The sequence below is a fragment of the Leucoraja erinacea genome, chromosome 48 (assembly GCF_028641065.1).
Source record: "Leucoraja erinacea ecotype New England chromosome 48, Leri_hhj_1, whole genome shotgun sequence".
In the NCBI taxonomy this organism is placed as follows: Eukaryota; Metazoa; Chordata; class Chondrichthyes; order Rajiformes; family Rajidae; genus Leucoraja; species Leucoraja erinaceus.
In genome coordinates this window covers 262,290-406,468 of record NC_073424.1, presented here as the reverse complement: position 1 = coordinate 406,468, position 144,179 = coordinate 262,290, and the positions used below count along the sequence as shown (strand labels likewise).

Here is a 144,179-nt window from a genome sequence, read left to right as displayed (position 1 = left end):
ATCTCTAGAGGGCGTGAGTTATAGGCAGAGGTTGAGCAGGCTGGGTCTCTATTCCTTTGTGCATCTTCTCCAGGTGCTCTGGTTTCCTCCTACACTCCAAAGACGTACATGTTTGTAAGTTAATTTGGCTTCGGTAACAATTGTCTTCTCCCAGGTGCTCTGGTTTGCCTCCTACACTCCAAAGACTTCACATTTTGTATCTACCTAATTTGGAGGTCGTGTGTCAACAATTGTAATTTGTTTGAAGTGTGTCAAAAAGGTTGATGAAGGCGAGTGTACGTGTTGTGTACATGGACTTCGCTGGCATTCGCAGACTTCCGCAGGCTGCTCTTTTGTGTAGATCCTGGGTGCGTGGGTTCGGATCCCACTTGGGAGGTAAAGTGTCTCACCACAAATCGTGTCTTTGATTTTTTTTGATAGACACGTATCCAAAAAGGTTGATGAAGGCAGAGCTGTAGATGTTGTGTACATGGACTTCAGTAAGGCATTCGACAAGGTTCCGCATGGTAGGCTGCTCTGGAAGGTTAGATCGCATGGGATCCAAGGAGAGATAGCTGAATGGATAACAAATTGACTCCATGGAAGGAAGCACAGGGTGATGGTGGAAGGTTGCTTCTCAGACTGGAGGCCTGTGACTAGTGGTGTGCTTCAGGGTTCAGTGCTGGGCCCGTTACTGTTTGACATCTCCATCAATGATTTGGATGAGAACTTACAGGGCAAGATTAGCAAGTTTGTTGATGATACAAAAGTGAGTGGTTTTGCAGATAGTGAAGATGGTTGTGAACGATTGCAGCAGGATCTGGATCGATTGGCCAGGTGGGCGGAGGAATGGTTGATGGAATTGAACACAGAAAGTGTGAGGTGTTACATTGTGGGACGTCGTTCAAGGGCACGGCCTACACAGTGAATGGTAGGCCTCTGGGTGTAGAGCAGAGGGATCTAGGAGTACAGGTGCATGGTTCCTTGAAGGTTGAGTCGCAGGTAGATAAGGTGGTCAAAAAAGCTTTTGGCACTTTGACCTTCATCAGTCAGAGTATTGAGTGTAGAAGTTGGGAGGACATGTTGCAGTTGTATAAGACGTTGGTGAGGCCGCATTTAGAATATTGTGTTCAGTTCTGGGCACCGTGTTATAGGAAAGATATTGTCAAGCTTGAAAGGGTTCAGAAATATTTACGAGGATGTTGCCAGGACTAGAGGGTGTGAGTTATAGGCAGAGGTTGAGCAGGCTGGGTCTCTATTCCTTTGAGCGCAGGAGGATGAGGGGTGATCTTATCGAGGTGTGTCAAATCATGAGAGGAATAGATTGGGTAGATGCACATAGTCTCTTGCCGAGAGTAGGGGAATCGAGGACCAGAGGCCAAAGGTTGATTTCTCTACCTTGTAGTAACCCTTCCGTTCCCTGTCTCTCCGTCCCTCGCTCAACCTAGTTCTCCGACGTTCCATTGTCCTCCTGATTAAATTTACTGATTGTATGCCTTGTTGTCACCTTCCCCTCAGCCAACAATGTACCATTGTACATGTCCTTGATCGTCGTTTCTTTTGACCTGACGTATTCATATCTCTATTCCTTCCATATCTCTAGTCTCCCTCTCCCCTGATTCTCAGTCTGAAGAAGGGTCTTGACCAGAAACATCACCTATTCCTTCTCCCCAGAGATGCTGCCTGTCCCTCTGAATTACCCCCAACATTTTGTGTCTATATTCGGTGTAAACCAGCATCTGCACCTCCTTCCTACACATACTATACACGAGTATGATCAAGCCATAGGTACAACAGGTAGTGCAAAAAAAAAAATGAGCGGGCAGATGCAGTATTTAGTTTAATTTATTATTGTCATGTGTCATTTGAAACATATAAAATTGTTAAGGGCTTGGACATGCTAGAAGCAGGAAATATGTTCCCGAGTTTAAGAAGGAACTTCCTTCGCTCCATAGATGCTGCTGCACCCGCTGAGTTCCTCCAGCAGTTTTGTCTACCAAACATGTTCCCGATGTTGGGGGAGTCCAGAACCAGGGACCACAGTTTAAGAATAAGGAGTAAGCCGTTTAGAACGGAGACGAGGAAACACTTTTTCTCACAGAGAGTGGTGAGTTTGTGGAATTCTCTGCCTCAGAGGGCGGTGGAGGCAGGTTCTGTGGATGCTTTCAAGAGAGAGATATATAGGGCTCTTAAAGATAGCGGAGTCAGGGGATATGGGGAGAAGGCAGGAACGGGGTACTGATTGGGGATGATCAGTCATGATCACATTGAATGGCGGTGCTGGCTCGAAGGCCGAATGGCCTACTCCTGCACCTATTGTCTATTGTGTACCAAGTTTAACTGAAAAGTTTTTGTTGCGTGCTGTGTTGTCAAAGAAAAGACTAAAGATCGGCACAAAGTGCTGGAGCAATTCAGCGGGTCAGGCATCATCTCTGGAGAAAAGGAACAGGTGACGTTTTAGGTCAGAATCCTTCTTGCAGAAGGCAGGAGAAGCTAGAGGTCATGTTTTTCGGCCTCCTGGTGCTTCTTCCCAATGGTAGTGGTGAGATATGTGTGTGATCAGGGTGGTGTGAGATTTTGATGATATGAGTCCAAAGGAATTTATTTGGAGTATTGCGTGCAGCTCTGGTCACCCCATTATAGGAAGGATGTAGGGGCTATGGAAAGTGTGTTTAGTTTAGTTTAGAGGTACACAGCGGGAACTAGCCCTCCGTCCCACCGAGTATCGCGCCGACCAGCGATCCCCACACACTAACACTATCCTACACGCAAAGGACAATTTTACATTTATACCAAGCCAATTAACCTACACACCTGTACGTCTTTGGAGTGTGGGAGGAAACCGAAGATCTCGGAGAAAACCCACGTGGTCACGTGGAAAACGTACAAACTCCGTTCAGACAGCGCCCGTAGTCGGGATTGAATACGGTTCTCCAGCGCTGTAAGGCATGGAAGGCATGCTTTCCCACAGGAAATCCATTATCGATGATTAAAACGAACTGCGAGCAAGCAAAAAATCTTTTCTACGCAACTTCGGATCCTCCCAAGTTCCTAAACTCACTTTTCTTTCATTGCTGACCCTGAAAGATGTGAGTAGTTTCTGATCAACAATTTAAATGTTTCAGCAGAATAGAACATAGAACAGTACAGTGCAGGAACAGGCCCTCGTGTACAGACAGAGAAGATTAGTTGGTCTTGGCATCATGTTCTGCACTGACACTGTGGACAAAGGGTGTGTTCCTGTCCTGCGCTTAGTTTATTGTCACGTGTACAAGGTACAGTGAAAAGCTTTTGTTGCGTGGTATCCAGTCAGCGGAAAGACAATACATGATTACAATCTTGCCGCCCGCAGTGTACATGGAAACATGTTCCCGATGTTGGGGGAGTCCAGAACCAGGGGCCATAGTTTAAGAATAAGGGGCAAGCCAATTAGAACGGAGATGAGGAAAAACTTTTTCACACAGAGAGTTGTGAGTCTGTGGAATTCTCTGCCTCAGAGGGAGGTGGAGGCCGGTTCACTGGATGCTTTCAAGAGAGTTAGATAGGGCTCTCAAAGATAGCGGAGTCAGGGGATATGGGGAGAAGGCAGGAACGGGGTACTGATTGGGGATGATCAGCCATGATCACATTGAATGGCAGTGCTGGCTCGAAGGGCCGAATAGCCTACTCCTGCACCTATTGTCTATTGTCTAAAGCCTCTTAACTGCCACTAACATTACAGCCTCTTCCAACACCCTGTCATCGGGTGCCAGACCCCTTTATGTAAAGGAAAACACCCGCACCTCTCTTTTAAATTTTGATCCTCTCACTTTAAAGCTACGCCCTCTTGACTTTGACCTTTGCACCCTGGGAAAAGGTGCTAGCTCTCTTCCTTATCTATGCCTCGCATCATTTTATACACTTCCATCAGGTCTCCCCTCAGACTCTGGCATTCTAGAGAAAAGGGGCGGCACTGTGGCGCAGCGGTAAAGTTGCCGGTAGGGGCCCGGGTTCGATCCTGACTGCGGGTGCTGTCTGTACAGAGTTTATCCGTTCCTCCTTTTGAGCTGCGGGGGTTTCTCTCCAGGGGCTCCGGTTTCCTCCCACACTCCAAAGACGTGCAGGTTTGTTGGGCTAATTGGCGTGGGTAAATTATCCCCAGTGTGTGTCGGATGGTGCAAGTGTTGGAATCGCTGGCCGGCGCAGACTCGTTGGGCCGAAGGGCTTGTTTCCGCTCTGTATCTGTAAACTAAACTAAACCCCCCTCCCTCAACCGCACATTGGGGGAACAGACCCAACGGGTCTGCACTTGGTCCAGTATACTCTGTGTGTGTGTGTGTGGATGTGTGTGTATTGTTTTACATGTGAAACGTATCTCCTCGAAAACCTCCTAACATAGAAAATAGGGTCAGGAGGAGGACATTCGACCCTTCGAGCCAGCACCGCCATTCATTGTGATCACGGCTGATCGTCCCCTATCAATAACCCGTGCCTGCCTTCTCCCCATCTCCCTTGATTCCACTAGCCCCTAGAGCTCTATCAAACTCTCTCTTAAATCGATCCAGTGATTTGGCCTCCACTGCCCTCTGTGGCAGGGAATTCCATAAATTCACAACTCTCTGCGTGAAAAAGTCTTAAATGGCCTCCCCTTTATTCTAAGATTGTGATTCTGGACTCGCCCAACATTGGGAATGACTACGGTTTGTCACAGCTGCCACAGACAGACATAAAAACAGTTTTTATCCACGAGTAGTTGCTCTACTCAAGAGCCAAAAATCTGTAGCCTCCCTTTGATCTGGTATTTTGTTGGTTCACGTGCTTGATCAATGGTGTTTTATCAGCCAATTAATATATTTTTAGTATTAATGTTTAGTGTTTTCTGAGTCATTCGTAATGTTTAGTGTTTTCTGAGTCATTCGTAACTGCCACTGTATGTCATGTTGTTACTTGTGGGCGGAGCACCAAGGCAAATTCCTTGTATGTGAGTACTTGGCCAATAAACTTACTTTTTCCTGCACATTGGGAACATTTTTCCTCCTTGTATAATATTCGACATTAAATGATGTTGCTGTGCCTTATTCCACTCCCATCACTGAGTTTTCTTGTGTTTGGCAGGTCATGTTTTCCTTCGAGGCCGGGCGGCGCTGTGATTCCGGTCCGGGCAACTTCACCTTCGAGACCAAGCACGGCAACGACGTCTTCCTGATTGTGGAGAGCAAAATCCAGGAGCAGAAGGCCCAGGCGGAGGAGAACCATCGGGGTCTTCACCTCTTGGAAACCGGGGACCGGAGCGGCTCGTCAGACTCGCTCACCACGGAGCCGTCTCCTCCGAGCTCGGTGGGGACGAGCGCCGGCTCCGGGGCCAAGGGAAGCCCCGGCGGCCGAGCCGGTGGCGGGATGGGACCGCCGGCGAAAACGGAGCAAGCGGGAAATAGGGGCGTGGAGGAGAAAGGCCTGACCAAGCACCTGAAGACCCGCAGCCTGCCTGACCCCCCGAAGCTGGGGCCGCCGACCCCACCGCGATCCCCTGTGCCCAAGCACATGGCCAACTCCGACCCCAGCTCCATCTACTCTGACCCGCTGGACGCCATTGGCAAGCGTAGCTTGGACTGCCCGTACTCCGATCCGCTGGACAGCATCCCCAAGGACCCCGCCGGGATCCACCCTCCGCCCCGCGTGGGCTCCAAGGAGCGGAGGGGCGCGGAGCCTCTGTACGCGGACATATACGAGCGGGTGAACTACGACTTCTCCCGTGTGGCAGTCTCCGCCCCGAGGTCGGACGAGCACATCTACGACGAGCCCGAGGGCCGGGCCTTCCAACATCTACCCGAGGGCAGGTCCCCTCAACCCCTCCCTGCCACCGCCAACATCTACGACCAGGCCAAGCAGCAAGGGGAACAGGATTCCTGGAAAGATAAGGCATCCTGCGCTTCCTCCCCAAAACATTATGTGCTACCCCCCCCGAGGGGCGGCAAGAAGTTGATTGGCAAACCTCAGAAGCCCAAGTCCAAACCATTGCCTGCGCCCAAACCACCCAACAGGTTGTACGCGAAGGACCCGAAAGAGGTTGGAAAGGAACAGGCCAACCCCGGGACCGAGAGGTCAGTGGTCAAGAACAACTTTAACAGCTCAAATAACTGTATTTACAGCAAGGTTGTGAAGAACAAAAAAACAGAAAAAGAGTTGTCCGTTGATGAATTCACCATTAACCAGGACTCTGTTTACGAAGATCTGGGGAACCTCTGATGGGCCCCATCTCAAATTAATTTTGGGTCTTGGAAACAGAATGTGCTTCTTTGCAGAGGATATTAGTCTAACCTGGCATCATGTTCCAGCATGGACATTGTGGGCCGAAGGGCCTGTTCCTGTTCTGTACTGTTCTGTGTTCTTTGTCCACCTCGTTTTCCAAAGATCCCGGGCACTGCCTTAAACAAGGATAAAGCATTGGGCAGTCCTGTACGAACAGCCAACACAGGGATAGCTAACGTTGTTCTTGTTTTTCTTCAAGAGTCAAGAGTGTATTATTGTCATTTGTCCCAGACAGAAGAACGAAATTCTTACTAGCAGCAGCACGGCAGAATATGTAAACATAATACTCTGCAACTTCTGTCCCTCTGTTCGGCATGCCAGCAAAAAGCAGATAGGTCTTAGACACACTGATTATAGTAAATGTTGGATTGGCGCGGACCCGGTGGGCCGAAGGGCCTGTTTCCGCGCTGTGTCTCTAAACTAAAAGGAGTAAGGTACCTTTTTAAATGTGAAAGTCCAATTTTTGATTTTAATGTGCTTTTGCTCAGCCTCTCTCAGATCAGCATTTACATGCATGACCAAGGCTGGGTTAATGAACGACTGTTTTAATTTCTGTCAGCCATCCACTTGCCCACCTCTCAATCCCAGTTCTGTGCAACGGTGTGGAATCAGGTCGTGAGTGGGAGGAGCAGAATTAGGCCATTCGGCCCATCGTCCACTCCGCCATTCAATCACGGCTGATCCATCTCTCCCTGCTAACCCCATTCTCCTGCCTTCTCCCCGTAACCCCGTGACACTCTTTCCAGGAACGGCTTCCCGGAGAGCTCACGTTAGGTCAGAGGTTTGACGCTTGGCGGCGAGCTCATAGTTGACTGGACTGCGACGAAGGCGAGGGGGGTGGGAGGCGGAGAAGATGGAGGAGGGGACAGATCTCCTTGGAAAGATGCATGAGAGAGAGAGAGAGAGAGAGAGGGTCCACTTTGTGGAAGTAGATGTGCCAGAAGGAACTGCAGATGCTAGTTTAACACCGAAGATAGACACAAAATGCTGGAGTTGACACGAAACGTCGCCCATTCCTTTTATCCAGAGATGCTGCCTGTCCCACAGCTTTTTGTGCCTATCATCATGGAAGATGTTTCCTGACACCGCACAACCACAATGGAAGGCTGTGCAAATGGTGACAGTGACCTTGGCAGGAGACTTTTTATCCACAAACTACTTATGGTGTAAGAGAACAGGGTACTCTCCAAATACCTGCTGGAAAGATTATTTTTATGTATTAAAAATAACAGTTTATAAAGATTTAGATTTTTTTTATTAACTAAATTCTTTCTTTGACTGTTGTGTATTCTGAAGCTGTTAATTATTTGTAAAAATCGTCCATTTATAAAGATGTGTGAATTTGTTCAGTTCATCTGGTTTCTCCGTGTTGTCATCTTGATTCATAGCGTAGCTGCTCACATTAGCCGAGCCCGCATCAGTTCCTCCTCTCCCTTCTTCCGCTTCCCCTTATGGTCTGCGTAGGAGGGAACTGCAGATGCTGGTTTACACCGAACACAGACACGAAATGCTGGAGTAACTCAGCGGGACAGGCAGCATCTCTAGAGAGAAGGAATGTTGGGGGAGTCCAGAACCAGGGGCCACAGTTTAAGAATTAGGGGGAAGCCATTTAGAACGGAGACGAGAGAGTGGTGAGTCTGTGGAATTCTCTGCCTCAGAAGGCAGTGGAGGCAGGTTCTCTGGATGCTTTCAAGAGAGAGCTAGATAGGGCTCTTAAAAATAGGGGATATGGGGAAAAGGCAGGAACAGGGTACTGATTGGGGATGATCAGCCATGATCAGATTGAATGGCGGTGCTGGCTCAAAGGGTCGAATGGCCTCCTGCACCTATTGTCTATTGTCAATTGATCGGATGACGTTTCGGGTCATAGAAACATAGAAAATAGGTGCAGGAGTAGGCCATTCGGCCCTTTGAGCCTGCACCGCCATTCAATATGATCATGGCTGATCATCCAACTCAGTATCCTGTACCTGCCTTCTCTCCATACCCCCTGATCCCTTTAGCCACAAGGGCCACATCTAACTCCCTCTTAAATATAGCCAATGAACTGGCCTCAACTACCTTCTGTGGCAGAGAATTCCAGAGATTCACCACTGTGTGAAAAAAGTTTTTCTCATCTCGGTCCTAAAGGATTTCCCCTTTATCCTTAAACTGTGACCTCTTGTCCTGGACTTCCCCAACATCGGGAACAATCTTCCTGCATCTAGCCTGTCCAACCCCTTAAGAATTTTGTAAGTTTCTATAAGATCCCCCCTCAATCTCCTAAATTCTAGCAAATACAAGCCGAGTCTACCCAGTCTTTCTTCATATGAAAGTCCTAACATCCCAGGAATCAGTCTGGTGAACCTTCTCTGTACTCCCTCTATGGCAATAATGTCCTTCCTCAGATTTGGAGACCAAAACTGGACGCAATACTCCAGGTGTGGTCTCACCAAGACCCTGTACAACTGCAGTAGAACCTCCCTGCTCCTATACTCAAATCATTTTGCTATGAATGCTAACATACCATTCGCTTTCTTCACTGCCTGCTGCACCTGCATGCCTACTTTCAATGACTGGTGTACCATGACACCCATGCCTCGTTGCATCTCCCCTTTTCCTAATCGGCCACCATTCAGATAATAGTCTGCTTTACTGTTTTTGCCACCAAAGTGGATAACCTCACATTTATCCACATTATACTGCATCTGCCATGCATTTGCCCACTCACCCAGCCAATCCAAGTCCCCTTGCAGCCTCCTAGCATCCTCCTCACAGCTAACACTGCCCCCCAGCTTAGTGTCATCCGCAAACATGGAGATATTGCCTTCAATTCCCTCATCCAGATCATTAATATATATTGTAAATAGCTGGGGTCCCAGCACTGAGCCTTGGGGTACCCCACTATTCACTGCCTGCCATTGTGAAAAGGACCAGTTTACTCCTACTCTTTGCTTCCTGTTTGGCAGCCAGTTCTCTATCCACATCAATATTGAACCCCCAATACCGTGTGCTTTAAGTTTGTATACTAATCTCTTATGTGGGACCTTGTCGAAAGCCTTCTGAAAGTCCAGATATAACACATCCACTGGTTCTCCCCTATCCACTCTACTAGTTACATCCTCGAAAAATTCTATAAGATTCGTCAGACATGATTTACCTTTCGTAAATCCATGCTGACTTTGTCCAATGATTTCACCACTTTCCAAATGTGCTGCTATCCCATCTTTAATAACTGACTCTAGCAGTTTCCCCACTACCGATATTAGACTAACTGGTATGTAATTCCCCGTTTTCTCTCTCCCTCCCTTTTTAAAAAGTGGGGTTACATTAGCTACCCTCCAATCCTCAGGAACTACTCCAGAATCTAAAGAGTTTTGAAAAATCATCACTAATGCATCCACTATTTCTGGAGCTACTTCCTTAAGTACTCTGGGATGCAGCCTATCTGGCCCTGGGGATTTATCGGCCTTTAATCCATTCAATTTAACTAACACCACTTCCCGGCTCACCTGGATTTCACTCAGTTCTTCCATCTCCTTTGACCCACGGTCCCCTGCTATTTCCGGCAGATTATTTATGTCTTCCTTAGTGAAGACGGACCAAAGTAGTTATTCCATTGGTCTGCCATTGTCCTTGTTCCCCATGATCAATTCACCTGTTTCTGACTGCAAGGGACCTACATTTGTTTTAACTAATCTCTTTCTCTTCACATATCTATAAAAACTTTTGCAGTCAGTTTTAATGTTCCCTGCCAGTTTTCTTTCATAATCTATTTTCCCTTTCCTAATTAAGCCCTTTGTCCTCCTCTGCTGGTCTCTGAATTTCTCCCAGTCCTCTGGTCGGCTGCTTTTTCTGGCTAATTTGTACGCTACATCTTTTGCTTTGATACTATCCCTGATTTCCCTTGTTATCCATGGATGCACTACCTTCCCTGATTTATTCTTTTGCCAGACTGGGATGAAAATTTTTTGCAGTTCATCCATGCAGTCTATAAATGCCTTCCATTGCATATCCACCGTCAACCCTTTAAGAATGAATCGCAAGTCAATCTTGGCCAATTCACGTCTCATACCCTCAAAGTCACCTTTCTTTAAGTTCAGAACCATTGTTTCTGAATTAACCAAGTCACTCTCCATCCTAATGAAGAACTCAACCATATTATGGTCACTCTTGCCCAAGGGGCCACGCACAACAAGACTGCTAACTAACCCTTCCTCATTACTCAATACCCAGTCTAGAATAGCCTGCTCTCTCGTTGGTTCCTCTACATGTTGGTTTAGAAAACTATCCCGCATACATTCCAAGAAATCCTCTTCCTCGGCACCCCTGCCAATTTGATTCACCCAATCTATATAAAGATTGAAGTCACCCATTATAACTGTTTTACCTTTGTTGCACGCATTTCTAATTTCCTGTTTGATGCCATCCCCAACTTCACTACTACTGTTAGGTGGCTTGTACGCAACACCCACTAGCGTTTTCAGCCCTAGTGTTTCGCAGCTCTACCCATATCGATTCCACATCCTCCAAGCTAATCCTTCCTTTCCATTGCGTTAATCTCCTCTCTAATCAGTAACGCTACCCCACCTCCTTTTCCTTTCTGTCTATCCCTCCTGAATATTGAATATCCCTGGATGTTCAGCTCCCCGCCTTGGTCACCCTGGAGCCATGTCTCCGAGATCCCAACTATATCATAATCATTAATAGCTATCTGCACATTCAACTCATCTACCTTATTACAAATGCTCCTTGCATTGAGACACAAAGCCTTCAGACTTGTTTTTACAACGCTCTTACCCCTTATATAATTATGTTGAAAAGTGGCCCTATTATCGAGACCCTTCTTCAGATTGTGTCAGGGGAGAGGGAGACGAGAGGTACGGATGGGTACAAAGAACATGTGCAGTGTGAAAAGGAAAGATCAAAGTAGACAATGCACGAAGAAATATACAATGATTCATTGTTACAATGTCATAAGTAGGCCTGCCTCGGTCATGACCGACCACCCATGGGTGATGCATCCTAGTTTGTCGGATGCAAGCCTGGGCGATCGATGTCATATGGAGGACAGACAGGCTGTTGCCCATGCAGCACGTCCCCCCTCTCCACGTCGCTGATCGATCCAAAGGAACAGCAGGGCCGTTACAGTTTGGCACCAGCGCCATCGCAGGAGCTGCCAGAGCGAGGTTGTAGACAACGACAAACTGCCTTAGGGGCTCCGACTCCAGACTTTCTTGAGGTTTATTCCTGAAGCCTTTTCCATGACTGGATTTTTATTTCTTCATTACTATTTTTACTATTTGTTTGTAGTCAGCCAAGAGGTTTGGGGTAAGACACAAAATGCTGGAGTAACTCAACGGGTCAGGCAGCTTCTCTGGAGAACATGGAAAGGTTCCCCTAATTTGAGGAAGGGCATCCTTGTGATTGAGGCAGTGCAGCGTAGGTTCACGAGATTGATCCCTGGGATGGCAGGATTGTCATGTGAGGAAAGATTGAAAAGACTAGGCTTGTATTCATTGGAGGGGGGATCTTACAGAAACATATAAAATTGTAAAAAGACTGGACAAGCTAGATGCAGGAAAAATGTTCCCAATGTTGGGCGAGTCCAGAACCAGGGGCCACAGTCTTAGAATAAAGGGGAGGTCATTTAAGGCTGAGGTGAGAAAAAACTTTTTCACCCAGAGAGTTGTGAATTTATGGAATTCCCTGCCACAGACGGCAGTGGGGGCCAAGTCACTGGATGGAATTAAGAGAGAGATAGATAGAGCTCTAGGGGCTAGTGGAGTCAAGGGATATGGAGAGAAGGCAGGCACGGGTTATTGATATGGGATGATCAGCCATGATCATATTGAATGGTGGTGCTGGCTCGAAGGGACGAATGGCCTCCTCCTGCACCTATTGTTTATGGGTTTCTATGACTATTGTTTCTATGACTATTTGGGGTGGGACTCTTCAGACTGATTGCTGGGGTTCAGGCTGTTGAACCATGGGAAGGGTCCCCCCCCCCCCCCCCCTGATCGATCCAAAGGAACAGCAGGGCCGTTTACAGGGATTCCAGCGCCATATGCAGGAATGGAGGAGGTTGTAGCAATCCGAACTGCAAGAGGGTCAAAAGTCCGGCATGCAGGTATTCCTGAAGCCTTTTCCATGACTGGAAGCGAATTTCTTCGTTACTTTATTTTTAAGAGGAGTCGTTTGTAGTCAGCCAAGAGGTGGGGTCTGACACAAAATGCTAGAGTAACTCAACGGGTCCACAGCTTCTCTATTGTGAACATGTTTTGGTCCCCAAACTTGAGGAAGGACATTCTTTCTATTGAGGGAGTGCAGCGTAGGTTTACAAGGTTAATTCCCGGGATGGCGAGACTGTCATATGCTGTGAGAATGGAGCAGCTGGGCTTGTACACTGTGGAGTTTAGAAGGATGAGGGGGATCTCATTGAAACATATAAATTTATTAAGGGATTGGACACCCTAGAGGCAGGAAACATGTTCCCAATGTTGGGGGAGTCCAGAACCAGGGGCCACACAGTTTAAGAATAAGGGGTAAGCCATTTAGAACGGAGACAAGGAAAAACTTTTTCACACAGAGAGTTGTGAGTCTGTGGAATTCCCTGCCTCAGAGGGCGGTGGAGGCCGGTTCACTGGATACTTTCAAAAGAGAGCTAGATAGGGCTCTTAAAGATAGTGGAGTCAAGGGATATGGGGAGATGGCAGGGATGGGATACTGAGTTGGATGATCAGCCATGATCACACTGAATGGCGGTGCTGGCTCGAAGGGCTGAATGGCCTACTCCTGCACCTATTGTCTATTGAAATATGACTAAATTGAACTCTTCTTGATTGCTGGGTTCAGTTTAGTTTAGTCGAAGAGATTCAGCGCGGATTCAACAGGCCATTGTCCCAACAGTACAGAGACAACGAAGACCAGCGATCTCTTGTAGACACTATCCCCGATGCAATGAGAGGGTTTAGAGTCATACAGTTTAAAGTCATCCACAGATCCATTACTCAAAACTTGTCCATTACATCGAATCTACCATGCTAACCTCCATTACCCCCCCCCCCCCACAAGTATAGATGGGTTTTTAAAGGGATTCCATAACTGTCATATGGTGAACCTTTTATCCGAAAGCCTTAGCATCCAGAGTCGAATGGGAGAGTGTCAAAAGTAAGCATGCAGGTACCGCAGGCAATGAAGAAAGCGAATGGCACGTTGGCCTTTATAACAAGAGGAGTCGAGTATAGTAGCAAAGAGATCCTTCTGCAGTTGTATAGAGCTCTAGTGAGACCAGTTGTGTGCAGTTTTGGTCCCCAAACTTGAGGAAGGACATTCTTGCTATTGAGGGAGTGCAGCGTAGGTTTACAAGGTTAATTCCCGGGATGGCGAGACTGTCATATGCTGTGAGAATGGAGCAGCTGGGCTTGTACACTGTGGAGTTTAGAAGGATGAGAGGGCATCTCATTGAAACATATAAGATTATTAAGGGATTGGACACCCTAGAGGCAGGAAACATGTTCCTGATGTTGGGGGAGTCCAGAACCACAGGCCACAGTTTAAGAATAAGGGGTAAGCCATTTAGAATGGAGACGAGGAAACACCTTTTCACACAGAGAGTGGTGAGTCTGTGGAATTCTCTGCCTCAGAGGGCGGTGGAGGCCGGTTCTCTGGATACTTTCAAGAGAGAGCTCGATAGGGCTCTTAAAGATAGCGGAGTCAGGGGATATGGGAAGAAGGCATACTGATTGGGGATGATCAGCCATGATCACATTGAATGGAGGTGCTGACTCGGCGACCGAATGGCCTCCTCCGCACCTATTGTCTCTCCGGGTATTTTACTTTAATTTAGTTTAGAGAACCAGCGCGGAAACAGGCCCTTCGGCCCAACTGTCTGCGCCGACCAGCGATGATTTGCAGACATTTACACTATCCCCTATCAATGTCAGGTATAAACTGATTCAGTTTAAAGTCATCCACAGACTCCATTACTCAAAGACCAAATTACATCGAATCTACCCTGCTATTTGTGCCATTACATCTTGACAGATGCCGTTTTTTGCAGTTTTTCGGTTCTTTAACACATATTTTCTGGCTCTGTGCTCATATACAAAGATACTGGTCTAAAATATTTAAGTGGTTTTCTGGGGTCCATGGAAAAGATATTCTCCCTGATCCAGAACTGGCACTTTTTGGATGCTCAGAGACTGCTTTGTACTTCACGTCTGAAGAACAACAAGCACTGATGCTTGGTATGGTGGCAGCCAAGAAAATGATCCTAACAGACTGGAAATCATCTACACCCCACTGCTTCGAAAAATGGCTCAATGAAATGATAATAATCATACAGATGGAAAGGATACGCTTCTACAACTCCAAGGTACCAAACAACTTTTTAAGTGTTTGGGGTCATTTATCAACCATCTCAAAGTCCAATAATTTCATAATTTCATATTATCTGCAGTGATGTAGTCCTGTGACCTTTACTTCTGCTTTTTTTTTATTTATTTATTTATTTTTGTTTGTTTTGTTCTGTTTTGTTAAAAAATTGTATAAAATAATAAAAAATATTAAAAATATTAAACAAAAAAAACACTATCCCCTACACACACCAGGGACAATTTACACTTCTACCAAGTCAATTAACCTACAAACCTGTACATCGTTGGAGTGTGGGGGGGAACCCGAAGATCGCGGAGAAAACCCACGCAGGTCACGCCGAGAACCTTCCAACTCGGTGCAGACAGCACCCGTAGCCAGGATAGAACCCGGATCCTTGGTGCTGTAAGGCAGCAACTCTACCGCTGCGCCACCGTCCCACCCAATAGCTCTCTTGACTATTGTCAAGTAAGAATTTTGTTGTTCCAGTCCCACAACATACGGCCATTAAATAATTTTCTGTCAAAGTTCAGAACATCCAGTTTTTGGAGAGCATTCAATATTCTTTCACCACAAACAGCTTGTGGGTAAAAAGTTAGAAGAGGTGAGAGGAGTGTGGGGGGTGGGGGGTGGGGAGGGAAGGAATAAAGTTAGGTGTCCCAGTTCTTGCAACGTAGCTTACTCACAATTAATGTGGAATTTCATTGTTCTATCTGGGACATGTTACAATAAAACAAGTTGATCCTGACCATGGGTGCTTGAAGTTGTCCGAACAGAGTTTGGACGTTCTCCCTGTGACCTGCTTGGGATTTCTCCGGTTTCCTCCCTCACCCCAAAGATGTACAGGATTGTAGGTTAATTGGCTTGGTAAAATTGTAAATTGTCCCTCGTGTGTGTTGGATAGTGTTAATAGAAATTAGGTGCAGGAGTAGGCCATTCGGCCCTTCGAGCCTGCACCGCCATTCAATATGATCATGGCTGATCATCCAACTCAGTATCCCGTACCTGCCTTCTCCCCATATCCCCTGATCCCCTTAGCCACAAGGGCCACATCTAACTCCCTCTTAAATATAGCCAATGAACTGGCCTCAACTACCCTCTGTGGCAGAGAGTTCCAGAGATTCACCACTCTCTGCGTGAAAAAAGTTCTTCTCATCTCGGATTTAAAGGATTTCCCCTTTATCCTTAAGTTTAAAGGATTTCCCCTTTATCCTTAATGTGCGGGGATCGCTGGTGGCCGTGGACTCGGTGGGCAGAAGGGCCTGTTTCCGCGCTGTATCCCTGAACTAAAAAAAAGCTATCCCGTCATTGCCAATGAGTCAACGGCCAGTGTAGTGAATCAGTGGGTACGTCACTTCTGATTTGTTGATCAGATGCTATCGTGGGATGGGGTTAATGAGGGGGTGTTTTCCTGTTTAGGAGCCCTTAAGTGGTGTGGGAACAAAATTGATCTCGGTGAATGTCTCATTCCAGTTTCATTTCAATTTCAGTTTAGGGAAAGGAAACAGCAGCATTAAAAGTGGCAAGTTCCATATTGTGGGCTTTGCTTCTGTTCTGTCAATGTGTGTCAACTCTTGACCTGTCTACTTTCAGCTGTGTCTACACCAACTGTGGAGAGTAGGTTCCGGGATGGCGGGGCTGGTATATGCTGAGAGAATGGAGCGGCTGGGGATTGTATACGCTGGAGTTTAGAAGGATGAGAGGATATCATATTGAAACATTGGGGTAATCCAGAACCAGGGGGCACAGTTTAAGAATAAGGAGTAAGCCATTTCGAACTGAGATGAGGAAACACTTTTTCACACAGAGAGTTGTGAGTCAATGGAATTCTCTGCCTCAGAGGGTGGTGGAGGCCGGTTCTCTGGATACTTTCAAGAGAGAGAAGATAGGGCTCTTGAAGATGACAGTCAGGGAAGATGGGGAGAAGGCAGGAACAGGGTACTTTTTTACAAACCTGTACGTCTTTGGAGTGTGGGAGGAAACCGATGATCTCGGAGAACACCCACGCGGTCAAGGGGAGAACGTACAAACTCCATACAGACAGCCTTACAGCACCCATGGTCATGATCGAACCGGGGTCTTTGGTGCTGTAAGGCAGCAACTCTAACACTGTGCCACTGTGCACGTTCTCTATCTCTTTCCTCTGCTCCGTCTCATCATTGTTCATGATCTGGCCCACCACAGTGGTGTCACCTGCAAACTGGTAGATGGAGTTGCCGCCAAATTTGGCCGCACAGTCGTGAGTGTACAGGGGAGGGGACTGAGTGAAGCATCACTGTGGGGCTCTGGTGTTGAGAATTATTGTGGTGGAGGTGTCCTCACTGATTGCATTCTGTGGGTCAGAAACACGAGAAGACATAGCTTGAAATGAGAGGGGCAACTTTAAAGGAGATGTGCGGGGCAAGATTTTTTACACAAAAGGTAATGGGTGCATGGAGCACACTACCATCGGGTGGCGGTGGAGGCAGATACGATTGTGGCATTTAAGAGGTTTTAGGATACACACTTGGTTATGCAGGAAATAGGGGGTGGGGGGGAATGGGAGACATTGATCATGTGCAGGCAGATAAGAGTTTGTTTTTAAGAAGGAACTGCAGATGCTGGAAAATCAAAGGTAGACAAAATAGACAATAAATAGACAATAGGTGCAGGAGTAGACCTATTCGGCCCTTCGGGCAAGCACTGTCATTCAATATGATCATGGCTGATCATCCACAATCAGTACCCCGTTCCTGCCTTCTCCCCATATCCCCTGACCGCTATTTTTAAGAGTCCTATCTAGCTCTCTCTTGAAAGCATCAGAGAACCTGCCTCCACCGCCCTCTGAGGCAGTGATGCTGGAGAAACAGCGGGTGAGGCAGCATCTACGGAGGAAAGGAAATACGCGACGTTTCGGGTCGGGACACTTCTTCAGAGTTTGTTTTCAGTTCGTTTTAGAGATACAGCATGGAAACAGGCCCTTCGGCCCATCACATTAACCAGAAATCGCCTATATACTAATTCTACACAAGTAGGGGTTATTCACAGAAGCTGATTAACCTACAAACCTGCATGCATTTGGAACCTTGTCTTGGCATAATTTTCGGCTGAGGCACTGTGGGCCGAAGGGCTTGTCCTGTACTGTTCTATGTATAGGATTTAGTCTGTCAGACCACACTAATTAACAAGAGCGACACCAAACAATCCCTTAGCCCAGTACTTGTTCTGTTCACCTTGTGTAGAATACTAGGGCAGGGAAGTTGTGGTGTAGCTCTATATAAAGATTTTGGTGAGGCCACATGGAAAATTGTGTGCTGTTCTAGTCACCATGGTATATAAAGGATGTGATTGTATTGGAGAGTGCAGAACGAGTGGTGAGTCTGTGGAATTCTCTGCCTCAGAGGGCGGTGGAGGCCGGTTCTCTGGATGCTTTCAAGAGAGAGCTAGATAGGACTCTTAAAGATAACGGAGTCAGGGGATATATGGAGAGACGGCAGGAACGGGGAACTGATTGGGGATGATCAGCCATGATCACATTGAATGGCGATGTAGGCTCGAAGGGCCAAATAGCTTACTCCTGCACGTATTGTCTATGAGCCTGGTTTGGACTACCATAGTTAGGATGTGAGTCTGGCACTGTTTTTCCGTGAATTTGGAGAAGAAAGTAGAGGTATACTAAATTATGAGGGGGAGTAGATAGTAGAAGTGGCCTGTGGCTAAAGTGTATAGGGTTGTCACTGTTTGTATCATAGAGTGATACAGTGTGGAAACAGGCCGTTTGGCCCAACTTGGCCTTACTGGCCAACAATGTCCCAGCTACACTAGTCCCACCTGCCTGCGCTTGGCCCATATCCCTCCAAACATGTCCAATCCATGTTTCTGTCTGTTTCTTAAATGTTGGGATAATCCCAGCCTCGACTACCTCCTCTGGCAGATTGTTCCATACACCCATCACCCGTTTGTGTGTGATCCTTTGTATGATCACTCGCTATCACTTTCCTCACAGTCAACAATGCATCAGTGTGGGCTCCATCTTTACTTGATCATCGTTGCTGGCTTTGGTTTGTTCTTTTACATACCTTTCATTTCTGTCGACCTTTTCATATCTCTCGTTTCCCTCTTCCCTGACTCTCAGTCTGAAGAAGGGTCTTGACCCAAATCGTCACCTATTCCTTTTCTCCAGAGATGCTGCCTGACCAGCTGAGTTACTCCAGTTTTTTGTGTCTATCTATAACAGTTATAATGGGTGACTTCAATCTTTATATAGATTGGGCGAATCAAATTGGCAAGGGTGCTGAGCAAGAGGATTTCTTGGAGTGTATGCGGGATAGTTTTCAAAACCAACATGTAGAGGAACCAACGAGAGAGCAGGCTATTCTAGACTGGGTATTGAGTAATGAGGAAGGGTTAGTTAGCAATCTTGTTGTACGTGCCCCCTTGGGCAAGAGTGACCATAATATGGTTGAGTTCTTCATCAGGACGGAGAGTGACATAATTAATTCAGAAACAAGGGTTCTGAACTTAAAGAAAGGTAACTTTGAGGGTATGAGACATGAATTGGCCAAGATAGACTGGCAATTGATTCTTAAAGGGTTGTCGGCGGATATGCAATGGAAGGCATTTAAAGACTGCATGGATGAACTACAACAATTGTTTATCTCAGTTTGGCAAAAGAATAAATCAGGGAAGGTAGTACATCCGTGGATAACAAGGGAAATCAGGGATAGTATCAAAACAAAAGATGAAGCATGCAAATTAGCCAGAAATAGCAGCCTACCAGAGGACTGGGAGAAATTCAGAGTCCAGCAGAGGAGGACAAAGAGCTTAATTAGGAAAGGGAAAATAGATTATGAAAGAAAACTGGCAGGGAACATAAAAACTGACTGCAAAAGTTTTTATAGATATGTGAAGAGAAAAAGATTAGTTACAACAAATGTAGGTCCCTTGCAGTCAGAAACAGGTGTATTGATCTTGGGGAAGAAGGACATGGCAGACCAATTGAATAACTACTTTGGTTCTGTCTTCACTAAGGAAGACATAAATAATCTGCCGGAAATAGCAGGGGACCGGGGGGTCAAATGAGATGGAGGAACTGAGTGAAATCCAAGTTAGCCGGGAAGTGGTGTTAGGTAAATTGAATGGATTAAAGGCCGATAAATCCCCAGGGCCAGATAGGCTGCATCCCAGAGTACTTAAGGAAGTAGCCCCAGAAATAGTGGATGCATTAGTGATAATTTTTCAAAACTCTTTAGATTCTGGCATTTGTTCCTGAGGATTGGAGGGTAGCTAATGTAACCCCACTTTTTAAAAAGGGAGGGTGAGAGAAAATGGGGAATTACAGACCAGTTAGTCTAACATCGGTAGTGGGGAAACTGCTTGAGTCAGTTATTAAAGATGGGATAGCAGCACATTTGGAAAGTGGTGAATTCATTGGGCAAATCAGCATGGATTTATGAAAGGTAAATCATGTCTGACGAATCTTATAGAATTTTTCGAGGATGTAACTAGTAGAGTGGATAAGGGAGAACCAGTGGATGTGTTATATCTGTACTTTCAGAAGGCTTTTGACAAGGCATTGATGTGGATAGAAAACTGGCTGGCAGACACGAAGCAAATAGTAGGAGTAAGCGGGTCCTTTCAGAATGGCAGGCAGTGACTAGTGGGGTACCGCAAGGCTCAGTGCTGGGACCCCAGCTATTTACAATATATATTAATGATTTGGACGAGGGAATTGAATGCAACATCTGCAAGTTTGCGGATGACACGAAGCTGGCGGGCAGTGTTAGCTGTGAGGAGGATGCTAGGAGGCTGCAAGGTGACTTGGATAGGCTGGGTGAGTGGGAAAATGCATGGCAGATGCAGTATAATGTGGATAAATATGAGGTTATCCACTTTGGTGGCAAAAACAGGAAAGTAGACTATTATCTGAATGGTGGCCGATTAGGAAAAGGGGAGATGCAACGAGACCTGGGTGTCATGATACACCAGTCATTGAAAGTAGGCATGCAGGTGCAGCAGGCAGTGAAGAAGGCGAATGGTATGTTAGCATTCATAGCAAAAGGATTTGAGTATAGGAGCAGGGAGGTTTTACTGCAGTTGTACAGGGTCTTGGTGAGACCACACCTGGAGTATTGCATACAGTTTTGGTCTCCTAATCTGAGGAAAGACATTATTGCCATAGAGGGAGTGCAGAGAAGGTTCACCAGACTGATTCCTGGGATGTCAGGACTTTCATATGACGAAAGACTGGATAGACTCGGCTTGTACTCGTTAGAATTTAGAAGATTGAGGGGGGATCTTATAGAAACGTACAAAATTCTTAAGGGTTTGGACAGGCTAGATGCAGGAAGATTGTTCCCGATGTTGGGGAAGTCCAGAACAAGAGGTCACAGTTTAAGGATAAGGGGGAAATCTTTTAGGATCGAGATGAGAAAAACATTTTTCACACAGAGAGTGGTGAATCTGTGGAATTCTCTGCCACAGAAGGTAGTTGAGGCCAGTTCATTGGCTATATTTAAGAGGTAGTTAGATGTGGCCATATAATAACCATATAACCATATAACAATTACAGCACGTAAACATGCCATCTCGGCCCTACAAGTCCGTGCCGAACAAATTGTTTTCCCCTTACTCCCACCTGCCTGCACTCATACCATAACCCTCCATTCCCTTCTCATCCATATGCCTATCCAATTTATTTTTAAATGATACCAATGAACCTGCCTCCACCACTTCCACTGGGAGCTCATTCCACACCGCTACCACTCTCTGCGTAAAGAAGTTCCCCCTCATATTACCCCTAAACTTCTGTCCCTTAATTCTGAAGTCATGTCCTCTTGTTTGAATCTTCCCTATTCTCAAAGGGAAAAGCTTGTCCACATCAATTCTGTCTATCCCTCTCATCATTTGAAAGACCTCTATCAGGTCCCCCCTTAACCTTCTGCGCTCCAGAGAATAAAGACCTAACTTATTCAACCTATCTCTGTAACTTAGTTGTTGAAACCCTGGCAACATTCTAGTAAATCTCCTCTGTACTCTCTCTATTTTGTTGACATCCTTCCTATAATTGGGCGACCAAAATTGTACACCATACTCCAGATTTGGTCTCACCAATGCCTTGTACAATTTTAACATTACATCCCAGCTTCTATACTCAATGCTCTGATTTATAAAGGCTAGCATACCAAAAGCTTTCTTTACCACCCTATCTATATGAGATTCCACCTTCAAGGAACTATGCACGGTTATACCCAGATCCATCTGTTCAACTGTATTCTTCAATTCCCTACCATTTACCATGTACGTCCTATTTTGATTTGTCCTGCCAAGGTGTAGCACCTCACATTTATCAGCATTAAACTCCATCTGCCATCTTTCAGCCCATTTTTCCAAATGGCCTAAATCACTCTGTAGACTTTGGAAATCCTCTTCATTATCCACAACACCCCCTATCTTGGTATCATCTGCATACTTACTAATCCAATTTACCACACCTTCATCCAGATCATTGATGTACATGACAAACAACAAAGGACCCAACACAGATCCCTGAGGCACCCCACTCATCACTGGCTCCAACCCGATAAACAGCCATCCACCATTACCCTCTGGCTTCTCCCATTCAGCCACTGTTGAATCCATCTTGCTATTCCTGCATTTATTCCCAACAGTTGAACCTTCTTAACCAACCTTCCATGAGGAACCTTGTCAAAGGCCTTACTAAAGTCCATATAGACAACATCCACTGCTTTACCCTCGTCAATTTCCCTAGTAACCTCTTCAAAAAATTCAAGAAGATTAGTCAAACATGACCTTCCAGGCACAAATCCATGTTGACTGTTCCTAATCAGACCCTGTTTATCTAGATGCTTATATATATTATCTCTAAGTATCTTTTCCATTAATTTGCCCACCACTGAAGTCAAACTAACAGGTCTATAATTGCTAGGTTTACTCTTAGAACCCTTTTTAAACAATGGAACAACATGCGCAGTACGCCAATCCTCCGGGACTATTCCCGTTTCTAATGACATTTGAAATATTTCTGTCATAGCCCCGGCTATTTCTACACTAACTTCCCTCAATGTCCTAGGGAATATCCTGTCAGGACCTGGAGACTTATCCACTTTTATATTTTTCAAAAGTGTCAGTACTTCTTTTACTTTGAACCTCATAGTATCCATAGCTACTCTACTAGTTTCCCTTACCTCACATAATTCAATATCCTTCTCCTTGGTGAATACCGAAGAAAAAAAATTGTTCAATATCTCCCCCATCTCTTTTGGCTCTGCAGATAGCTGTCCACTCTGTCTCTCCAATGGACCAATTTTATCCCTCCTTATCTTTTTGCTATTAATATAGCTGTAGAAACCCTTTGGATTGACTTTCACCTTACTTGCCAAAGCAACCTCATATCTTCTTTTAGCTTTTCTAATTTCTTTCTTAAGATTCTTTTTACATTCCTTATACTCCTCAAGCACCTCATTCACTTCATGCTGCCTATAATTATTGTAGATCTCCCTCTTTTTCCGAACAAGATGTCCAATTTCCCTTGAAAACCAGGGCTCTTTCCAATTTTTACTGTTTCCTTTCAACCGAACAGGAACATAAAGATTCTGTACTCTTAAAATTTCCCCTTTAAATGTCCTCCATTTCTCTTCTACATCTTTCCCATAAAACAAAATGTCCCAGTTCACTCCTTTTAAATCATCTCGCATCGCATCAAAGTTAGCCTTTCTCCAATCAAAAATCTCAACCCTAGGTCCAGTTCTGACCCTCTCCATAATTATATTGAAACTAATGGTATTGTGATCACTGGACCCGAAGTGCTCCCCAACGCATACCTTCGCCACCTGTCCCGTATCATTTCCTACCAGGAGGTCCAGCACTGCCCCTCCTCTAGTAGGTACCTCTATGTATTGCTGCAAAACACTATCCTGCACACATTTTACAAAATCCAACCCATCCAGCCCATTTACAGAATGTGTTTCCCAGTCTATGTGTGGAAAGTTGAAATCTCCCACAATCACTACCTTGTGCTTACTACTAATATCTGCTATCTCCTTACATATTTGCTCTTCCAATTCTCGTTCCCCATTTGGCGGTCTATAATACACCCCTATAAGTGTTGCTACACCTTTCCCACTTCTCAATTCCACCCAAATAGCCTCCCTAGATGAGCCCTCCAATCTATCCTGCCAAAGCACTGCTGTAATATCTTCCCTGACTAGCAATGCAACACCTCCACCTCTTGCCCCTCCAATTCTATCACACCTGAAGCAACGAAATCCTGGAATATTTAGTTTCCAATCACAGCCCTCCTGCAACCACGTTTCACTGATCGCCACAACATCATACTTCCAGGTGTCTATCCAGACTCTAAGCTCATCCACCTTTCTTACAATGCTCCTAGCATTAAAATATGCACATTTAAGAAACCCACCGTCTCTTATTCTCTGTTTATTTCCTTTTTTTTCTTTCACCTCTTGTGTCCGAGTGCTTCCCATTTCTGCTTCCTGCCTCACATTCTGTCTACTACCTTTCGCTATTTGAGTCCCTCGCCCCAACCATTCTAGTTTAAAGTCTCCCCAGCTGCCTTTGCAACTTTCCCCGCTAGGATATTGGTGCCCCTCGGGTTCAAGTGCAACCCATCCTTTCTGTACAGGTCCCACCTTCCCCAAAAGAAGTCCCAATGATCCAGGAACTTGAATCCCTGCCCTCTGCACCAGTCTTTCAGCCACGCATTTATCCTCCACCTCGCTCCATTCCTACTCTCACTGTCGCGTGGCACAGGCAGTAATCCTGAGATTGTTACCTTTTTGGTCCTTTTTCTTAACTCTCCTCCCAACTCCCTAAATCCTCCCTTCAGGACCTCTTCCCTTTTTTTTACCTATGTCATTGGTACCTATATGTACCACGACCTCAGGCTCCTCTCCCTCTGATTTAAGGATATCTTGGATGCGTTGAGACACGTCCGAGACCTTGGCACCAGGGAGGCAGACCACCATCCTGGTCTCCCGACTGCGTCCACAGAATCGCCTATCCGACCCCCTAACAATAGAGTCCCCAATTACTATTGCCCTCTTTTTTTCCCTACCTTTTGGAGCAACAGGGCCGGTCTCTGTGCTGGAGGCCCGTCCACTGTCACTACCCCCGGGTAGGCTGTCACCCCCATCCGTACTCAAACAGGAGTACTTATTTGCGAGGTGTACCGACATTGGAGTACTCACTCGTTCCTGCCTCTGCCCCTTGCCCTTCCTTAACGTGACCCACATGTCTCTCTCCCGTGGTTTTGGAGTGACCACCTCTCTATAACTCCCCTCTATGACCTCCTCACTCTCCCTGATCAGAGCAAGGTCATCGAGCTGCTGCTCCAGGATCCTAATACGGTCCCTTAGGAGCCCCATCTCGCTGCACCTGGTGCAGATGTGGTCGTCTGGAGGGCCATCCGACACCATGACCTCCCACATCTGACATCCAGAACAGTATACTGCTCTGACTGTCAGTCTCCCGCCTTATCCTGGATCTGATACCAGTATAATACAATAGAAATTACCTGGGAGAAATCAGCAGGTATCTGACTCACAACAGCTGCTCCCTCGTGACCTTTAAACTGCACCTGGCTGTTTATAAGGCTAAGTACTCATGCTAAGGATGAATTCCCAAACTTTCCATCTCTCAAGCAGGATTTTCATTGTACCTGTACCTCGTTGTACGGGCATACAGTAATAAACTTGGTTCGCCTCATCGCAGCACGGGTACTTATTTATCAGTACGTTCTCTGCAGCTGTAACACTATATTTTGCACTCTATTTCCTTTCTTTTGGTGCATTACATGATAAACGCAGGTGTGGTCTGATTGCACTCATGTATGGTATGATCTATCTGGTACGATAGACACAAAAAGCTGGAGTAATTCAGCGGGTCAGTATCACTGGAGAAAAGACCCTTCTTCAGACTGAGAGTCATGGGTGTCTGTCCCACTTGGCCATCATTTGCGCCTCATTTACGTGTCATATGTAAAATAGGTCGATGCGTCATTACGCGCAACGACGTGCGCAAATCACGCATCATCACGCCGTCTGGTGCGCGTGACGTCATTAGAATACCCTGCAGAGCGCGGCGACACATGGTTAGGCACGGTGACGTAAACCTTGCATCACCTGGCGATACACGTGTGACGTCAGCGTGCGAAGCCAATGCGTCAGCGTGCGTATGCGATACGTCACGCAGGTGGCGCGGGTGGATTTAGTGCAGCACGAAATCCTGGGGCACCGCGCAATACCGCGTGCAACTCCACACTCCTCTACGCTTCTCCATGTGCCCGTCCCGCGCTACCCACACGCTACCTGTGCGTCACAATGCGACGACCACTTTTCTGGAGGTCGCGTAAATGGCGGCCGAGTGGGACAGGCTCTTCAGGGAATTCAACGAGAGAGCAGTGCTGAACAACTATCTATCTCATTAATGACCCTCGGACCCATCTTTGATTGGACTTTGCTGATTCCACCTTGCACTAAACGTTATTCCCTTATCATGTATCTATACACTGTAAATGGATCAATTGTAATCATGTATTGTCTTTCTGCTGACTGGTTAGCATTCATCAAACGCTTTTCACTGTACTTCAGTACACGCGACAATAAACTAAACTGAACTGAATCAGAAAGATCTCGATCCTAAACACCCTCCCTGATTCTCAGTCCGAAGAAGGATCACGATCCGAAACTTTACCTATTCCTTTTCTCCAGAGATGCTGCCTGGCCCGCTGAGTTACTCCAACTTTTTGTGTCTATCTTCGGTTTAAACCACTGTCTGCTGTTCTTTCCTACAAAAAGCTTTTACAGTAACTGTATCTCCTGACTATATGTTTTGTTTGCCTTCATTGGTCGGGGCATTGAGCATATGAATCAGGAAGTCATGATGCAGTTTTATAAGAAGAAACGTTTTCAATTCCTTCTCTCCATAAATTGCTGCCTCACCCGCTGAGTTACTCCAGCATTTGTATAGGACTGCAGTTTTATAGGACTTTGGTTAGGCCGTTTTTGGAGTATTACATTCAGTTGTGGTCGTCCTGATGCAGGAAGGACGTGGAGGCTTTGGAAAGGGGACAGAGCAGGTTTGTCAGAGTGCTGCCTGGATTAGGGAGTATTAGCTTTCAGAGTGAGGTTGAACAGACTTAGATTGTATTCACTGGAATGCTGGAGGTTGAGAGGAAAACTGATAAAGCTATATAAAATTATGAGAGACATAGTTAGAATAGACCAGGGGTGGGGAACCTGTGGCCTTAAGGCCGCATGGGGCCTTCTAAGCCATTAAGTGCGGCCTCTTGAATGAATCCAAATTTTGTAGAACAAATCTTTTTATTATTATTAATTTTTTTTGTTCATCTTTTATTATTTTTATTTTAATCTTAAAATGAACGTATTTAAAATACCAAAGAGTAAAAGAAGATTCAACGAAATAACCCTCCCCGACTGACGGCCACAATTAAAACATTAATGTCATGAGGGCTATTTTAACAAAATATTGTACATTTTGAAGTATATCTGATTGAAGTTTCTTGGATGCGGCCTTATTAGATTACAGCTAACAATGAGGCCTTCCACCATGGAAAGGTTCCCCACCCCTGGAATAGACTGTCAGAATAGTTTTTTCCAGGGTGGATATAGTAAATACAAGAGGACTTATATAGCTTTAAGGTCAGAAGCGTTTAGTTTAAAGGTTGATCTTGGTATCTTGCTTGTGACAAACATTGTTGGCTGAAGGTACACAAAAAAGCTGGAGAAACTCAGCGGGTGCAGCAGCATCTATGGAGCGAAGGAAATAGGCAACGTTTCGGGCCGAAACCCTTCTTCAGACTGGCTGAAGGGTCTATTTTTAGTTTTATTTAGTTTTATAGATACAGCGTGGAAACATGCCTTTCGGCTCACCGAATCTGCACCGATGAGCGATCCCCGCACATTAACACTATCCTACGCACACTTATACCAAGCCAATTAACCAGCAAACCTGCACGTCTTTGAAATGTGGGATGAAAACGAGAATCTCAGAGAAAACCCACCTGGTCACGGGGAGAACTTACAAACTCCGTACAGACAGCACCCGTAGTTGGGATAGAACCTGGGTCTCTGGCACTGCAAGCGCTGTAAGACAGCAACTCTACCGCTGCACCACGGTGCCGCACTGTGTGCTCCTGTGCTTTAGATTTTAGAGATGTAGCGCGGAAACCGGCCCTTCGGCCCATCGAGTCCGCGCGGACCAGCGATCAACACAAATGAATAGTAAAGGAGGAAACCGCAGCACCAGTACGTGGTCACGGGAAGAATATACAAACTCCTTACAGACAGCACCCGTAGTCAAGATTGAACCAAGGTCTCTGGCGCTATAAGGCAGCAACTCCATTGCTGTGCCACTGTGCTGTCTATGTAATAGTGACCAATAACAATATATAACAATATATAACCTGGTCCATGCTTTGTTTATGTTACTGACCACTCCTACTCTGGAGTGGTGAGCTCTACATTCTCAGCACACTCAGGGTAGAGTTTTTACCCAAGTTGCCTTTTGGATTTTGTCACTGGACATGCACCCAGTCACTCAGCAGTATCTACGTTTTTACTAAACTGCTTTTCATGGAAATACCAAGTACCAGTCATTCTATAAATAATATGTATCATGCATTTATCAAGTAGGGTGCATTTCAGTTCTCTCTTTTCAAACTTCCTTTTTTTTTTTAAAGTCAACCATTAGTTCCATGCTAGTTTTTGATTTTGTTTTACGTTTTGCGTTTTTTTCTGGCTTTACTTCTCTATTTAACAGCCAGCTGACAGTTATTTTTAATCAGTTCAGTTTATGCCTCCAGTGGAAAACCATGTAGTGGTTGAGTTCCCAGTCTAGTTTTACATATATACATCTGAATTTCTATTTTTACTCTGGCAAGAGGAACTGACTTCTTTATCTCACCTCAGGTGAAACTGTAGTTAACAATTCAACCACGTTTGCGTGGGATGAGAGTATCGATCATCTGACGGATCATTTTGTTGGCAAGAGTGATGAAATGACTACAATTCTTGTCGTCAAACAAGATAAATTATTCTGCACAAAAGAAGTTTTATCTTAACTACATCCCCTATATTCTTTCCACATGGTCTTGAAATCTTATTTATTTTTTAATTACAGAATATTAAACATAGAAACATAGAAAATAGGTGCAGGAGTAAGCCTTTCGGCCCTTCGAGTCTGCACCGCCATTCAATACGATCATGGCTGATCATCCAACTCAGTATCCTGTACCTGCCTTCTCTCCATACCCCCTGATCCTCTTAGCCACAAGGGCCACATCCAACTCCCTCTTAAATATAGCCAATGAACTGGCCTCAACTACCTTCTGTGGCTGAGAATTCCACAGATTCACCACTCTCTGTGTGAAAAATGTTTTTCTCATCTCAGTCCTAAAAGATTTCCCCTTTATCCTGTGACCCCTTGTTCTGGACTTCCCCATCATCGGGAACAATCTTCCTGCATCTAGCCTGTCCAACCCCTTAAGAATTTTGTACATTTCTATAAGATCCCCCCCTCAATCTTCTAAATTCTAGCGAGTACAAGCTGAGTCTATCCAGTCTTTCTTCATAAGAAAGTCCTGACATCCCAGGAATCAGTCTGGTGAACCTTCTCTGTACTCCCTCTATGGCAAGAATGTCCTTCCTCAGATTAGGAGCCCAAAACTGTACGCAATACTCCAGGTGTGGTCTCACCAAGACCCTGTACACCCTGTAGTGCGGTTTGAACATTTAGAGTCATAGAGGGATACAGTGTGGAAACAGGCCCTTCGACCCAACTTACTCACACCAGCTAACATGTCGCAGCTACACTAGTCCCACCTGCCTGCATTTGGCTCATATCCCTCCAAACCTGTCCTATCCATGTACCTGTCTAACTGTTTTTTAAATGTTGGGATAGTCCCAGCCTCAACTACCTCCTCTGGCAGCTAGTTCCATACACCCACCGCCATTTGTGTGAAAAAGTTACCCCTCAGATCCCTATTAAATCTTTTCCCCTTCATCTTATATCTATGTCCTCTGGACCGCGATTCCCCTACTCTGGGCAAGAGACTCTGTGCACCTATCTGATCTATTCTTCTCATGATTTTATACATCTCCATAAGATCACCCCTCATCCTCCTGCGCTCCAAGGAATAGACACCCAGCCTACTCAACATCTCCCGAAAGCTGAGGCCATCGAACCCTGGCAACAACCTCGTAAACAAATTGTCGGTAATTTCACAACCAAGAAAATGTCTTTTTGTGCAGTTATAAATCAGTATACAATGTCTGCGCTGAACTTTAGGGATCAGGTTTGATAGGCCGATACCTGCATGGGTTTTCTCCGGGATCTCCGGTATCCTCCCACACTCAAAAGACGTGTAGGTTTGTAGGTTAATTGGCTTGGTAGAATTATAAATTGTCCCTAGTCTGTGTAGATAGCGTTAATGTGCAGGGATCGCTAGTCGACACAGACTCGGTCGGCTGAAGGGCCTGTTTCTGCACTGTATCCCTAAATTAAGCAAAACAAAATAGTCATCCTTTCTTACTGTGATACACCCAAGGAGTTGACAATGGCAAGGACATGAGGGAGAACTTGTCTTTTCCTTGTACAGTGTTACATCCATGTGGCAGCAGAGCCTAAAGAATATGTTGAAATCTCTGGAGCGGGACAAACACACATCGTTCTGAGTTATGGTGGGACTGACACATGTCGACCAATGCCTGACACAAAGTTAGTGGAGAACTTGCGAACAAGACCTTTATTTTATCTTCCTTCCACTTTCTCAAAGTTCCTCTTTGCTTTCTGACGTAGACGAACTGTCTGATCCACATTCACTTCTACATGGTCTATGAGCTTTATTTTTCGAAATATAAAATTTATTTTTCACTTTGCTTCCTGAAGGTGGGGTTCACACTGGGACCCCACAAGAAATAGGTGCAGAGCTACGCCGTTCGGTCCTTTGAGCTGCTCTGCCATTCATCAAAATCATGGCCGATCTTCTACCTCAGCTGCATTCTCCACCACTTTCCTCATATTCCTTGAACCCTTTAATGTCCAGGAATCTATTGATCCCTGTTTAGAATGAGGAAGTTTGTCCACATCTCAGTCTTACACTGCTTACCCCATGACAGGAAATATTCTCCCTGCATCTAGCCTTAAAGAGTCTTGTTAAGTTTCAATACGATCAATACGCTTTCAAGAGAGTTAGATTTAGCTCTTAGGGCTAAGGGAATCAAGGCATATGGGGAGAAGGCAGGAATGGCCTTCAGATCACATTGAATGGCGGTGCTGGCTCGAAGGACCGAATGGTCTATTCCTGCACCTATTTTCTATGTTTCTATGTTTTTCCCTATCTTTCTAAACTCTAAGGGACACAGTCCCAGTTGACTCAGTCTCTCTGTCTGCAGAAATCCCTGGAACCACTTTAGTGAATCTTTCTTGCACTTCCCCTATGGCAATCCTGTCATAGAGTCTTACAGCGTGGAAACATGCCCTTCGCCCAACTTGCCCACGTCTGCCAATACGTCTCATCTACTCTAGTCCCACCGACCTTTAGATAACAGAGCGTGGTGAGAGTATGGAAAGAGCTGCCTGAGGAGGCCGTTGAGACAGGTACTATAACAATATTTAAAAGACATTTAGGCCATTACATGGATAGGATAGAGGGATAGTGAGTCAAATGCCGGGCAGGTGGGACTAGCTGGGTTAGACGATAGACAATAGACAATAGGTTCAGGAGTAGGCCATTCGGCCCTTCAAGCCAGCACCGCCATTAATGTGATCAAGGCTGATCATCCCCAATCAGTACCTCGTTCCTGCCTTCTCCCCATATCCCCTGATTCTGCTATTTTTAAGAGCCCTATCTAGCTTGGGCTAGCTGGGCAAGTTGGGCCCGAAGGCCTGTTTCCATGCTGTATGACTATAAGGAACTCAAAATGTGAAGTCTTATCAAGGACCTGTACAAATGGAATAATGTCACTAGTGTTTAAAACTCAAGAGTCAAGAATGTTTAATTGCCATGGGCAACCAGGAACAGAACAATGAGATTCTTATTTGCTGCAGCTATACAGGCACATTAACGCAACTGCACAACAAACAATAAGTTATCATAATACTAAGTAACCAGACCATAACAATGCAAATCGAAGAACGTAATGCACGTCACAACAACTCTATAGGTGGCAGCGTAGCAGAGCGATAGAGTTGCTGCCATACAGCGCCTGAGACCCGGATTTGATCCTGACTATTGTATGGAGTTTGTACTTTCTCCCTGTGACCTGTGTGGATTTTCCACGGATGCTCCGGTTTTCTCCCACATTCGAAAGACATACAGGTTTGTAGGTTAATTGGCATTGTTAAAATTGTCAATTGTCTGTAGTGTGTGAAGAGCACTGTAAGTGTGCGGGGATCTCTGGTCAGTGTGGACTCGGTGGGCCGATGGTCCTGTTTCCGCGCTGTATCTCTAAACTAAACTAAAGTAACATTTATTGTGGCTGAGTCAGCATTGTGCAGGGTGGTTTCAGAGTCTGATAGTTTCTGGGGAGAAGCTGTTCTTGAACCTGGAGGACACAGTTCTCAGGCTCCTGTATCTTCTTCCTGATGGTAGCAGCGAAATGAGAGTGCGGTCATGGTGTTGTTGGTCTTTGATGACGTTGGCTGCCTTTTGGAGGCAGCGCTGCTGGTAGATCCTTTTGATGGTGGAGCATCAATACCCACGATGGACAGCACTCCAAGTCCACCCTTTTCTGCAGCCTCCTTTGTTATGGCATTCATGTTAGCGAACCAGACCAGGTCAGCCAGCATCTCTGGAGAAGGCGGATCGGTATCTTTTTGGGTAAGGACCCTTCTCCTGTCTTGGATCAGCAGCTCCCGCGAGATAGGGGCTCGCACGGGGTCAGGCCCAGTGGTCCAGTCAGGGTGTCAGGGATGATGAGGAGCATAGGGACTGTGAACAGCCGCACTCTTTACCCAATAGTAGGGGAATCAAAACCTAGAGAATATAAGTTTAAGGTGAGAGGGGAAAGATATTAAAAGGAACTGAGGGGCAACTTTTTCACACAGAGGGTGGTGCGTACATGGATCCTTAGACACAGACATGGATAGGAAAGGCTTTTACAGGGAAGGCTCATCAGATCTTAGGGAACAGCAGAACACCTGCAACAAGAACTAGATAGGGCTCTTAAAGATAGCAGAGTCAGGGGATATGGGGAGAAGGCAGGAACGGGGTACTGATTGGGGATGATCAGCCATGATCACATTGAATGGCGGTGCTGGCTCGAAGGGTCGAATGGCCTACTCCTGCACCTATTGTCTATTGTCATTGGAAGTAAGGGACACCAAGATCAATGTGTGCTACCAACCTCCATTACTGAGCTCTGGTAGGCATATCACGCGTAGCCTCACACCATTGCAAGGTGCGACATGGTAGTTTCCAAATGAATAGCAGTGCAATTGGGTTATACAGCCTTACAGCACAGAAATAGACCCTTTGGCCCACCATGTCAATAGATAGGTAGATAGACAATAGACAATAGGTGCAGGAGTTGTTCATGCCAACTATCAGGTACTATCTGTGTAGGAAGGAACAGCACATGCTGGTTTACGCTGAAGATAGACACAAAATGTTGGAGAAACTCAGCAGGTCAGGCAACATCTCTGGAGAAAAGGAAAAGGTGATGTTTCGGGTCGAGGCCCTTCTTCAGACTCAGTCTAAAGAAGGGATTCGGCCCAAGAATTCACCTATACCTCGTCGCTAGAGATGCTGCCTGACCTGCTGAAATACTCCAGCATTTTGTGTCTATCAGGTACTAGCTAGACGATTAAACTTAATTATTTCATGTTGGTTTATTTTATTGTACTCTCAGAGATTACAGCCATTCAACATCTTTCTGAGTGCCATTTGAATAATTGTGGTGTTTATTCAATAATTAATAGTAATATTAACATTTGGCAACAGTGGACAATGGTAAATACCAGTGAATTCACACACAACAGAAGATAATTTTCCTCATATTTTGCAGAAAGTAACCAAACAGAGGATGCTTCCAATAAACGGTGCAAATTGGGCCTCATGTAACAGGAACTGCAAACATCTGGCCCAAGTTAAAATTAAGAACATACCAAAAACGATGCTAATAACAAGAATCTGGTTTATAGAATGCAGGTGGTAAACAACTGACTTATTGCTCTTTATTTTTAACATCTGTCTTCCAATTGAACAGAGTGTATCCCTTATAGTCCCCCTCCCCCATCCTCCACCCAAAACTGCAACCAATGTTCTCATTTTCATCCAGGTACTGAAGGGCCGGTCCCACGAGCATGCGACTGTGTATGGCGAGCGCGACCTAACGTGGTCGCTTGAGCCGTACGGCCTCGCGGGGCTGGTCCCACTACGATCGCCGGAGCCGTATGGAGTTGTGCGGGGCTGGTCCCGACATCTCGGGGTTCCGAAAAACTGACACTGTCCAAAAATCCCGCACGGCAACGGCCTGCCGGCCCGCAGCCGTATTGAAGCCGTACGCAGCGCCTTGACGGGCGTACGCAGCGTCTCGACGGCGTACGCAGCGTCTGGATGCCGTACGCAGGGTCTTGACAGCGTACGCCTAGCGCGTGGCGTTGTGCAATGACGTCACCGCCCGCCGTTGCATAATGACGTAACTGTCCGACATCCAAATTCAGTCGGCCCGTATCCTGCCCAGCTGATTGGTAAGTATGATGTCGGGACCAGCTCCAGACGGCTCCGCGGTTGGAAGTGAGACCGGCCCCGCGAGGCCGTACGCCTCAAGCCACCACGTTTGGTCGCGCTCGCCGCCTGCAGTCACATGCTGGTGGGACAGACCCTTTATAGTATTAACGAGGAGGAATCCTTTGTCCTTTGTGATCTCTCACTATAGAGAGTGAATACAGATTGAGAGACTCACATTCATCTCTGAGATAACATATAAGAAGCGTATGAAGACTCTGGGCCTGTACTCGCTGGAGTTTAGAAGGATGAGGGGTTGGGGGGGGGGATTTCATTGAAACCTGCTGGACAATGAAAGGCTTGGATAGAGTGGATGTGAAGAGGATGTTTCCAGTAATGGGTGAGTCTAGAACTAGAGGGTACAGCCTGAAAATAATAGGATGTATCTTCAAAATGCAGACGATGAGGAATTTCTTTAGCCAGAGTGTGAATTTGTGCAATTCATTGCCTTAGACGGCTGTGGAGATTAAAAAATTGGGTGTTTTTAAGGCAGAGATGAATAAATTCTAGATTAGGGAGGGCGGCAAAGGTAGGAGAATGGGGTTGAGAGAGAAAAATAGATCAGCCATGATTGAATAGTGTAGAGTTGATGGGCCGAATGGCCTAACTCTGCTCCTATAACTTATGAACATGAGATTGTGAGACACAAATTCAACACATTACATCGTGTTCCATCACATCACTTCAACTCCTGTATTGCCAGTTGTTATTTTGCATGTTACTCAGTGCATGTGAACACACTGAGCTCTGTTCCAAATTAAAGAAAAACTGTAACAGCTATTTAGATTTGTTTACATGTAATCCTTAATGGATGTAAAAACACGGGGGGGGGGGGGGGGGGGGGTGGGGTGGGGGGGGGGGGGGGGGGGGGGGGGGGGGGGGGGGGGGGGGGGGGGGGGGGGGGGGATTTGTGTTGCAATAAAATAGTGAGAAGGTTCAATGTTTAACTACTTTCCTCAGTTATCAAAGCAGGTGATGTTGATATCTCTTAAAGATAGCGGAGTCAGGGGAAATGGGGAGAAGGCAGGAACGGTGTACTGATTGGGGATGATCAGTTATGATCACATTGAATGGCAGTTCTGGCCGAAGGGCCTACTCCTGCACCTATTCCTGCACCTATTGTCTATTGTCTATAAAGCAAACATTTTTCATTTTGGACACCCAGTGTCCACATCTGGAATGTCCAAATCAAGTATTCTATTTAGATGAACTGCAAAATGTCTTCTCTCCTCTAACATAGATGTATCTGCCATAATAACTAGAATACTCTGTGCTCAAGAACGAACTGCAGATGCTGGAAGATCGAAGGTACACAAAAATGCTGGAGAAATTCAGCGGGTGCCGCAGCATCTATGGAGCGAAGGAAATGGGTGACGTTTCGGGCCGAAACCCTTCTCCAGTCTGAAGAAGGGTTTCGGCCCGAAACGTCACCCATTTCCTTCGCTCCATAGATGCTGCTGCACCCGCTGAGTTTCTCCAACATTTGTGTGTAATTAGAATACTCTTTTGGGGCTCTAATCACACCCTTCCTGTTCTCTAACTGTGATGACCAAGTCAGGGACTGGCAATCCATACTGGATAACATTCAATCCATAAAGATCAGCAGTGATTGAAAACTTTAACAGAAGCATTTACCAATGGTCATGTAACCCAGTGCTGTGAAAATAATATAATTTCTGTCCATAAAATACAACATATCACTCTGCATTGTACAAGCCGTAAGTCAGATTTCAACATTAATTACGTTCTAGCACTTTAATACTGGTTTACAAAAGCCAAGGCAAACAGTATATCATAAGCCTGACAAAAACTCATCTTCATCTGAAAAGGTGGCTGTTCTATAAGAACAGGTGCTTACAGATAATGTAGGTCTGAGGTTCCTAGACTGATTGGTGGGCTGACGGACTAACGGGAGGGGAGCCACTGTAGCTTTCATTTTAGTCTGGTTTGGCCTGTGTTGTTGCTGGAGAGGAAACAAAAAGGAGACAATTAGGTTTAGTTTAGTTTAGTTTAGAGATACAATTTCGAGTTATAATTTAACCTGGCCTCACCTTCAGCATGGACATTGTGGCCCATGAGGCCTGTTCCCGTGCAGTACTCTCCTATTTAATTAAAAAATGTTTAGTTTAGTTTAGAGATAATGCGTGGAAACAGGCCCTTCGGCCCACTGGTACGTGCCGACCAGCCATCCCCGCACATTAACACTATCCTACACACACCAGGGACAATTTACAATTTTTACCAAGCCAATTAATCTACAAACCTTTACGTCTTTGGAGTGTGGGAGGAAACCGAAGATCTCGGAGAAAACCCACGCAGGTCACGGGGAGAAGGTACAAGCTCTGTACAGACGGCACCCGTAGTCAGGATCGAACCCAGTTCTCTAGTGCTACAAGGCAGCAACTCTACCACTGTGCCACCGTGCCATCCAATTAATGGTGTATCACAAAAACATGGAAACTGGCCATTTGGCCTATCGAGTCCACGCCGACCACCCACTCATAGTAGTTCTATGTAATTTTACTTTCTCATCCACTTCCTACCTGCAAGTGGCAATTAACATAGGCCAATTAACCAGTGCACTCGGAGGAAACCCACGCAGTCACCATGAGAACATGTAAACTCCACACAAACAGCATTCGAAACCTGGATCTCTGGCACTGTACCAGCTGTGCCACTGTGCTGCCCATATTATATCTCAGCCAAGGCTGCAATTAAAGCAAGAAATTAGCCTTTCTATCAATGGGTTAAACAGGGAGGAGTTTAATCACCACAGATGGTGCCTATCCTGCTGTGTTCCTCCAGCAGCTTGTTTATTTTGATCTAAATTTCAGCTTCTACAATCTCTTATTTTTCCAACTCGGTGTTAGTAGCAGGAATCTGGAGTGGGTTATCATCAGCCACCACTGTCTGCTGATGCCCTAGTGGAAATTAATGGTGTTCTGGCATCAAAGAATTATAAATGAGCAAAACACTGAGGTCCTGGAGGATCTCAAGCCTGTCAAATCAGACCAGATGAAGGGTCTCCACCCAAAATGTCAACTGCCTGTCTCCCTCCACACATGGTGCTTATCCTGCTGAGTTCCTCCAGCAGCTTACAATACAATACAATACGGTTTTATTCGTCACTTGCACATAAAGTGCAAGTGAAATGAATTTTCCAGCAGCAGTACAATGAAAAAGAACACACAAAAACGCAATCAAAATTTAACACAAACATCCACCACAGCATTCATCACTGTGATGGAAGGCACAACATTTGGCCAGTCCCCCTCCACTTTCCCCCGTGGTCGGGACCTCCACCCTCCGCAGCCGCCACTGCAGGCATCCAGACGAGTGAAAGTCCAGGTAAGTCCTGAAACAGTGCTTCCCCCACCGGAGACTGCAGCTTCAGGTTGGTGTAGGCCGCTGGCCGGCAGTCGAAGATCTAAAGTTCCCGCCGCGCCGCAGCCAGAAGCACTGCAGACCGCAGAATGAGCTTGTTTTTTTGGTTCTAAATTTCAGCATCTGCAATCTCTTATTTCTCCAACTCGGCGGCGGCAGCAGCAGGAGCCTCGGCGGCGGCAGCAGCGGGTGCCTCGGCGGCGGTAGGGGCCTCGCGGTCGATGAGAGCGAGGGGGGAGGGGAAGACAATGGAGACCCGGCGTTGGGGGACTGCCATGAAGAACAATAGGGGCCTAGTGTGGGAGGACCACCGTGAGGGACGGTGGGACAACAAAGGGGGACCCCGTGTGGTGTGGGGGGGGCACCGTAGTTTAGAATCCTCTGCCCAGGGGGTAAGTCTGTGTTTGTTTGTTTGTTCATTTGTTCTGGTGAAGGCAACCAGATAACAGTCAGTCATTTGTCCTTTTCTCTTTGTTTTCACTTTAAATTTCAAGTTTTTGTGTATTTTGTGTACTGTGACTGGCGGCAGACCAATATCCCTCCGGGGATGAATAACGTTTTATCTCATCTTTATCTTATCTTAAAAGGTATTAACGCATGACACATGTGTCATCTGAGTTTAATGGGACAGCTAGCGCCATTCATTGTTTATATGGCAGGGCACTTACAAAAAGCATTATCAAACAAAAAAAATAACAAGTTGCTGATACATATATGGTAGGTAATCAAAAGCGCACGTAAAGGAATATAGTTTCAGGAGCGCAGAGATATAGGAAGGACATTTCGAAACTTTGGGAGTGGCAGCTGCAGTTACAGCCATTCATGACCTAGATTCACGATGCACTGGAGTTCTACTGGGCCAAGGAACATCACCTTTAAGAGGAAGACTGTGATAAAATAAACGCCTCGTTTTAATCGACCAAAATCCAAGAGATCTTGGCAACAGAAGAGGGCAGTCACGGTGGCGCAGCGGTAGAGTTGCTGCCTTACAGCGAATGCAGCGCCGGAGACCCGGGTTTGATCCCAACCAAGAGTGCTGTCTGTACGGAGTTTGTACGTTCTCCCCGTAACCTGCGTGGGTTTTCTCCGACATCTTCGGTTTCCTCCCACACTGCAAAGAAGTACAGGTTGTAGGCGTGATAAATGCCTTGGTAAATGTAAAAAATGTCCCTCGTGGGTGTAGGATAGTGTTAATGTGCGGGGTTCGCTGGTCGGCACGGACCCTGTGAGCTGAAAGGGCCTGTTTCTGCACTGTATCTCTAAACTAAAAAACTAATTTGGATATCAAAGTTCAAATCTTAGGACCTGTTTTCAAATTCAGAACTGCTAGTTACTATTTCATTCTTTACAAGGAAGTTTGTAAAGATATGGAAATAAAACAAAACAGAGCATGAAATGTATATCTTGCTCATGATGCCTAGTCAAATTTCTTCAACTGCAACCTTTTATTTCACCACTTTATCTTGTGGGTAGGGCCTTCCCGGCATGGTTGTGCACACACAAGTACATTGCACAATGTTTAATTAAGATCTCAAGTGCCTTGCTCGATAATTTGTTTCATTGCATTTGTGTTTAGTTTGGTGTTAACATGTTTTCCGTGCTAGACATTAATTGCTACATTAAAGACACTATTAAAAAAATGTGGTTTGTATAGCTTAGCTTATTACTGCAGCTTCGCCAGTTCTTTGTTGCTTATTAGAAACATAGAAAATAGGTGCAGGAGTAGGCCATTCGGCCTTTCGAGCATGCACCGCCATTCAATATGATCATGGCTGATCATCCAACTCAGTATCCTGTACCTGCCTTCTCTCCATACCCCCTGATCCCTTTAGCCACAAGGGCCACATCTAACTCCCTCTTAAATATAGCCAATGAACTGGCCTCAACTACCTTCTGTGGCAGAGAATTCCACAGATTCACCACTCTCTGTGTGAAAAAAATGTTTTTCTCATCTCGGTCCTAAAAGATTTTCCCCTTATCCTTAAACTGTGACCACTTGTTCTGGACTTCCCCAACATCGGGGACAATTTAGGTATTAGTTGTGGAATTTTCTGTTGCCATTAGAAATTTGGGGCTAATATTTACACACAGAAAGAAAGATCAGTACTGAACAGGAATAAATCGTGGCCCGTAATGTCTGTCCAACATGATGCTAATTTAAACTGTACGTGTACGTCTGATATGATCCATTGTCCTCTATTCCCTGCTTGTTCATGTCTCTGAATAAATGCCTCTTAAATGTTGCTATCGTATTTGTTTCCACCACTTCCCCTGGCAGCATGTTCCAGCCTCCCAACTCTCTGTGTGTAAAAAACGTATCTTAGAAATCTCCATTAACCTTTCCTATTTTCACCTTATAGCTATGGCAATAGACAATAGACAACAGACAATGGGTGCAGGAGTAGGCCATTTGGCCCTTCGAGCCAGCACCGCCATTCAATGTGATCATTGCCGATCATCCCCAATCAGGCCTCTAGTATTTGACATTCCCACCTGTGAAAAAATCCTCATGGGCCTGTCCCACTTAGGTTATTTTTAGACGACTGCCGGTGACTGTCATAATCGTAGCAGGTCGCCGAAAAACCAGCGACTGGACCCCCCACTACAACATAAAATTTGAAATAGAATCATTATTTTAACAACAAAAAAACCCCCGAAGTTAGCACCGGCAACAACCTACGTTAACCTGGCGACAGCCATGGTTATTAAGAAGGAACTGCAGATGCTGGAAAATCGAAGGTACACAAAAATGCTGGAGAAACTCAGCGGGTGCAGCAGCATCTATGGAGCGATGGAAATAGGCAACGTTTCGGGACGAAACCCTTCTTCAGACAGCCTTGGTTAACCTGGCAACAAGGGGACATCAGGGGAAGTCAAGCTACGCTCATTGGCATCAAACCCACTGTCACCAACTGTCTCCAAAAAATGTTCAACATGTTGAAAATTCAGGGGCGACCAGAAAGATGCTACAACTCTTTGGGCAACTGAGGAGACGACTCACGACCATACAGGCGGCACCCCGGTGACCATGTGGCAACAACCTAGTCGCCAGCAGTCACCTAAGTGGGACAGGCCCATAACTATCCAGACACAAGGTACTGTAGATGCTGGTTTACAAAGAAATGACACAAAGTGCTGGAGTAACTCAGCAGGTCAGGCAGCATCTCTGGAGAATATGGATTAGTAACGTTTTTGGACAGAACCTTTCAATGACTGTCCAACCCTGTCTCTACCTCTCATAATTTTAAATACTCCAATTAGTTCTCCCCTCAGCCTCCAACACTCCATAGAAAATAATCCAAGTTTTTCCAACCTCTCCCTACAATTAACACACTCCAATTCAGACAAGAGCCTGAGGAAATGAACTGCAGATGCTGGTTTAAACTGAAGATAGACGCAAAATGATGGAGTAACTCAGCGGGACAGACAGCCTGATGAACCTTTTCTGCATTCTCTCCAAAGCCTCTTCACTTCCCTTCCTGTAATGGGAAAACCAGAAGTGGACACAAGACTCCAAATACGGTTGAACCAAAGTTTTGCTTTGTAACAGCTATCACACTCAACAGACCGACCGAACGCGAGTAAGCCATATATCTTCTTTACCACCATATGTACCTGTGTTGCCACATTCTGCGAACACGGTGTTCCTAAAGGGCCTGTCCCAAATGGGAGTCATTTCCTCATCGTTTACGCGACATCGTTTACGTGTCACTACGCACGACATGCGAATGGCGCCCAAGTGGGACAGGCCCTTTAGGGTCCTTCCAGTTAATGTATATTTTTCTCTCACATTTTACTTCCCTAAGTGCATCACCACACACTTGCCGGATTAAGCTTCATCTGCCATTTCTCTGCACACATTTCCAACTGTATCAAAATCAATGTGTAGGGAGGAACTGCAGATGTTAGTTTAAACCAAAGACAAAAGGAATAGGTGACGTTTCAGGTCGAGACCCTTCTTCAGACTGAAGAAGGGTCTCGACCTAAGACGTCACCTATACCTTATCTCCAGAGATGCTGCCTGACCCGCTGAGTTACTCCAGCATTTTGCTTCTGTCTTTTGTATCTACAGTGACTTGCAAATGTTTTCATACCCCTTGAACATTTCCACATTTTGTCACGTTACAACCACAAACGTAAATGTATTTTATTGGGATTTTATGTGATAGACCAACACAAAGTGGTGATAATTGTGAAGTGGAAGGAAAATGATACATGGTTTTCAAATTTTTTTACAAATAAAAAACTGAAAAGTGTGGTGTGTGCAAAAGTATTCAGCCCCCCTGAGTCAATACTTTGTAGAACCACCTTTCGCTGCAATTACAGCTGCAAGTCTTTTGGGGTATGTCTCTACCAGCTTTGCACATCTAGAGACTGAAATGTTTGCCCATTCTTCTTTACAAAATAGCTCAAGCTCAGTCAGATTGGATGGAGAGCGTCTGTGAACAGTAATTTTCAAGTCTTGCCAGCGATTCTCAATTGGATTTAGGTCTGGACTTTGACTGGGCCATTCTAACACATGAATATGCTTTGATCTCAACCATTCCATTGTAGCTCTGGCTGTATGTTTATGGTCGTTGTCCTGCTGGAAGGTGAACCTCCGCCCCAGTCTCAAGTCTTTTGCAGGCTCTAACAGGTTTTCTTCCAAGATTGCCCTGTATTTGGCTCCATCCATCTTCCCATCAACTCTGACCAGCTTCCCTGTCCCTGCTGAAGAAAAGCATCCCCACAGCATGATGCTGCCACCACCATGTTTCACAGTGGGGATGGTGTGTTCAGGGTGATGTGCAGTGTTAGTTTTCCGCCGCACAGCGTTTTGCATTTAGGCCAAAAACTTCAATTTTGGTCTCATCTGACCAGAGCACCTTCCTCCACATGTTTGCTGTGTCCCCCACATGGCTTGTGGCAAACTGCAAACGGGACTTCTTATGGCTTTTTTTCAACAATGGCTTTCTTCTTGCCACTCTTCCATAAAGGCCCGATTTGTGGAGTGCACGACTAATAGTTGTCCTGTGGACAGATTCTCCCACCTGAGCTGTGGATCTCTGCAGGTCCTCCAGAGTTACCATGGGCCTCTTGGCTGCTTCTCTGATCAATGCTCTCCTTGCCCGGCCTGTCAGTTTAGGTGGACGGCCATGTCTCGGTAGGTTTGCAGTTGTGCCATACTCTTTCCATTTTCGGATGATGGATTGAACAGTGCTCCGTGAGATGTTCAAAGCTTGGGATCTTTTTTTATAACCTAACCCTGCTTTAAACTTCTCCACAACTTTATCCCTGACCTGTCTGGTGTGTTCCTTGGGCTTCATGATGCTGTTTGTTCACTACTGTTCTCTAACAAACCTCTGAGGCCTTCACAGAACAGCTGTATTTATACTGAGATTAGATTACACACAAGTGGACTCTATTTACTAATTAGGTGACTTCTGAAGGCAATTGGTTGCACTGGATTTTATTTAGGGGTATCAGAGAAAAGGGGGCTGAATACTTTTGCACGCCACAATTTTCAGTTTTTTATTTGTAAAAAAATTTGAAAACCATGTATCATTTTCCTTCCACTTCACAATTATGCGCCACTTTGTGTTGATCTATCACATAAAATCCCAATAAAATACATTTACGTTTGTGGTTGTAACGTGACAAAATGTGGAAAAGTTCAAGGGGTATGAATACTTTTGCCAGCCACTGTATATCAGTTTGTGACAGCCTTTCTTCACTATCTATAACTCTGCTGATTTTTGTGTTGCCTGCCAACTTGCTAATCAGCCCATCTGTGTTTTCATCCAAATCGTTTATTAGAATCACTTTTTGTCATAATAATGTATATATTGTTGGAGCAATAAAGACCTCAAAAATATCTTTGAATTGCTTGCTGGCCTGTTAACAGTGATGAGCAGCCCACTAGGAATTTTAATACAGGCCTACCATTGAGCAGCTAAAACTAGTTTAGTTTAGTTTCGTGTCATGTATACTAAGGTACAGTGAAAATATTTTTGTGTACGAAGGAACTGCTGATGCTGGTTTAAATCGAAGGTAGACACAAAATGCTGGAGTAACTCAGCGGTACAGGCAGCATCTCTGGAGAGAAGAAATGGGTGACGTTTCGGGTCGAGACCCTTCTTCAGACAATGTATTTTAGTTGTGTGCTATTCAGTCAGCACAACGACTATATGTGATTACAATCGAGCTGTCCACAGTGTACAGATACAGGATAAAGGGAATAACATTTAGTGCAAAGGCTCATTTCTTGCTTTAGTTATGTGGGACCTTCACGCCCACGTTGGTTTTTAAACCAGTCTCCAACGTTATCTTGAAAATGATACTCAGGCTTGGGTCTCATATGGTTGTTATTCTTTTCCTCTACCTCTTTGCCACAGGTGAGATGTTGCCTTGTTAATTCTGCGAATAACCTTTCCCAGAAGAACTAATTCAGATTCAGATTCAGATTCAGATTCAATTTTAATTGTCATTGTCAGTGTACAGTACAGAGACAACGAAATGCATTTAGCATCTCCCTTGAAGAGCGACATAGCAAACGATTTGAATACAAAAATAATAAGTGTGGGGGGGGGGGGGTGGTGATTGGCAGTCACCGAGGTACGTTGTTGAGTAGAGTGACAGCCGCCGGGAAGAAGCTGTTCCTCGACCTGCTGGTTCGGCAACGGAGAGACCTGTAGCGCCTCCCGGATGGTAGGAGGGTAAACAGTCCATGGTTGGGGTGAGAGCAGTCCTTGGCGATGCTGAGCGCCCTCCGCAGACAGCGCTTGCTTTGGACAGACTCAATGGAGGGGAGCGTGGAACCGGTGATGCGTTGGGCAATTTTCACCACCCTCTGCAATGCCTTCCGGTCGGCGACAGAGCAGTTGCCATACCATACTGTGATGCAGTTGGTAAGGATGCTCTCGATGGTGCAGCGGTAGAAGTTCACCAGGATCTGAGGAGACAGATGGACCTTCTTCAGTCTCCTCAGGAAGAAGAGACGCTGATGAGCCTTCTTGATCAGAGTAGAGGTATTGTGGGTCCAAGAGAGGTCATCGGAGATGTTGACTCCCAGGAACCTGAAGCTAGAAACACGTTCCACCTCCGTCCCGTTAATGTGGATGGGGGTGTGCGTGCCGCCTCTGGACTTCCTGAAGTCTACAATGAGCTCCTTGGTCTTCTTGGAGTTAAAGGCCAGGTTGTTGTCAGCGCACCATGCTGCTAAGTGCTGGACCTCCTCCCTGTAGGCCAGCTCATCGTTGTTGCTGATGAGGCCAATCACCGTTGTATCATCTGCATACTTGATGATGGTGTTAGTACCATGTACAGGTGTGCAGTCATAGGTGAAGAGGGAGTAGAGGAGGGGGCTCAGCACACAGCCCTGAGGAACGCCGGTGTTCAGGGTGAGGGTTGAAGAGGTGTGCTTGTCTAACCTCACAGACTGGGGTCTGTTGGTTAGAAAGTCCAGTATCCAGTTGCAGAGGGAGGGGTCGATGCCCAGGTTACCGAGTTTGGTGATCAGTTTTGATGGAATAATGGTGTTGAATGCTGAGCTGTAATCGATGAACAGCATTCTTACATAAGTGTCTCTGTTGTCGAGGTGGGAGAGGGCGGAGTGAAGTGCCATTGAGATGGCATCCTCCGTACTCCTGTTCTTGCGGTAGGCAAACTGATAGGGATCCAGTGTGGGGGGTAGGCAGCTTTTGAGGTGTGCCAGGACCAGCCTCTCGAAGCACTTGGTGATGATGGGGGTAAGTGCAACTGGGCGGAAGTCGTTGAGGCTTGCCGCAGTGGAGTGTTTTGGCACTGGCACGATGGAGGTGGCTTTAAGGCAAATGGGGACAACTGCTTGGGCAAGTGACAGGTTGAAGATGTCAGTCCAGACGTCTGTCAGCTGCGCAGCACAGGCCCTGAGCACGCGCCCGGGGATGCCGTCAGGGCCAGCAGCCTTACGTGCATTAGTCCTACTCAGTGCCACGTACACGTTGTAGGGGGTGAGTGTGAGGGGTTGGTGATCAGCAGGTAGCACAGCCTTGATGGCTGTCTCTAGATTGTCCCTGTCGAAGCGGCCATAGAAGTGATTAAGCTCCTCAAGGAAGGAGGCGTCGCTGGATGTGGGGGTGATGTTGGAGGGTCTGTAGTCCGTGATGGCCTGGATGCCTTGCCACATGCGTCGGGGGTCGAAGTTGTTGTTGAAGTGCTCCTCAATCCTGAGCTTATGGCAGTGCTTGGCCTTCCTGATGCCCCTCTTCAGGTTAGCCCTGGATGAACTGTAAGCTCGAGCATCGCCTGACCTGAAAGCGGTGTCCCGTGCTTTCAGCAGTAGCCTGACCTCGCTGTTCATCCATGGCTTCTGATTCGGGTATATGGTCACCTGTTTGAGGGAGGTGACACTATTGATGGTGGAGTTTATAAAGTCCAGAACAGAGGATGTGTAGGAATCAATGTCCGTGTGAGAGTCAAGGGTGGCCTGGGCTGCAAACGCCTTCCAGTCAGTGTTTCCAAAACACTGCTGAAGTGTGAAGTCCGCTTCCTCTGCCCAGACTTTAACTGTCCTTACAGTTGGTTTAACCCGTCTGATGAGTGGGGAGTACTTAGGGAGCAGGAACAATGAGACGTGATCAAACTGACCAAGGTGGGGGAGGGGGATGGCTTTGTAAGCTTCAGCCATGTTGTGTAGACTTTGTCCAGTGTCTTGTCTACTCTAGTGGGGAAGGATACATGTTGGTGGAATTTGGGGAGTACAGTCTTCAGGTTGGAGTGATTGAAGTCACCCGCAACAATGAAGGCTGCCTCGGGGTTGTGCGTCTGTTGTTTGCTAATGGCAGTATGCAGCTCTTTCATTGCAAGCTTGGCATTAGCATCAGGAGGGATATAGGCTGCAGTCACAACAGTGGAGGTGAACTCTCTGGGCAGATAGAACGGTCTGCATCTAACCAAGAGGAACTCAAGGTTAGCTGAGCAGTGACTCTCGATGATGGTGGAGTCCGTGCACCATGCTTTGTTTACATAAATGCACAGACCCCCCCCTCTGGTCTTACCAGAGTCTGATGTCCTGTCCGCTCGGAGTAAATGACGCCCCGATAGCTGGATGGCGCTGTCAGGAACGTCAGTGTTGAGCCAAGTTTCAGTGAAGATCAAGATGTTGCAGTCCTTGATCCGGTTGTGGGAGGTGATCCTTAGCCGGAGTTCATCCATTTTGTTTGCCAGTGAGCGCACGTTGGCGAGGAAAAGGCTAGGAATCGCTGCCCTGTGTGGGGCTAGCTCTAACCTGGCCTTTAACCCACCTCTGCGTCCCCGGCGGTGTTTTCATTCTTCATCAGACTGGCCATAATCCTGAAAGTGCCTTTGCATCATTCAGTAAAAATACCACACTTGTACCACCGCTGCCACTGCAAAGGGTCTCCACATCCAGAACTAATGACATTTTCTCTCAGCATCACCACATGAATCCAGAATACTTTTATGAAGATCTTTCACTGCCATCATATGGTCCCATTGGAGGTTCAAACCATGGTGATGTCAGGATTCCGTGTGAGTTCTGTGGTGTAGTGTTGGAAGAAGATGTGTTATATCATCATCACGATCAGTGTAATTTGCGACCATCAACGGCAAGACCTCCTGATCAAGAAGTCGATCAACCATTCTCTGTGACTAAGACTGAGTCAAGAAAGATTCTGGATGTGCCCATTTGTCGACAAAGACACCAGGGAGATGTTGAACCTGACCACTTTGCTTATATGGGTGACATTGTCCAGCCAAGACCAGCAATTAGAAATTTGTTGAGAATGAAGCCAAGCGGAGCTTCAACAAGTGTATGATGGTCCCTAACAAGTTGTCCAATGCCTACCCAAAAGCTTTGTGATCTATCGGAACGGAAAAACTGACACCGCATCCGTCGACCGGTTAAAGCCAGCATACGTTGAGAACCAACCGACCACCTCACCCAGCGAACCGGCGAAGTCACAAGATCCCAACACTTTCTGTTAAAGACCTCCCACAATGCAGTACCAAACAAGATCAGGCCGTAAAATCAACCCGCCAGACCGGTACGGGACAGGACAAAGCAAGGCAGTCGCCACTTTGTATGACTCGGAGGCTGAGGGGGGAGCTGTGTCACCTTCGCCCATGTTGGTTTTGCATACAGCCCCTCACGAGACCGTCCAGCCACAAGAGCTCAATAACAATGCCAAAGTCAGACGCACTAATTGGCCTTATCTGCACACAGGTTATGATTGGTAAGAATGTAGGTACAAGGGTCTTCTGGAATAAACGTGAGACAAGGTGTCTGGCTCAGCTGAGTGTTGTTTGTTCTTTGCTTTCAGTCGTGGGATTCAGTAGATCCTAAATTACATCTCCCATCTCCCATCGGGCAAAAGATCTCAATGTGAAAACATACACCTCCAGATTCACGGACAGTTTATTATCAGCTGGTATCAGACAACTGAACCATCCTACCACAACTAGAGGAGCAGTCCTGAACTACTATCTACCTCATTGGTGACCCTCAGACTATCTTGATTGGACTTTACTGGCTTTACCTTGCACTAAACATTATTCCCTTATCATGTATCTGTGCACTGCAAATGGCTCGATTGTCATCATGTATTGTCTTTCCACTGACTGGTTAGCACGCAACAAAATTTTTCACTGTACCTCAGTACATGTGACAATAAACTAAACTGGTAAAGTCCAGTAAAGTCCGATTAAAGATACTCCAAGGATCTCCAATGAGGTAGATGAGAGGTCAGGACTGCTCTCTAGTTGGTAATCTCTAGGACAGTTCAGTTGTCTGATAACAGCTGGGATGAAACTGTCCCTGAATCTGGTGGGTACAGCACCTGCCAGTTTCACTGTTGGTTCATTTTAATATGCAAAATTTGAGGAACAATGAAATATATAAAACTCATGGTTATTTTAGGATGTAACTGGTTGGGGCACGACCTTTTCAAAAGTACAAAGTAGGTATATTTTTAACTTTTTTAAACAAGGGCAGTACAGTGTCATAGCAGTAGAGTTGCTGCCTTCTGGTTTCCTCCCACACTCCAAAGACATACTTCAACATGCTCTCTAGAATATCAACACATCCTTCCCGGAACTCACCATCTCCATGTTCCTTTGGTGAATACCGATGAAAATTCAATAATAATTTGCAATTCTTATTGGCATTAACAATGTTTAACTTATTGGTCAAAACAGCTAACAAGTAAAAGTTTGTGAAAATATCTGATTCTAAGTGAATGTACATGCCCCTATTTTGACGGCCTTGTGGTAGCACTAGCATTGGGTAATCATTGCTTACCATAAGATACGGTTTTTGACCTCCTTGTGGTCACATCCAACATGAACTAAATGGCTAAACGGTGGCATGGTGGCGCAGCGGTAGACTTGCTGCCTTATAGAGCCACATATCCAAATTCGATCCTGACTACGGGCGCTGTCTGTACGGAGTTTGTAAGTTCTCCCCGTGACCTGCGTGGGTTTTCTCTGGGTGCCCCGGTTTCTTCCCACACTCCAAAGATGTACAGGTTTGTTAGTTAATTGCCTTTGGTAAAATTGTAAATTGTCCCTAGTGTGTGTAGGATAGGTCAGTGCAGATTCAGTGGGCTGAAGGGCCTGTTCCCACGCTATACCTCTAAACTAAACAAAGCAAAAATTTTGCACAGAAACACATCCTTTAGCAAAAAGGGCATGTAATATAAACTAAATGGAACATTGAAAGCTGTAAATGTATATTTATATAAGTTACTGAAGAAAGTAATATGAGCAGGTAGACAAAATTGCTGGAGAAACTCAGCGGGTGAGGCAGCTATGGAGCAAAGGAATAGGTGCTGTTTCGAGTCGAGACCCTTCTTCAGACTGATGTGGAGGGGGGGGGGAGCGGGAAGAAGAAAGGAAGAGGAGGCGGAGACAGTGGCCTGTGGGAGAGCTGGGAAGGGGAGGGGAAGGAGGGAGAAAGCAAGGACTACCTGAAATTGGAGAAGACAATGTTCATACCGCTGGGGTATAAACTACCCAAGCGAAATATGAGGTGCTGGTCCTCCAATTTGCAGTGGGACTCGCTCTGGCCATGGAGGAGGCCCAGGACAGAAAGGTCGGATTCGGAATGGGAGGGGGATAGGGCTCTTAACGATAGTGGAGTCAAGGGATATGGGGAGAAGGCAGGAGCCTATTGTCTATCATCCCATCCAAACACATCTCCAAATTCCTGGACCAAGGAGAAAGCATACTGTCAGGTTGCATCACAGCTAGGTTTGGAAACAACTCCACACAAGACAAGAAATTGCAGAGAATTGTACAGTGGATGTAGTCCAGGCCATCGCTCAGGCCATTCTGCCCATCACTGCCTCCATCTACACTTCAAGCTGCTTTGGGAAAGCAGCCAACATAAACAAATACATTTCGCACCCTGGTCATTCCTCCATCTCCATGCTCACATCAGGCAGAAGGTACAGAAGCTTGAAAGCAAACACCACCAGGCACAGGAACAGCTTCTCCCCCTCTGTTTTCACGCTTCTGAACGATCCTTTCATAAGCTAGGGTACTGTCCGATTCCCATTGCGGACTTAGGACTTTGCCTCTGGAAATGTTGAGCTATAATGCTGAGAACCATATTCTGCACACTGTAACTTAGGTTTAGGTTTATTATTGCGAATGGCTCAATTGTGATCATGTATTTCCTTTCCGCTGGCTGGTTAGCATGCAACAAAAGCTTTTCACTGTACCTCGGTACACTAAACTATAAACTAAACTGAACTGATTGTCACAGTCTTTGATAAAGTGGCGTGTAAGGCTGCTAAAGATAAGAGCCCATGGTATTAGAGGAAAGATACTAGCATCGATAAAAGAATGGCTGCATGGCAGAAGGCAAAGAGTGGGAATAAAGGGTACCTTTTCTGCATTGCAGCTAGTGGTGTTCCGCAGAGGTCGGTGTTGGGTTCAATACTTTTCAGATTGTATATTTTAATGATTTGGATGATAGAATTGATGGCTTTGTGGCAAAGTTTGTGGATGATGCAAAAATAGGTAGGGCAAGTAGTGTAGATGAAGCAAGGAGTCTGCAGAAGGACTTGGACAGGATGGGAGAGTGGGCAAAGAAGTGGCCGATGGAATTCAGTGTCGCAAAGTTTATGATCATGCACTTTGGAAGTACAAATAAAGGCGTAAACTATTTTCTAAATGAGGATTCAGAAATCGGAGGTGCAAAAGGATTTGGGGGTGCTGGTGCAGTATTCCCCAAAGGATTCATTTGCTAGTTGAATTAGTGGTAAGGAAGGTAAAGTAAGTAAGTAAGTAAGTTTATTGGCCAAGTATTCACATACAAGGAATTTGCCTTGGTGCTCCGCCCACAAGTAACAACATGACACACAGTGACAGTTACGAATGACTCAGAAAACACTAAACTTTAAAAATAATAAAACATGAATAATAAAACATCATTGATCAAGCATGTAAACCAACAAAATACCAGGTCAAAGGGAGGCTACAGATTTTTGGTTGTTGAGTAGAGCAACTACTCGTGGATAAAAACTGTTTTTATGTCTGGCTTAATTTTGAGAGGACTAGAATATAAAAGCGGGGATGTTATCCCGGGGCTTATAAACTATAAACCAATGCATCCAAGTTTTTGATTACTCTTCCCTGAGAAAAAGATTGTGCACATTCATATTATCGATATCCCTCATGATATTATACACCTCTTTCAGATCACCCTTCAGTTTCCTATGCTCCAAATCATTCAGTTATGCAGCATGGGAACAGGGCCTTTGGCCAATTCATTCATGCTGACCAAGGTGACTACCCACAATGTTGGAGTAACTCAGCGGGACAGGCAGCATCTCTGGAGAGAAGGAATGGCCGACGTTTCGGGTCGAGACCCTTCTTCAGTCGGAACCTTCTTCAGTCTGAGTTACTCCAGCATTTTGTGTCTACCTTCCATTTAAACCAGCATCCGCAGTTCGTTCTTACACAAGGTGCCTACCCAAGCTAGTCTTTGAGAGGCTGGTCACAGTGTACATCAACCCTAGTTTCTCAGTCAGCTTTAATCCTCTCCAATTCATTCATCACTGCCACAGCTCCACAGCAGATGGCACCTCCCTGGCCCTACGATTGACTATAGCCCTGCAATCAACACCATTCCAACCAAACTCATACCCAAACTCCTGCTTCTAGGACTCTGTGTATCTTCTACAACTGTATGTGTAGGAGAAACTGCAGATGCTGGGTTAAACTGAAGACAGACTACAACTGTGTTCTCAACTTGACCCAGAGACAGGCAACGAAACATTGTCCACGATAATTCTTAACACCAGTACCCAGTAAGGATGCATTCTCCGTTTCCTACTCTAACCCATATGCACTCGCACTGTGCGGATAAATTCGCTCTAAATCCATCTACATGTTGTGTAGGAAGGAACTGCAGATGCTGGTTTAAATCGAAGACAGACACAAAAAGCTATAGTAACTTAGTGGATCAGACAGCATCTCTCGGGGTAAGGAATAGGTGATGTTTTGGGTCGAGACCCTTTTTTCTGACCCGAAACGTCATCTATTCCTTTTCTCTAAAGATGGTGTCAGACCGGCTGAGTTACTCCAGCTCTTTGTGTCTACAATACAATACAATACAATTTATTGTCATTTGAGCCCCAGTGAGGCTCAAACGAAATTCTGTTTCCACAGCCATACAAACAAAGACAATTTCCTAGACATACACACAATTTAATTCACACAAACATCCATCCATGATGGAAGGCAAAGTCTTTTCTCTCCCCTGTTCTCCATGTCTCTCCCGATATCCAAGCCCCAGGTGGGCGATGATAAGTCCCACGGCCATTTTAGGCCGTGCCGGGCGATTTACGGCCCCGCTCCCGGTCTAAATGTCACAAAGTTGGAGCCCCCGGCAGGCGCTGGAATGTCCCACGGCCATGAAGCCGTGCCGGGCGATGTACGTCCCCGCTCCGGGTCGTTCCAACCCCGCGACACGGGCTGGAGAAGTCGCGTTGCGGGAGCTCCGGGAAGCGGTCTCTCTCTCTCCCCCCGGACCCGCGAGCTCCCGATGTCCCAGTTCACCGGACCTGCAGCTGCGTTGCTGGAGCCTCCGAGCCCCAGGAGTCGCGTTGCAGCAGCGAGTCACCACCGCTCCCCACGCTCCGAGGCCGGCCAGCCCCACGATGGTGAGTAGTCCGCAGCTCCGCAGCTCCGCAGTCTCCCGAGCCCCCGGGTCGTTCAGGTTGGAGGCCGCTCCACGGTGCTAGGCCCCAACGACAACGGAGACCGACAGGGAAAAGGTCGGGTCTCCCGAACAGGGAAGAGATTTTAAACGGTTTCCCCCCCCCCCCCCCGCCCCCCCACATATACACATTTAAAACTAGTATTAAAAAACACCAACACTACATTTAACTAGACAAAAAATAAAAAAAGACAGAGACAGGCTGCAGGGGCCGCTGCAACTACAACTGGTGAGTCGCGCCGCCAACCAACGATCTATCTCCCATCTACATGTTTGCAGATGACACCATCTAGTGGACCAATCTCTAACAATGCCGAGACGCACCACAGGAAGGAGATAGAGAGCTCAGCAGCAGCAAGATGAAGGAGCTAGTTATTTTCTGAAAGAGGAGTGTAGTAAATGCCCCAATCAGCATCATTGGTGCTGAAGTGCAGATAGTTGAGAACTTCATGTTCATAAGTGTAAATATCACCAATAATTTGTCTTAGTTCAATCACATTTAAGCTCGGACCATGAAAGCACCAATATTACGGAGGAAATCAAAATATCTTCTGTACCACTGCATATTAGGTAGATTTTTCCCTCAAATGTGTCAGAAATGAAAGAAGGCACAATTTCTATCTGGGTCTCAAAAATATATCATGCCAACATAGATCAGGGTTGGAATGGTCTGCTAGTACTCTCTCTACATTCTCCACAACCCAAATGAAAGAAACGCTTACCTTGAGAGAATATATTAGGACCATATAACTTAGTTTTGCAATTCCCTTACCAAATGTAACTCATGTGAAGACGGGACCTTATGTAAGGCCAGACCTACATCCTCCCCATTATGCCTGCTCTTGCATTTGCAGTCAATGTGAGTTCCTCACAATGTGTAAGCAATATAGTCATAGAGGTACACAGCACAGAAACTGTCCCTTCAGCCCATCTGGACCATGCGATCCAAGTTGTCATGCTGGTCTAGTCCTATATACCCGCATTTGGCCCATATCCATCTAAGCCCATCCTATCCATATATCTGTCAAACGTTTTTTTTAAATTCTTAGTTGTATACACTTCTACAGCTTCCTCTGGCACCTCATTCCAGATACAGACTATCCTCTGAGTGAAAACCTTATCCCTAAGATCCCTCTTAAATCTCTCACCTGAAGCATAGAAACATAGAAAAATAGGTGCATGAGTATGGCTGATCATCTAAAATCAGTACCCCATTCCTGCTTGCTCCTCATATTCCTTGGTTCCTTTAGCCTTAAGAGTTAAATCTAATTCTCTCTTGCATATGTCCTCTAGTTTTAGAATCCTCTACGGGAAAAAAAACTGTGAGTGTTCATTTCAATATGCCCCTCATGAGCATGTACACCTCAATAAGGTCACCCTCAGCCTCCTACGCTTCAAAGAAAAAAGTCACAGCCTGTCCAATCTCTCCCTATAACTCAAACCCGCAAGTCCAAGTAACATCTTAATGAATCTCTTCTGCATTTTTTCCAACTTAATGACATTTTCTTAGAACTGGGCAACACAGTACTCCAAGGTAGACACAAAATGCTGGAGTAATTCATCGGGACAGGCAGCATCTCTACAGAGAAGGTATAGGTGATGTTTCGGGTCAAGACCCTTTTTCAGGCTGAGCGTCCGGGGGGAGGGAAATGAGAGATATGGAAGGGTGTGAAAATCACAGATCAAAACAGTCGATGATCAAGGAAATATAGAATGGTTCATTGTTGGCTATGGGGAAGTTGACAACGAGGTATACAAACAGTAAAATTAATCAGGAGGACAGTGAAACTAGTCGGAGAACTAGGGTGAGGGAGGGACAGAGAAAGAGAGAAAGCAAGGGTTGCTTGAAGTTCCTTCCTACGCAGTACTCCATGTGGTCTCACCAATGACTTGTAGAGCATTGAATTGTGATGTCTGACAAATGCTCAACGCCAAATGATGTTTCTACTACTGTCCCAGTAACCTCCTGCACCCACAAAGGTGGCAATTGCTTTTAATAATCAATTTTGTTCTTTAAGAATAACTGAGGTTTTAAACATAGAAACATAGAATAGAAATATAGAAAATAGGTGCATGAGTAGGCCATTCAACCCTTCGAGCCAGCACCGCCATTCAATATGGTCATGGCTGATCATCTAAAACCAGTACACCATTTCTGCTTTTTCCCCATATCCCTTGATTCCGTTAGTCCTAAGATCTAAATCTAACTCTCTCTTGAAAACATCCAGTGAATTGGCCTCCACTGCCCTCTGTGGCAGAGAATTCCACAGATTCCCAACTCTCTGGGTGAAATAGTGTTTCCTCATCACAGTCCTAAATGGCCATTGTTAAACTGTGACCCCTGGTTCTGGACTTCCCCAACATCGGGAACATTTTTCCAGCACCTAGCCAGTCCAATCCCTAAAGAAATGCTGAATCTGAGAAAATAACCCTCCTTGAGGAAGAAATATTGTCAAAGCTTTTTACTCTTTTATTTTGGGAAGATGTTCTTTATCCAGGTTAATAATCGTGAATAACTAGGTCGCTAATTTAAAGTAAAGATAAATACCTGTCTGTGCAGCTGTTCAGGATGATGTTGTTCTCTTCGTTGCACTTGCTTTGGTTGCTGACGATAGGGAGTTTTAACTAAAGTTCCTCTGAGATGCTTATACAGATTACTTTTCAGTCTCAATGGGTTATATGTCGATTCTACATCAAGTCCATCCAATATCTCCTTTAAAAGTATAAAAGAAAACCTTTCAAGTTTCTGTTTTATTAACTCAAGAAGAACCAGCTTCGAAGAATATTTGGCACATTGTAATGCTACCCTACTCCACTGGAAAAAATTATTGTCATATGTACCGAAACACAACAATGAAATTCTAACTTGCGGCAACACAACAGATATGTAAACATGTAGGAAGGAACTGCAGATGCTGGTTTAAACTGAAGATAAGCACAAAATGCTGGAGTAATTCTGCGGGTCAAACAGCATAGACAATAGACATAGACTGTAGACGATAGACAATAGGTGCAGGAGTAGGCCATTTGGCACTTCGAGCCAGCACCGCCATTCAATGTGATCATGGCTGATCATCCCCAATCAGTACCCCGTTCCTGCCTTCTCCCCATATCCCCTGACTCCGCTATTTTTAAGAGCCCTATCTAGCTCTCTCTTGAAAGCATACAGAGAACCTACCTCCACCGCCCTCCGAGGCAGAGAATTCCACAGACTCACCACTGTCTGTGAGAAAATGTGTTTCCTCGTCTCCGTTCTAAATGGCTTACTCCTTATTCTTAAACTGTGGGCACTGGTTCTGGACTCCCCCAACATCGGGAACGTGTTTCCTGCCTCTAGAGTGTCCAAGCCCTTAACATTCTTATATGTTTCAATGAGATCCCTTCTCATCCTTCTAAACCCCAGAGTGTTCAAGCGCAGCTGCTCCATTCTCTCAGCATATGACAGTTCCGCCATCCCGGGAATCTACCTTGTAAACCTACGCTGCACTCCTTCAATAGCAAGAATGTCCTTCCTCAAATTAGGGGACCAAAACTGCACACAATACTCCAGGTGTGGTCTCACTAGGGCTCTGTACAACTGCAGAAGGACCTCTTTGCTCCTATATTCGATTCCTCTTGTTATAAATATGCCATTCGCCAACATGCCATTCACTTTCTTCATTGCCTGCTGTACCTGCATGCTTACTTTCATAGACTGATGTACAAGGACCCCCAGATCCCGTTGTACTTCCCCTTTTCCCCACTTGTTATACAGCATCTCTGGAGAGAAGGAATAGGTGACGTTTTGGCTCAAGAAGGGTCTGAAGAAGGGTTTCGACTTGAAACGTCACCTATTCCTTTTCTCCAGAGGTGCTGTCTGAACCGCTGAGTTACTTCAGATATATAAACATAGTACAAACATGTAGTATGAATGAAGAGGGAGATCGGCAGCATGTTAATTTCCAGATGTGTACAGATTGTGTAAATGCCATTGTTTCATTTTTGACTTTTACCAGGATCTTCCTATTTGCATAGTTCACATGATATATCCACTTTGGGCTGGAGTGCTTGTTGGATAGTGGATAAACTGCTGCTTAAGAATAGTTACATTTAATATTGTTATGATTGTTTTCTATTCGGAATTTGTAATGTCTTAAAGTGATTCAATAGAGCAGAATCAACACAGACCTGATAGAAATATCTAAAATTATGAAAGACATAGATAGGGAAGACAATCTATCTGATTGTCAAAAGAGTGTAGCTTTACGGTCAGAGCGGAAAGTTTAAAAGAGATGTGCGGAGAAAGTTTTTTTTACACACTCACTAAGACAACTGTACAACTGCAGTAGAACCTCCCTGCTCTTATACTCAAATCCTTTTGCTATGAATGCTAACATACCATTCGCTTTCTTCTGCTGCACCTGCATGCCTACTTTCAATGACTGGTGTACCATGACACCCAGGTTTCGTTGCATCTCCCCTTTTCTTAATCGGCCACCATTCAAATAATAGTCTACTTTCCTGTTTCTGCCACCAAAGTGGATAACCTCACATTTATCCACATCATCTGCCATGCATTTTCCCACTCACCCAGCCTATCCAAGTCACCTTGTAGCCTCCTAGCATCCTCCTCATAGCTAACACTGCCCCCCAGCTTCGTGTCATCCGCAAACTTGGAGATGTTGCATTCAGATCCCTCGTCCAAATCATTTATATTGTAAATAGCTGGCGTCCCAGCACTGAGCCTTGCGGTACCCCACTAGTCACTGCCTGCCATTGTGAAATGGACCAGTTTACTCCTACTCTTTGCTTCCTGTCTGCCAGCCAGTTCTCTATCCACATCAATACTGAACCCCCAATACCGTGTGCTTTAAGTTTGTATACTAATCTCTTATGTGGGACCATGTCGAAAGCCTTCTGAAAATCCAGCTCTAACTCATCCACTGGTTCTCCCTTATCCACTCTACTAGTTACATCCTCGAAAAATTCTATAAGATTCATCAGACATGATTTACCTTTCATAAATCCATGCTGACTTTGTCCAATGATTTGTCCAATGTCCAATGATTTGTTCAATAGGTTGAAGACCCAACTTCTTCTGTTATTATAATAGGAGGGATTGTAGCATTGCTGAATGAAGAGATATGGAATATAGCTATACAAGGAGAGCTGTGGTGCAGCAGACCGTGGGAATGGTTGCTGGAGAGCAGTAGTGGAGTTTTAGTTACCCGGAGGTCTCGCAGGTAAGTGCTGAAGGATTATGGCCGAGGGAGGTTGCACACAAGATGATATAGCCTCGGTTTCCCGGACATTCTCCACAGAGAATGTTACATTGGAATCACATAACTCCCATATGTCTATTACTTTGTGACTATAAGGTTTGTCATTCAAAATTCCCAAATAGTCTGATTGTATATGTGATTCACTCTGGGTTGATTATCAATTGCATAGTGTTGAACGAAACAGTGCTGTGTGATCTAATTACAATGCAATGGTAAGTCAATTAAATCTGGTCAACCTCTGTACTGACCTTGCAACCATTAATAGCTGAGTCTCACGTTGCGAGTTGACACAAGAGGTACCCCGAGTTAAAACTCGTGGTAATAACATACAATTAACGTACGGAACTCGTGGACGCAACTTAGAGACTCGTGGCGCTAACGGCAGGTACTCGTGAAATTTGTCAACTCTTGCAAAATATCAAACATGTTTAAAATTTTCCACAAGTCAATTTTACTCTTCTGGTTAAGAATTGAAACATTTTAACTCGTTGTAAGAATGTAGTGGCCCGTGCGTTTATCTTAGTGTATCGTGAGTCTACCGTGGGAACTCTTTAACTCAGCGGGCAGATTGTCGCTCCCTTCAGTTTCCCAGCGACAATCACTTGCCATAACGCGAGAGAGATCATGCACTGTTGTAGGTCTCCTTTGCACGTCGGTGTTTCTGTCTTTCTCCACTCTTTGTTGGCTCTATCTGTCACCACCCCCACCTACACCCCTCTGCTTCCCGGCCGTGTGTGTGACCCCTTCCCTCCCCTCTCCAGCTCCCCGCCCATTGCACCGGCGCGGGGGCTTTGCACTGTCTTCTCGTCGGCGATGCCAGCAGATCAGTGCCAGTCGCCCCGGGGCAGTCGATCCCTTCAGTTTCCCAGGGGGTCGGGACGGGACCGTAGTTGGGAGGGAAGGGTGGGGGGGGGGGGGGGGGGGGGGGGGTTAGGGGCAGGAGAGTGGGGTTGTTTGCAGTGGCAGAGGGAGGGGGCAAGGGCGGTACAGTTCCCAGTCTCAGCTCCTGTCCAGGGGGTTGGCTGGAGACGTCAGGACCAACGGGACACCGACCCCCAGGCCCACCACAAGCACGGAGAACCCTGAGACCCACAGCCAACAGCAACTCCAGCCCAGCCCCACTCCAACTCCAGAGGAACCCGCTCCCCGATGGGCCGCTATGGCGACAAGTGGTAGTTTGCCCACAGCCCTAGCTGCGCCCCCTCATCCGCCACCCCAAGAACAAGTCGTACCTTGCACACCATCAGCCACTCTGGGGGAGAGCCCGGACCAGAGGGGGGGAATGGGAGTCAGCAGGCACGCAGGCTCTTGACTATTTTCTGCATTTCATCGTAAAATGTTCCTGTTATTAAAAAATAGTAATGTCTATCCTGTCATAAGTAATGTGTGAGCCTGCAGCCCTTCACCTCCAACCCCCTCCCTTCAGTCCGACGCCGAGATCCTGCTGAAGATGGGCAGCTGCCAGCTGGATGAAGTGGCAGCGGGTATCATAGGGGCAGAAGCTGATGGTGTGCAAGGCACGTCTTGTTCTTGGGGTGGCGGATGAGGGGGCGCAGATGGGCTGTGGGCGAACTGCCACTTGTCGCTGTAGTGGCCCATCGGGGAGCGGGTTCCTCTGGAGTTGGAGTGGGGCTGGGCTGGAGTTGCTGTTGGCTGTGGGTCTCTGGGTTCTCCGTGCTTGCAGTGGGCCTGGTGGGCATGGGGGTCGGTGTACCGTTGGTCCTGATGTCTCCGGCCACCACCCTGGACAGTAGCTGAGACTGGGAACTGTACCGCCCTTGCCCCCTCCCTCTGCAACTGCAAACAACCCCACTCTCCTGCTCACCTAACCCACCCACACCCCAACTCCCCCCCACCTTTCCCTCCCAACTCCAGTCCCGTCCCGACCCCCTGGGAAACTGAAGGGAGCGACTGCCCCGGGGCGACTGGCACTGACCTGCTGGCATCGCCGACGTGAAGACAATGCAAAGCCCCCGCGCCCAGTGCAATGGGCGGGGAGCTGGAGAGGGGAGGGAAGGGATCACACACATGGCCGGGAAGCAGAGGGGTGTAGGTGGGGGTGGTGACAGATAGGGCCAACAATGAGTGGAGAAAGACAGAAACACCGACCAAGAGTTGACAAGTTTCACGAGTACCTGCCGTTAGCGCCACGAGTCTCTAAGTTGCGTCCACGAGTTCTGTACGTAAATCGTACGTTATTACCACGAGTTTTAACTCGGGGTACCTCTTGTGTCAACTCGCAACGTGAGGCTCAACTTTAAAGGTTTGAGTGCTCTGCTGGAAAGATTTTGCCACAAGAACTGGCTTTTGAATCTGATTTAATAACTGCGTGCTTAATAAATCTGTAGAATAGTCAACATTGTGAAACCTATTAAATGGATGAGTAAATTGCAAGTAATAACACACATAATTATCTGGCATCTAAATATCGAAGTCAGTTGTAGAAATTATGTTTTCCCTGGAAGTGACAGAATCTGAGGTCACTGAAAGTAAGCGTGCAGGTACAGCAGATTGTAAAGAAAGCTAATGGAATGTTGGCCTTCATAATGAGAGGATTTGGTATTTAAGTAAAGTGGTCCTTCTGCAGTTGTACAGGGCCCGAGTGAGACCACACCTGGAGAATTGTGTGCAGTTTTGGTCTCCTAATTTGAGGGAGTGCAGCGTAGGTTCACGAGGTTAATTCCTGGGATGGCTGGACTGTCATATGCTGAGATAATGGAGCGACTGGGCTTGTATGCATTGGAATTTAGAAGGATGAAAGGGGATTTTATAGAAGCATGTAAAATTATTAAGGGATTGAACACGCTAGATGCGGGAAACATGTTCCCGATGTTGGGGGAGTCCAGAACCAAGGGCCACGGTTTAAGAATAAGGGGCAGGCCATTTAGAACTGAGATGAGGAAAAACTTTTTTACACAGAGTGTTGTGAATTTGTGGAATTCTCTGCCTCACAAGGCAGTGGAGGCCGACTCACAGGATGCATTCAAGAGAGAGTTAGATAGAGCTTTTAGGGCTAGCGGAATCAAGAGATATGGGGATAAGGCAGGAAAGGGGTACTGATTATGGATGATCAGCCATGATCACATTGAATGGCGGTGCTGGCTCAAAGGGCCAATGGCCTACTCCTGCTCCTATTTTCTATGTATCTCTGTACCTGATAGAAGTATATAAAATTATGAGAGGCATAGATAGGATTGACAGTCTCCCCCCAGGGTGGAAATGGCAAAGACTAAAAGGCATAGCTTTAAGGTCAGTTTAGTTTAGTTCAGTTTAGTTTAGAGATACAGCATGGAAACAGACCCTACGACCCACCGAGTCCAAAGCGACCATCGATCATTTGTTCACATTAGTTCTGTTTCCTCACGTTCTCATCTACTTTTTGCACACTAGGGGAAATTTTCAGCGGCCAGTGGGTGGAAACGGGAACACTTGGAGGAATCACACGGTCACAGGGAGAAAATACAAACTCCAACAAAATAACACCCAAGGTCAAGATTGAACCTGGGTCTCTGGCGCTGTGAGGTAGCAGCTCTACCAGCTGATCTTGAGATCCGGAAGTGGCGGCGCTGCCTTAGCAGCTGCAACTCGGCTGCAGTCCGTCTGTTCTTTCTTTTTTTGTTGTTTTCTTGTCCTGTTTTAGCTAGTTAATTTGAGTTATTAGGTTGTGTATGTGTGGGGGGGGGTTGGGATAAACTTGTTTTAGTCTCTTCCTTCAGGGGGGGTGCGACTCTTCTTGTCGTATCCCCCGTCTCCGTCTCCGTCTGCGCTGAGGCCTAATGGCGGAGCTGGCGGCCTCCAACTGGGACCGACCTCGAGGCTCCGGAGGCAGAGCCAGCCAGGACTTACCAGCGCGAGGCTGGCCGACTTCGGGGCTGAGGCGGCTTTCCAGTGGTGGCGGCCCGACTCGGCTGAGTCGGCGACGGTCCGACTCGGGGCTGAAGCTGCGTTCCGGCGTTCGGGGGGGACCCGACTTCGGAGGTTAGGCCGCGGGCCAGTGGACGATATCGTCGGGAGCTCGCAGGTCACAGGTTGGTGACCTGTTTTTTCCGGAACTCCCGCAACAACAGCTTCGTCCGTTGGACTGGAATTCGGCAGCTTCTACCACCCCGGGCCGCGGGATTTGAACCGGCCCGTTCGCGGAGCACGGTTGAGCCGCGGGACTTACTTACCATCACCCGGTGGGGTCACAACATCGGAGGCCTGGATCGCCTCAGCACAGAGGGAGAACAAGGAGGGAAGAGACAAAGACTTTAAGACTTTTGCCTTCCATCACAGTGAGGAGGTGCCTGGTGAACTCACTGTGGTGGATTTTAAATTTGTGTTTATTGTGTGTTTGGTTATTTTATTATATGTATGACTGCAAGGCAACGAAATTTCATTCAGACCGAAAGGTCTGAATGACAATAAAGGAAACTTTGACTTTGACTTTGACATGTTCCCGCCCAAGTGGGAAAGTTTAAAGTTGATGTGGTGCGATGCAAAGAGCGGTGGATGGCTGTAATGCGTTGGCAGCGATGCGGTGGAGGCAGATATGATAGTGGTATTAAGGAGGATTTAAGATGGGCACGTGGATATGCAGGCAATGGAGGATATGGATCAGGTTAGTTTTACTTGGCATCATGTTTGGCATGGACATTGTGGGCCAAAGGCCCTGTTCCTGTGGTCTACTGTTCTATGTCCTATAGTTTAGTTTAGTTTAGAGATACAGCGCGGAAACAGGCCCTTCGGCCCACCGGGTCCGCGCCGATCAGCGATCCCTGCACACTAACACTCTCCTACACACACTAGGGACAATGTTTTTAACATTTTACCAAGCTAATTTACCTACAAACCTGTACGTCTTTGGAGTGTGGGGGGAAACCAAAGATATCAGAGAAAATGCAGATCACAGGGAGAACGTACAAACTCGCTACAGACCGCAGCCGTAGTCGGGATCGAATCTTGGTCTCTACCGCTGCTCCACGGTGTCGCCCTTATTTAGGGGTAAATGATTGCACACCTTTACTGTCGCTGCTTCCCAAGAATTTACAAATGACCACTAGATTGGGTAAACGCAGTCTCTTCCCCAGAGTAGGGCAATCGAGAACTAGAGGCCATAGGTTAAAGATGAGGGGGAAAGATTTAATAGGAACCTGAGTGGTAACCTTTTCACACGGAGGGTGGTGGGAGTGTGGAACAAGGTGCCGGAGAAGATAGTTGAGGCAGGTGCTATCGCAACTTTTAAAAAACATTTAGACTGGTACATGGATCGGATTGGTTTAGAGGGATATATGCCAAATGGGGCTAGTGTAAGTTCATAAGTTCAGAAGTGACAGCAGCAGAATTAGGCCATTCAACCCATTAAGTCTACTTCTCCATTCAATTATGGCTGATCGACCTTTCCTTTTTAACCCCATTCTCCTGCCTTCTCCCCATAATCCCCGACACCCGTACTAATCGAGAATCTATCTATCCATCGACTTGGCCTCCACAGCCTTCTGTGATAATTAATTCCACAGATTCACCACAAAGGGTAGTTGGGACATATTGGATGATGTGGGCACATTGGGCCGAAGGGACTATTTACTATGCTGCATGACTCTACGACCAGAGCAGTGACTTACCTCTATTTTACTTAGGGCTGCTTCGGGCGGCTCTTCAAATCTGAAAGGAAGGTCACAGGGTAAAAGGAGCTCCTGTACCGCCACTGGCCTCACCAAGAGGGTCAGAGTGGTCGACGGCAGTATGACGTAATAGCAGTCAACGTGAACAGACCATGTAGTTCCCATAACCTGAGGTTCAGAACGAGCGAGAAGTATCCAGTCTCTTTTCTGAAATATGAAATAACAAAGAATGGACTTGCATATTCATGTATCCTATAAAACCTACCTGTAGTCACAGGTAGATAGGGTGGTAAAGAATGCTTTTATTACATTGGCCTTCATCAGCAAGAGTATTGAGTATAAAAATTAACATGTTATGTTACACAAGATGCTGGAGAAACTCAGCTGGTCAGGCAGCATCTCTGGAAAAAAATGAATAGGTGACTTTTTGGGTTGAGACCCGGGTCTGATTTTTTTTTTGTTTAGTTCAGAGATACAATGTGGAAACAGGCCCTTCGTCCACTCAGTCCGCACTGATCAGCGATCCCCGCACATTAACGCCACCACAAACACACTAGGGACAATTTTACATTTATACCAAGCCAATTTATCTAAAAAAACCTGTATGTCTTTGGAGTATGGGAGAAAACCGAAGATCTCTGAGAAAACCCAAACAGGTCACGGGGGATGTACAAATTCCGTACAGATAAGCATTCATAGTCAGGATCGAACCCGGGTCTCTGGAGCTGTAAGGCAGTAGCTCTACCACTATGCCACCATGCCGCCCTGATGTAGGGTCTCAACTGGTAAAACGTCAACATTTTCTCCAGAGATGTAGCCTCACCCGCTGAGTTACTCCAGCATTTTGTGTCTATCTTCGATGTAAACCAGCATCTGCAGTTCCTTCTTACACAAGTTATTTTATAGCTGTACAAGACGTTGGTGAGGCTGCATCTAGAGTACTAGTGAACTAGTGTTCACCCTGCTATAGCAAGGATGTCATTAAGCTGGAAGACTTACAGAGATGACTTACGATGATGTTGCCAGGAATTCAGGGGCTGAGTTATAGAGAGAGGTTGAGTAGGCTAGGACCTTATTCCACGGAGCGCAGAAGGTTTGATATTGCCAATTGTTTGCTATAACCAAGTATGGGTTTATTATTGTATAAGGAGTAGAAATACAGAACTGCAGTTGTTGGTTAATACCCAAAGGACATAAAGTGCTGGAGTGATATAGCAGGTCAGGCAGCATCCCTGGAGAACATGGATCGGTGATATTTCAGGTCGACACCATTCTTTAGACTCTCGGTCTGGGACTGGGACTGGAATCAAGGTGAGTTGAAAGCCCTGGCCTGCTGGCAGAGGCGAGGATCGGCAGAGTTGCGGCCCGTGGCTGGCCGGAGTGTAGAGGAGGTTCGGAGGAGGCGGTGGCAGGCGCGGCCTGGTTACGGCCGATGAAGCTGTGTGGGCAATTGCAACCAGGGGCGCCGTATGATGGCAACCTCTGCCTACAATCTGTCTGTTTTTTATCTTTTTGTTATGTTTAGTCTGTTTAAAAAGTATGTTTTGGAGGTTTCTCAGACTTTTTATGTGGGGGAGGAGGGGAGGGTAAGGGGGAAACAGTTTCTCAATCACTTCCTGGCGAGGATGCGACTATTTTCCGAGTCGCGTCTTCGACCCCCTCCACCATCTGGATTAGCGCGGCCTTTCAGAGCTTCAGCGGCGGCACAGCACTGATTTACCATCGCGGAGTGGGCGATGCCTTACCGGGGATCGCTTGTTGAAGCGCCGGAGTGTCGGGACTGGTGTTTAACACCGTGGAGCTGTGGTTGCGGAGCTTCCCGCCGCGGGCGGCGCTGACTTCAACATCGCGGAGTCCTGGTGACCCCTTTGCCGAGGGCCGCCAGTGTTGAATCTCCACCCAGCTCGGCCTGTGGACTTCGGGAGCCGCGGTCTCCGGTAAGAAGCGGAACTCCAAGCCGCTGAGAATGTTCTTCCATTCCGACGTCGGAGTTCCAATCATCCCGGTGAGAGGGCCTGAACATCGGGCTGCCCGTTGCAGCGACTGCGGAGGGCTCAGGAGGCCCCGACCACGGGTGGACAAAGAGGAAGATGACTGAACTTTATTGCCTTCCCTCACAGTGGGAAACGTTGATTCTGCTGTGTGGGGATGTTCATGTTAAACTCTATTGTGTGTTGTGTTCTTTTTTTTATTTGTATGGCTGTATGGTAACCCACTTTCACCGAACCAATTGGTGCATGTGACAATAAATGTAAACTTAAACTTGGGCCGGCGGTGGTGGCAGAAGGTCCAGCCTGGAAGCGGCATGAGTTGGCGGTGGCTTGGATGGCTGGTCAAAAAGCGCATATGATGAGCGTTTGTCGGCAATGGGCCTGTACTTGCTGGAGTTTAGAAGGATGAGAGGGAATCTCATTGAAACGTACAGAATAGTGAAAGGCATTGAAAGAGTGGATGTGGAAAGTGTGGCTATCGGTAGTCCGGTGGTCCGTCTGCTTTAACCAATATACGTTATAATAAGGTCCATCAAAATTAGTGTTTATATTTAGAATTTCTATTTAGAATGAGAAATCTGGAAGCAAAAAATAGGTCTATCTCATGGGAAATAATGATTACAGCAGTAGTTTCATACACACACACAAACCATGGCTTTTCAAAATCTCTGCAGTAAATAGATTATGTCACATGATGGCCTCAGTACGCTGTGAATATTATATAAATCCCTCTAGTGGCAAAACCAGATTCTGCTGCGTTTCGTTTTACTTCATTATTAGGAATTTGGTCAAATGTTATAGCGTAATAATGGACTTTGCAGTCATTGTACTCAGTGCTGTGTTTTTACTCCCCATGATTCTCTACCCATTCAATCTATCTTAACTCTCATATATTCATGTTCATAAGTGATAGGAGCAGAATTGAGCCATTTGGCCCATCAAGTCTACTCCGCGATTCAATCATGTCTGATCTATCTCTCCCTCCTTAGCCCATTCTTCTGCCGCCCATAACCTCTGACACCCATACTAATCAAGAATCTATCTATCTTTAAAATATCCATTGAAGGCCTCCACAGCCTTCTGTGGTAATGAATTCCCCTCATCTGCAGCCAGGATCGATCCTGGCGGGCTGTCCAGCGCTGAAATCGCTGCCGAACCACCACTGGACTATCCCCGTCCCCACCCAAGTGCCTCCCACCCTCCCCGCCTGCGGGTGGTAAGAGACGTCGGGAGTCAGACGGGTGCAGTGCCCCCAGGCCCACAGCCAGCGCAGAGAAGCAGCGCTAAACCCAGCTCAACTCTGCCTGTCCCGGCGGGTAAACCTATAGCCCTGCCTGGACTTACGGGAAATATGGCCTAGGCTTACAGCCAGCGCAGAGAAGCAGCGCTAGCTCCACGGCTCCACACTGGTATTCCGTTAGTACAGGCAGGGTTGAAGGTTAACCCGGTGAGACAGGCAGAGTTGAGCTGCATTTAGCGCTGGATTGAGCTGTAATTATCGTTCACAGCGCCCACTGCAGAAGCCTTTGAGAGCCTCGCGTGTGAAATTGTGTCCCCTCTGTCCCCTGGTCCCCTTGGATAGGCTGGGTGAGTGGGCAAATGTTTGGCAGATGCAGTATAATGTGGATAAATGTGAGGTTATCCATTTTGGTGGCAAAAACGGGAAAGCAGACTATTAACTAAATTGTGGCCGATTGGGAAAGGGGGAGATGCAGCGAGACCTGGGTGTCATGGTACACCAGTCATTGAAGGTAGGCATGCAGGTGCAGCAGGCAGCAAAGAAAGCGAATGGTATGTTGGCTTTCATAGCAAGAGGATTTGAGTATAGGAGCAGGGAGGTTCTACTGCAGTTGTACAGGGTCTTGGTGAGACCACACCTGGAGTATTGCGTGCAGTTTTGGTCTCCAAATCTGAGGAAGGACATTATTGCCATAGAGGGAGTGCAGAGAAGGTTCACCAGACTGATTCCTGGGATGTCAGGACTGTCTTATGAAGAAAGACTGGATAGACTTGGTTTATACTCTCTAGAATTTAGGAGATTGAGAGGGGATCTTATAGAAACTTACAAAATTCTAAGGGGTTGGACAGGCTAGATGCAGGAAGATTGTTCCCGATGTTGGGGAAGTCCAGGACAAGGGGTCACAGCTTAAGGATAAGGGGGAAATCCTTTAAAACCGAGATGAGGAGAACTTTTTTCACACACAGAGAGTGGTGAATCTCTGGAACTCTCTGCCACAGAGGGTAGTTGAGGCCAGTTCATTGGCTATATTTAAGAGGGAGTTAGATGTGGCCCTTGTGGCCAAGGGGATCAGAGGGTATGGAGAGAAGGCAGGTACGGGATACTGAGTTGGATGATCAGCCATGATCATATTGAATGGCGGTGCAGGCTCGAAGGGCCGAATGGCCTACTCCTGCACCTAATTTCTATGTTTCTATGTTTCTATGGTCCCCTCCATATTTTGAAGGTGATTTCCATCACTGCCCTGACCGCTAAGTTACTTCAGCATTCTTTTTTAGGGCATATGTGAACACGATTAACAGAAACTACTTTAGGTTCACTATTAAACATTCGCTTTAAGGTTATGAAAGAGTCGTACAGGCATGTTTTATTAAACTTGAGTAACTTTGTTGATGAAAGAAGTCAAAGTTTAAATTATGCAATCTATGCAAGTATTGGTCTGATTTATTTTCTAGGGATGAAAGATTGAAACCTTCACGTGGTCCGCCCTGTTTCGACGGAGGCAATCAACCCAGCATGCACAATTAAATAAGATCAAATAGAACAAGTTGTCCTACAACTTTAGGCTGTGCACGCCATATGCAAGAAGAAGATTTATTTTCTGATGTATGTTGTAATATTCACTGCAACTGAGCAGGCATTTCAATACACAATCTCTGATATCATCTCATCCCTTGTGTAGACATTACAATCAACACAAAATTAATCCTTAATATGTGGATATATTGCTGCTACTAGTTCTACATTTGTAGCAACTGAGTGATAGTGATTTCCACTTCTTAGAAACATAGAAAAATAGGTGAGCCATTCGGCCCTTCAAGCCAGCACCGCCATTCAATATGAGCATAGCTGATCATCCATAGTTAGTACCTTGTTCCTGCTTTCTCCCCATATCCCTTGATTCCGTTAGCTCCATCTGTATCCAACGCTCTCTTGAATATATCCAGTGAATTGGCTTCCACTGCCTCTGTGGCAGAGAATTCCAAATTCACAACTCTCTGGGTGGAAACGTTTCTCCTCATCTAAGCCCTAATAGGCCTACCCCTTATTCTAAAACTGTGACCCCTGATTCAGCACTCGCCCAACATCTGGAACATTTTTCCTGTATCTAGCCTGTCCAATTCCTTCTGCAGTTGTACAGAGCCCTAGTGAGACCATATCTGGAGTATTGTGTGCAGTTTTGGTCCCCTAATTTGAGGAAGGACATTCTTGCTATTGAGGTAGTGCAGCACAGGTTTATAAGGTTTATAAGGTTACAGAGACAACGAAATTCCCGGGATGGCGGGACTGTCATATGCTGAGAGAATGGAGCAGCTGAGCTTGTACACTCTGGAGTTTAGAAGGATAAAGAGGGGATCTCATTGAAACATATAAAATTGTTAAGGGCTTGGACACTAGAGGCAGGAAACATGTTCCCAATATTGGGGGAGTCCAGAACCAGGGACCACAGTTTAAGAATAAGGAGTAAGCCATTTAGAACGGAGACTATGAAACACTTTTTCTCACAGAGAGTGGTGAGTCTGTGGCATTCTATGCCTCAGAGGGCAGTGGAGGCGGGTTCTCTGGATGCTTTCAAGAGAGAGCTAGACAGGGCTCTTAAAAATAGTGGAGTCAGGGGATATGGGGAGAAGGCAGGAACGGGGTGCTGATTGGGGATGATCAGCCATGATCACATTGAATGACGGTGCTGGCTCGAAGGGCTGAATGGCCTATTCCTGCATCTATTGTCTATTGTCTAATCCCTTAATAATTGTGTTTGTTTCTAAATTCCAGTGAATATAAGCCCAGTGAATATAAACATAGTCAATTCATTACTCCTACCTTCAAGGTGTGACAGAGAGCATGAAAGTTTTGGTGGTTTGATTCCAATTCATCCCAGTCTAGCTTCCAGCAGTTTGTGGGTCTGATGATAAGTGGGAGCCCATACAATACGGATTCACAGACACCATCTGACTTCAGAGCTCTGCAAGGTAAGAATTTTAATCAAAGATCTAGCCCTAAATCAAGATTAATCAATTAATTAATGTAAAAGAGATTTTGTATTCGTTGTCACAGCACCATCTACAGGGACTTACTATGAAAATATTTCACGGAATCTAAGTAATTTGAAAGAATTGTGAAATACCTTGGGGAAATATACATGTATTTTCCTTGCTTGATAATGGACCTGCGCCTCACCATCATTGTGCTTGTGACAATAAACTCAACTTGACTCTCTTCACTCAATCATCCCCAATCTTCTTTATTCAGCTTTTCACTGTACCTCGGTACACGTGACAATAAACTAAACTAAACTCTACCTCAAATCTAAATCATTGACTTATATTTCAAAAAGGAGAAGAGGGAAACTGTTTATTGAAACATCACCGTGGTCTTCTATTTACAAAATAAGCTCTGGGGGGGGTTTATCTTTTTTTTTTAAATATATACATATATATGCACACTCAGAACTTGTTTTTCTAGTTTGTTATATTGTTTAGAGAGTACTATGTTTACGTATTCTGTTGTGCTGCTGCAAGTAAGAATTCCATTGTTCTGTCTGGGACACATGACAATAAAACACTCTTGACTTGAATCTATTGCGCCATTATCCTTTCAAGAGTCAAGTGTGTTTCATTGTCATATGTTCCGGACGGGACAATAAAATTCTTACCTGCTGCAGCACAACAGAATATGTGAATATGTAAACATAGTATATAACGGGGGGAAAAAGAAAAAGTTCAATAAATAACAAATATAGTGCAAATAACAAATAATAATATAGTCTTTTGCAGTTCAGAGCTCAGAGCTTATTCGTTGTTGTGTTTAATAGCCTGATGGCTGTTGGGAAGAAGCTGTTCCTGAAACTGAACGTTACAGTTTTCAGGCTCCTGTACCTTCTTCCTGATGGCAGTGGTGAGATGCTTGTGTGGCCAGGATGGTGTGTGGCCTAGGATCAACTAACCCAATTATGAGTCCAATTTGCCATTCTCCCTTAGATCCCACAGGTTTTATTCATTGCCTCAAAGGACTTCCCAAATTTCATATAGATTATTTCAAATGCACTTGTCTCATCAGCCTCCCAAGTACCTCATCAAAGGGCTCTACCAAGAGAAAAGATGGTACCTGGCCATAAAGTCAACAGCTTGAAGAGAACCACTCATAATGAGAGGAATAGATCGGGTAGATGCACAGAGTCTCTTGCCCAGAGTAGGAGAATCAAGGAGCAGAGGACATATGAAGGGGAAAAGATTTAATAGGAATCCGAGGGGTGACTTTTTCACACAAAGGGTGGTGGGTGTATGGAACAAGCTGCCAGAGAAGGTAGTTGAGGCTGAGACCATCCCATTGTTTAAGAGATAGTTAGGCAGGTACATGGATAGAACAGGTTTGGACGGATCTGGACCAAGCGCAGGCAGCTGGGACTAGTGTAGCTGGGACATTGTTGGCTGGTGTGGGTAAGTTGGGTCGAAGGCCCGTTTCCACTCTGTATCACTCTATGACTCTCTCTCTCTAAGAGGTACTGTTTAGTCTTTAGCATAAGCTCAAAAAATATCAGCGTACTTTATAACTTGGAGTTTGTACTGGAGGGCTCCTGAATTTGCTGCTTTGTTAATCTTTTGGATGTCTTTGAGACTTTCGGTTCTCTCAGTGAAGTCAATAGATCCAGGAAGGAGGGCAGGACTGATGATTCGCTCCTGAACATCACATTTCAGGCAAGCTGTATTTGAGAAAAGGTCATATTAGAAGATCATACATTAACATTAGATCTTTTCTAAATCAAACTGAAGAAGGGTCCCAATCCGAAACATTGTCTGTCCATTTCAGTTGTGATCATGTTACATTTGTTGGGAGTTGGTATGATCCTTGTCTGTCCATTCCCTCCGTAGAGACCATAACGACTCAATAAACAATAGACAATAGGTGCAGGAGTAGGCCATTTAGCCCTTCGAGCCAGCACCGCCATTCAATGTGATCATGGCTGATCATCCCCAATCAGCACCTAGTTCCTGCCTTCTCCCCATATCCCCTGACTCCGCTATTTTTAAGAGCCCTGTCTAGCTCTCTCTTGAAAGCATCCAGAGAACCTGCCTCCACCGCCCTCTGACATGATCACAGCTAAAATCGAAAACAAACATCTAAAAAATTAATAAATTATTTTAATATCAACAACAACACAGAACAGAATTATCGACACTGAAGCCACAAAAAACTGGTTACCGGAATTGATGAGCAAAAAGCAGACAGCTGGAGGAAGTCAGTGGGAGTGGGGCACTTGGAAGGAAATGGACAGACAAAAAAACGGTCCCAACACAAAACATCTATCCATTTTGCTTCACAGAGGCTGCCTGACCCACTGAGTTCCTCCTGCTGTCCATTTTCTTGCCACACTGATACTGTATGGAGAGAAGGCAGGTACAGGATACTGAGTTGGATGATCAGCCATGATCATATTGAATGGCGGTGCAGGCTCGAAGGGCCGAATGGCCTACTCCTGCACCTATTTTCTATGTTTACAGATCATTAATAGACCCTATGTGACACGTAGTCACAAGAGCAATAACCATCCTAATAAAGGACCTTAAGACTTTGTTTATAATTTTTGGATGCCTAATTTAACATAGCTCCATATTAACCCAATATGAAGTTCTGTGAAAATATAACACCTCATATCCACGAGTAGCTTACAAGCTATCGGTATGAACATTGAATTCTCCAATTTCAAGTATTTACCTCCCCCCCCACCCTTCATCTTGATGCACACACATTTCTCCCACCATTTCCTGACATTCCTACTTTTAGGGCGGCATAGTGGCACAGCTAGTAGGGCTAGAGACCTGGGTTTGATCATAACCTTTGGTGCTGTCTGTATGTCTCCCAAGTAATAAAGATATGTGGGTTTGTAAGTTACTCGGCCTCTGTAAATTGTCCCTACTGTAGGGAGTGGTTATGAAAGAGGGATAATATAGAATCAGTGTGAGCAGGTGATCAATGATCGCCATGGACTTGGTAAGGTGAAGGGCCTGTTTCCATGTTGTATCTCTACTAAACATCCCAGTAATCCTGGTCCTTTCCCTTCTGGTGATGCTGCCTGACCCACTAAGTTCCTTCAGCACTTTGTTTTTTGCATGATAAAAGCCTCTTGGTGTAGACAGATTAGGTGATAATGAGCATTAGCAGGCCATTTTGTAGGAACATGGTGAGAAGAAGTCACATTCGTGATAATGGGAAACAATAATAATTTACCTGAAGAATTCAATGTTTCTTCTGGAGGGGTGCAAATAGAATAGAATAGAATGCTATTTATTGTCATTCAAACCTAGGTTTGAACAAAATATAATTTCTAGTTTTTTAACATTACAAAACAATCCAAGACCCACACTTAACACAGTTTACATAAACATCCATCACAGTGAGTCTCCAACATCTCCTCACTGTGATGGAAGGCAAAGTCTTTATCTCTTCCCTTTGTTCCTTCTCCCGAGGTTCAGTAGTCCAACTGCAGTGTCGAGGCGAACTGGGGCTCCGATGTTAAAGCCCCCGGCGGGCGATGGTAAGTCCTGAGGCCGTTTAAGCCACGCGGGGCGATGTTAGGCCCCAGCTCCATGTCCTTAAACCCGCGATTCCAGCGGGAGAAGTCGCCGTTGCGGAGCTCGGAAAAGCGGTCTCCCACCAGGGACCTGCGAGCTCCCGATGTTCCCGTCCACCGGGTCTGCAGCCGGTGCCTCCGAACTCCAAAAGTCGGGTCGCAGCCGCACACCACCACAGCTCTTCCCGCTCCGAAGTTGGCCAGCTCCGCGATGTCAGTTCCGCAGGCTCTGCAACTGGAGCCCTCAGGTTAGTCCCGGCCGGAGGTCGCCGCCGGCTCCACGATGTTAGGCCCAACGACATCCGAGACCCGACAGCCCCCCCCCCCCCCCCACCACATATACACAGCAAAAAAAATAATAAAAACTAACTCAAAGACATACATTTAACAAGACAAAAAATAAAAAAAGACAGACGACTGTAGTCGAGCCGCTGCCGTTAGGCGCCGCCACTCCCACAAAGCGCCTCGTTAGAATATATTGAATGCTGGGCCTCTTTCCGTAGTGGGGGGGAGGCTGGAGACAAACAGGTCATAACATAGTGCTCTATGATCTTTGGTCATAATGGAGACACAATGAACTTCAGATGCTGGAACGTTGAGTAAAACACAAAGTGCTGGCGTTAACTCAATGCGTTTTGTGTCCAAACCTATTCATTCCCTCTACAAATACTGCCTGACTCACTGAGTCAACTTCAATATTCACTTGGGTCAAAATGGAAGTTGATCAATGCATTTGTGCTGATGTTTCAGTCAGAATCCTTCTCCAGGCTGTTGTGGGGGAGGGAGATCTGAAAGAGCTCCAGCACTTTGTATCTTTTTTTTTGATTCAATATCCTCTCATTCTGCCTCATGTAAAGTTGGCATTTCTTTTTCCCAGTTTCAATCTTTTCATCTCCACACCTTTGTATTTCACGGGGACCACTTACTTTACAATTTCCTTGATCCCTCTTCCATCCCTACTCACTACTTCTGTCCCATGGCAACTTTCCACACAACTGGAGGACATGCCGCAAAAGCGCACAACTTGCTGGAGTAACTCAGCAGGTCAGGAGGCGTATCTGGAGAACATTGTCAGATGACGCTTCGTATTGAGACCCTTCTTCAGACTGCTACACCTGCCCATTCACCTCTTCCCTTGCCACCATCTATGGGCCCGAACAGTCTTTTTAGGTGAAGCTTCCATTCTCTTGCACTTCTTCCAATCTAATGCACTGTATTCGGTGTTCATAATGTGGTCTCCTCTACATTGGAGAAACCAAATACAGATTGGGAGATTGCTTTTCAAAACTCCTGCGCCCAGTCCACAGGAGTGATCAGCATGCCACTTTTATCCCATTCCCATTCTGACCTGACCGCAGCCTCTTGCACTGCGATAGTGAGGCCCAGCGTAAATGGGAAGAGACTGCTGAAGCTGGAATTTTGAGCAAAACACTAAGTGCTGAAGGTGTTTTGGGTCAAGACCCTTTTTCAGACTGATGGAGCAGGGGGGAGAAAGCTGGAAAAGTGAGATGAGGTGGCACAAAGCCTGGCAAGTGATAGATGGATAAAAGTTAGTGGGGGGGGGAGTTGACAGATGGGCTGAGATAGTGACAAAGGTTAGAGGTGAAAAGGAGACAAAAGGATGTCAGATACGAGAAGAGGAGTGTAATGCCGAGGCAGGGATATCGGTGGAAGGGTTCAGTGGCAGGGAAAAGAGGGGATACAAGTAGATATTGGACTGGGTGATGGGAGAGTGCTATATGAGTGGGGACAAAGAAACAGAGGGAAAGTTGCCCACCAGAGTGGGAGCGGATGGCAGATGAAAGAAAGGAACGGTGGGAATTGTAATATTCGCAAAAAGATTAAATAACTTTTGCTTTTTAATCTAAATGTGCTCAAGTTGCCTCAAAATAGTTATTTTCCTAGATTGCTTCTTTGATTACTTCTCTCTGCAGATCTGGGAAGACGTGTATCTGCAAGCAACAAATGGAGATGTTCCTTATCTGTTTCATGGTTGTGCAACCAACTCTTGAAGAAACTATCCAGACTGACTGTGTCATTTCCAATTGTCTGCAGGTCGATATCTGTCCCCAGGATGGAGCAATCTGCACAGAAAAACGCGTTGATTAAATAAGGAAACATGAAAAAAACAGTGCTGACTAGTAGACAGTGATTAGTAAGGGTGTCAAGGATTATGGGAAGAAGGCAGGATAATGGCATTGAGAGGGAAAGATAGATAAGCTACGATTGAATAGCGGAGTAGATTTGATGGGCTAAATGACTTAATTCTGCTCCTGGAATTTATGAACCATGTTTCACAAAGGGTCTACAGTATCATTCACTAGCTGATGGGAAATTATGTTTGGGATGGCCTGGCCTGGCCAACTTAAATTGGGGAGTTCCAAGTTGTGACAGATGCACAACATTTCTATCCATCAGGATAGGACAGGTTTAGATGGATACAGGCCAAACGCGGGCAGGTGGGACTATAGATGGGGCATCTTGGTCGACATGAGCAAGTTTGGTCAAAGGGCATGTTTCCATGCTACATATGGTTTAATGTGATCTTTTTGAACTTTCATTCAATTGAGAACAATTTCCCAAAATATTCCTATTTTTCTCTTTTGCAATATATTATTATCACGTACTGAGATAGTGAGAAGCTTTGTTTTTCATGCTTATCCATACAGATCAGATATGTTAGTTACATACTTAGTTACAATCAGTTCAAACTCAAGTACAATGGATGGAGAAACAGGTGAATATACGGAGTGCAGAATATAGTTCTCAGCAATGAGGCATTTAATTCTGTAATTGTCACATTGCCAACTTCATTTTGCATTCTAATCCTTTTGGTTATTTATTCTCAACCTGCCTTGCATTCTTTTATAGATCTTACCTTTTGATCTATAATTATTATTATTTTATAGATCTTACCTTTTGATCCCACTCACTCTGAATCTTACTTATTGACAGGTGTATCAGTATGAATTAATTGTGATGTCCCATCTCAGGGTCTTGTGATTTGGTTAGAAAGCAGTTTAATCCGGAAACCAAAGTAATGCACAATAAGAGGAATATTATCGAGAAGTTTGAAGGAAACTCAAAAAGGAAGCCAGCATCATCAGAGACCCACACCACTCTGTTCATGCTCTCATTTCACCCCTGCCATTGAGAAGAGGGTACAGGAGTCTGAAAACTTTACGTCCAGATTCAGGAGCAACTTTTTCCCAACAATCATCAGGATATTGACACTATGAAATCTAACTAAACTGCCTGTGTTGAGCAGCAATCCCCGCACTCTAACAGTATCTTTCACACACTAGCGACAATTTACAATTATACCAAGCCAATTAGTCTACAAACCTGTACGTCTTTGGAGTGTGGGAGAAAACTCACGGGGAGAAGAAGATACAGACAGCACCCATAGTCAGCATCGAACCCGGGTCTCTGGATCTGTAAGGTAATAACTCTACCACTGCGCCACCATGCCGCCCACAAGTTCATCGATTACAGCTCAGCATTCAACACCATTATACCATCAAAACTGATCACCAAACTCGGTAACCTGGGCATCGACCCCTCCCTCTGCAACTGGATACTGGACTTTCTAACCAACAGACCCCAGTCTGTGAGGTTAGACAAGCACACCTCTTCAACCCTCACCCTGAACACCACAGGGCTGTGTGCTGAGCCCCCTCCTCTACTCCCTCTTCACCTATGACTGCACACCTGTACATGGTACTAACACCATCATCAAGTATGCAGATGATACAAGTGATTGGCCTCATCAGCAACAACGATGAGCTGGCCTACAGGGAGGAGGTCCAGCACTTAGCAGCATGGTGCGCTGACAACAACCTGGCCCTTAACTCCAAGAAGACCAAGGAGCTCATTGTAGACTTCAGGAAGTCCAGAGGCGGCACGCACACCCCCATCCACATTAACGGGACGGAGGTGGAACGTGTTTCTAGCTTCAGGTTCCTGGGAGTCAACATCTCCGATGACCTCTCTTGGACCCACAATACCTCTACTCTGATCAAGAAGGCTCATCAGCGTCTCTTCTTCCTGAGGAGACTGAAGAAGGTCCATCTGTCTCCTCAGATCCTGGTGAACTTCTACCGCTGCACCATCGAGAGCATCCTTACCAACTGCATCACAGTATGGTATGGCAACTGCTCTGTCTCCGACCGGAAGGCATTGCAGAGGGTGGTGAAAATTGCCCAACGCATCACCGGTTCCTCGCTCCCCTCCATTGAGTCTGTCCAAAGCAAGCGCTGTCTGCGGAGGGCGCTCAGCATCGCCAAGGACTGCTCTCACCCCAACCATGGACTGTTTACCCTCCTACCATCCAGGAGGCGCTACAGGTCTCTCTGATGCCGAACCAGCAGGTCGAGGAACAGCTTCTTTCCGGCGGCTGTCACTCTACTCAACAACGTACCTCGGTGACTGCCAATCACCACCCCCCCCCCCCACCCGGACACTTGTTATTATTTATTCAAATCGTTTGCTATGTCGCTCTTCCAGGGAGATGCTAAATGCATTTCGTTGTCTCTGTACTGTACACTTACAATGACAATTAAAATTGAATCTGAATCTGAATCTGATAGAGATTCAAAATCATGAAGAGTCTAAGCAAAGGAAATAGAGACAGCTGTTCCCATTAAGGAAAGAAACAAGAACCAAAGGGCTCAGAATGAAAACAAATGAGGAAAATGTCCAAAGCACCCGACCAATATTTATCTCTTACAAAAATCATGAAATCAGATTATTTAGCCTTTACCATTTTGCTCTTTGCAGGAACTTTTTCCTAGTACTTGTAAAGGATGTCACCACAGTTAGTGCTGCTGACTCACATCTCTAAAGCTCTCAAGTTCATCGGCCACTGCTGAACTCTGGTCCTGTTTGTATGTACTTGCACTTTTTCCCTGCAACCACCTGATATTTGCTAGGATTTTGCATTTTCCTCTCATATTCCAAAATTGTGCAGGTTAGTAGGGGCGACCGCGCCTTTGCAGTTGCAGCTCCTAGATTGTGGAACAGCATCCCCTTTCCCATCAGAACTGCCCATCGACTCCTTTAAGTCAAGACTAAAAACCTATCTATACTCCCAAGCCTTTCCTGACGTCCACTGAGCGAGGGCTATATGTATATATGTATGTAGTTTATTTGTTTATACTATTCATATAACAAATGTAAAGCACTTTGGCCAACTAGAGTTGTTTTTTAAATGTGATATATAAATAAATGAGACTTGACTTGACTTAACAAGTAAATGTCACCTAATGCAGGTAGGTGGCATTGAGAATGCAGGTAGCCGATGGGTATGTGAGAGAGAATAGCGTACAATTGGGAAATGGGATTGATGCCATTGCTCTGATAACCATGGCACAAACCAATGAGCTAAACCGCCTCATTATATATCATAAGTGAAATGAGAATACAAGCTTGTGCAGGACTTTGATGATCTTCTTTGCCCTGTTAAGGCAGCGGGAGGTGTAGGTGTCCATCAGGGAGAGGGCAGGTGGTCCTGGGTACCCCTGGAACACCGCTGTGGCAGTAACTGCTAGTGGACGAGCGGTAGATACAACAATGGCATCCTTAAGAGACGCTTTAGGTGGCATTCGAACACCTGGGTATGTGAGAGAGAATAGGGCTGGGAATAGATGGGATTTGGATTACGTGGCACACAGAGCTAAAGATCAGTTTGTCTAAGTGACATTAAGGTTAGCAAGTTTTGTTTTTACAGACATTGTGGGCTGAAGGGGCTGTTCCTGAGCTGTACCGTAATATGTTTTATGAAAAAAAGGATCTATACACACAATCAGAGAATGTGGCTGCCCTGCCTGAAATAGTTGCAAGCACAAGTCTCTTCAAAATCACACTGTGGTTGGAGCCAGAGTTTACAGTAACTCCATTTTATGAGGTTGACTGGCTCGTGTTACACAGATACATAATTCCTGCCCTCATCTGCTTCCGACCCCAAGCAGATGTGCAATCAATGAATAACAGTAATGAAAACCAGAGTCTTTTAATGAAGTTCGAGCATGCTTTTTGGAAAAAAATTGAGCTCTTGCCCAATGGGTTGATATGGGTGTAGGAACATTAACAAAAACAGAGGCATATTTATATAAATATACTAATGTTACAGACATTTAGTTTTTGTTTCCTGAGTCTGAGACAGAAGAGCTTCAAATAAAAAGTTCTTAATTCGTGTAAATAAAAATAAAGGTTCAGATCATAAAAATATTTGTTCATAATTTATTTATAAATTTGAGGCTAATGTAGATAGATACAAGATTTGCTATCACTGTTGCTAAAATTTGCTATAGAAAAAATGTTGTCAAGCTGGAAAGGATACAAAGAAGATTTACAAGGATGTTGCCAGGGCCGGAGAGTCAGAGGTATAGGGAGAGATTGAGGCTGGGACTATTCCTTGGAGCGCAGGAGTCACGAGGGGTGATCTTCACGTTCACAAGTTATAGGAGTAGAATTAGGCCATTCGGCCCATCGAGTGTACTCCGCCATTCAATCATGGCTGATCTCAGCCTCCTAGTCCCATTTTTCTGCCTTCTCCCCAAAACCCTTGACACCCGTTCTAATCAAGAATTTGTCTATCTCTGCCTTAAAAATATCCACTGCCTTGGCCTCCACAGCCCTCCGTAGAGACCATAACAACTCAATAGACAATAGACAATAGGTGCAGGAGTAGGCCATTTAGCCCTTCGAACCAGCACCGCCATTCAATGTGATCATGGCTGATCATCACCTCCTTTCTAAAGGAACACCCTTTAATTCTGAGGCTGAAGACCTCTGGTCCTAGACTCTCCCACCAGCCAAAACATTCTTTCCTTATTGAGGTGTATACAATTATGAGAGGGATAGATTGGGTAGATGCGCAGAGTTTCTTGCCTAGAATAGGTGAATCGAGGACATAGGTTTAAGGTGAAGGGGAAAAGATTTAATAAAAATCTGAAGGGTATGTTTTTCACACAAAGGGTGGTGGATGTATGGAACAAGCTGCCTGAGGAGGTAGTTGAGGCAGGGAATATCCCATCATTTAAGAAACAGTTAGACAAATACATACTGTAGATTGGACAGGTTTAGATGGATGTTGACCAAATGCGGTCAGATGTGACTAGTGTAGCTGGGGCATGTTGGTTGGTGTGGGCAAGTTGGGCTGAAGGGCCTGTTTCCACACTGTATCACGCTATGATTTATTTTCCACAACCGTAAGTTAAAATCTACCTTATTAATGGGTGTCAAAAAATACTGAATCAGCATATTTGAGCTTGTCTGGTGGCAGTGTGTGCAAGTATGTCAATGTAATACTAAGCCACACAGATCAGCAAGTTTTCAGTTTTGGTTGCTGAAGTTTGCTGAATGACCTAATTTCTGTCAAAAAGTTCAATAAGGAATACAGGTAGCTTTGAATAAAAACAGTCGGTAACTGAAATAAATAAATGATTTTTACTCCAAATACAAACCATCAGAGTTGCTTTCTTCATCAGATGGGACAGACTGTGTGCTGCAAGGCATGTCCATCAATTCCATTGTATTGCATCTGGATACATGCAGTACCTGTAAGCGCCTAACACTGACTAAATCAGTCTCGCTGAGACCTGATTCAAGCTGCTTCACCACTTGTTTTCCAGGCTGGCTGGTAAGTACTGTAATCTGCAAAGGCAATAAATAAATAGAGACAATGGTTGATTAGGAACATCCGGGTGCTCCAGTTTCCACAAAAGGCGGTCAGGCAAGGAAAGGGGTGTCGGGTTGTGGGCCTGCAGCAGCTTGGGGCTTACCTGCACTGGGGGTGCTCCAGTACTTCAAAGCATGTGGACCGGACTTTGAACTTTCTCTTTGTAATCAATGCCAAAATATGGTAACTGTGCATTTGTGGGCTGGGCAAAATATTTCACCGTGCAATAAAGAACCATTGAACCATTGAAGTTCCCAAAGATGTGCAGATTACTTGGCCGCTTTGTAAATTGCTCCTAGAATGTAGGAAGTGGATGACTAAGTGGGAGAACATAGAACTAGTGTGAAAAGATGATCAATGGTCGGCGTGGACTTGGTGGTCTGAAGGGCCTGTTCCCATGATCGAATGGCAGAGTAGACTTGATGGGCCGAATGGCCTAATTCTGCTCCTATCCCTTCTAACCTTATGACACCACCTGGGCCAGATATTTTCCAAAGGTTCATCGTCATGAAGGATCTTATAATGTCGACTTTGGAGATTGTGATCACCATTTTGTCGGGGGTGTGGGGGCTCGTTGAGATACATAGTTGTTCTCCCTTTTGAGGTGAGCATAGAAATAAATGAAAGGTAGACAAAAATGCTGGAGGAACTCAGCGGGCGAGACAGCATCTATGGAGAGAAGGAATAGGTGACTTTTTGGGTCGAGAAGGGTTGGGAAGGGGGGATAGGAAGGAGCGAGAAAGCAAGGACTATCTGAAATTAGAGAAGTCAATGTTCATAACGCTGGGGTGTAAACTACCTAAGTGAAATATGAGGTGCTGTTCCTCCAATTTGCGCTGGGCCTCACTCTGGCCATGCAGGAGGCCCAGGACAGAAAGGTCGGATTCGGAATGGGAAGGGGAAATGAAGTGCTGAGCCACCGGGAGATCAGGTTGGTTGGTGCAAACTGAGCGGAGGCGTCGGGCAAAGCGATCGTCGAGTCTGCGCTTGGTCTCGCCGATGTAGAGATGTTGACACGTGGAACAGCGGATGCAGAAGATGTGGTTGGAGGAGGTGCAGGTGAACCTCTGCCTCATCTGAAAAGACAGCTTGGGTCCTTGGATGGAGTCGAGGGGGGAGGTAAAGCCCCAAGTGTAGCATTTCCTGTGGTTGCAATGAAAAGAACCCAGGGAGGGGGTGGTTTGGGTGGGAAGGGACGAATTGATCAGGGAGTTAAGGAGGGAACGGTCTCATGGAAAGCATGAAGAGGAGGAGATGGGAAGATGTGGCCAGTGGTTGGATCCCGTTGGAGGTGGCGAAAATGTCTGAGGATTATATGTTGTATGCGATGGCTGATGGGGTGGAAGGTGGGATAAGGGGGACTCTGTCCTTGTTACGAGTAGGGGGATGGGGAGTAAGAGCGGAGCTGCGGGATACGGCGGAGACCCTGGTGAGAGCCTCATCTATAACAGAAGAGGGGAACCATCGTTATCTAAAGAATGAGGACATCTCCGATGCCCTGGTCTAGAACACCTCATCCTGGGTGCAGATGCGGCGTAGAGGGAGGAATTGGGAGTAGGGGATAGAGTCCTTACAGGAAGCAAGGTGGGAAGAAGTGTAGTAGATAGCTATGGGAGTCAGTGGGTTTGTAGTAGATGTCGGTCAGTAGTCTGTTACCTGTGATGGAGATAGTGAGATCAAGAAATGGTAGGGAGATGTTGGAAATGGTCCAGGTGAATTTGAGTGCCGGATGGAAATTAGTGGTGAAATGGAAGAGGTCATTGAGTTCTGCATGGGTGCAGGAGGTAGCAACAATGCAGTCGTCCATGTAGCGGGGGAAGAGTTCGGGGGATAGGGCCACGGTACGCCTCGAACAGGGATTGTTCGACGTACCCTACAAAGAGGCAGGCATAGCTGGGGCCCATACGCGTGGCCATAGCTTGGATTTGGAGGAAATGGCTAACGTTGCCCGGCATGCATCTGAGTCTCCAGATTAGTCCATAAGAATCTCTTTACGTTTGAGATGGCTTTCTGAAGGTTGTACCTTCTTCACACTATAGGCAAGTTTTTGGGCTGGGAACCTTCTTTAGACTATAGGTGACGTTTCAGGTTGGGACCGTTCTTCAGACTATAGGGTTTGGGTTAATGTTCCTATATCTCTCGTTTCCCTTTCCCCTGACTAGTCTGAATAAGGGTCTCGACCCAAAATATCATCCACTCCTTCTCCCCAAAGATGCTGCCTCCCTCTGAGTTACTCCAGCTTTTTGTGTCTATCTTCGGTTTAAACCAGCATCGGCAGTTCCTTACAACACATTCAGACTGTAGGTGATGTTTCAGGTCGGGACGCTTCTTCAGAGAGGTGCTCATTTTTTAAAAGTTTAGTTTAGTTTAGTTTCATTTATTATTGTCACGTGAAAATAATTGAAGACCTTCGTGTAAAGCTTTTATTTGCATGTTAGTCAGTCAAAGAAAAGATTATACATGATTACAATCAAGCCATCCACAGTGCACAGATAAAGGATTAAGGATACAACATTTAGTGCAAAATAGACAATAGACAGTAGGTGCAGGAGTAGGCCAATCGGCCCTTTATTGTATTGTATTGTATTGTATTGTATTCAAATTTATTGTCATTGTCTCAATTTGAGACAACGAAATGAATTTCCCTTACAGGCAGTATCATAAAAAAAAATCACAAAAAAAATAAATAAATAATAAATAAATAATAAAACATATTAAAAATAAAATTGAAATTGAATTTAAAAAAAGCACAAACACAGAAAGTCCACGACACAACATAACATAAATGGCACCAAGGTGAGGATGGCACCATAGTCCAGCCAGCCTCCCCTCCGTGTTCATCCGTGGTCGGGGCCTTCCGAGCACCCGCAGTCGCCGCCCCGGGTGGCCCGATGTTCAGGCCCTCACGCCGGGCTGGTGGAATGCCGACGCCGCACCCCGACGGTGAGCATCCTCCTCCTCAGCGGCCCGGACCTCCTGATCAGCCGCCTCCCGCTGCCGGAGTCTGCAGCTCCTGAGTCCGCAGGCCGAGCCGGGCAGAGTCGCAGGACCCCGCGCTGTTCATCAGCGCCGCCCGCGTTGGGAGCTCCGCAAACCGCAGCTCCATGATGTTGGTGCAGCAGGTCCAGCACTCCGGGCTCCAGACTGCGACCCCTGGTAAGGCATCGCCAGCCCCGCGATGTTTCAGCGCTGTCCCGCAGCTGCTGGAGCTCCGGTCGATCCCGGCAGGAAAGGCCGCGCCAATCCAGGTAGGTAGGCCGCTGTGGGGGGAGGGGGGGGGGGGGGGCGAGGACGCGACTCGAATAATAGTCGCGTCCTCACCAGGAAGCGGCTGAAGGACGGTATCTCCCGCACCGTGCCCTCTTCCCCCACATAAAAACACAAAAAAAACACAAAAAAACAAACTTTTACATAACTAAATAAACAAAAAAACAAAAAGATACCGGGCTGTAGGTGAAGGCTGCCGGCACCAGCGCCACCGGAAGTACAACACCACCATTCAATGTGATCATGGCTGATCATCCATAATCAGTACCCCGTTCCTGCCTTCTCCCCACATCCCCTATCTTTAAAAGCCTTATCTCGCTCTCTCTTAAAAGCATCCAGAGAACCTGCCTCCACCACCCTCTGAGGCAGAGAATTCCACAGACTCACAACTCTCTGTGTGAAAAAGTGTTTCCTCATCTCCGTTCTAAATGCTTTACCCCTTATTCAGGGCAGGTACGGGATACTGAGTTGGATGATCAGCCATGATCATATTGAATGGCGGTGCAGGCTCGAAGGGCCGAATGGCCTACTCCTGCACCTAATTTCTATGTTTCTATGTTTCTATGTTTCTATTCTTAAACTATGACCCCTGGTTCTGGACTCCCTCAACATCGGGAATATGTTTCCTGCCTCTAGCGTGTCTAAACCCTTAATAATCTTACATGTTTCAATAGGATTCCCTCTCATCCTTCTAAATTCCAGAGTATACAAGCCCAGTCGCTCCATTCTCTCAGTATGTAACAGTCCCACCATCCCGGGAATTAACCTCGTGAACCTACGCTGCACTCCCTCAATAGCAGGAACGTCCTTCCTCAGATTAGGGGACCAAAACTGCACACAATACTCCAGGTGTGGTCTCACTAGGGTCCTGTACAACTGCAGAAGGACCTCTTTGTTCCTATACCCAACTCCTCTTGTTATGAAGGCCAACCTGCCATTCGCTTTCTTGACTGCCTGCTGTACCTGCATGCTTCCTTTCATTGACTGGTGAACAAGGACACCCAGATCCCGTTGTACTTCCCCTTTTCCCAACATGACACCATTTAGATAGTAATCTGCCTTCCTGTTTTTGCCACCAAAGATAACGTCCAATTAAAGATAGTTCAAGGATCTCCAATGACAATACAATCCAAGTTTGACCAACCTCTCCTTATAGTAATATCCTCTAAGCCAGGCAGCATTCTGGTAAACCTCTTCTTCCCCTTCTCCAAAGCTTCCACATCCTCCCTGCACACAATACTCTAAATGTGGCCCAATCAAAACCTGATAAAGCTGCATCATGACTTCCTGATTCATTCTATACCTCAAACTCGCTAGTTTCCCGTTAGACTATTTAAGTTTAAATCATACTAAATCAGTCATTATTTTGTCGTTTCTTTTTAAGCTTATGTGATTTTACAAAAATTTGGAGTCACCATACAAAAATTGAAAAATGGGACTTTCTTCAAGAGACTGCTATGATGCTTTTCCAGGGCACTGAAATGTAATCCATGTGTTTACATTCAGCAGTTATTTGTAGACTCATAGCTGTCATGTCATTTACAGAACACATTTAATTGTTGTGTCGGGTATTGAGTACACAAGTTGGGATATCATGATGCAGCTGTACAAGTTGTTGGTGAGACCACACTTGGAGTACAGTGTGCAGTTCTGGTTGCCCGGCTATAGGAAAGATTTTTAGTTTTTTTAGTTTAGTTTATTTTAGAGATACAACACGGAAACAGGCCCTTCGGCTCACCGGGTCCGCACCGACCAGCGATCCCTGTACATTAACACCATCCTACACCCACTAGGGACAATTTTTCTATTTACCAAGCCAATCAACCCACAAACCCGTCTTTGGAGTGTGGGAGGAAACCAAAGATCTCGGAGAAAACCCACGCAGGTCATGGGGAGAATGTACAAACTCCATACAGACAGCATCCGTAGTCGGGATTGAACCCGGGTCTCTGGGTTAAGATGTCATTGTTGGAAAGGATGTGGAAGAAATTCATCAGGATGTTACCTGGGCTTGCGGGCTTGAGTTATATGGAGAGGTTAGACAGCCGAGACTCCTTTCTTTGGGAGGTAAGAGGCTGGGGGTGAACTCATTGAGGTGTACAAGTTCATGAGGGCATGGTTAAAGTGAATGCTTGTGGCGGGACTCAAAACAGTCCAGCCAAGAATGAGGCGGGACACAAAGTTTGTCTAAGCCGATAAATCTATATTGTTCGCTACCATACAGCTCCCTACTACCACGCCCAAAGCATGGGCGTGCCCGACCTTAAATACTCCCAGGGCAGCCCCGTGACATGCTCCTCCCGTCACCCAGACACGTGACTCCCCCCTCCAGAGCCGAGGGTTCGCACTGTGCGTGGCTCACCGCCAGGGGCCGCCACATGCTCACATTTTTTTTCAGGTTCAAGGATTCTAAAACTAGAGGTCATAGGTTTAAGGTGAGAGATAGAGATATCAGAGAGACCTCAGGGGCAACCTTTTCACTCAGGGTAGTCCGTATCTAAAATGAGTTGCCAGAGGAAACTATGGAAGTGGATACAATTTTTAAAAGACACTTGCACAGATATATGGATAGAAAGTATTCAGAGCAAGGGTTCCCAACCTGGGGTAAAGTTACCCCCCAGGGGGTACATTTTGCCTAACCAGGGGGTAAATTTGTTGATTCTGGATTTGAACATATTTTTTCTCATTGACTGACTGTGTTGGGTTCCGGTATACCGTTTATAGGTTCATCATTAGTTAAGTTCATCATTAAATAACTGAAATAACATTTATATGTGCTATTAAAGTTGCCTGGGGTAAACGGGACAAAAAAGGTTGGGAACCCCTGATTTAGAGGGCTATGGGCCAAATGCAGGCAAATGGTACGAGCCCAATATGAAAAACTTGGTCGGTGTACAATGCTCTTGAACTGCAAAGCACTAACCACAACCTTACGTCAGCAACAAGGGTCTACACTGGACTATGTCTTAGATGCATTACATACTTTGGTTTTGCACTGTTATGGTCTGGTTACCTAGTATTACAGATTATTTATTTATTGTATTATTGATTATTGTATATTTGTTTGAGGCAGAGCATTAATGCGCCTCTAAAGCTGCAGCAAATATAAATTTTATTGCTCCAATGGATTAATTTAATCAAATTTGCTGGTATATTACAATTAAACACTCGAGACTCTTGAGACTCTTAAGTTACTTTGATCTTTCTCTGTGCTGCAGATGTACAAAAAGGCAGCACATGAAAATGAATATGAAGGATTTAGAAACATAAAATTGATCTGCCCACCGGGACCCATTAAATTACATATGGTTCCTGACTTTCAGTGTTTTATTCCTTGTTTAACAGTGAGTGAAAAACAAAGGTTATAGGTTACAAACCTTTGATCCAATTTCTGACAGTAATTCAGAAGCATTGACTGTGTACATTGATGATGTTGTCACGTGTGAAATACAACAGGGAAATGACACCAGCTAGAATGAATTGCAACTGGACGTGCCCAGTTCACTTTCCAGATGAGAAATACCTCAACAGGAAATTGATGTCAATAAACAATATATATAACAGACAATAGGTGCAGGAGTAGGCCATTCGGCCCTTCAAGCCAGCACTGCCATTCACTGTGATCATGGCTGATCATCCACAATCAGTACCCCGTTCCTGCCTTCTCCCCATATCCCCTGACTCCGCTATCTTTAAGAGCTCTACCTAACTCTCGCTTGAAAGCATCCCGAGAATTGGCCTCCACAGAGAAATCCAGATTCAAAACTCGCTGGGTGATGAAGTTTTTCCTCATCTCCGTTCTAAATGGCCAACCCCTTATTCTTAAACTGTGGCCCCTGGTTCTGGACGCCCCCAACATCGGAAACATGTTTCCTGCCTCTAGCGTGTCGAATCCCTTAATAATCTTATGTTTCAATAAGATCCCCTCTCATTCTTCTAAATTCTAGTGTATACAAGCCCAATCGCTCCATTCTTACAACATATGGCAGTCCCGCCATCCTAGGAATTAACCTCGTGAACCTACGATGCACTTTGTCAATAGGAAGAATGTCCATCCTCAAATTTGGACATCAAAACTACACACAATGCTCCAGGTGTGGTCTCACTAGGGCCCTGTACAACTGCTCCTATACTCAACTACCCTTGTTATGAAGGCCAACATGCCATTAGCTTTCTTCTGCTGTACCTGCATGCTTACTTTCATTGACCAATGAACAAGGACCCCCCAGATCTTGTTGTACTTCCCCTTTTCCTAACTTGACACCATTCAGATAATAATCTGCCTTCCTGTTCTTGCCACCAAAGAGGATAACCTCATATTTATCCACATTAAACTGCATCTGCCATGCATTTGCCCACTCACCCAATCTGTCCAAGTCACCCAGCATCCTCATAACATCCTCCTCACAGTTCACACTGCCACCCAGCTTTGTGTCATCTGCAAATTTGCTAAAAGGGTAATTCTTTTAATCCCTTCATCTTAATCATTAATTAACATTGTAATTAACTGCGGTCCCAGCACCGAGCCTTGCGGTACCCCAATAGTTACTGCCTGCCATTCTGAAAGGGACCCATTAATCCCTACTCTTTGTTTCCTGTCTGCCAATCAATTTTCTATCCATGTCAGTACCATACCCCCGATACCATGTGCTCTAATTCTTCCCACTAATCTCCTATGTGGGACCTTAACAAAGGCTTTCGGAAAGTCCAGGTACACTACATCCACTGGCGCTCCCTTGTCCATTTTCCTAGTTACATCCTCAAAAAATTCCAGAAGATTAGGCAAGCATGATTTCCCCTTCGTAAATCCATGCTGACTCGGACCAATCCTGTTACTGCTATATAAATGTGCTGCTATTTCATCCTATTTATAATTGTCAGGCTAACTGGTCCATAATTCCCTGATTTCTCTCTCCCTCCTTTCTTTAAAAAAGTGGGATAACATTAGATACCTTCCAATCCACAGGAACTGTTCCTAAATATGTCAACATATTGAAATGAGCAAAAAGATTTTAATGTACAATTTAAAATTAAGACACAAATAGGTTCAATTTCTTGGCAGCAGTTTCAAGCTATTTCCATAAATTTCAGTAACAAAACTACTGGTTTAGAATAAACAGAAATGTTTTGGAAAAGTAGGTAATGTCGTAAATGCATTGCACTTAATATTACAAACACACAATTACTTTATTTATTTGTTTTTGTGGGATGAGGGCACTAAGTCTAGAAATTAATTTAGAGAGTGCATGGAGTCCATACAGCATGGAAACAGACCCTTCAACATAACTTGTCCATGTCGACCAATATGCCCCATCTAAGCTAGGCCCACATCTGTCTAAACATTGGAAAGCCACTGGAGTACCTCAACAGGTCAAGAAGCATCCCTGGAAAACATGGATAGGTAATGTTCCGGATCAGGACACTTCTCTAGATTAATTGCAGGGGTGAGGAGAAAGAAAGCAAGAAGATTGGAGGGGCAAGACAAAGCATGGCAGGACCTTGAGGGCCAGGACAAAGCAGGGCAGGTCTTGAAGAGTTTTAAAGGGGGGGGGGGGAAGGCAGGACAAAGCATGGAAGGTCCTGACAAAGCATGGCTCTGTCCTGCCCCTCCATTCCTCTAGCTCTAGATACAGAAGATCTCATAATCTAATCTTATAGTTTCTAGTGCTAGTTACAGTGAAATGCTATCCAAACAGGTCAGATAATACTATACATAAATTAAAATGAAGTCAACCTCGAGTACATTATATAGAGCAAAAGGAAAGGTACTGAGTGCAGAATATCGTTCTCAGCATTGTAGCACATCATTTCCATAGGTAACATCCAATCTCCGCAATGGAGTAGAGATGAATCTAGCTCAGTGGTTCCCAACCTTTTTTTGGCCATGCCCCACCTAATCACCTCTAAAATCCTGATGCCCCCCCCCCCCCTTGCTTTCCCTTGAGAGAAAACGGAGGAAATAGATATTACGGAGGACGACAGATAGCACAATGGGCTAAGAGTTCGGCTGGCGACCGGAGGGTAGCCGGTTCAAATCCCGCTTGGAGTGCATACTGTCGTTGTGTCCTTGGGCAAGACACTTCACCCACCTTTGCCTGTAATGGAATGTTACGGCGGCAGGCGCGGGCACACCGCGACGCCCTGTGTCTCCCTTTCAAGGGAGATGCTAAAAATGCATTTCGTTGTCTCTGTACTGTACACTGACAATGACAATAAATTGAATCATTTCATTTCATTTCATTTCATTTCATTTCATTTTCATTTATAAGGGTAACTTAGCAAAAGCTCTTTGAATCGCATTTCTAAATCCATTTCAATAAATAAGGTTCTCCCATGACCTCGCGTGCTTCGTGCGACGTGCATGAAGAGCGATGGCGCGGTGATTATGTAATAACTACACAATAAAGACCTTTTTTACCCCAAAAAAATTATTTACTCAAAATAACATCTGAAACATAAACTACATATGTTTACCTGATGGAAAATCCAAAAAAATAAAAATCGAAAATTTGGACCCAGACCTCCTCAGTCGCGCTCAATTGCCCCCCTTAAAAATCAAATTGCCCCCCTGTGGGGCGTACCCCCCACGTTGGGAACCACTGATCTAGCTTATGGAAGGACCATTCAGAAGCCTGATAACAAAAGCTATTCCAGAGTCTGGACATCCCAACACTTATACTTAATGCCTTGGCCTAGGAAGGTAAACATTCCAAATACCTATTTTACAACCCTATCCCTGTGTTGCCACTTTCAGGGAATTATGGACTCATATTCAAGGTCTTTCCTTATGCCAATGAGCCTCAGGTCCCTACAGTTAACTCTATCTGCCCTGCAAGAATGTGACCTCCCGAAGTGTATTACCATACCATTGTCTGGATTAAATTCCATTTGTCACCATTTATAATGTTGATAATGAGGCTATAAAATAGTTTGAAGGAAGTATTCATACCTCCACTGTGCAGCTATTCAGTGATCCACCTACAGTCACGTGCCTCATGTACTGCTTAAACTGTAAGAGGCCATCCTCCACAGCGTGCTTTAACGAGCCTGGCTTTTCACGCAAACATCCTTCTTTTGGCATTGATCTCAGTTCTGATATGCATGAGTGCAGCTTGGGAAAATTTCCTTTCACTTGCTACATAGGAAGAAAAATTACAATTTCAAAAATTACTCAATCATTTCACCGCACATCTCGTATGTGTATGTGACGAATAAACTTGACTTGACTTGACTCCAGTTCATAAAGAAATTGTGTTAAGACATTCCTCTGCAGTTTCTTTTGCCTCGGTTTTCTTATTTACATTCCTTCGTATGCTTTAGGTGTTCCTATCCCAAAATGATTCCCAATCATTTGACAAACCTTATCCAGGTGAGACGGCAGGCAGCTAGCTACTGGTTTATACTGAAGATAGACACAAAATGCTGGAGTAACTCAGTGGGACAGGTAGCATCTCTAGATAGAAGGAATGGGTGATGTTTTGAGTCAAGACCCTTGTTCAGACTGAGAGTCAGGGGAGACGGAGATGCAGAGATATGGAAGGGTAAAGTGTGAAAACGAGACATCAAAGGGGATGGAGATCAAGGAAATGGAGAATAGATCATTGTTAGCTAGGGGAAGGTGACAACAGAGCATACAAATCTAAAATTAAATCAGGAGGACAGTCAGACTAGAGAACTAAGATGGGGAGGGATGGAGAGGGAAAGCAAAGCTTATGAAGTTGGAGGTCAATATTCATACTGCTGGGTTAACTATATAATGCTGTAACTGCTGAGATGGTCAAGAGCAACTTTAAACGATTTGCCTTCTTCATTTACTCCCTTATCTTCTATTATATACTTAAAAATCTGATCTTATATGTGGATGTATTTATTTGTGTGTGTATTTGTTTATTTGTTTATAATCACGTCTTCCCGAAAAGACGACGCGCTAACGGTAAAATTTTAACATATTCCGGTAGAGATTTTCATCCTGGAATCGCCTTATCTGAAAAATTCATGCTTTATTTCTCGGCTTATTTATGAAAATGTTCACAATTCCAAAGAACTTGCAGTCCTTTGGTTGATTCCCGCTCCCCCCCGTTGCCACCCACTCCTCCCCACTGCTACCCACTCCCACCCGCTGCTCCCCCATGCTCCTTCCCGCTGCTCCCCCCCCCCGCTCCTTTCCTCCTCCTTCCTCCTCTCCCCCCTCCTCCTCTCCCCCTCTTCTTCTCCTCCCCTCCTCCCTTCCTCTCCCCTCTCCCCCCTCCCCTCCAAGGATTTGAAAAGAGTGCAGAGAAGATTTACAAGGATGTTGCCAGGACTTGAGGGCTGAGCAATGGGGAGAGGTTGGGCAGGCTAGGACTTTATTCCTTGAAGTGCAGGAGGATGAGGGATGATCTTTTGAGGTGTATAAAACCATGTGGGAAATAGACAGAGTGAATAAACTTTGCCATGGTCACTAACTCAAAAGCATAAAATATTACAAAACCAATAGATTTTGTTTGTTGGAGATCGTCTCACAAATTTTATTGAGGTGTAGCGGCACCTGCTGGTGCCCGCAAGTAATCGAACCCTGCGGTCAGGTGTTTCGGTCGAGTGACTATGGGGAGGGGTTTGTGTTCATGCGCTTTCTGGGCGATGCCCCTTCAGTCGTTCTCAACCACAGTTGTGGTTTGACCTTTGTATTGGCCGTGTTGTGTTACTCCGTTGATTTAATCATTTTGTTAATAAAACTGATTTTAAAATTCGACTCTCGTCTCAACCCGCCAGAGGTTTTTTTAGGAGGTGACCAGGAGGTTTGGCAAGAGCAGGACAGTGGTTATTGTTCATGTGGACTTTAACAAGGCCTTTGACAAGGTCTCAAGTGGTAGGCAGGTCCAGAAGGTTTGAAGATATGGGATCCTGGGCAAGCTAATTGGACATAAAATTGGCTTGGTGGCAGGACACAGGATGATAGTGGAGGGTTGTTTTTTTAGATTGGAGACAAGTCACAGAGATCAGTGCTGGATCCTTTATTCTACTTCATATATAATTGATTTGGATAACGTAGGTGGCATGATTAGTGACTTAGCAGATGACACCAAAATTGTTTTAATAGTGGACAGTAAAGTGAATTGTCTCAGATTACAACAAGATCTAGAAAAGTGGGCAAGAGAATAGCTGATGAAATTTAACTCAGTGATTGATTTTGGGCCAGGACATACACAGTGAATGGCATCGTCTTGGGGAAAGAGTCCTTGGGGTAATGAATACATAGTTCCCTGAAAGTGGCGCAGGTAGATAGAGTGGTGAAGAAGGTGTATAGAATCTTTCCGCTATTGCTGTATAGTAATTGGGCTGCCACATTACAATACTACAAATTGGTTATGCTGCATTTGGAATATTGTATGCAGTTCTGGTTGCCACGCTATAGGAAGCATATAATTTGGCTAGAGTCGGTGCAGAAAAGACTGACAGGAATGTTGCCTGGGCTGGGGGACCTGAATTATAAAGCACGACCAGATTGACTAGGACTGTTATCGCTGGAAGGAATGAGGCTGAGCGTCTAGATATTTATAATATCTGGCACAATGGGCTAAGTGTTCGGCTGGCGACCGGAAGGTAGCCGGTTCGAATCCCGCTTGGAGTGCATACTGTCGTTGTGTCCTTGGGGCAAGACACTTCACCCACCTTTGCCTGTGTGTAATGTAATGTAATTATGTGAAGCACTTTGGGGTCAATGCAAGTTGACTGAAAATGTGCTATATAAATAAGATTATTATTATAAAATTATGAGGGAGCATAGACAGATAATCTTTTCCGAGATAGACAAAAGTGCTGGAGAAACTCAGCGGGTGCGGCGGCATCTATGGAGCGAAGGAAATGGTGGAAGGGAAGAATTGACCAGATAGTTACGGAGGGAGCGGTCTTTGCGGAACGCAGATAGGGGGGGAGATGGGAAGATGTGGCGAGTAGTGGGGTCACGTTGGAGGTGGCGAAAATGACGGAGGACTATTTGTTGCATGTGACGGCTAGTGGGGTGGAAGGTGAGGACTACGGGGACTCTGCCCTTGTTCCGGAGTAGAGTAAAATCTTTTCCCAGAGTAGAGGAGACTAAAACTTGGTACAGGTTTAAGGTGAGAGGGGAAATATTTAAAATTGATTTGTGGTGCATGGTTTTGATTCAAAGGGTGGTGGGTTAAAACAAGGAGGTTGTAGATGCGAGTGCAATTCCAATCTTTAAAAGACACATGGATAGGAAAGATTTGGAAACATATAGCCACATTTGGACAAAGGGAAATGTAGATAAGCATTGGGCCGAACGGCCTGCTTCTTTTCTGTACAATTCTATAAATCCATGAATAAATCTTATTATTATTTTGAACGTTGAAGAAATGCCAATTTGATGTAATTTCTCCATAATCATTCGTATTTATCGGCACAGGAGGAAATTCCTCACTCTTACAAGGATAAAATCTTCAAAAGTAAACATTTTTTTAAATCCTCTAGTTAATTCCGATTTAAACGCTCCTTGAAAACCCAAACTTCTATTAATGTTGCTTATTGGAGAGCAGCCAGATTTCTGTGGTTAACTCTGGCTGCTGAACAACTTGGGCTTTATACAATAAATTAAGAGTATTGTATCATCTGGGTTGCAGAGCGAGACAAGGTGTCGTTTCACTGCATCATTATTGTTGTTGAGTGGATTTGTAAACTTTGAATTCAAACCATTTCTTATTTTCAAATAGCGAGAAGACCGATAACTAAATGAGATCTACTTATATAGGGTAGCACGGTGGTGCAGCGATAAGGGCGGCACGGTGGTGAAGTGGTAGAGTTGCAGCTTTACAGTGCCAGAGACCAGGGTTTGATCCTGATTACGGGCGCTGTCTGTACGGCGTTTGTACGTTCTCCCCATGACCTGCGTGGGTTTACCCCGGGATCTGCCGTTTCCTCACCCTCCAAAGACGTATAGGTCAATATGGCTTGGTACATTGTTCCTAGTGTGTGTAGAATAGTGTTAGTGTGCGAGGATCGCTGGTCGGTGTGGATTTGGTAGGCCGAAAGGCCTGTTTCCCACGCTGTATCTCTAAACTAAACTAAAAAAACTAAACTATATTGCCTATGCATGCTATTTTTACATACCACAAAAGGGAGAAGACATTCCTGTTGATTGTGAACCACGTAAAGACTGAAGAGAGGCAGGCGGCATGACCCACCCAAGCTGCAGGCTAAAGCAAAGAAGTTTTCTAAGGATTCACAAAGATTGGAGCAAACGTCTGCCCAGAAAGGAGGTGTAACATCCACCACAAGGATTCGAGATGGCTGCCTCGTCATTATAGCAGAGTTGGCTTTATTATTAAAGCTGTTCCTGTTCTCCGACATTAATCTTTCTGAATTCATTTCACAGAAAATTTATAGTTCAGGCAATCCTACAGATGAAGATCACAATTGATGAAAAAAGTAATATGTTTTGTTAGTTTTGAATTATCTATATAACTAAAATGCTCATCTTGTTTGTGTGTGTGTGTGTGGGTGTGTGTCATCTGAGCACAATCTGTTTGATTCTCATTTCCTTACAAATGCTAGGCCACAGCCTTCCCATTTTCACACATTCTACTCACATTTCCCCCCTCGAGGTGATAAATGTATTCCCGTCGCATTCCCACTTATATTTCCGAACTTTCTAATCCTTTAAAGATTTAAAAAACAGCCCTAAATGGACTCGCAAGGCAGGACGGGGCACTCTGAGAGGGAGGGCCACTCCAGCGCTCATGCGGCAGCTGCCGGCGCCCAACACCTGGTGGCGAGGGTGCAGCCACGGGCCCTGGTTGGAGCTGAGCCTGGTGCTCGAGCTGGAGTGAGAACCGAGCCAGGGGCTTGGGATGGGGCCATGATGGGGCTGTAATGGGGCTGAAGAAGTCACTGCTGGAACCAAAGACCAGCCTGGGTCCAGGGTCAGGGACGGTGAAGTCGGAACTTGCACTGGAGCCCAGGTGGCGGCCGAGCTGACGGCTGGAGGCTGCCGCTGGAACCAAGGACGAGCCTGGGTCTACAACCTGGGCCGGGTTGAGTACGAGAACCCCAGGCCGAGTTCTAGGCCCTGGCGCTGCTCTGTGACCTAGGTAGGTCCTGGGGCAGGGGATGGGAGGAGGATGAGGGAAATGAAGAGGAAGATGGTGTAGGATCTCTTCCCCTCCCTCTCTGCCTCTCCCTCTCTACCACCCTCCCCCATCCTCTGCATTCCCTCTACTCCCCTCCCTCTTCCTCTCTACCTCCTGCCCCTCCCTCTCTACCCCATCCCCCTCCCTCTCTATCCCCTCCCTCTCTACCCCCCTCCCCCTCTCTATGCCCCTCCCTCTCTGCCCCATCTTCTTCTCTACCCCCCTCCCTCTCTCGGGAGTGGTGAATATTGGGACCTATGGGTAAGTGGGGGGCTACCATCGACTCCACAGTCAAAAAGGCACAACAGAGGATGTACTTCCTGCGGCAGCTGAGGAAGCACAATCTGCCACAGGCAATGATGGTCCAATTCTACACGGCCATCCTAGTCTGTTCTCACCTTCTCCATCATGGTCGTCCGATCAGCAGAGAAGATTATTGGTTGCAACCTTCCCTCCATTGATGAACTGTACACTGCAAGGGCCAGGAAGCGAGCGGGCAAGATCATCTCTGACCCCTCTCACCCTGGCCACAAGCTCTTTGAATCACTTCCCTCTGGAAGACAACTCCGGACTGTCAAAGCTGCCACAGTCAGACATAAAAAGTTTTTATCCACGAATAGTTGCTCTACTCAACAGCCAAAAATCTGTTGCCTCCCTTTGATCTGGTATTTTGTTGGTTCACATGAGTGGTAAATCTCTGGAACCCTCTGCCACAGAGGGTAGCCGAGGCCAGTTCATTGGCTATATTTAAGAGGGAGTTAGATGTGGCCCTTGTGGCTAAAGGGATCAGGGGGTATGGAGAGAAGGCAGGTACAGGATACTGAGTTGAATGATCAGCCATGATCATATTGAATGGTGGTGCAGGCTCGAAAGGCCGAATGGCCTACTCCTGCACCTATTTTCTATGTTTCTATGTTTGATAAATGGTGTTTTATCATTAATGTTTTATTATTAATGTTTAGTGTTTTTTGAGTCATTCATAACTGTCACTGTTTGTCATGTTGTTACTTGTGGGCGGAGCTTAAAGAGTTAAAAGGGTTCCAACCCAAAATGTCACCTATGTTCTCCAAAGATACTAATGGTCGGTCGGGGGGTCTGTGAGTTGGCTGCCCTGCCAGCAGCGTGTTCGTTATTTCAATGTTTTTGTTTTTTTAGTGTGTCCAAATGTTTGTTTTAGTGTCTCTCGGTATATCTTGTGTGGGGGATGATGGGGGGGAAGATGGAAACCGCCTCCTCGACGGAGAGTCGATATTTTCCATGTCACCTCCCTCGCGGCCTAACAGCTTGTATTTGAGCGGCCTTTCCCAGAGTTGGGCCCAGAGCTTCAGCAGCGGGCACAGCGTGGCCTTTGCCATCGTGGAGCAAGGGCAAATCCCTGCCGGGGGTCGCCAGAGAGGAGTGCTCCGATCCCTGGCCTAGTGACTTTGGCATCATGGGGCTGTGGTCTGCAAAGCTTCTAGCCGCGGGCGTGGTGTGGACATACCATCCGGAGTCTGGGATCCCTTGCCAGGGATCGCCGGAGAAGAACTCCAACTGCCGGCCTGCAGCCTATAACATCCTGAAGCCGCGGTCTCCGGTAGGAAAGTGTTCGACCGTCCCAACGTCAGAGGTTTGATCATCCCGACAAGAGGGCCTGGACATCTGACCGTCCATAGATGTGACTACGGAGGGTTTATGGCCCCGATCACGGATGAACAAAGAACAAAGGAGGAGGACTGACTGAACCTTGTTGCCTTCCACCACAGTGAAGAATGCTGTGGTGGATGTTTGAGTTAAATTCTATTGTGTATTGTGTGTTCTTTTTTTAAGTGTATCGCTGCTGTCAAATTCATTTCACTGCACCTTCGTTGGTGCATGTGACAAATAAATTTGACTTTGACTGTCTGACCTGCTGAGTTACTCCAGCAGTTTGTGCCTATTGTGTAAACCAGTAGTTGCAGTCTAAATTATGTTAAATATTTTCTTTGATAGCACTCTGAGAAGTATCTGGCTAAAAGGCAAGAGCTTTCAGGCTAAAGGCCATTATAAACAAAAAACCTCAATTATGATTGTGGTAAAGAGGAAAATGTTCCACACAGCAATAATTTGCCTTTTATTAACTGCCATCTCCTTAAGTCAGAATCTTGTGTTACACGTGTGCATTAAATCATGAAACACAGAAAAGGAAAAATTAGAGAGTGGAAAGTAATTTAAAAACATTTTGCTCAAAACATCAACAGAATATGATCCAGCAGTTTAAAAGGAAATAATCCTTAAAGTGCTGTCAAGATATATAGTTTGGGGAATCACTGTCTGAAAGATTAAGCATCATTTCCACGAAACAATGACTCGCCCTTACAAAGCACCAGTATATCCCATATGGATATGGTAGTGTGCATTAACAATAATATCAAATTAGTGGTTAACTTAATGGAGCAGTAGCCAGAGTTCTGGACAATTGATCGCAAGGCATGAGTATGAATCCCACTAAGGCAGCTTGGGAAGTTAGACTCAAGCAATGAAATTAATTTGAATTACAAGGAAAACTTCAATCTGAGTAACAGTAACCATGATATTACCAGACTACATTTTATCTCTGTTGGCTTTGTTGTCACCTTCTCCCAGCTAACAATGATCTATTCTACATTTTCCTTGACCATCATCTGTTTAGATGTCTCGTTTCACCCTCTCCCCTGACTCTTAGTCTGAAGAAGGGTTTCGACCCAAAACGTCATCCATTCATTCTATCCAGAGATGCTGCCTGTCCCGCTGAGTTAGTCCATCATTTTGAGTCTATCTTCTTGTCATATAAATTCGCCTTGTTCTTTTGCGGGCGCGGCCTACAGCGGTGGAGGACACCAATGGCTACGCTTGGCCAGGTTGACCCTGCAACGATGCCAGGACAACGGGCCTTCATGGTCAGGTCAAGAACCCTGCACTTACCCATCTGGGACTTGAAGATGGGGCCAAACTGACGACTCTGTTACTGTTTCAGTGAATTACTGCTATACATTTGCATCTCAGATGCTTATCTAAGTGCTTATGTATAGTGATGCTTGTACTGAACTGTATACAAAAATGAATTGCACTGGAGATAGATAGACATGTACATCTACCTCGGTACATGTGACAAATAAAGAACCACACCACATAGCTAGGCCTGCTGAATCTTCTGGTTGCTAACCATTTTAATACCCATGTCATACGGACCTTTCTGTCTTTGGCCTCCTTCATTGCCAGAATGAGGCCACATGCAAACTGGAGGAACAGCATTTCTTATTCTGCTTGGGCATCTTACAATCCAATGGTATCTATGTATTTATTTATTTATTTTATTATTTACTTCGAACAGAATAAAATAATAAAAAGCAAGTGTGAAACAGCATACAAAAAACAAAACAAGAATATTTATAAAGTGTCATAAACAATATCTATAAATAAATTAAATCGTATGTGTCCGAAAAGGAGCAGGAAGAAGCCAAAGCTTATTATAGCAATGTTACAAAATTTTGAGATTTAAAAAATCAAGTCTGCAATTTATCCCATCAGATAAAGCATAAAAATAAGTTTAATTTGACACCTAATTCACTTTCATATCTCAAGTAATAAAAAAAAGTTATGGCCATTTACATACTCGGAAATTAGCATCTTGTTCCCCATTGATTTTCTATGGACATAACAAAAAAGCTGTGATCATGGACAGTCAAAAGCCCATAACCTTCTTAAAAATTAAGAGAACTGAATGAAATTTTCAGTTATCATAGATTGAACCATTCTGAAACAAATATAAAATAATCTTACTTGGAACCTGAAATTAAAGTATATAATTAGTTAGTTACCCAATTGTAGCTAATTTCAATCTTCAATTACTAGATCTAAACATCTATCCATTTCTTAATAAATGACTAACATTTTTAAATAGCCTAAGTGTCCAAATAATATTCACAAATAATTCACAATAAAACATGATTTTAAAATCTCATTTACATCAATTTATAGGCCAAATGGAAGGAATTTAGTGTTCAATTGCTGTAAATTAAAGTCTATTTTAAATCGGCTTTCTAGTGGGTTCCTGTGAACGCGCTGGTTTAAAACGTTCACATTGCGCTGGATTTGTGCCCTCAAATGCTCAGAAAAATACTGCGGGATATAAAGAGCCCAAAATGAGCTACTCGCTATAGAAAACTTTATATACAGGGTTCTTAAGAAGCCCCTTTTAATGTAAAAATAAGGTACATACCTTTAATTGTTTGCTTTATAAAACCCTGGGGCTGCGAGAGGTCGCGGGTTCAGAGAGTGATTTTTAAACTACTATAACTATTATACAAGGCCATAAAAACTAATAATACCTTTTGCGACGGGGTCTTTCAGCGATTTTTCGTTAATGATTTAGTAGGCTGAACATTTTCGATTGCAACAGCCTAGTAAAAATCGCGTTTTAAACCCGCCCCCTCTAAACAGCGCCAAAATCGCGCACACGGGGTGGGGCAGATTCTCAAACAACGCTCAGGTAGGTTTTGCAACATACCTACTTATTAATTCCCACCCCTTATTCAACTGCTTGTAATTATCTTATACAAATTTAGAAGCTATATGTACACCATATCTACACCAGCCACTATATGTACACCAAATTATTTACATTTATACACTAATCAAATATTTACAAAGCCATATAAAAAAAAGAAAAAGAATAGAAAAAATCCTCATATACTATACAGTATCTTAGTCATATATACAACCTATCACCCAATAATCACCCTTTCCAATACAATCAATATAACAAATAACAATATACGCATGAACACTGAATTCTCAAATTTTAAGTAATACGCCTCTTACTCCCTCTCTCATTCCTGTGTTCACCCAGGTTTGCACCCATACTTCCCATTATCCCACCTCAGTCACCCTGCTCATCCCCCCCTGCCCCCCCCCCCCTTCTTACACATACCTCTCCCATCCTCAAGTACCTAATTTCCCTCGGATATATCCCTCTAAGTCTGATCTTGAACACTTCCTGTTGTTCTGTATATTGATTTTAGTAAAAATGCTGCCACTTACGGCCGTGAGTTTTGGCCATCTTACTCAGTCCCCCTCCGCTGCACAGGACAACAAAAGGAATTTTTCCATCGATGAAAAATAAAAGAGTTATTAGTGTTTAAAAAATATTGAGATTCCCTTTCCTGAAGGCCATGCCCCTTCCGGAGGGACTATAAAACCCAGAAGTGTTGAGTGCCTCAATCAGTCTCTGTAAGATGGGGGAGCGAGAAGGTCACGTCCCTCTGTCTGAGCTGTGAATAACACTGATCACATGTCTACTAAACTGTGAGTGGTTTTATTGACCTGTCAGTGCCCTTAATGTGGTTTGAACATATAGTTTGGGAATGCTAAAGCTGTGTTGCCTTTGGTTTGGAAATGCTAAGGCTGTGTTGGCTTTGGTTTGGAAATGCTGAAGCTGTGTTGCCTTTGGTTTGGAAATGCTAAAGCTGTGTTGCCTTTCGTTTGGAAATGCTAAAGCTGTGTTGAAAACCAACGCGATCACTGGGAGAATGTACAAACTCCGTACAGACAGCGCCCTTAGTCGTGATCGAACGTAGGTCCCTGGAGCTGTAATGCAGCAACTCTACCGCTGCGCCACTGTGCTGTCCTTAATCACTTCATAGAAACATAGACAATAGGTGCAGGAGTAGGCCATTCGGCCCTTCGAGCCTGCACCGCCATTCAATATGATCATAGCTGATCATCCAACTCAGTATCCCATCCCTGCCTTCTCTCCATACCCCCCGATCCCTTTAGCCACAAGGGCCACATCTAAATCCCTCTTAAACATAGCCAATGAACTGGCCTCAACTACCTTCTGTGGCGGAGAATTCCAGATTCACCACTCTCTGTGTAAAAAATGATTTTCTCATCACGGTCCTAAAAGACTTCCCTCTTATCCTTAAACTGTGACCCCTAGTTCTGGACTTCCCCAACATCGGGAATAATCTTCCTGCATCTAGCCTGTCCAACCCCTTATTCAAAATGATCATGTGATATTCACTAATAATATTCGTAATTGCCAATTGTTGCAATTGAATATGCTTTTAGGATGCACATTGGCAAGGTAGGAATTCCTGCTTAAGGCTTGTAAACAGGCAAAACTGAAACTAAGCATAAAATGTTGGAAACAATCAGTGGGAGTGGGAGATAAACAAAAATGATATTTCAAGTCAAGGACCACCATCTGCTTGACCTATTGAGTGCTTGCATGATGTTCTATTTTTGTTTTTATATTGACAGTGCGTGCAGATTTGTATTTCATAGATAAACTGTAGTTTATAGATATTCACTTCTAAGTCAAGAGCTATGCTTTCAAATTTTAACGAGATAATGTGACTAATAGTTATTATACATTTAAAATATTTTAAAAGGCAATTAGTGCCAAGAAACAAAATGTTCTAAATTCAAGACAGTGATGATTGATGAATAACTTCAGCAAACTAGCCAAGAATAGTCATAGAGAGATAAAGAACAGAAACCGGTCTTTCATTCCACCGAGTCTGTGCCAACAATCAAATAACCATTTAAACTAATCCAACATTAATCCCATTTTTGTTCTACTCGTCAACTCACTTACATGCTTATAGAAATTTACTGTTGACAATTAACCGAACTACACAAATGTCTTTGGGAGGTGAGAGAAAAACCAAAGAGAACACTTGCGCTCAATCCACCACGGCCAGTCAGATCTCCCAGTTGCTCATCATTTTAACTTCCCTTCCCATTCCTATACTGACCTGTCTGGCCTGGGGCTTCTCCAATGCCAGAATGAGGCAACATGCAAACTGGAGGAACAGCATCTCGGTACGAAAACTTCGGTACTTTACAACCTGTAGGTAATTAATTCTTGAAACAATCTCTTGTTTCTTTTTCTTCTAACTATCCCATCCCCCTCTTCCCTATACCCCACCTGGACTCTGACCCATTTCTCCCATTCAACCTATATTTCTCTGGCTTCACAATTCACACCTCTTCTATCCCTTTCTCACACCTTTTGTCTTTTCAGCTTTGTCCAACGATTTGCCTATCACCCATCCCCCACCCCTATCCACCTTTCACTCGCCAGGCGTTGTCCTGCCCCCGCTCTCTTCCAGCTTTCAGTATACCCCCTCCCCCTCTCCACCACATGTCTAAACAAGAGTCCCGACCTGAAACATTACCTATCCATGTTCTCCTTCTGACCTGCTAAGTTACTTCAGCACATAGTGCAATTTTTTTAAACGTAAAAGGGCCTAATAAATGTGAGGTTATCCATTTTGGTGGCAAAAACGGGAAAGCAGACTATTATCTAAATGGTGGCCGATTGGGAAAGGGGGAGATGCAGCGAGACCTGGGTGTCATGGTACACCAGTCATTGAAGGTAGGCATGCAGGTGCAGCAGGCAGTAAAGAAAGCGAATAGTATGTTGGCTTTCATAGCAAGAGGATTTGAGTATAGGAGCAGGGAGGTTCTACTGCAGTTGTACAGGGTCTGAGACCACACCTGGAGTATTGCGTGCAGTTTTGGTCTCCAAATCTGAGGAAGGACATTATTGCCATAAGGGAGTGCAGAGAAGGTTCACCAGACTGATTCCTGGGATGTCAGGACTGTCTTATGAAGAAAGACTGGATAGATTTGGTTTATACTCTCTAGAATTTAGGAGATTGAGAGGGGATCTTATAGAAACTTACAAAATTCTTAAGGGGATGGACAGGCTAGATGCAGGAAGATTGTTCCCGATGTTGGGGAAGTCCAGGACAAGGGGTCACAGCTTAAGGATAAGGGGGAAATCCTTTAAAACCGAGATGAGGAGAACTTTTTTCACACAGAGAGTGGTGAATCTCTGGAACTCTCTGCCACAGAGGGTAGTTGAGGCCAGTTCATTGGTTATATTTAAGAGGGAGTTAGATGTGGCCCTTGTGGCTAAGGGGATCAGAGGGTATGGAGAGAAGGCAGGTACGGGATACTTGGATGATCAGCCATGATCATATTGAATGGCGGTGCAGGCTCGAAGGGCCAAATGGCCTACTCCTGCACCTAATTTCTATGTTTCTGTGGACACAGGGAAAACATAGACAGCACCTGAGGTCAGGATTGAACCAGTGTCTCTGGTGCTGCAAGATCGCAGCTCTACTAGATGCACTACTGTGCTACCATTATGGTACTAGATAAACATAGAAAAATAGGCGCAGGAGTAGGCCATTCAGCCCTTCGAGCCATTCAATATGATCATGGCTGATCATCTAAAATCAGTATCCTGTTCCTGCTTTTTCCCCATATCCCTTGACTCCTTTAGCCCTAAGAGCTAAATGATTTTATGGTGATTTTATGGTGGTTTCACCCTGCATGAAATGGTATGAAACTGCATTTGAATTTGGTGGTCTTGCACCCTGCATGAAATGGTATGAAACTGCATTTAAATTTGGTTTGCACCCTTGAAATGGTATGAAATTGCACTTGAATTTGATGGCCTTGCACCCTGCTTGAAGTGGTACGAAACTGTACTTGAATTTGGTGACCTTGCACCCTGCTTGAAGTAGCATGAAACTGCACTTGAATTTGGTGGCCTTGCACCCTGCTTGAAGTGGTATGAAACTGCACTTGAATTTGGTGGCCTTCCACCCTGCTTGAAGTGGTATGAAACTGCACTTGAATTTGGTGACCTTGCACCCTGCTTGAAGTGGCATGAAACTGCACTTGCATTTGGTGGCCTAGTACCGTGCTTGAAGTGGCATGAAACTGCACTTGAGTTTGGTGGCCTTGCACCAGGCACGTGCCGTCAGGGTAGGCAAGATAGGCACTGCCTACCCTAACTAAAATTATAACATTGTAATTACTAAATATAAATAGTAAAGGCATGGGAGAATTATGCCAATCTAAGAGATCGATCTCGCGCATCACGCGCTGCTGGAAGCCGTCAGTTTCAAGCGGAGCTGAAGGCAGTTGAAATTCTGCCTTTGCAGCACTGCACAGGCGCAACAGGGTACTGGGCATGCGCAGCGCTAGTTACCTGGCGGGGTTTTCAAATATGGATTGGCATTATTTTACGTGGATCTTGGGGAACAGAGAGAGAAGGTTGAAGTTTGTGAACCATTGATGTGGTAAGTACATTTCTTGTTTTTAAATGCCATATTTCCTGGGGTGTGGGGGTGGGGGGAGAGCTCCTTTCACAGCATTTGAGGAGTCTGGCCCGGGGTAAAGTTGCGGGGAGAGTAGGAGCGTTGTGAAGGTGGGGATCTGGTTCATACCAATAACCCAACTGCGACGCTCCTTGCACGGAGCCACCACATTGAGGCGAGGGGGAGAAGTAGCTCGGGTGCCTGTGAGCGGACGCCGGGCCGGACAGCGGAACCAGCCGCCACCTCAGCGCCTTCTGCCGGCCCCCACTCACCTCTGGCAGCTCTCCGTCTAAAAACCTCTCTCTTGCCGGTGAGAGGTTTTCAGACGGAGAGCACTGCCAGAGGTGAGCGGGCCGGCAGAAGGAGCCTAAGTGGCAGCCAGTTTTGCTGTCGGGTCCCGGCGGCCGCTCGCAGCCAGTTTTCCCCCTCGCCTCAATGTGGTGGCTCCGTGCAAGGAGCGTCGCAGTTGGGTTATTGGTATGAACCAGATCCCCACCTTCACAACGCAGCTTCTATCCCCGGCTACAATGCGGTGGCCTCGCGCCCAGAGAGCTGCGGCAGCGGTGATTGAGTGAGTTGCTGGCATTACCCCCGACCCCCTCCTTCTCAACACTCCTGCTCTCCCCGCAACTTTACCCCTGGCACAGACTCTCCACACGCTGTGAAAGGAACTCTCCCCCCAATTGGCCCCTTGAACAAGTGTTGTCATTCAATTAGATGACAACTGATTCAACTTTTCCCTGTGCTCCCGTTTTTCCCACCATCTCTCCACCTGCCATCAACCTTCACCCCCCACCCATGTGTATATTTTAATGCTAGGAGCATTGTAAGAAAGGTGGATGAACTTAGAGCCTGGATTGACACCTGGAAGTATGATGTTGTGGCAATCAGTGAAACATGGTTGCAGGAGGGCTGTGATTGGAAACTAAATATTCCAGGATTTTGTTGCTTCAGGTGTGATAGAATTGGAGGGGCAAGAGGTGGAGGTGTTGCATTGCTTATCAGGGAAGATATTACAGCAGTGCTTTGGCAGGATAGATTAGAGGGATCGTCTAGGGAGGCTATTTGGGTGGAACTGAGAAATGGGAAAGGGGTAGCAACACTTATAGGGGTGTATTATAGACCGCCAAATGGGGAGCGAGAATTGGAAGAGCCAATATGTAAGGAGATTGCAGATATTAGTAGTAAGCACAAGGTAGTGATTGTGGGAGATTTCAATTTTCCACATAGACTGGGAAACACATTCTGTAAATGGGCTGGATGGGTTGGCGTTTGTAAAATGTGTGCAGGATAGTTTTTTGCAGCAATACATAGAAGTACCTACTAGAGAAGGGGCGGTGCTGGACCTCCTGTTAGGAAATGAGACGGGTCAGGTGGCAGATGGTGCCATCCTCACCTTGGTGCCATTTATGTTATGTTGTGTCGTGGACTTTCTGTGTTTGTGCTTTTTTTTAAAATTCAATTTCAATTTTATTTTTAATATGTTTTATTATTTATTTATTTATTTAAAAAAAAAATTTATGATACTGCCTGTAAGGGAAATTCATTTCGTTGTCTCAAATTGAGACAATGACAATAAATTTGAATACAAAAAAAAAAAAAAAAAAAAAAGGTATGCGTTGGGGAACAGTTCGGGACCAGTGATCACAATACCATTAGTTTCAATATAATTATGGAGCGGGTCAGAACTGGACCTAGGGTTGAGATTTTTGATTAGAGAAAGGTTAACTTTGAGGAGATGCGAAAAGATTTAAAAGGAGTAAATTGGGACAGTTTGTTTTATGGGAAAGATGTGGAAGAGAAATGGAGTACATTTAAAGGTGAAATTTTAAGAGGACAGAATCTTTATGTCCCTGTTTGGTTGAAAGGAAATAGTAAAAATTGGAAAGAGCCATGGTTTTCAAGGGAAATTGGACACGGTTCGGAAAAAGAGAGAGATCTACAATAATTATAGGCAGCATGGAGTAAATGAGGTGCTTGAGGAGTATAAAGAATGTAAAAAGAATCTTAAGAAAGAAATTAGAAAAGCTAAAAGAAGATATGAGGTTGCAGGTGAAAGTAAATCCAAAGGGTTTCTACAGCTATATTAATAGCAAAAGGATAACGAGGGATAATATTGGTCCATTAGAGAGTCAGAGTGGACAGCTATCTGCAGAGCCAAAAGAGATGGGGGAGATATTAAACAATTTATTTTCTTCGGTATTCCCCAAGGAGAAGGATATTGAATTATGTGAGGTAAGGGAAACAAGTAGAGTAGCTATGGAAACTATGAGATTCAAAGAAGAGGAAGTACTGACACTTTCGAGAAATATAAAAGTGGATAAGTCTCCAGGTCCGGACAGGATATTCCCTAGGACATTGAGGGAAGTTAGTGTAGAAATAGCAGGGGCTATGACAGAAATATTTCAAATGTCATTAGAAACGGAAATAGTACCGGAGGATTGGCGTACTGCGCATGTTGTTCCATTGTTTAAAAGGGGGTCTAAGAGTAAACCTAGCAATTATAGACCTGTTAGTTTGACGTCAGTGGTGGGCAAATTAATGGAAAGGATACTTAGAGATAATATATATAAGCATCTGGATAAACAGGGTCTGATTAGGAACAGTCAACATGGATTTGTGCCTGAAAGGTCATGTTTGACTAATCTTCTTGAACTTTTTGAAGCGGTTACTCGGGAAATTGATGAGGGTAAAGCAGTGGATGTTGTATATATGGACTTCAGTAAGGCCTTTGACAAGGTTCCTCACGGAAGGTTGGTTAAGAAGGTTCAATCGTTGGGTATTAATGGTGGAGTAGCAAGATAGATTCAACAGTGGCTGAATGGGAGATGCCAGAGAGTAAAGGTTGGAGGCCAGTGACTAGTGGGGTGCCACAGGAATCTGTGTTGGGTCCACTGTTGTTTGTCATGTACATCAATGATCTGGTTGATGGTGTGGTAAATTGGATTAGTAAGTATGCAGATGATACTAAGATAGGTGGGGTTGTGGATAATGAAGTCGATTTTCAAAGTCTACAGAGAGATTTATGCCAGTTGGAAGAGTGGGCTGAAAGATGGCAGTTGGAGTTTAATGCTGATAAGTGTGAGGTGCTACATCTTGGCAGGACAAATCAAAATAGGACGTACATGGTAAATGGTAGGGAATTGAAGAATGCAGGTGAACAGAGGGATCTGGGAATAACTGTGCACAGTTCCCTGAAAGTGGAATCTCATAAAGATAGGGTGGTAAAGAAAGCTTTTGGTGTGCTGGCCTTTATAAATCAGAGCATTGAGTATAGAAGTTGGGATGTAATGTTAAAATTGTACAAGGCATTGGTGAGGCCAATTCTGGAGTATGGTGTACAATTTTGGTCGCCTAATTATAGGAAGGATGTCAACAAAATAGAGAGAGTACAGAGAAGATTTACTAGAATGTTGCCTGGGTTTCAGCAACTAAGTTACAGGGAAAGGTTGAACAAGTTAGGGCTTTATTCTTTGGAGCGCAGAAGGTTAAGGGGGGCCTTGATAGAGGTCTTTAAAATGATGAGAGGGATAGACAGAGTTGACGTGGATAAGCTTTTCCCACTGAGAGTAGTGAAGATTCAAACAAGGGGACATGACTTGAGAATTAAGGGACAGAAGTTTAGGGGTAACATGAGGGGGAACTTCTTTACTCAGAGAGTGGTGGCTGTGTGGAATGAGCTTCCAGTGAAGGTGGTGGAGGCAGGTTCGTTTCTATCATTTAAAAATAAATTGGATAGTTATATGGACGGGAAAGGAATTGAGGGTTATGGTCTGAGCGCAGGTATATGGGACTAGGGGAGAATACGTGTTCAGCACGGACTAGAAGGGTCGAGATGGCCTGTTTCCGTGCTGTAATTGTTATATGGTTATATGGTTATTCAGTAATTCAGAATAAAGGCAACTAGGAAGCCTTGGGCAAATTGAATTGTTAGTTTTTATTTATTTTATTTTTTTTACGGAGAGAACAATCTGCGCATGGTGGGTTTAATTTTTTTTTAAAGCCGACTAACTGCCTACCCTGAGTAATTACTAACGGCACATGTCTGCCTTGCACCCTGCTTGAAGTGGTAGGAAACTGCACTTGAGTTTTGTGGTCCTGCACCCTGCTTGAAGTGGTAGGAAACTACACTTGAGTTTGGTGGCTTTGCACCCGGCTTGAAGTGGTAGGAAACTGCACTTGAGTTTAGTGGACTTGGATCCTGCTTGAAATGGTATGAAACTGCACTTGAGTTTGGTGGAATTGCACCCTGCTTGAAGTGGTATGAAACTGCACTTCAATTTGATTGCCTTGCACCCTGCTTGAAGTGGTATGAAACTGCACTTGAGTTTGGTAGAATTGCACCCTGCTTGAAGTGGTATGAAACTGCACTTGAATTTGGTGGACTTGCACTCTGCTTGAAGTGGTAAGACACTGCATTTGAATTTGGTGGCCTTATACCCTGCTTGAAATGGAATTTCAAGGAATAGCCATGAATCAACTGCCAGCCCACCAGCCGTTAGTGAGCTGCCAGCACTTCAGGCTTGAGTGACTGAGCTGTCACCCCAAGAATCCATTTGGCCCACAATGTCCATACTAGTCCTCTGGAAACCAGTCCCTTCAGCCCACAACATCCATACTAGCGCTCCAGAAAGCCCTCCTCACCCCCCACTTGCCACCAATATTGGAATTGGTGGAGAGGTGGAATATTGCATTGGAGGACCAGCCCTTCCGTGTGAACATGGGACCCAATGGGTTCCACTTAGTCTAGTATATATTGTAAATGGCTGGGGTCCCAGCACAAAGCCTTCCCAGCCCACTAGTCACTGCCTGCCATTCTGAAAATGACACATTAATTCCTACTCTTTGCTTCCTGTCTGCCAACCAGTTCTCTATCCATGTCACCCTACCCCCAATACCATGTGCTCTAATTTGGGACCTTGTCAAAGGCTTTTTGAGTCCAGATACACCACATCCACTGGCTCTCCCTTATCCATTCTACTTGTTACATCCTCAAAACATTCCAGAAGATTAGTCAAGCACGATTTCCCCGTCATAAATCTGTGCTGTCTTTGACCAATCCTGTCACTGCTTTCTTAATGCGCTGCTGCTACATCTTTAATAATGGACTCAAGCATCTTCCCCGCTACCGATGTAAGGCTAACTGGTCAATAATTCCCTGTTTTCGCTCTCCCTGCTTTCTTAAAAAGTAAAGTTACATTAGTTACCCTCCAGTCCACAGGAACCTGGAGGGCAACCTGCAGTATTGTGTGCAGTTTTGGTCCCCTAATTTGAGGAAGAACATTCTTGCTATTGAGGGAGTGCAGCATAGGTTTACAAGGTTAATTCCCGGGATGGCGGGACTGTCATATGCTGAGAGAATGGAGCAGCTGGGCTTGTACACTCTGGAGTTTAGAAGGATGAGAGGGGATCTCATTGAAACACAAAGATTGTTAAGGGCTTGGACACGCTAGAGGCAGGAAACATGTTCCCGATGTTGGGGGAGTCCAGAACCAGGGGCCACAGTTTAAGAGTAAGGAGTAAGCCATTTAGAACGTAGACGAGGAAACACTTTTTCTCACAGAGAGTGGTGAGTCTGTGGAATTCTCTGCCTCAGAGGGCGGTGGAGGCAGGTTCTCTCTCTTTCAAGAGAGAGCTAGACAGGGCTCTTAAAAATAGCAGAATCAGGGGATATGGGGAGAAGGCAGGAACGGGGTACTGATTGGGGATGATCAGCCATGATCACATTGAATGGCGGTGCTGGCTCGAAGGGCCAAATGGCCTACTCCTGCACCTATTGTCTATTGTCTATTGAACTGATCCAGAGTCTATGGAACATTGGAAAATTATCGTATTATCGCAGCAGCGCATTAAGAAAGCAGTGACAGGATTGGTCAAAGACAGCACAGATTTATGACGGGGAAATCGTGCTTGACTAATCTTCTGGAATGTTTTGAGGATGTAACAAGATCATCGGAAAATAATCACCAAATGATATCCAATAAAATTGGATAGGAAAGCTGACTTAGTTAGGTGGATATTAGTTTTTCTTGAACAATACCATAACAGAATTTGAAAGACACAGCATGCAAACAGGCCCTTCAGCCCACTGAGGTCATGTTGACCGTCGATTACCATTCACACTAGTATTGTTATCCTACTTTCTCATCCACTCCATGCACACTATGGTCAATTTGCAAAGGCCAATTACTCTGCACACCCGCCTGTTTTTGGGATGAGGGAGGAAACTAGAGCACCCGGAGGAAACCAACGCAGTCACGGGAAGAACACACCAGCTCCCCACAGACAGCCTCCAAGGTCAGGAACGAACTTGGGTCTCAGTTGCTGTGAGACAACAGCTCTGCTCGCTGAGCTACTGTGTTGTTCTGTGATGAGTGCCTTAATTTAGAAAAAACCTAAAACAAAAAGATAAGATTTTCACACAGAGGGTATATGGAACGAGATGTCAAAGGAAGTAGTTGAGCCGGGTACTGTAACAATAGTTAAAAGACATTTGGATAGGTACATTGATAGGAAAAGTTTAAAGGGGTATGGGCAAAACACGGTGGGACTAGTGTAGATGTAGCATCTTGGCCAATACGGGCAAGTTGGACCGAGGGGTCTTTTCTCATGCTGTATGTCTCTAGACAATAGTCATTCCAAGGAGATGATAGAAATGACCAACAATAGGGTATGTTGAACACTCCCTGTTCCAGAAGTACACTGGCTCCATCCCCGAACACTATCTCTGTTACATTGACGACTGCATCAGTGCTACCTCCTGCACCCATTCAGAACTCACCGCCAATTTCCATCCTGCACTCAAATTCACTTGGACCATCTCCGACCCCTCCCTCCCCTGTCTTGATCTCACCGTCTCCATCACAGTAGATAGAATATCGACTGACTTCTATTACAAGCCCACTGTCACCCACAATTATCTCGACTACACCTCTTCCCATCCTGCTTCCTGCAAAGACTCCATCCCCTACTCCCAATTCCTCAGTCTACGCCGCAGATGAGGTGTTCCATATCAAGACATCCTCGATGTCCTCATTCTTTAGAGAACGGGGGTTCCCCTCTTCCTTCATGGATGAGGCCCTCACACGTGTCTCCTCAGTAGCCAGCAGCTGCACCCTTATTCCCCCTTCCCCTAGTCACAACATGGACAGACTCCCTCCTAGTCCTTACCTTCCACCCCATCAGCCGTCGCATACAACAAATAATCCTCCAACATTTTCGCCACCTGCAATGGGATCCCACCACGATTCACAGCTTCCATCTCCACCCCATTCTGCCTTCCGCAGAGACCGACCCTCTACAACTCCCTGGTTAACTCATCCCTTCCCATTCAAACCATTCCCTCCCCAGGTACCTTCCCTTGCAACCGTGGGAGATGCAACAACTTTCCCTATACCTCCTCCCTCGACTCAGTCCAGGGACCACAACAGTCTTTTCAGGTTAGGCAAAGGTTCACGCACCTCCTCCAACCTCCTCCTCCTACTGTATCCGTTGTTCAATATGTGGACTCTTATACATCGGCGAGACAGGGCTATTGCTTCGCTGACCACCTTCGCTCAGTCCGCCTGGACCTACTTGATCTCCCGGTTCCCAACCAATTTAATTCCCCTTCCCATTCTGTCCTAGACCTCCTCCATTGTCAGAGTAAGGCTAATCGCAAATTGGAGGAACAGCATCTCATATTTCACTTGGGCAGCTTACAACCCAGTGGTATGAATATTGATTTCTCTAACTTCAAGTAACCCCTGCACTCCCTACCTATCAATCCCTCCCCCATCCAAGTTGCACCAGGTTCCCGTTCTCACCTAGCGAACAGCAAACAATGGCCTGTTTCCTTTATCACCGTTACTTTTATACATATCTTTCATTCATTTGTTCTATATTTCTCTAGGTCACTGTCTATATCTCTTGTTTCCCTTTCACCCGACTAGTCTGTAGAAGAGTCTCGACCTGAAACATCACCCATTACTTCCTTCCAGTGATGCAGCCTGCCCCACTGAGTTACTCCAGCATTTTGTGTCTATCTTCGGTTTAAACCAGTATCTGTAGTTCCTTCATACACATTCCTAAACAATTAACATAGTTGAAAAACATGCACTGACCAGACAAATATCTTAAAGAATTTTTACATAATATGGAATAATACTGCTAAACATAACTAATAAAAGATAATGTAGAAAATAGATGAAACTATTTACTTCAAAGACTTCCAAGAATTTGATAGGGATATATGATGCATAGTGGATAGATACAGTTTCAGCAGAGAGACCTTAACTCTGATGAAATGGCTGGTAGCAGCCCAAAAATCACAACGCTCAACTTGTCAGGATTCCACATTAGTGATATATTTCTAATGGTCTTCATGAAAGGATAGATGCAAAACTCTGAATTTAAGATGCAAAACTGTTGCCAGAAAAACAAATGTAAATTAGAATTCCATGTGCCACTTTAATGTAAATCTGAAGGTAGAGAGCAGCACTTGATGGTTTGGGGCATGAAACACCAATTGCTACTTCATTAGAATTCTCTTATTAAGTGAATTTAAGTCAAATCTTATCATTACCTTCTCAGCATAGCAGAAATTGCAGTATTAAGTGCCTCTTTACAATAACCTTGTTGGCGATGTCACCATGGAAAGTATTTTATCAGGATGGATGCATCGCACGTTTGGGAACAGCTCCATCCAAGTGCAAAAAATTGCAGCGAATTGTGGACGCAGCCCAAACCATCATACAAACTTCCCTTCTATTGACTCCATTTATATCTTAGTAGACCAAATGGGACCCGTTGGGTCCTGTCCCCTCAACGGCGTGGTTGCGGGGGGGGGGGGGGAAGGGTCGGACTGTGGTGTCACACACATACTAACCACCCCCCCCCCCCCCACACACACAGGGGGAGTGGTGGGGGGGAGAGGGGGGTAAAAGGGAGGGGGGTGGAGGGGAAAGGGGGAGGGGGCAGAAGGGGAGGGGGAGGGGGGGGAGAGAGTGAGAAGGGGGAGAGAGAGGGGGAGGGGGAGAGAGGAGAGGGGAGGAGGAAGGGGGGAGGGCGGGGGAGAGAGAGTAGAGGGGGGAGGGGAGGGGAGGGGGGAGAGAGAGAGGAGGGGGAGGAGGAGGGGGGAGAGGAGGGGGGGGAGGAGGGGGGGGAGAGAGGAGGGGGTAGAGAGGGTGAGGAAGGAGCCGAGGGGGGGGGAGAGGAGGAAGGGGGGAGAGGAAAGAGGGGGGGGTTGGAAGGGTGGAGAGGAGGAGGGGGGGAGAGATGGAGGGGAGCCGGGCGGCGAGCAGGCTGCGACCGAGCTGGCTGCGGGGCCCATGGCGAGCAGTCGGCGGAGTCTCGAGGGAGGCCGGGGGCGGGTGCGATTTGAGGACAGTCAAAAGCAGCAGAGGGCCAGCCGATCGTGGCTTCCGCGAGGGGAAACCCACCCACCCGCGTGACAGACGATCGGGCGAGGGAGATGGAGAGGAGGTCGTCCCCTGTGCTGGCCAGAGATCGCCAGGTGGGATCGGGATCACCAGCGAGGAAAAGGCGTCACCATTCCCCGAGTCCCTGCGATCGACCGAGGAATCGCAGAACTCCATAGATGGCCTCTCCCAGAGGGTGTAATGGCCGCCACATCCACTTTCCCATTGTGCTGCCCCGCACCCTCACCCAAGCGGCGATAACGACCGCCGTCGCCATGCTCTAGAACTTCAAGGAGCCCAGCGGAGCGCGCAGCACAACCTGAGCAGCAGGTTAAAAATGCTAAGTGACAAATTTAAAGAAGTAAAAGTTAAGAAGCCTAGAAGTACAGAAGACAGAACGGGGTGACGTCACTCGCAGCGCGAGTAGAGGCAAGCAGTCACATCCATTGTGACGTCATCAGCGAGCGTTTATTTTCTAAGTTATTTGAGATTTGTGAACATTTTCATAAATAACTCTAGAAATAAAGCATAACATTTTCAGATAAGGCGATTTTTATATCATGGCGTAAATCTCTATCGGAATATGTAAAAATGCCACCATTAGCCCGTCGTGTTTTCGAGATGTGAAATGCACACGAACATCACACACACACACACAAATACACACACATCCAAGATCAGAGTTTTATAAGTATAGAGATTCTGCCCAGCAAGGCCACCAGCATAATCAAGGACGGGTCACACCCTGGCCACTCCCTATTCTTCTCTCTCCCATCAGGCAAGTGGTATAGAAGTGTGAAAACGCACACCTCCAGATTCAGGGACAGTTTCTTTCCAATTGTTATCAGGCAACTGAACCATCCTACCACACCCAGAGAGCAGTGCTGAACTACTATCTACCTCTTTGGTGACGCTCGGACTATCCTTTGCTGGCTTTACCTTGCACTAAATGTTTTTCCCTCATCATGTATCTATACACTGTAAATGGCCCGGTAGGTGGCGCGACACTGTTGCAGCGGCCCCTACAGCGTGTCTGTCTTTTTTTTTTTTTTTTTGGTCTAGTTAAATGAAGTTGTTGTGTTTTTTCAATACTGTTTTTAACTGTGTTTATGTGGGGGGTGGGGGGAGGGAGGGGGAAACTTAAAAAAATCTGTTCCCTGCACGGGAGACCCGACAATTTTCCAGCTCCGTGGAGCGGCCTCTAGCCGGAACGACCTGGGAGCTCCAGTCGCAGAGCCTGCGGAGCTGCGGACTTACCATCATGGGGCTGGCCGGCCTCGGAGCGTGGGGAGTGGTGGTGGCTCGCTGCTTCGGCCCGACAATGGAGCTTGGAGGCTCCAGCTGCAGCCGCACGTCCGGTGGACTGGGACATCGGGAGCTCGCGGGTCCGGGTGAGAGACCGCTTTCCGGAGCTCCCGCAACGCAATTTCTCCAGCCCGTGTCGCGGGGTTGGAACGACCCGGAGCGGGGCCATGCATCGCCCGGAGTGGCTTTAATGGCCGCGGGACATTCCAGCGCCCTCCGGGGGCTCCAACATTGTGACTTTTGGGCCTGGAGCGGGGCCATACATCGCCCGGCGCGGCCTGAAATGGTCGTGGGACTTACCATCGCCCGTTTGGGGCTTCAACATTGGAGAAAAATGGAGAGCAGGGGAGAGAAGAGACTTTGCCTTCCATCACAGTGTGGAGGAGGTTCTCTGTGATGGACGTTTGTGTTGATTAAATTGGTTGTGTGTCTAGTATGAATCGTTTTTGTTTGTATGGCTGTAGAAACAGAGTTTGTTTGAGTCTCACTGAGGTTCAAATGACAATAAATATTGTATTATATTGTATTGTCTTTCCGCTGACCAAATAGCACTCAACAAAAGCTTTTCACTGTACCTCGATACACGTGACAATAAACAAAACTGTAAACTGTATTCCATTGAAGTTAATGCTCAAACTAAAGCACTGGAGGTCATTACTCCATTCCCTCACATCCCTCCCTACCATATTTTCCTGAAAGCCTCCTCAATTTGCTGGTACAGGGTATATCTTTCAGCAGTTCTGTTTATACTATTTTTCAATAATTCCACATACAGCAATCTGCTTGGGCACACAGACTGAGCCCTAGTGCATGGGCAGTATGGAATGAGTAAACCAGGTAGACATGGAGAGAGGTCTCTGCAGAGAAAAAAGCAGTGGGATGGGAAATATGTGACTGGTAGTGTAATTTGTGTTTACCTGGTGGTGGTGACGAAGAATGATATGCTGGATGAAGAAGTTGGAAGGGTAAAAGGTCTAGACCAAGAGGACTCATCCTCTTTCTGTCAGTGGGGAGGGAAGCCGAGAGCAGAAATACAGGAATTGGAAGAGATGAAGATGAGGGTTGAGAGCTGCAGAAAGGGTGGGAGAAGGTATTGTCTAAATAATTCTTGGAATAAGTAGATTTATAGTAAATGTCAATGGATAGTTTATCTCCTGAGATGGAGCAGAGTTCCAGAAAGGGGAAAGAATGATTTGAGAATTAAGGGACAGAAGTTTAGGGGTAACGTGAGGGGGAACGTCTTTACCCAGAGAGTGGTGGCTGTGTGGAATGAGCTTCCAGTAGAAGTGGTGGACGCAGGTTCGGTTTTATCATTTAAAAATAAATTGGATAAGTATATGGACGGGAAAGGAATGGAGGGTTATGGTCTGAGTGCAGGTAGATGGGACAAGGTGAGAATAAGTGTTCAGCACGGACTAGAAGGGCCGAGATGGCCTGCTAACGTGCTGTAATTGTTCTATGGTTATTTATTATAAGTGTCACAAAAAGTCCAAGTGAATTTGTGAGAGGTGTGGAGGTTTATGAAATTGAGTTCTGTACAGATGCAGGGGGCAGCACCAATGTACTTAATGATGTGGTGGCGAAAGTTACAGGAGTAGATTTGGAACAAGGACATCTCCACGTAGCTAACAAAAAAGGCAGATGCAGCAGGGGCCCATGAAAGTGCCCATGGCTACACCTTTGATTTGTAGAAAGTTGTTCAGACTAAGAACAAGTTTTTCAAGTCAAGTCAAGTCAAGTTTATTCGTCACATACACATACGAGATGTGCAGTGAAATGAAAAGTGGCAATGCTCGCAGATTGTGCAGAAAAACAAACAAACAAACTACAAACAGAATGGAATAGAATCACATATTCACATATTACATATTTGTGGGAGGGAAGAAAAGGAAAAAAACAGCAATTTTAAAAAGACACCACACAACAGTAAAATGGTACAGTAAAGTTGGTCACCGGGAGATCAGCTAAAGGAGAGATAGGAGTTTACAGTTCTAATGACCTCTGGGAAGAAACTCCTTCTCATCCTCTCCGTTCTCACAGCATGGCAACGGAGGCGTTTGCCAGACCGTAGAAGCTGGAACAGTCCGTTGCAGGGGTGGAAGGGGTCTCCCATGATCTTGTTGGCTCTGGAGTTGCACCTTCTGATGTATAGTTCCTGCAGGGGGGGGCGAGTGTAGTTCCCCTAGTGCGTTCGGCCGAACTCACTACTCTCTGCAGAGCCTTCTTGCCCTGGGCAGAGCAGTTCCCTAACCAAATCGTGATATTTCCGGACAAGATGCTTTCTACAGCCGCTGAGTAGAAGCACTTGAGGATCCTCAGAGACACTCTGAATTTCCTCAATTGCCTGAGGTGGTAAAGGCGCTGCCTTGCCTTACTCACGTGTGCTGCAGCGTGTGATGTCCATGTCATATCCTCAGAGATGTGGACTCCCAGGTATTTAAAGCAGCTCACCCTACCCATAGTATCCCCATTTATCTTCAATGGTGTATACGTCCTCGGATGATGTGCCCTCCTAAAGTCCACGATCAGCTCCTTAGTTTTTTTGATATTCAAGAGGAGGCTGTTGTCCTGACACCAGAGTGCCAGATCAGCCACCTCCTCCTGGTAGGCCTTCTCATCATTATCTAAGATCAGGCCCACCATCACAGTGTCATCAGCAAGCTTGATTATCGAGTTGGAGCTGAACTTGGCCACACAGTCATGTGTGTACAGGGAGTACAGCAGGGGGCTTAGGACACAACCCTGGGGGGATCCTGTGCTCAGGGTGAGGGACTTCGATGTATTTCCCCCCATCTTGACTACCTGGTGGTGAGAAAGTCCAGGACCCAGGCACACAGGGGGGTGTTGAGCCCCAATTCCAGCAGCTTCTCGGCCAGTCTGGTGGGGACTATCGTGTTGAAGGCTGAACTGAAGTCTATGAACAGCATCCTCACATAGGGCGAAGGAGAGAGAAACTGGTTGTTGTTATGTTCTAGAAAGAAATGGAGGGTCCTTCGGCCTTTGTAAACAAGAGCCAAAGTCATTGCGTGGTTTAAACATGCCTTTAATAATCTCTTAGCAGTACAGGTGCACAACCTTTTATCCGAAAGCCTTGGGACCAGACACTTGTCGGATTTCGGACATTTTCGGATTTCCGAATGGATTAGGTAGGTAGCGCGGGCGGCTTGAAAAGTCTGGAGCGGCTGCCTCCTCCCCGGAGACCGGGGAATCATTGTAAATCATTGCATAAATGTTAGTCAGTTAGTTTGGAGGGATTTTATGTGGTGGTGGTGGGGTGGGGGTGAAGGAGGAACTTTAATTCTTAGTCCCCTACCTGGTCGGCGACTCCCAACATCGCGGAGCTGGGGGCTCCGTGCGGCCGCGGGCGGCGCCGGTTGTAGCTACGACCCCGGAAACTCTACCCCTGGCTGCGAGGCGCTCCAAATCCGGCGCCGCCCGCGGCCGGACGCCCGCAGCTCCAGCTGGGAGTTGGCGGCCACAGCGCTGCGGAGCTTACTGCACGGCGACCCGGTAAGGCATTGACCGCTCCCCGCCTCTCCAACCAGGTAGGGGACTAAGAATTAAAGTTTACCCCTTCACTCCCCCCCTTCACATAAAAGCCCTCCAAACTAACTGACTAACATTTAAGAGTCAAGAGTCAAGAGTCAAGAGTCAATTTAATTGTCATTTGGACCCCTGGAGGTCCAAACGAAATGCCGTTTCTGCAGCCATACATTACACACAAATAGACCCCAGACACAACATAATTACATTTAACATAAACATCCATCACATAGCTGTGATGGAAGGCCAAATAAACTTATCTCTCCACTGCACTCTCTCCCCCCCGATGTCAGAGTCAAAGTCAAAGCCCCCGGCTGGCGATGGCGATTGTCCCGCGGCCATTAAAGCCACGCCGGGTGATGCAAGGTCGCACACCGGGTCTTGGTGTTGGAGCCCCTGGTGTGCGCTCGCAGAGTCCGCGGCCATTCCAGCCGCGCGGGGCGGTGATGTCAGGCCCCGCTCCAGGAGCTCTTCGACCCCGCAACTCGGGCGGGGGAAGTCGCCGTTGCAGGAGCCCTGAAAAGCGGTCTCCCTCCAGGGAGCCATGGGCTCCCGGTGCCGTCGTCCACAGACCCGCAGCAGCAGCCTCCGACTCTCCGGTAGCAGCAGCGGCAGCAGCAGCGCTCCTCCACCGCTCCACCCGCTCCGGACTCGGCCAGCTCCGCGACGGCAACGGTGAGTCGACACCTGAGTCCCCGGCTTCTTCCTGTTGGAGGCCGCTCCTCGTTGCGGCCTCAACGACACCTGAGACCCGACGAGAAAAGGTCGGGTCTCCAGTGCAGGGAGAGATTCAAAAAGTTTCCCCCCCCCTCCCACCCCACCCCCGCCCCCCCACACACACACCCCAACATAAAATAACAAAAACCACATAAAAACACAGACAAAAAATAATAAAAACGCGGACAGGCTGCAGAGGCCGCTGCTGGCCAGAGCCGCGCCGCCTACCGGAATGGTAAACAATGATTTACAGATGTTTAAGTGTCTCCCCGGTCTCCGGGGAGGAGGCAGCCGCTACAGTAGTACAGACCTGGGTTGACCGTGGGTCGTTTCGGGTCAAGTTTGGCGCCAAACGCGAACTTTGGTGTGCAGACGACATCCTGGAAAAAATGGCCGGTTTTCGGAGTTTTTCGGTTTCCGGAACACCAGATAAAAGGTTGTGCACCTGTACTAGGATAACTGGTCGTCAGTACACCCTAGCTGCTCGAACTCAAGTGCCGGGGTGGGGCGTTAGTAAGAGTGTTAGTATGGGTGTTGTGAAGGGGTGGAGTTAGTGGTGCTGGCTTGTGTGTGATTGGTTCACATGCACTCAATCTACATCCTTCCCCCTTGGGATTAAGTGTGGAAAGGGTACCCATGCCATGGAGTTAAACATACTCGCCATATCTGTCTGGTGGTCTGCTAACGCGTCCCGAGCGCGTGCAGACCCAACCCTCCCCTCCCTCTCCCGAAAGATGGGACGGAGATCCAGGAGGTGAGAATGGCGCGGGAGAGGTTTGTGGGGACCGAAAAGGAAGACATGCGGTAGGTGAGACCCCGTGGTTAGTGGAGACCGAGGGACGAGGAGGGGTGTAAGGCATGCGGGGACGGGTGGGAGACATCGCAGAAGGCGTCTGGAACTGGAGCGGCGGAGCATAGGGACCAGCAGGCGGTGGGCGGGGCTCCCTCACAGCAAGCAGGTGTTGTCGACTTCTCCGGTAAACCGCTCCCTCACAGTCCACCATGTAGGATCGTGGCTCGTTAGTCGGGCTGACAACAGTGCCCAGACGGGAATGTCCAGTCGAAGTTCGTAGACGGACGACCTGCCCCGGCAGTAGAGGCATGAGTGGTCTGCTGGAACTGTCGTATGATCGTTTCTGGATGCTCTGCCTCTCTTGGAGACGTTTCTGGATTGTGGCAGACTCCAATGCACGAGGAACCAGCTGCTGTTGCGCGGTGTGGACTGGAGACCTCGTCAATCTTGACATCAGGCGCTGTAACGGCGATTCCAGGGTACCGTCCCTGGCAATGTTTCTAAGATTCAGGAGATCGAGATAGACGTCTGACTTGGAGATGCGTGCTAGCTCCAGCAAGTGCTTGGCACTTCTGACAGGGCGTTCAGTGAGTCCATTACTCTGCGGATACTCGGGACTGCTCGTGACGTGCTGGAAGTTCCATTGGTCTGCGAAAAGCTGGAACATGTGGCTGGTGAACTGCCGACCGTTGTCGGTTCTCAGGCAAACAGGAATGCCATAGGCGGAGAAGTGTCTCTTCAGCTTCTTGATGACCATCTCAGACGTGAGGGAGGTCAGTTCGTCAAGTTCAAACCAGTTAGAAAATGAGTCGACCAGAACGAGATAGTGCTTTCCGCACCATTCGAAAATATCTGCCGCCAGCAACGTCCAGGGCAGTGCTGGTGGTGGTTGTTGCAGAAGGGGCTGCCGCTGCTGATGAGGCGCAAGATTGTTGCAAATGGGGCAGGAGGCTATGCAGTCCCGAATGTACTCGACCATCCCCGGCCAGTAGAACAGACCACGAGCGCGTGCCAGTGTAGAATCAGCCCCTGGGCGACCGCTGTGTGCCTCTTTGAAGTATTCATCTCGCAATGATGACGGTATCACCACTTTGTGACCCTTAACCACAACACCATTCTGTACCACCAGTTCATCACGTACCAGGAAGTACGGCTGTACCTCTGTGGGCATGTCGGATCGTTTGTCTGGCCAGCCTGTTTTGATGATGGATGAGGGGGTTTGAAGCATAACGTCAGTGGCAGTGTGCGCGGCCAAACGTAGCCCAGCGTTCGCTGATATCCACATCAAAGACAAGAGGGTCAGGCTTTTGACAAGAGGAGGCCATCGTAAAGTAAGACAAAACTCCCCAAAATGATAAAAATAAAAACCGTTATACAGAAAATGAGGGTCAGCCCACTTCTGACGCCATGTAAACAAGAGCCAAAGTCATTGCGTAGTTTAAACACATCTTTAATAATCTCTTAGCAGCACTAGGATAACTGGTCGTCAGTACACACTAGCTGCTCGAACTCAAGTGCCGGGGTGGGACGTTAGTAAGAGTGTTAGTATGGGTGTTGTGAAGGGGTGGAGTTAGTGGTGCTGGCTTGTGTATGATTGGTTCACATGCATTCAATCTACAGCCTTCCTGATGGGAACGGAGATGTATATAGATTGGATGCCCAGTGACTGGTGACGATGAGGGCCAGGAATTGGAAGTTGTTAAAATGGAGAAGGGCATACGAGATGTTCTAGTGTGGGGAGATGGGTGGTAGAACCAGGGAGCAGTTGATGACGATATGGGGAGAATAGAAAGAAAGAGATGATTGTGGAACTGGGTGTACATGGGTGGTTCATAGTCAGCATGGACTCGGTGAGCTGCAGGACCAGTTTCTGTGTTGTACAATTCTATCACGCTCAGCAAGTGGTGAGAACAGAAATTAGTTCAAACATGGCACCTAATAGTCTTTAAGGCTAAGTACTGCACCAGGAAATAAAATTCTACGTTGTATGGTTAGGAGCTAAGGGTTTACTTAGGAAAATAATAATAGATCTGTTGTATTTTATGTTTATGACGGGCATCCAATCTGTATACATCTCCGTTCCCATCAGAAAATCACAAAAGAAACATGCCAGTAAATGTAGTTTACACACTTGCATACAAAAAATCACAATAAATGCTGATATATTGCCAAAATTTATTTGTAGATGTGATAATCATTATCTATCGTATCATTATCACTGCTCTACATCGGTGAGACCAAGCGCAGGCTTGGCGATCGCTTCGCCCAATACCACCGCTCAGTTCTCAATAACCAACCTGATCTCCCGGTGGCTCAGCACTTCAACTCCCCCTCTCATTCCAAATCCGACCTTTCTGTCCTGGGCCTCCTCCATGGCCAGAGTGTCCCACTGCAAATTGGAGGAGCAGCACCTCATATTTCGCTTGAGTAGTTTACACCCCAGCAGTATGAACATTGGCTTCTCCAATTTCAGGTAGTCCTTGCATTCTCTTTCCTTCCCAGCTCTCTCCCAGCCGACTGTCTCCGCATCTTCCATTCTTTCCCCCTCCCCCACCCACATCAGTCTGAAGAAGGGTCTCGACCCGAAACATTGCCTATTTCTTCGCTCCATAGATGCTGCCTCACCCGTTGAGTTTCTCCAGCTTTTTTGTCTACCTTTCATTATCTATCGTATAAATGCTTATGACAAGTTGCCAGCAAAACTACTCAATCTGTGTTTTGTATTTCAATTAGATATTATATTTAAAAATACTTAAATTTAGTTAACTTCATTTGGTGTGGCAATATTTTACTGAACAGTACGCAAAAAAGAATTTCACCGTACCAATGGACATGTGATAATAAAGAACTATTGAGCCATTTTCTCTAGAGAGTGTGCCCTTGTTAGTTAAAAAAAACATTGGCTTTTTGAATGTTTTAAAGGCATGTTTGAAGTGTGTACAAGAGAAATAGGCAAGTATAAAAAAGATGAAGACACGATTGGGAGGTCATGTTGCAGCTGTAAGACATTGGCGAGGCAGCATTTAGAGCATTGAATTCAGTTCTGGGCACCATGTTATAGGAAGGATGTTGTCAAGCTGGAAACGGTACAGGGAAGATTTATGAGGATGTTGCCAGGACTAGACAACTATAGAAACATAGAAAATAGGTGCAGTAGGCCATTCGGCCCTTCGAGCCTGCACAGCATTCAATATGATCGTGGCTGATCATCCAACTCAGTATCCTGTACCTGCCTTCTCTCCATAACCCCTGATCCCTTTAGCCACAAAGGCCACATCTAACTCCCTCTTAAATATAGCCAATGAACTGGCCTCAACTACCTTCTATGGCAGAGAATTCCACAGATTCACCACTCTCTGTGTGAAAAATGTTTTTCTCATCTCAGTCCTAAAAGATTTCCCCCTTATCCTTAAACTGTGACCCCTTGTCCTGGACTTCCCCAACATCGGGAACAATCTTCCTGCATCTAGCCTGTCCAACCCCTTAAGAATTTTGTAAGTTTTTATAAGATCCCCCCTCAATCTTCTAAATCCTAGCGAGTACAAGCCGAGTCTATCCAGTCTTTCTTCATATGAAAGTCCTGACATCCCAGGAATCAGTCTGGTGAACCTTCTCTGTACTCCCTCTATGGCAAGAATGTATTTTTTCAGTCTTTCCTCGGATTAGTCAGACTGGGAGCATTCCCTGGAGCGCAAGAGGATGATCTTGTAGAGGTGTACAAAATTAAGAGAGGGATAGTCTCTTGCACAGTGTCCTGCCCAGAGTAGGACCAGGAACATAGGTTTAAGGTGAAGGGGAAAAGATTTAATAGGTATCTGAGGGGTAACCTTTACACACAAAGTGAATGAATGAATGAATAAGTTTATTGACCAAGTATTCACATGCAAAGAATTTGCCTTGCTGCTCCGCCCGCAAGTGACATGACATACAGTGACAGTTAGGAATGACACATAAAACATTAAACATTAAAAATAAAATATTATCGATTAAACATGTGAATTAAATAAAATACTAGAGCAAAAGAAGGCTACATATTTTTGGTCATGGAGTAGAGCTACTACTCATGGAAAAAAGATGTTTTTATGTCTGACTGTGGCAGCTTTGACAGTCTGGAGTCGCCTTCCAGAGGGAAGTGATTCAAAGAGTTGTGGCCAGGGTGAGAGGGGTCAGAGGTGATCTTACCCTTTCGCTTCCTGGCCCTTGCAGTGTACAGTTTGTCAATGGAGGAAAGGTTGCAGCCAATAACCTTCTCAGCTAATCCAGGCACGGAAATCGCTTTCAAAATATGGGGGGACCGGGGGACACATTTTCTTGGCAGCCGCTCCCGCATGCGCACACTCACACACTCGAGGCTTCGGAGGCTCAATCCAGCGCTAAATGCAGCTCAACTCTGCCTGTCTTGCCGGGTTAACCTACAGCCCTGCCTGGACTGATGGGACACCAGCCTGGAGTCATGGAGCTAGCGCTGCTTCACCGCGCTGTCTGTAAACCTAGGCCATATTTCCCGTAAGTCCAGGCAGGGCTGTAGGTTAACCTGGTGGGACAAGCAGAGTTGAGCTGGGTTTAGCGCTGCTTCTCTGCACTGGTTGTGGGCCTATGGGCAGTGCTCCTGTCTGACTCCCGATGTCTCTGGCCACCCCCGGGGGGGGGGGGGGGGGGGGCATTCGAGTGGGGAGAGTGGCGGTTCGGCGGCAATTGCAGCGCAGGAGACCAGGATTGATCCTGGCTGCGGACGAGGCGCAGGTCTGTGTCCAGGGCTGCCGAGGGTGTTTTTGCACGTCTCCCTCCTCCAATCACCGCGCTCTATTCTCAGTCCCACCCCCCTACGTCCGCCTCAGACCGGCACCACCCTCCTCCAATGATCGCGCTGAATAATCATGTCCAGCCCCCATTGTCTGCTGGCCGACGTCTCTCTCGTCCAATCGGCGCCCTCGATCAGCAGTCCCACCTCCACTCTTGGAAAGCGGAGATTTCACCGAGTTTTAAAATCTGGATTACAAAAAATGGGGGGGATCGTCCCCCACCTCTCAAAACAGGGGGGGGGAGGACTGGCCCCCCCGGGATTTCCGCCCGAGCCGATCAAACGATTCGCTGCAGCCTCCAGATGTCGTGCTTGGTGGCTGAGCCAAACCAGACCATGATGGAGAAGGTGACGACAGACGCTACAATGGCCGTATAGAATTGGACCATCATTGCCTGTGGCAGATTGTACTTCCTCAGCTGCCGCAGGAAGTACAGGTGGGTGTATGGAATGTGCTGCCGGAGGAGGTCGTTGAGCCAGGGACTATCCCAACGTTTAAGAAACAGTTAGACAGGTGCATGGGTAGGACAGGTTTAGAGGGATATGGGCCAAACCGTTTAGAGGGATGTGGGCCAAACATGGGCAGGTGGGACTTGTGTAGCTGGGACATTGTTGGGCGGTGTGGGCAAGTTGTGCCGAAGGGCCTGTTTCCACATTGCATTATGTTTAAAAATAAATATAGTTTACTTCATTTGGTACGGCAATACCTTACTGAGCTGTACGCAATAAAATAATATCATTGTACCCTGTACCTATATTTTGCTGTACATTTTTATGGTATGCACAAAAAAATGTCACTGTACCTTTATTAGGTGTTGATAAGAAAGAACAATTGAACAATTTTTACTGGAAAGTGTCCCATTTATGTTTGTTCTGACTGTTTGAAAGGTGTGTTGAAGTGTGCAAAGAGAAAAGCTCAAGCATAAAAAAGATCAAATCATTTTCGTGATATTATGAAAAAATAAAATATTTAAGATTACATTGAATAATTATCTGAAGTAAAATGTTTTTTAATGCTTTCTGAAAATTAAAGGCAAAGAGAAATAGGCAAGCAAAAAAAGGTGAAGGCATTTACATGGAATTAAGAAAAAAGATACATTTAAAATTACATTGGATCATCTACAGGCAAAATGCTTATAATGCTTTCTAAAAATTAAAGAAGAAAAATATGTGCAAGCATAAAGAAGGTGACATTTACGTGAAATTACGAGAAAATAAGGATAAAATTACATTTAATAATTATCTGATTTACATTATCTGTAATTATCTATAATTTACATATCAAATGTAAAATCACATTTAATAATTATCTTTTACCTAATGATAAAATTCCATTTAATAATTATATATATTTTCTGAAAATTGAAGGAAAAGGAGAAATGGGAAAGCATAAAAAAGATGAAGACATTTGCGTGAAATTATGCGAAAGTAGACATTAAATGTTTAAAATCACATTGAATAATTATCTGAGGTCAAATGGTTTATAATGCTTTCTGTAAACGAAAATCCCAGCATTTGTGTGAGGGTGGGGTTACCTGTGTTTTGTTTAATTGCTTTATGCCGGTTAGACTGGCCTGGGGTTCACCTTGAATGGCCTCACCTGTCCCGCCCGCGGCCGCTTCCCGCCTTTTTCCCCACCTGTCGTCAAAATGGCGGGGTCAGGCCGGGCCGGGCGCGAGGCGGTGGACGTGGCGGTTGGTTGGTTGGAAGGAAGGAAGCGGCGGTTGGGCCGAAAGATTCTAGAATCTTTGGTTGGGCTGGGCCGCTCGCGCTGGCCGGGCGCGAGGCGGTTGGTTTGTAAGGAAGCGGCGGCGGTTGGGCCGGAAGATTCTAGAATCTTTGGTTGGGCGGGGCCGCTCGCGCTGGCCGGGCGCGAGGCGGTTGGTTGGTTGTAAGGAAGCGGCGACGGTTGGAAGCGGCGGCGGTTGGGCCGGAAGATTCTAGAATCTTTGGTTGGGTTGGGCTGGGCTGGGCTGGGCCGCTCGCGCTGGCCGGGCGCTGCGCTCCTCCCCCTCCCCTCTATCAGTGGGCGGCAGCTGCCCCTGAGCGACGAACCTGTCCCCGTTACCCGGACCCAGGGAGAGGGGGCAAGAGGGAGGGAGGGAGAGAGAGGAAAAAAACCCCCAATGGTTTATGCATTGAGGAGATAAAACTTCTTTGCATTTGGGGGCAGGGGATGAAATAAACATTTTGATGCACTGGGTTAAGGGGAGAAATATGAGAGAGAGAGGATTTTTTTTTTGATACATGATGAGGAGAGAAAACCTCTTTGCATTTGGGGCAGGGGATGAAACAAACATTTTGATGCACTGGGTTAAAGAGAGAAAGGTGAGAGAGAGGACATTTTTGGATGCATTGGCCGGGATGAGGAGATAAAACTTTTTTTGCCGGGGGGTCGAAGTATCTTTTGATGCAATGGGGGAAGGGGAGAAAACATAGACAATAGGTGCAGGAGTAGGCCATTCGGCCCCTCGAGCCTGCACCGCCATTCAATATGGTCATGGCTGATCATCCAACTCAGTATCCCGTACCTGCCTCCTCTCCATACCCCCTGATCCCTTTAGCCACAAGGGCCACATCTAACTCCCTCTTAAATATAGCCAATGAACTGGCCTCAACTACCCTCTGTGGCAGAGAGTTCCACAGATTCACCACTCTCTGTGAAAAAACATGTTTTTCTCATCTCGGTCCTAAAGGATTTCCCCTTATCCTTAAGCTGTGACCCCTTGTCCTGGACTTCCCCAACATCGGGAACAATCTTCCTGCATCTAACCTGTCTGTGAGATTCAAATTCACAAATGCTCAGAGACAAAGTCAGAGAAACAAGTTTATCTTATTTATTACATTTCCGCACAGAAAAGGGTGCCCCTCTGTCGCCCTCTAGAGACACACCGAAGATGGAGATGCTTTCTATCTTTATACATTTTCATTTCACTTTTGTCACACCCTCATCCCTCTCCATTGAGCTTCTTCCAATCATAACATAAAGCCCAGATTCCGACGAGAATGTCAAAGACACCTCCCCTGACGTCAAGGTTACCTCCTATTACATGCATCGCATGTGCATTTAAATTGTCATAGTAGGTGTATGTACATATTCATGTAAGTTCATTGGGCATGCGTAGATCTGTTTGATCTTTTGTACTTCTCAACTTTCACTTCTTTCAAATCTCCTGCTGAAGTATTTCTATTGCTACTTTTTTATCTAGAATTTCTCTCTGTTCTTTATATCGTTACTTTCTATTCTACTAGTAGTCTGGCTTCTGCTGACACCTTATTTCTTTCAAAGTTATATTTCAGAGTTCTAGTATAAATCAACCATCTCTATTAACCCTTTTCTCACACTGTCCAACCCCTTTGTAAGTTTCTATAAGATCCCCCCTCAAGAAAGAAGAGAAGAAATCTTTTGATGCATTGGGAAGGATGAGGAGAGAAAACATTGCATTTGGGAGGGGACAAAAAATATATTTAGATGCACTGGGGAAGGGGAGAAAGAAGAGGAAATATTTTTATGCATTGGGAGGGTTGAGGAGAGAAAACATCTTTGCATTTGGCGCAGGGGATGAAACAAACATTTTTGATGCACTGGGTTAAGGGGAGAAAAAAAGAGGGAGTATTTTTTGATGCAATGGGAAGGATGAGAGAAAACTGCATTTGGGAGGGGACAAAAAAGAGAGAAAAAGTTTTGAAAGAAGGGAGGAAATATTTTTACGCATTGGGAGGGATAAGGAGAGAAAACTGCATTTGGGGAAGGGGATGGAACAAACATTTTGATGCATTGGGTTAAAGGGAGAAAGAGAGAGGACATTTTTGATGCATTGGGAGGGATGAGGAGAGAAAACGTTTTTGCATTGGGGGGAGTGAAACAATTTTTTTGATGCACTGGGGGTAGAAAGAAGAGAGAGGAAGGGATGAGGAGAGAAAACGTCTTTGCAGGGTGGATGAAACATCTTTTGGTGCACTGGGGGTAGGGGAGAAAGAAGAGGGGAAATCTTTTGATGCATTGGGAGCGATGGGAGAGAAAGATTATTTGCATTTGCAGGTCGAGGGTGAACCAAATCATTTGATGTACTGGAGGAAGGGGCGTAAGAAGAGAGAGCGATGCATTGGGAGGGGTGGGGAGAAATAACTTATTTGCATTTGGGAGGGGATGAAAAATATGATCATGGCTGATCATCCACAATCAGTACCTCGTTCCTGCTTTCTCCCCATATCCCATGATTCAGTTAGCCCCACACTGCCTTTTTTTGATACATTGGAGAGGGTGAAAAAATCTTGATGCTTAAGAGGGGGTGAAGAGAAAATATTTTAGTGAAGGGAAATGAACATTCACAGGATGCACTACTAATTTTACTGTTTTAAATGTTGACCAAACCCTACTTGGGGGTAATGGGAGCTCCAGGAGAGGTTGATTGTCAAGGTTCTTGAGATCCTATCAGATAATGAATAAGTGGCTTCAGGATCCAATATTGAGCTTGCTGTTGTATTCCGGCCGGTGTTTGCTGGAGGAGTGGGGTTCTTGATCTTTCCTTTCTTTGCCAATGCACATGGTAGTGCTGTTTTGGTTTACTATAGCATGTACCTCTAGTCCATTTATTTTGACTATGATAAAATATTTCCAGAATTTTAACAGAGACAAAGTGCTGGAGTAACTCAACGGGTTAGGCAGCATCTCTTGAGAACATAGAAGGGGGATGTTTTGCTTTGGAACCCTTCTTCAATTTTAAGAAAAGTCCCAGCCCAAAAGGTAACACATCCATGTTCTCCAGAAATGCTGCCTGACCCAGTGTGTTACTTATTCCCCATTCCTTGACATCAATTTTTATTTTCAAATGCTTCTGATTCAAAACATAGAAAATAGGTGCAGTAGGAGCTCATTCGGCCCTTCGCGCCTGCACCGCCATTCTTTGTGATCATGGCTGATCATCCCCAATCAATAACCCGTGCCTGCCTTCTCCCCATATCCCTTGATTCGACTAGCTCCTAGAGCTCTATCTAACTCTCTCTTAAATCCATCCAGTGATTTGGCCTCTGCCCTCTGTGGCAGGGAATTCCACAAATTCACAACTGGGTGAAAAATTTTTTTCTCATCTCAGTCTTAAATGACCTCCCCTTTAATGTAAGACTGTGGCCTCTGGTTCTGGACTTGCCCAACATTGGGAACATTTTTCCTGCATCTAACTTGTCCAGTCCTTTTATAATTTTATATGTTTCTATAAGATCACCCTCATCCTTCTAAACTCCAGTGAATACAAGCCTAGTCTTTTCAATCTTTCCTCATATGACAGTCCTGCCATCCCAGGGATCAATCTCGTGAGCCTACGCTGCATTGCCTCAATCACAAGGATGTCCTTCCTCAAATTATGAGACCAAAACTGGACACAATACTCCAGATGTGGTCTCACCAGAGCCCTATACAACTGCAGAAGAACCTCTTTACTCCTATACTGAAATCCTCTTGTTATGAAGGCCAACGTTCCATTAGCTTTCTTCACTGCCTGCTGTACCTGCACGCCAACTATCAGTGGTTGGTGTACAAGGACACCCAGGTCTCGCTGCACCTCCCCCTTGCCTAACCTAACCCCTTGAGATAATAATCTGCCCCCTTGTTTTTGCCGCCAAAGTGGATAACCTCACATTTATTTATATTATACTGCATCTGCCACGCATCTGCCCACTCACTCAACCTGTCCAAGTCACCCTGCAACCTCCTAATATCCTCTGAACCTGAGGTCGCCACCACCTACTATCCTCTCGGTGCCAAAGAAAAGGTAGTATGCCTTAATAACTATTGTCCAGTGTCCCTGACATCCATCATTGTGTAGACTGGAGATGGTGCACATTAACTCCAGTCTCCCATCCATTGTAGTTTGCTAACCATTACTGTATAACAGATCCACATCAGGCACTATCTCCCTGGTCCTAAACCTGTTTCTGGAACACCTGGACAACAAGGACTACTTTAGACTCCCATATATCAACTACAGCTCTGCCTTCAGCACCATAATCCCATCCAAACTCATGGATCTCGAAATCAGCAGCCCCTTCTACCACTGGATCATCATCTTTCTGACCCACAGGTGACAACATCTTCTCCACAATAGTTCTCAATGCCCCACAATAATGCTGATTGGGGATGATCATCCATGATCACATTGAATGGCGGTGCTGGCTCGAAGGGCCAAATGGCCTACTCCTGCACCTATTGTCTATTGTCTAATGCATTATACACCCAATATACTCACGACTGAAATTTGACTTTAACTACATCTACAAATTTACAGGTGACATCGCTAGTGTGCCAGATCGTGACGAGATCTGATGACGAGACGGAGTACAGGAAGGCAAATTTAGTAACCAGGTGAGGACAACAACCTGAAGTAACCGTGTGAAGACAATGACAGCAAGATGAGGGACCTAGTTATCAACGTGCAGGTGAATACAAGCCTCAATCCGCGTAAACGGTGCCAAAGTGGAAATGGCTGAGTTTCCATGACATTAATGTTGCTGATGATCTGTCTGTTACCAAGAAGGCGCACAAATGGCTCCAAGCCCTTAGGAGACGGAGGAAGTTCGGAATGTTTTCAATAACTTGAAACTTCCACAGATGCATCATAAAAGCATACTTTCACATTACATCGTAGATTCGTTTGGGAACGTGGTTGCCCAAGACCGTGAGAAATTGCATAGTGTTATGGATTAGCCCAGTCCATCACACAGACAAGACACCCTCAATTGGATTTACATACACCATCCCAGTCTTTCCGCCTCCCTTCTGACAGAAAGTATAGAAGCTTGAAAGCACGCACCACCAGACTCGGGGACAAATTCTTCCTCTTAGTTATTCGGCTTCTGAATTATCCTTCCATAAACTAGTGAACTGTCCAGTTTATCCAGTATTATGGATGTTGGACTTTTGTTTGTAGAACTGGTGTGCTGCAATGCTGAGAACTATATTCTGCACTCTGTATCTTCCCCTTTGCTCTATTGCTCTACAAGGTTAATTCCCGGGATGGCGGGACTGTCATATGCTGAGACAATGGAGCAGCTGGGCTTGTACACTCTGGAGTTTAGAAGGATGAGAGGGAATCTCATTGAAACATACAAGATTGTTCAGGGCTTGGACACACTAGAGGCAAGAAACATGTTCCCGATGTTGGGGGAGTCCAGAACCAGGGACCACAGTTTAAGAATAAGGAGTAAGCTGTTTAGAACAGAGACAAGGAAACACTTTTTCTCACAGAGAGTGGTGAGTCTGTGGAATTCTCTCCCTCAGAGGGCGGTGGAGGCAGGTTCTCTGGATACTTTCAAGAGAGAGCTAGATAGGGCTCTTAAAAATAGCGCAGTCAGGGGATATGGGGAGAAGGCAGGAACGAGGTACTGATTGAGGTTGATCAGCCATGATCACATTGAATGGCGGTGCTGGCTCGAAGGGCCAAATGGCCTACTCCTGCATCTGTTGTCTATTTTACTTGAATTTGACTTTATTGTATTCATGTACAGTATTATCTGATCTAATCAGATAGCTGGCAAAATAAAGCTTTTCACTATAACTCTGTACACATGATAATATAATAAATCTAAATTTACTTGGCTCCTATTTGAACAAAACAATTGAATCTGTCTTGCTTGAAGTGCTGAAAGTATATTCCAGATCCTGGAATGTACAGTATAAAAACATGCTTTTTACTTTTGTCATTGTCAATCACCAGTCACGTTTATTCTATTTTCCTTGTTTCTTGAACTTTCTACCACAGGGAACATTTCTTTCTCTCACTGTACCTGAAAAATTATAAATACTTCTGTCAGATTCCCTTGTACTGGCCTTTGCTCCAAAGAGCACAATGCTAACTTCTCCATTCTATCCATGCACCTAAATTTTGCATCCCAGAATCATTTTGTTAATCTTTTTAGTGTCACAGTCATAAGGTTATAAAGTATGGAAACAGGCTCTTCAGCCCAATACGCCCATGCAAACCAATGCCGACTGCGTGAAGGACATCCCTCAATCTGCGATACTCCAAACATGTCCCTGCCTCTTCATGTAACTCAAGCCCTCTAGTTCTGGGTAACATCCTTGTGAATTTTTCCTGTACCCTTTCCAGCTGAACATTGTTCCAATAGTAGGGCAACCAGAACTGTGCCCAGTATCTGAAGTGCGTTCAAAGGCAAAGTTGCATTGATAACATTACAACTCCTTTGCTCACTGTCCTGATTATATCAATGGGACGATGGTGGGGAGTGTCAACAACTTCAAATTCCTGGGCGTGCAGATTTCCGACGATCTTTCCTGGACCCAGCACACTGAAGCAATCATAAAGAAAGCATATCAGCGCCTCTACTTCCTGGGAAGATTATGGAGATTCGGTATGTCAATGAGGATTCTCTTGAACTTCTACAGGTGCACAGTAGAGAACATGTTGACTGGTTGCATCGTGGCTTGGTTCGGCAACTAGGACGTCCAGGAGCGGAAAAGACTGCAAAAAATTGTAAACACTGCCCAGGCCATCACCAGCTCTGACCTCCCCACCATCGAAGTGATCTATTGTAGTTGCTGCCTCAAAAAGGCAGCCAACATCATCAAAGACCCACACCATCCTGGCCACACACTCATCTCACCACTGCCACCTGGAAGAAGGTACAGGAGCATCCAGGTTCAGGGACAGCTTCTTCCCTACAGCTATCAGGCTATTAAACCTCATAAGCTATGAACTACAATAGATTATTATTAATATTGCACTGTTATTGTTTGGGGTTTTTTTTCTGAGTTTTTGTTATATTCTTATTTATGATTACATATTCTGTTGTGCTGCAGCAAGTAAGAATTTCATTGTTCTACCTGGGACATATGACAATAAAACATTTTTGACACTTGACTGATGAAGACAAGCATGCCAGATATCTTCTTCATTCTTTATGTGTGTCACCACTCTTAGGAAACTGTTGCTGTACACCCTGTAACGGTTCCGTGTGGTTCTGGTTCCCATACTCTCGGATGTCATGAACCTAGAGAGGGTGCAGAAAAGATTTGCACGGATGTTCCTGGGACTGGAGGGCTTGAATTGAGGAGAGACTAGATAGGTTGGGACTCATACAAAGTGTTGGTTTATTGTATATGGTTCAACTGTGTTGCATTCCCGCAGTTTGACTCCAAAATACCATTCCAGATTACAGGTATGTGCAAATATGTGATTTTGCAGTGAGATTTGAACCCACATAAATTTTATTTAGAGATGATAGTGTTATACATTGAGTCACAACAGATACGCTTGAATGTGTAGGAATTTTACTGAGAGATTAGAGCGTTATATGTTGAATCACAACACATACATTTAAATGTTTAGATACATTTGAATAATGGCTTACATATTTTATATTTCATTTGAAATAATTTAAATACTTTCCGGTGGAGTAATTACTTCGAAATGATGATAAAAATGTTTTGTATCCCCAAATAGGTATTAATCTCTCCTGCATGCTTGGCCTCTTAATCAGATCTGCCATTTACTGAGTGCTTTGCTCTTAGACAAGGTGTGAGACACCTTGGTGTTACATCCAGCATCACGTGGAATGTTCCAGCTCCCCCTGCTGCTCTGCCTGCTGCTTATAGTCTGTTTATAGAGGCATCGCAACACGGCACAAGACATTGAAATTAGGTAAGCTGTAAATTCACTTTCACAAGCATTAATTGTGCTCTGGACAATCATATCAGGGATTGTTTGGTGATTGTTTAATGTTAATAAATCCAAATATATTATTCACATAAAATTGCAGGTATTTGGATTATGTGGTCTTGCTTGTAAGAAAGAAAAGAATAAATGCAATTCCTCTAAGAAGACAGTTGGGTAACCACATTGTCTTCCAGGTCACTGTTCAGTCAAGAATTTGTAGGCCCCCCATGGCTGACCATGACTCGTGTCACAATGGGGATCACTGGCGTCACAACGTGAACCCCTGACCTGGGGGACGGGCCCAACAGGTCTGCACCTGGTCTAATAAGCAAATATAATTTGGATAATCAAAACAACAGATGTAAACATTTTGTGTTTGTAATCCCATTAGAACCAGACCAAAAATTGATAACACTTGGAATATCAGAGGCATGTAGCATACTAACGGTCTTTCAACAATGCTTTCTCGCTTATGGTCTATTATGGTTTGAAACGTATAAGATTGTTAACGGCTTGGACACGCTAGAGACAGGAAACATGTTCCCGATGTTGGGGGAGTCCAGAACCAGGGGCCACAACTTAAGAATAAGGAGTAAGCCATTTAGAACGGAGACGAGAAAACACTTTTTCTCACAGAGAGTGGTGAGTCTGTGGAATTCTCTGCCTCAGAGGGCGGCGGAGGCAGGTTCTCTGGATGCTTTCAAGAGAGAGCTAGATAGGGCTCTTAAAAATAGCGGAGTCAGGGGATATGGGGAAAAGGCAGGAACGGGGTACTGATTGGGGATGATCAGCCATGATCACCTTGAATGGCGGTGCTGGCTCGAAGGGCCAAATGGCCTACTCCTGCACCTATTGTCTATTGTCTATTGACCCAAAAAGTTGCCTATTTCCTTCACTCCATAGATGCTGCCTCACCCGCTGAGTTTCTCCAGCATTTTTGTCTACCGTCATCTTGAGCTACTGTGCATCTGAAACGATGGTTAGGTGCAGGAAGGAACTGCAGATGCTGGTTTAAACCAGATAGACCCCAAATGCTGGAGTAACTCAGCAGGACAGGCAGCATCTCTGGAGAAAAAGAATTAATGATGTTTTGGGTCAGGACCTTTCTTCAGACTCGGGATAGGTAACCTTTTGATTCGGAACCCGTCTTCACACTTGGCAGCGGAGACCCGAGACCCGACTCGGCCCCGAGAGCTGTAGCGGCAGGCAGCAGCAGCAGCAGCGGCGGAGACCCGACTCGGCCCTGGAGCTGTGGCGGAGACCCGACTCGGCCCTGGAGCTGTGGCGGCGGCAGCGGCAGCAGCAGCGGTAGCGGAGACCCGACTCGGCCCCGAAGCTGTAGCGGCGGCAGCAGCAGCAGTGGCAGCGGAGACCCGACTCGGTCCTGGAGCTGTGGCGGCAGCGACCAGCGACCACCCGCAGAGTTTGAGCCGTCGCCTCGGCGCAGAGGGAGAACAAAGAGGGAAGAGACAGAGACTTTAAGATTTTGCCTTCCACCACAGTGAGGAGGTGTTTGGTGAACTCACTGTGGTGGATGTTAAATTTGTGTTGATTGTGTGTTTTTGTCATTTTTTTAATTATATGTATGACTGCAGGGAAACAAAATTTCGTTCAGACCGAAAGGTCTGAATGACAATAAACGAATCTAATCTAATCTAATCTAATCTAAAAGGATAGGTGACGTTTTGGGTCGGGACCCTTCTTCAGACTTGAATGGGTGACGATTTGGATCGGGCCCCTTCTTCAGAATGAGGGTCGCAATCCGAAACGTTTCTTATCGTTTTTCTCCAGAGATGTTGCCTGACCCGCTGCGTTACTCCAGCTCTTTGTGTCTATAATTTATTTTACTTTTGTTGCAGAGTATTAATCTAACATATTCCTTTCCTCACTGAAGGCAATAAGTCTTAACAATTTTTGGCTCCAATTAAAACAGGAAGTAGAACAGATATGTTAGGGACCAATCCACTGTGTGGCGCTGGCCACTGAAAGCAGACTTGCAACTGGATGTTCCTTGTATATGTTACAGACAGTAAAACAAGGAACTAAGGATTAGCAGTTCAACTGCCATACCTTATTCGGAGTTTGTCCATTCTCCCTGTGACCACGTGGGTTTTCTCCACATTCCAAAGACATGCAGGTTTGTAGGTTAATTGGCCTCTGTAAATTGTCCCTAGCATGTCGGATAGAACTAGTGTGTGGGTGCTTCTTGGTCGGAGTGGACACGGTGGGCATGTTTCCACTCTTATCTCCAAACTAAACTAAACTTGTATCACCATTCAGATCTTAAGTTAGTCCATCTGTAACCGTTAATATTCTTCTCAATGAAAGATCTACTTATTCTAAATCTTGAAATTGGCCATATAACTCAAATTTCACTGTACCTTAATTGGTACATGTGCCAATTAAATTGAATATTGAATCCTGAATCTTGAATCTTGGCTTTGCCTATTGAGCTTTTTATAACGCTGTGCTTTCTGAAACCACTTTGAATTACATCCTTGTCCTGGTTCCTCTGCCAAAGGTGGTAGTTTTATTAATTATTTATGCAGCATCGTGGCCTTGTAATTTAATCATGAAGTCACGCGGTGGGAAAACAAGTCCTTAGGGCCACTGGCGTCCATCAAGCACCCATTTACCCAAATCCCAATTTATTCTCTCCAGGTTTCCATTAACTCTCTCCTGATTCTCTCACACAATGTAGACAACGCTGGAGATCAGGATTGAATTTGGATCACAGGAAATGTGGGACAGCAGCGCTGTTAGATGTGGCACTTTGGAATCTTGCTATTCCAAAAGCTATGTAAAGCCCCTATCCCACTTAGGAGACCTAAGTGGGAACCTCTGGTGACCTTGCCCGAAACCCAAAAAAAAATCAAGGTCGAGGTGACCTGCAACCACCTACCACCTCCCACGCATATGTTGAAACCTTTCTCGACTATGAGGAAAACCGGCTTGGACTAGACCTGCGACTAAAAAATGATCGATGTTTAAAACGGCAACCTATTTTTAGTCGAGGCCTGTTTTAATCATGATGGAAAAAATAGCAGCAACCTAGATGAAGCCTCGACCACCGGAGGTTTTGGTCATTAGGAAGAATGACCAAAACCTCCGGTGACCTCATGGAAACCTTGGGTGGCGGGCAAGGTCACCTGAGGTTGCTGTTTAGGTCTCCTAAGTGGGAGAGGGGCCTAAAGCTGTTTGAAGGAACAAGAATTTCAATTACAAGATTTAGAAAATACCTTTTCGATTTCCCAGCAAAATGCCCTTCTGAATGTGACCGTACACGTTTGGGATAAACTAAATAACTGGTTGTGTTTGATTTGTGTGGAATGCCATGGAGAGCTAAAACTAGATGCCCCTGGCAGAAATCGCAAGGGAGACATATCTGCACTCATCTTTAGTTTCTGAATGACTGTACTTTAAGAAAGCCTACAATGTAGATAAAAATCTGTGCAGCCTCTCTGGCCACTTGTATACCGAAGGAGTAGTAAATTAAGTAATTTAACTGACCTCGCTATTACAGGCTTAGCAATAAATTGTGATATTGGGTAGTGTTTAGCTGGAACAGCCTGGAATGATTCTGAAGCTACAAAACAGTGAACATGGCTATAACCTTCCTGCATAAAGCAGACTCGGCACAAGAAGTTGAATTGGAGGTCAGAAGTGAGGACAAAGAAAGCAATCTGAACTTTTTCAACAGCATTGTTTTGTTGTTCGTAAAATTGGTTTCTCCTTTGAGTAAATAAGAACTATTGTTTACAGGTCACTAAGGTTAAAATTCGCACTAGAAAAATTTTGCATGATCGAGTACAATTTATGGGAACCTTACACTAGGGGAAAAAGTGTCAGGGAACAAAAATTCCTTTGATAGATAAGGAGATAAAATTCCCAATGTGCGCCAGTGTTCCCAGAGACATGTGTAAAATTACTTTGCTGTGCTATAACGAGATTTTCAATAGCATTACACTGGTTTGCATGGAGTTGTGTAAACACATTCCTATCCCTTTAATGTTTAAGAAGGAACTGTAGATGCTGGAAAATCAAGGGTAAACAAAAATGCTGGAGAAACTCAGCGGGTGCAGCAGCATCTATGGAGCGAAGGAAATAGGCAACGTTTCCTGAAACGTTGCCTATTTCCTTCGCTCCATAGATGCTGCTGCATCCTCCAGCATTTTTGTCTACCTATCCCTTTAATGTCTACAAGACCAAGTGCAGATCCATTGGGTCTGCTCCCCCAATGAAGAAAGACTGGATAGACTTGGCTTGCACTCGCTAGAATTTAGAAGATTGAGGGGGGATCTTATACAAAATTTACAAAATTCCTAAGGGGTTGGACAGGCTAGATGCAGGAAGATTGTTCCTTGGAGAAGTCCAGAACAAGGGGTCACAGTTTAAGGATAAGGAGAAAATCTTTTAGGACCGAGATGAGAAAAACATTTTTTACACAGAGAGTGGTGAATCTCTGGAATTCTCTGCCACAGAAGGTAGTTGAGGCCAGTTCATTGGCAATATTAAGGGGTATGGAGAGAATGCAGGTACAGGATACTGAGTTGGATGATCAGCCGTGATCATATTGAATGGCGGTGCAGGCTCGAAGGGCCGAATGGCCAATTCCTGCACCCATTATCTATGTTTCTAATGCAATATTCCAACACTCACCGATTCCCCCAATGAGAGTAACAAGGAGGAGCCATCTTGGGGAACGGCTGCTAATCAGCAGCCGTCCGTTCAATTCTTTTTTTTTTGTTGAAGTTTTTAGTAAATTTGTGCTTCGTCTGTTGGAGAAATGGACTTTTTAATGTGGGGGGGTAGGGGGTAATTATACTTCTAGGTCCCTACCTGGTCGGTGAGGCAGCTTTTTCTCCGGGCTGCCCCGTCGACCCGTCCTCGTGGCCTACCAGCGGGCGTGGAGCGCCGTTTCCTGGCGGGGACCGCCCAGCACCTTGGCCTCAGTGGCAGCACAGCACTGGAGCGTAATCGTGGAGCGGAGCGGGCGATGCCTTGCCTGTGTCACCGTGCTGGATCGACGCGCTGGAGCTCTGGTGAGCTGTGACCTCCGAGATCAACACCTCCGGGCTGCGGGTCTGCGGAGCGGAGCGGGCAGCGCCGACTCTAACATCGGAAGCCTGGGAGCTCCAAACCGGCGCGGCCTTGTCGGCTTCGGAAGCCGCGGTCCCCAGCTAGGAAGCGGCCGTTCCAGGTGGCCCAGCCGCTGAGAGGACTCTCCCGACGCCGGGGCAACACCACCCGGCCAGAACGGCCAGGAACATCGGGCCTCCGTAGAGGCAATTGCGGAGGCCTCAATAGGCCTGACTTTGGGTGAACTGGGGATGGGGACTGGACATTGTGCCTTCCCCCACAGTGGTGTCCATTGTGGGGGGATGATTTTTTTTGTGTGAGGGTTAATATGTTAGTCTGTGTCCAAGATGGCTGTCGGAAGGGAGAGTGGACGCTGACGCGCTTTAACTGCCGCTGCTTTCTCTTCACATTGTGTTTTTTGATTTTTTGTCTTTGGAGCGATTTCTGTCTTTAATTTGTGTACTGGTGATGTCCTTGTTATTTATTTAATTCCGACTATATGTTTTTTCTCTTCTGTTAATTTCTGTAAGGTGTCCTTGAGATTTTGAAAGGCACCCGAAAATAAAATGTATTATTATTATTATTATTATTATTATTATTATTATCCCATTCTCCCAATGCAACACGGGGGTGTGTGGGGGGCAGCGGGATGTGGGGGAGGGTTCGGGCGGAGGGGGGGGGGGGGGGGTTGTGTGGGACGGAGGGGATAACTTTATGGCTTTGCAATTTTGGTCCTTCTCCTCAGAGCAAATTTCAGAACTACGTGCATTGAGTTATCTGCGGTTTCTGAGCTGTTGTCAAGAATGTAAAGTTACAGAAAGACCTTGAATAACTTTAGAAGCTGGTCTGTAAGTGGGATTGAATTCCTTTACCTTGGTGTTGAGAGTTGGCCGTATTACTTTCAAATCATATTTGGCCCGCGATGGGAAGTGTGTGGGAGGGAGGGAGGGGTGGTGAGGAGGGAGCACCGTGCAGTGGGAGGGAGCAAGGGCGGGGCGATGAGGAGGGAGCACCGAGGATCCGACCGAGGGAGACCACGGATGGCAGTGTGTGAAAACAGGCGTCGATTCCAGAGTGAAATGGTGATCAAACACCCATCACGCGTGCACGCGCAAACACACACACACACACACACACACACACACACACACACAAACACACACACACACACACACACACACACACAACACACACACACACACACACACACACACACACACGATGAGACTTTTATAGGTATAGAGATATCTACATTTAATCTACTTGAAATATTTAAGGACCGAACTACATCGATTATAGATAACAGCTGAAATTGACAACAATAGAAAACGGTACAAGATAAATCATCTTTGGTTATTATGTCAACTTGGATATTACACAACTATTTGTTATGGGTGGAAGGTAGACTGAGAGAGGTGAAGGATTCCATTAATAATGAATCAAACAAGGAAGAAGATTGACTGGATAAATCCAGATTTTGTTAGCATTAAAAATTTGGATTTGTTTATATATCTTTTTAGAGCCAGTAATTCAGGTGAGATGAAAAATAGGACATTAAAAGAATTGTGAAGGAAAACAACGACAGTGGTATTTTACTACACGCATATGGTTTTCTTTTTGCATTACAATAGACAATAGGTGCAGGAGTAGGCCATTTGGCCCTTCGAGCCAGCACCGCCATTCAATGTGATCATGGCTGATCATCCCCAATCAGTACCCCTTTCCTGCCTTCTCCCCATATCCTCTGACTCCGCTATCTTTAAGAGACCTATCTAGCTCTCTCTTGAAAACATCCAGAGAACCTGCCTCCACCGCCCTCTGAGGCAGAGAATTCCACAGACATTGGTGTTTAATTGCAGTAATAACTGGTTAGCTTACTTCCTGCCCCTTCCCATAGTCAAAGTGCTGTGGTAGCAACTATCAGGAGTTCATTCAGTTATTTGCCATCAAGTTGTCTGTTATTTGTTCAGTCAAGGACATTCCTTAAGGCTATAGTTCCTCTTCCATTCGCTACCCAAGCACAAAGCTTCTCTTCCTGAGACCCTAACATCGTCCGTCTATTTCCCTCCACAGATGGAGGCAAGAAACTGCAGATATTGGAACCTTAAGCAAAACACAAGGTGCTGGAGGAACTCAGCGAGTGAGATCACATCTGTGAAGGGTTCTGCTTCAGATTGAGGGAACCACTTTCACAGATGCTGCCTTACCCACTGAGTTGCTCTAGAAACTTTTTTTGCTCAAAGATCCAGTATCTGCAATTCTTGCATCTCCAAAGCTCCCATGCTTTGTCCTCACCCACGTCTCTCTTGCCCAACTCTTTCCCCTTAAACTCCATTCCAACTAGATTGGAAGACTAGATGGCCACATTGCCTTACTTGTGTACTACCCCTTTCAAAACAAGATCAACTAATCTGAGAGTAACTCAATTTCTCTCAATATAGATACTGCCTGACCTAGATATTCCAACATTTTTGCTTTATTTCACTTGCTGAATTTCCTCAGAAAATTCATCTTTGCAAACTCATAGCCTGTATCCAGTTTTTCGTTCCTCTTCAGTGACCCGAATGTATGATCAGCCAGATTTGTATCTGACACTCACTACCTAATGTTTCAGTTCCTCTGGTATGGTTTCCATCCTCCATAACAACCAAAATTGTGTATGACATTCTTTGTCTGCAACCATTCTGTATCACAATTCCACAACTTCACTGTGGCTTTTAAAAAAATTGACTGACAACTCATAATTATTCCAATGATGTTCCCCTATTATCTACCTTTGTGAAATTGTGCCTTTGTTCCTCTTTTGCCATATGAACGCAATTTAATCCATCATCCCTCTTGCTCTTTCTACTGTCATGTATGTGGTGTCTGATTGCTATTCTGATATTAAAAAGTAAATAAATGCAAATCAATGGCAAAGAAAAAGTTAATGCCAACTAACTCAGTGGGTTAGGCAGCATCTGTGCAGGGAATTAACCGGTGGCGTTTCGGGTTGGGACCCTTCTTCTGACTAACTGTGGTAGGGACGTGGGGGGGTG

At 45.7% G+C, this 144,179-nt stretch overlaps 2 protein-coding genes across 2 annotated transcripts in view; one reads left to right on the top strand and one right to left on the bottom strand.

Annotated features, from left to right (window-relative positions):
- dok1b (docking protein 1b) overlaps nucleotides 1–7,619 on the top strand; it is a 79,553-nt gene extending 71,934 nt beyond the window's left edge. The window contains exon 5 of the mRNA XM_055664856.1: nucleotides 5,074–7,619. Coding sequence (XP_055520831.1) covers nucleotides 5,074–6,204 — 1,131 coding nt within the window. The 3' untranslated portion in view covers nucleotides 6,205–7,619. The remainder of the gene's footprint in view (nucleotides 1–5,073) is intronic.
- A 28,173-nt stretch (nucleotides 7,620–35,792) lies between these two features.
- Nucleotides 35,793–96,214, bottom strand: m1ap (meiosis 1 associated protein). The gene is made up of 9 exons (XM_055664850.1): nucleotides 95,697–96,214; nucleotides 91,540–91,725; nucleotides 81,109–81,298; nucleotides 75,553–75,726; nucleotides 71,617–71,779; nucleotides 69,895–70,036; nucleotides 63,844–64,050; nucleotides 55,528–55,692; nucleotides 35,793–36,353 (listed from the first exon to the last, which is right to left on the bottom strand). The coding sequence occupies exons 1-9, from the start codon at nucleotides 95,952–95,954 to the stop codon at nucleotides 36,183–36,185; spliced, it is 1,656 nt and encodes a 551-aa protein (XP_055520825.1). The 5' UTR covers nucleotides 95,955–96,214; the 3' UTR covers nucleotides 35,793–36,182.
- Between the last annotated feature and the right edge of the window lie 47,965 nt (nucleotides 96,215–144,179).

Bases quoted from the DNA above. Each gene is read 5' to 3' on its own strand.
- m1ap (XM_055664850.1), bottom strand. From the start codon at position 95,954: ATGAATTCAGAAAGATTAATGTCGGAGAACAGGAACAGCTTTAATAAT. The intron at 55,693-63,843 runs GTAAGTCACTGC...ATACTTTTAAAG, and splicing joins CAGCCCTAAGTAAAATAGAG to GAGATATTGGATGGACTTGA. The intron at 36,354-55,527 runs GTATTTATCTTT...TTTCCTCTCCAG, and splicing joins CTGAACAGCTGCACAGACAG to CAACAACACAGGCCAAACCA.